Below are 133,399 nucleotides of genomic sequence, written 5' to 3'. Positions count from 1 at the left end.
TATGCATTGTTAGCTCATAAAACTACACAACTAAGCTAGGACTGATAAAAATTTGCCTTACATAAAATTTTATTGACATAAAAATACTCTAAGTATTACCTTCTCCAGTAAAAATTCTTATTTACCTCGCTGGTCTCATAATGCAATGCTTCTAGTCACATTTTTTGGCGAGCTCTTCCTCTTTCATCGTTGGAAGTGGCGTAATAATGCATTCTCTTGTCTGTGAATTTTCTCCTCAAGACAAGTCTTGATGTTTTAAAATACTTTAACTATGACCTTATCCTGTAAAAATTCTTATTTTTCTCGCTGGTCTCATAATGCAATGCTTCTAGTCACACATTTTTGGCCGGCTTTTCCTCTTTCATCGTTGGAAGTGGCGTAATAATGCATTCTCTTGTCTGTGTATTTTCTCCTCAAGACAAGTCCTAGCTGATGTTTGAGCTCCAAGGCACTCACATATGGTGCATAAGTCCCTCATGTTTGCCTGAGAGGCTGCAGCGACTCTGGCATGCTATTTATGCAGCTCGATTTCGGCCAGCCAGCGTTCACAGAGCCTCTTGCAGTAAAGTCAAGAGGTGAATATTCATGAATTATTAAGTAATGATAGGCTTTAACTGCTATTGTGATCGAACCCAATGTAAAATTGGGGCCCAATGTAATTGGGGCCAATATTAGCGTTATTTCTGTCATTACCTTAACTGCTCTGTCATAGTATTTCTCGTTAACACAAATAAAACAAGATTAAGCAACGTTATTTCAACAAAGAGAAAGATTAAGGTATATATTTTCCTCTGCTGCACCTTGTTAAGCATGCTCGATGACTTTAATAAATAATTGTTAGTTTAAATGTTTAAATAAAACTTTATTTAGAATGGGCAGCTCTAAAAATAATTTTACGAAACTGCCCTGATCCTACTTGACGACACATATTTGACGCAGATCGACAAGATTCCATTAAATCTCGCTCCCTACATTCTGATATACGAACTCTTTAAAAGCTTTAAATTTACATATTTTCATGTTAAGTTTTATATCAGCATTTTCTTCAATGGTTGCGAGCCAATCCAGAGAAATTGAAACCGATATGCGATTAAACATCCCAGAAAATTCGTGTGGTTAAGTTTAGACAACATTGAGAACTCATATCCATACTACGTTCCAATAAGAAATAAAGCCTAGAAAAACCTTCTGGAGGAATATGCAAAAATACATTTTTATCACATTTTCTCATTTACGGAAAAAAGCGCTATTGTGCTCGTCATGTCCGTCCGTCCGTTACTAATTCGTCGGTCCGTGACTTCGCGGACGGACGGACGGACGAGAAAATGCGCTCTCTGTCACTCACTGCAATGAGTACTGATCTAGTTTTTCTATGCTTTACCTAGACGTGTACGTGTGTAGTTACCAGAACAAACGTTCACCATAGTAATAATTACATAAACTCTTCATGTGGATGAATGCGGGCAAGGATGAACTGCATTGGGACCGAAGACTTTATGCGAAAAATTCTTACGGTGATCGTTAGTTTTGAATGTCTTCATTCAGGTCCAAGTTCATTATTAAGGGAGGCCGCACTATCAGAAATAGTTACCCCTATAACCAATGGCTTTTCAAGTTAAACAAAACAAACAAAGAAGATAAATCGGCATGTTTTTAAGCAAGTTGTTAAATCGTACGAGTTTTTAAGCAAGTTATGATAGTAGGGCTTAGTTTTGTTTGAGAACTTGAAGTATAGTATACGAATTTTTTGAGTTACGAATTTTCGATATCCTCAATAACTTTAAGTGTTTGGTCTACAAAGTGTGGGCAAATGACTGCTTAAAATTAAATTAACATCCCGTATGCCGTGATATACAGCTTTTCAACAGATGAAAGCGCCTTTTTCATTACTCATTGGGGCAATATTAATTAATAAATTACATTGAGGCCGATCATGGTTACGCAGCTAAGAACTCAGATTCAAATTTAAAGTGAATTTTTGGTTATAAATAACAATATATTTCCATTGCCGCACAAGTCTTCTCATCGCATGTGCTTTGATGCTTTGCAGATTAGCATTAAAATTGACACGAATGAAACATAAAATCTTTTATCAGTGGGAGATGTTGAATGAAACAAATTGTTTTACAGAGAGTGGCTGGGCATCATCTCATGATGGACGACGACATTCATATGTAGGCTGCAGGAGGTAGGAGTCTGATGCATTATTACCAGCGCATTTGGGTACGCGACAGTAAACAAACGTGACGGCTGAGCATGAGTTAAAAGTGCTATGCTTTGACTCCATTGTAGAGTCGTGAGTGAAGGTAAATTTTACGAGCGGAGTGCGAGCGGAGTGAAGGTAGTTGCTTTAAATTCACTGAAGAATTGATCCGGTACGCGCGAACCAAACTTAATATTCAATGGTAATGGTACCATACGATGAATACCACAATAATTTCTTTACACGAGCTACCGCAACTATTTCCAAACGCCAATTAGCAGTGATAAAATTAGACTGTTTGTGTATTTGTCGACAAATAAGGAAATGACGTCTTATATTAGGGATAACAAGACGCACATAATTGATGGACGCGTAACGAATTAGTCTACATTAACGAGCTCCGTATGATGATATTTGATGGAGTGATACAGCGCGAGATGTTCGATTTGAACATCACTGAAAAACAATAAAGTGATAATTATTTTACAAACACCAATTATTCATCCTACGATAGAAACGTAGGATGAAAATTACTTTACCAATAAACTGCAACATTTCACCTATAAGACTGAACCGTGACGCATTTGGGCCACTTTAGAGTTCCATTGATTCTGTCATGAGTGTTTAGCCGATCTCCACGGGCAATATTGATAAATTGCTTTAAAAATTAATAATTCATTCATGATGCATACGTCTCACCAGCGTGGTCTAGATTTGACTTGCTAACAGCAATCCCAGTGTTTGTGCGATTTTATTCGTAGGTTAATTGTATAAAAATATAGTTCAAACCATGCAAGAATCATACCGACGTGAGAAAAAGCTTATAAATTTCGCTTCCCCTAGGAAAACTATACTCGAAGCTAGCCTTTGTAGTGCTAGCCCTGAAATTCATCTGAATTATTGTATAATGGTGTGTTGGTGCCTACAGGGCAACGCTGGCATAAACCTGCCTCTTTCAGTCACGTGATAATGTAAGGCTGGAGCAAAATAGAGCTCCCGAGGGTATGGCTCCAGTCTCTGACATGACACATCGCTGCTCGCAAGGAAATTAACGAACTCATAATTCTTGCTCGATATGACAGCAGGCACTTCTTTGAACTTTTCTAATCAATGAGGCTATGATCTGCTAGACCGTGTATAGTTGAGTTTATTACGCAAATCTCTGTAGACATACAAGGAACAGTTCTAATTCATTCATGCTTTTGAAAAAATATGTTTATACTAAAAAAGCTTAAACTGATAATCCCTCCGTTTTTGCGGTAATATGATGCGCTAAATTATAACACAAATAAATTAAGGACTTCACGCATTGCATTCGGTATTGAAACAATGAGACTATAAATTACATTGCACTTAATGTAAATATTTCTTCTAATTTTGAGGACTTTTCATTGCTGGCAGACATGAATTGTATTTAGCTGAAAATTTTCCTTAAATAATAACAAATAACAAAAAGTGGATGAAATTCTAAAATATTCGATGCAAATGTATGCATAAATTGCACAAAAAGGTTTTAAGACTTATGTGTTTAATCGCTCCTTACCCATAGACATAAATTTTCCAGTGCCAGAATAAAACAAATTGAGTTAAATATAATTGTTAGTATGACCTTAATTATTCGCGCTCATTAACTTTAATATCAAGGCTGTTACCGTACCCAAAAATTTACACTGATTTGCATTCTAATTTTGATTTAAATCCTCAATTAATGCAAATTCTGTTCGAGAATCTGCCAAGGTTTGATCTACAAAGCTTTGATGGAAGCCAGTGTAGGAAATATCATTCGCCGTCGGGAGATGCTGTGCAACAGAATACCATTGACTGTTTTTAATTTAAGCTAGAAATTTATATGAGTCAAGCCCGTTGAAATTTCGGCACGATAGTATATAGCACTTCCAATTTCAATGGAACCGAGTACATTTGCGCATGTTTTTATTGCATTCGAACCTGGCTTAGGTTGAAACAAAAGTTTACGGTTTCAACTGAGAGAAATCTCATAATATAAGTAAAGATTGCCTAGCAGTTTATTTGCACTGGAGTAGTTCCATTTGCCTACGTAGCGCCAGGAGTCATTCAATTTTAGCTTCATCAAAGCGAGATGCCGAGGCTTCAGCGTGGAACGCCACGCTTATATTGCGTGGCAGAGACTAACTTCCCTCTAGTCGCTGGGAAATCCGACACCAAGCTAATGAAGTCTTAAAAAACAGATTCGACGCAGGCTACTGTTACAGTTACGTCGAATGACAGCTGCGATCCCCGACTCCCTAGGTATTTCTATTAGGTAGAACGTTTCCTTAAATAATTTATAATAGAAGGACTACACGCTGAACTGGCAAATTGTGGGCTTATATTGTGTGGCAGAAGCTAACCTCCCTCTAGTCGCTGGGAAATCTGACACCAAGGTAATGAAGTTTTACAAAGAACAAATTCGACGCAGGCTTCTTTTGCAGTTACGTCGAACGACAGCTGCGATCCCCAACGCCCACAGTGAAAGCAGGTTTGCCCGCGCGGGCAACATGCTCCAACCTGCCACAAGAATGAACATAGGATAATAATATGAGTGTTCACATTGAAAACCTGTACGAATAGGCTTCTGTATTCTATGGTTTCAGGCGCTAGCCTGAGCAGGAAACCAGCACGCTGGCAACCTGCTTTCACTGTGTGCGTACCCTTAGGTAGAACGTATCTTTAAATAATCGAGGGGCTACAAGCTCTACTAACAAATTGTGAGGTGAAGTTAGAGCAAAGGAACTCCACGCAGCAAGAAAAAAAGCACATCATTTTTAATAGATTACTTTCCCTGAATCAATATTTAGAATCTCTGCAATAATTAATGATGAATCTCAATGCATAATTAAGAGACATTCTTTAACAAACACTAAACTTTCCTCTTCAGAAATTTGTTCAACAAAGTTCATTCTTTCTTGCGTAAAATTTTGATTCAGTATTAACGGCAATTCTGGTTATAAACATAGCTGTAGAGAGATAATAGAAACTCGAGTTTAATTAGAGGCATAAAAATTTTTAAACAATAATTTTTAAGATTATTTACCAGCACCTTTAATTCTTTTTTCAATTAAAACTGCTTCATCCCGCGCGCTGTGTGAGATTTCCGTTAAAAAATCATAATGCAAGAAGCGACGGCCGGAAGAACCGGACAAGGAAAAAAAAAACGAATTATAACGAAACGAAGCAAACTTGCAGCACAAATCCCTTTGAGCAAGAAAGAAGCTGAACATGAGGGCATCACGTACTTTATTTCGGAATCACTACCATATATCATTTAAATTTATTAACTAAATTCATAACTTAAAAGGTAATAGAGGTCTGTAGAAAATTCCATTAATTTCAAAGAATTTCTTGAATTTAAAACTCATAGACCGGAAAAATTCTACATAATATTACAATAAGGCGTTCTCATGCTCACAACAAATCCATCCTTATACTAATAACAGACTACAGACAATATGTCTTCCATTTACTTATAACAGCAGACTTTTCGTCGTTTCCTCTTGCGCGTCGGCGTGTTTCGCTGGAGGAAGACTTTTTCCTTCGCAATCCAGTGCATAGTCAACATGGCTTCAGAAAACGATCTCTGACTGCGTGAATTATAAAGCCAGTGCTTCCGAAGCTCTGGCATGACCAGCAGTGAAAAGACAGGTTTGGACTCTTCAGAATAAACACTATGCGTAAGAATTTCTTCTTTCTATCATAAAATTGTCGCTGAATCCATTTCGAAAGATTGATTTTAAACTTTTAAGATTTTAGTTGATAACTGTAATTGTTTACATAGGCCGAATGTTTTTTCATGAAATAAATTGCATTGCAAAAGGCGAGGCCGACTTGAAAAAAATTTTAAATAGTTCAAATTATCGACAAGCACAAAAACTTTCAAGGGAACAAATGGTTGAACTAACACGAATATCAAATTTGTTCGTTACCCCGACGATTGAAATATTTCATTATGCATAAAGTGTCATCATTCATGATATCGTAGAGTATCATATAGTTCATGATGCGCCGCAAAAATTTCAGTTTACAAGTTAATTAAATGCTCATCTGTCAACAGCAAGCAATAAAGAGTAAATAGATTAAACCTACAGTTAATAAGACTTCATCATATGTTTAATAATAAAGTGCACATTCATCTTGTTGAGAATTGGCAATGTTACTCAAAATTACGTTGTGTAAAGTTTGATGATATAGATAAATCAGCCAATTACTGGCAATTTTTAACAATTTCTAAGAGGGACACAAAATTATTTCTATTAAAAGAGCGCCATGAATTTTGCTCAAGTTATAGACTAAATGTCAAAATTTGTATTTTTATTTATATAACCGAGTCCATTTGCAATTCAAATGGATTTGAATAACACTTCATAACAAGTGACTGCTATAATTCTACACTTCAACATCAAACGCCAAGAATACTCCATATCATTCCAGTCAGTCCCCGACCTCAGCTCAGTGTATAGGGAGCTGGCGAGCTCCATCATCCGTGAACGGCTATCATAAACTTTTGTCGCCTGGGCTAATGCAGCGCAAACATTTTAGGGCGCTGTTCACGAACCCTTTTAAAAGCAAACTTCCCTAACCATCGGCTTCATTAATTTTCGTTAGGACCGTTCCGATGCCGTGAGGTTAATTCCCACGTGAAGGTGTTGTGCTGCGTATTTATTGACAATATCTCCACACGGACAACTTTGCCACGTCCAGGATAACCGAGTCGAGCAAAGTTACGACGTGACTATGCATCTTGAATGTATTTAATGCCTATTTTGGCTCTCAATACTTTCATTGTTTCTGATTAAAGACAATGTTAAATAAAGAATATCCGTTAACGCAGAAGGGTCTCAATTATTAATGAAATTTAATATAGGTTTTGAATAATAACGAATCAATTTCTGATTCATGGAAAAATGGAAATAATGATGTAATATATTTTATCCTTCATTTTATCTAAATTAATTATTTATTTATTACATTATTAACTACCCACTTGCAATATGTTTAAAATTTTTTTCAAACCATCCTAGGGATCCAATTAAGGGCACAAACTTTCAGTGTTCATTTATAACAATCGATAATTTGAGAAAGCTCGCCAAAAATTTTTTATTAGCATTATTCCACGACTAATGAAATCGAAAAAACTGATAAATTTTAGTCTTGAAGCCGTAAACTTGAATTTTCCTAACTTCCAGGTTGTGAAGTGATTTCAAAGACCGGAGTCATTCTGCCAATATTTAGAGAGCCAACACCGGGAGCTTCAGAAGGCGATTGGAAGCCTCAGTAACTTCGTTAAGGGCTGTCTCTGCCGCAGGAATTTTACATCTGTCATGGAGAAAATTTATAATTTATTGTAGATTTTTCACATTTCCCTCTTAGTGTATTTATTATTATTAGTCCAATCTGGAACATCTTGCTTGACATTCTGTTATAGAAATTACGTTAATGCAAATAAGAATCGATTAATATGTTACTTTCACAACTCAGATTATTTTTGTTTTTGCTACGATCAAGAACTAAGAACCATACAATGACACTGGATAAGAATATTTTAACAATCAGACTTGGATTGCTGATAACATATACATCCTACTCTTATTATTCAGAGTTACCGCGCAGACTCTGCCCCTGTCATTCAACAATCAAAACAAATATTATACACAATTCCTTATTTAATTAAATCAGCCCTAGGCTTGTATTCTTGTTAATTCTCATTTATCTGTGCGAATTTTCATTTTCTTTTTAATTATAAGAACAAAGTCTTTACAATTTATTCAGGAATAAATTTGATAAGCTTGCATCTCAGCATAAAAGTTTTCATAATTAATTGTAAATTTCCGCCAAGATGTGGTTTCACAGAAAGCAAAGTGAATAGATTGCCTGGAAATTCTCTATGCATCCTTGCTAACTAGCTTTCGAGGCAGATCAAAGGACGTTAGCTTAACTCATCCACGCCACGAATAAAATAATATACACACCAAAGTGGCGGAAGGCTTGCTTAAATTCTCATGGCTCAAACTAGCTAACATGAATATTTTCTTTACACATTTTTATACTTGAGTTCCTATGAATTTGCGAATTTTTTATCACCTCTAGTTCAGGCTTGGCCCAAATCATTTTATGAACTAAAGTTTTCTTGACATGTTTTCAGTTCTCTTACAGTTATTTTTACACAGTTATTTTCATGTTTCACCCTCCCTACATGGATGTCTACTTTAATCTACCAATCTCAACAATAATCTACATATATAAACAAATAAAAAACTGATTTTTTATTTTTATATGTGGATAATTTTTAAGATTGGTAGATTAAAGTAGACATCCATGTACGGAAGGTAAAACATAAAATAATTAACTTTTATTTACTCTATCTAACCCGTATTAGTTCGGTTAGGTTAATTGCAATAAAGTTGCATTGTTATGTTTTGAAAATGTTTTATTATCATTAAATGTTTATGAGTAAATCCCAATGGCAGAACAATAAATATTTAGAGATTTCCAAAAATTTTGGCCATTGTAGCCATTTACATTTTACTGTAGCGGTAGCGCTCACTGCAATATAGTGGGTGTAGCGGTAGCGGGAGCACCCGCTAAATTTAGAACATGTAGCGGTAGCGGTGGCGCCGCTATACATTTCAAAGTAGCGCTGCCCAGCTCTGATTGTAAGAGATGTTTATCGCGGTATGATGAAGTGGAAATTGATAAATTTTGTTGCATTTAACACAAGAAAAAATCAATATTTACCAGGCTCATTCAATGCTATATAGGAAAGATGTTAAAGCAATGCACTATTTTCATTAGTTTGAATTACGCTACTGGAATCGTTGAAAACCTTACGGCCATGCAGACGATGTCATTATTTCATTAAAACAAATTAGCAGTGAAGAATAAAAAAAGCAAATCACGATGAGAAGCTCGGAGCTATTGTTTTATTCATATTGTACGCAAATAAAATAGTATTGCAGATGTAGATGATTATCGAGAAGATTATAGACCTCTCATCTTGATTAGACTAAAATCAATTGCAACATGGAACAGTGATAATAAAGAGATGTTCTTTAAGAGTCTAGCTCCGGCTGTCTGGAGAGCCACAGCACTCTGGGTAATCTATTGGGACAATTGCCTTTGCTGTTATATTAAATTCTAAATTGAAATGAAGAATATGGATTGAATTAGTGATAATAAAGATATGTTCGTGAAGGGTCTAGCTCCGGCTGTCTGGAGAGCCACAGCACTCTGGGTAATCTATTGGGACAATTGCCTTTGCTGTAATATTAAATTATAAATTAAAATGAAGAATATGGATTGAATTAATGATAATAAAGAGATGTTCGTGAAGGGTCTAGCTCCGGCTGTCTGGAGAGTCACAGCCCCCTCAGTGTAAACACATAAGTAATTGCTCGTAGTTGACAGGCTTTACCAGCGTTTGCTTGGCATTAAAACAACCCCGAGAACATTTATACTGTCAATATCAACAGCGATGTTTGTACGGTGTCGTGGGTATAGTGGTAAACAAAGGATGAATGGAAATTATACAATGAAAACTATAATAAACAAACGACATATACAAATATGTACAGGCAAGACAATAACGAGGTCTTCATTTTGTTTTCGTTTTCATTTCATTAATTTAATTTTGTTTTACTTTTCATTTAATAATAATTAATAAATTAACACGAATTTAAAGCTGTCAATGATTTGACAACAAGAGCAGAATATAATGCAAACAAGATAAATAAATAATGGACTGATAATCATAATCATGAACCCCTCTAATTACCACCACCAATTGAGACAGACAACTATTACAAAAATAAACAGACGTTATGATAAAGTAACACGTACCTACGTGGTGGATCACACAGCAATGAATAAGTACATAGCATATCTGAACGAGGTCACGTACGACTTAAAACCAATAATCAAAATACCTAACTGTAATATAACACTATTGCACTGCGTCCCCTAACAACGGCACTGATATAAATGTTATTTCTCCGAGGATTTGATATTAACGAGTTGGCTGATTGGGAGAATAGTATTCCTCATTTCCGGTTACGACGACGAAAAATTTCTTCGTTACTTATAGAGAATATTTTCTTTTTAAATAATGTAAAGAATATATAATATATTAATGCAGAAAGAAAATAATAATGATGTCAAGAATATGTAATAGATGTAAATTAAAGATGTAATGATGTAAAGAATATGTTAAGAATGAAGAATAGTAATGTACAGAATATTAACAGTGTAGGTATATATTCTTTAGATAGACATACTGTATAGTAGTCAACTTATAATCATAAGCGTGAACAAATTGGTTGAATATTAATTGGGAATAATCGCTAGTTTCTCACATTATCTCATTATACATTGTCTTAGGATTCATTAATTGATTGAATAAATTAATTTGATTAAATTTAGTTATATGATCAACGACATGGAAAGACATAAAAATTTTCCGATTTGTGCATGGATGTATTCTTGCTGTGCTCTATAAAAAATATCTTATAGCACCTTCGTTTTCATTTTTCAACTATCTATGCATTGTTAGCTCATAAAACTACACAACTAAGCTAGGACTGATAAAAATTTGCCTTACATAAAATTTTATTGACATAAAAATACTCTAAGTATTACCTTCTCCAGTAAAAATTCTTATTTACCTCGCTGGTCTCATAATGCAATGCTTCTAGTCACATTTTTTGGCGAGCTCTTCCTCTTTCATCGTTGGAAGTGGCGTAATAATGCATTCTCTTGTCTGTGAATTTTCTCCTCAAGACAAGTCTTGATGTTTTAAAATACTTTAACTATGACCTTATCCTGTAAAAATTCTTATTTTTCTCGCTGGTCTCATAATGCAATGCTTCTAGTCACACATTTTTGGCCGGCTTTTCCTCTTTCATCGTTGGAAGTGGCGTAATAATGCATTCTCTTGTCTGTGTATTTTCTCCTCAAGACAAGTCTTGATGTTTGAGCTCCAAGGCACTCACATATGGTGCATAAGTCCCTCATGTTTGCCTGAGAGGCTGCAGCGGCCCTGGCATGCTATTTATGCAGCTCGATTTCGGCCAGCCAGCGTTCACAGAGCCTCTTGCAGTAAAGTCAAGAGGTGAAGATTCATGAATTATTAACTAATGATAGGTATTCACTACTATTTAATTCCTCCCTGTAGCCTATGTGGCTTATGTAGGAGCTCATGTTTATGGTTCTCTGTCATGATGAATGTAGATGAATGCGGGCAAAGATGAACTACATTTTAACCGAAGACATTATGCGAAAATTTTTTATGGTGATCGTGAGTTTTGAATATCTTCCTTCAGGTTCCAAGTCCATTATTAACGGACTTGGTCCACTATCAGAAGTAGTTACGAGTTTGTAGCTTTTTCAGCCATTAACCAATGGCTTTTCAAGTTAAACCCATCAATCAAAGAAGATAAATCGGCCAAATAAGATAAATCGGCCAAAGAAGATAAATCGATAAATATAGCAAGTTATGATAGTGAGGCGTAGTTTTGTTTGAGAACATGAAGGCGATTGGTTTACGAGTTTTCGAAATCGTCAATAACTTTGAGCGTCCTACAAATTTAGTTACAGTGTGGGCAAATGCCGACTTAAAATGAACGACCCGTAAGCCGGGGTATCCTGCTTTCCGAAAAGTGAATACGCTTTTTTATTACTCAACGGAGCAATATTAATTGATAAATTACGTTAAGTAATAAATTATCTTAATTAATAAATGACATTTCTATCCACTTAATTAATAACACATTACATTTCATGGTTATGAAAACTCAGATTCAACTTCAAAGTGAATTTTTTGATGATAAATAATAATATATTTCCATCACCGATCAGGATCAGGTATTTTCATTACGTACTTTGATGCTTTGCAAATTAGCACCAAAGTTGACACGAATGAAGCACAAATCATATATCGGTGGGAAATGTTCAACGAAAAGGAATTGTTCTGCAGAAAGTGGTCAGGGATCATCACAAGATGGAAGATGACGTTCATATATACGTAGGGTGCAGGGGGCAGGAGGCTGATACATTATTACCAGCGCATTTGGGCACGCGGTAGTAAGCAAACGTGTCGGCTGTGCAGTGCGTTAAAATGGCTATGCTTTGACTCTGTTGTAGAGTCGTGAGTGAGGGTAAATTTTACGAGCGGAGTGAAGGTAAATTTTACGAGCGGAGTGAAGGTAAATTTTACGAGCGGAGTGAAGGTAGTAGCTATAAATTCATTGAAGAATTGATCCGGTACGCGCAAACCAAACTTAATATGAAATTAGATAATTACAGCTATGTGCGGATAAGAGCACATATAGGAAGTTCCGAGCCACCAATTTAAATTCGATCAGCGTTTCAGCTAGAAATGGATAACTCACACACGGCAGACACGTGAAGCGTCTGTTTAAACTAACTCAACAAGTTTCATTGAGAAGTTCAAAATTCGTTTCTGAGTGGCATAACATCACCGAGGGCTCGGAAATATTCTCCTTATAATCCGAACTTTGGAACTAATATTCCTCGCACAAAGTTTGCTTTTCATCCTGCGGGCCTGAAGTTCCAGCATCCCGAGCTCTGCTCAAGGGCAGATTAACGGCTTAACTGATGGCCTAGCGAACATACAATTTAATGTTTTATTCCAGAATTTTTCGATGTCGGAAAGTGTTCGAAATAATTTATCGGGATGTCTTTCTCTGACAGGGGGTAGATAGATTTAATTCCCTTATTGTAATATATTATATATAATTTTTACGTCTGTAAGATTTGATTATATCAATAGATATTAGCGAATTTCTTCAATAACTTATTTAATCATTATTTTAATTAATAATAATTTAATTAATAATAAATTTTAACAAAGTTTACATTTAATTTTCATTCCGTTTTAGTTTATCCTTACAATCCGTTTCCACAGAGATATAACTCACCTGGAAATGATGGCCTCTGAAATAATTTCCACTCTTCGCAATTGCAAAAACATTTCGCCATAATAAATATCTGTCTATTATCTTTTATCGCCTATTGCGATAGTAGATAATTAGGCAGTTCATCCAGACAAACAAACAGGAACTTTGCAAGCTGCAAATCTCCAATCACGTGCAATGCCTTCAAAATTTGTCAAGTATCAGTTGCCGTTGTTAACCTAGCCCTCTACAACGTTAATTTAATTAAACAAAGTCGTTAAATAATGCTTTAGAATATTCGGAAAATAAAATATTGTACGCTGGGCGTTCTCGATTGGTGCTTCAGTGCGTTCAGTTCGGATCAAGTCATTTTTCATGCACAGCTACTGAGACTTCTCATATATTAGAAATATAGTCCTGGTAATAGATCTAAATATTAAACAAAATTTTTGTTAAGATCTTCATTCGCCGTTTTTATATTTAGGGGGTGGCAATTTGATTTTTTGCTGATGAAAAATTCCAGGCGAGAGGCAGTCATTGAAGCGGCACAAAGCTTCAAATTCCGCAATCATTTTCCCTCAGAATTTACACTTGAAATGTCTTCTGCTTCAACTATAAAAGGATACATAATTGTATGTCTAACGAGAGTCGTTCACTTAGCAATACTATTGTATATATTTTGTATACATAAAGACATTAATTAATATATGATAATATGTTAAAATTCAGAATGGAAACAAAAATTGCGACGCAAATGAGCTTCATTCGTGCAGATGGCTACAATAACGTTCTTATAAAGATAATGACCGCACTTGTTCTAAACTTCCAAACTGGTTTCATAATAGTTTCTCCTGATCCGCGGTATAAACAGTATTTGAATAACTTATGAAGATTCAAGCTAAAAAATGCAGGAAACCTGTTAAATATATTTAACATCCACCGTCGTAAATAAAATTCGCTGGTAAATTGCTGAACGCGAGCTAAGAATTTCGTGCTAACATCGAGAACAAGTTAATTAGAATGTCAGGGGATATAATTGCAAGGCGATCGAGAGCTCGGTCATTCGCTTTACGTTGAGCCAATAATTAAAGAACGTACAGAAATAATCGTGCAAATTCTGCACAAAAATTAATACCCGGCATGGAAAATAAGTTCAAATTATTGCTGGAAGAACGATGTTTCAATCAGTTTACAAATACCGACTAAATAACTAGGATTTTTGGAGGGAAACGCTACTAGATTGACAAAACTTATGCCGTATCTACATCAGTTATACCTACATCAACTAATCTGAGGCAAGCTACAACAGATGTGGTGAAGGAATCTACATCAGTTATGGCGAGGCAATTTACAGCAGTTATGCTGAGACAAGCTATGTACATCAGTTATGCTGACGGAAGCTACAGTAATTGTGCTGAGGTGAGCTACATTAGTAATGCTGATGAAAGCTATATACCATTAATATTTGGCAAGTTAAAGCAGTTCTGCTGATGTAAGCCACAGCAGTTCTGCTGAGAGTGGCTACATTAGTTATGCTGAGACTAGCCACAGCAGTTCTGCTGAGAGTGGCTACATTAGTTATGCTGAGACTAGCCACAGCAGTTATGCTGAGGTAAGCAAAAACATTAATATTAGGCAAGCTATAGCAGTTATGCTGAGACAAGCAACATCAGTTATTCTAAAGTAAGCCACAGCAGTTATGCTGAGAGTGGCTACATCAGTTATGCTGAGACTAGCCACAGCAGTTATGCTGAGGCAAGCTATGTACAGCAGTTATGCTGATGTAAGCCACAGCAGTTATGTTGAGGCAAGCTATGTACAGCAGTTATGCTGATGTGAGCTACATTAGTTATGCTGAGGAAAGCTATATACATTAATATTTGGCAAGTTAAAGCAGTTATGCTGAAGCAAGCTACAGCAGTTAAGCTGATGTAAGCCACAGCAGTTATGCTGAGATAAGCTAAAGCATTAATAATACGCAAGCTATAGCAGTTGATAAGGCTCATCATAATATTTATCCTCTCTTGACTTCAGCGTCTCCACACAACAACGGTAAGACACAGGGTTCCAAGTGAACGTAGCACGAGATATTTGGTCAAACTAATGCCAATTATTTTTGAAAGAAGACCTCCTGAACGATGCCATCAGCCTCTCGTATGTCCGNTCAAACTAATGTCAATTATTTTTGAAAGAAGACCGCCTGAACGATGCCATCAGCCTCTCGTATGTCCGCCTCTCATCTCAAGAAAAAGCAACATCGAACAATGGACATATTTTAGCCATGAGCTGGGAAGCGAGACATTTCAAGTTAAAAAATAGAAGAGTTGGTTACAAACGATTATCAACCCAAAATAACACCATATAAAATTAAGGAGACTATAAAATTCGAGTAAATCACAGCAGTCATTCCCAGTAAAATTTTTAATTAACTGTACGATGTAGGGATAATATTTTTGGGCGTTAAGCATTAAATCTCATTGATCGGTTTGAACTAATCCTGCCTCTAAGTAAACTAAGCAATAAATTAAAATAAAACATTGCCCCCACGTGGGTCTATTCTTCCCTAGCGCAACCTCAAGCAGCTGTTCTCCTTTAGAGTCGAGCCTCGGAACGCAAATAAGGTGAAAACCCGGGATCTTTTTCCGCGAAATTGTCGCTTCGGGAGAAGAACGACTTTCCTTTACCAGGAATAAGAGCTTGTTCTCAATTAAGCCCTCATGTCAGACCGGCTTTAGTTTTGGGAAGAAAATATTGAACGACCGTTCCTTAAACAAGAGTGCGATGAAAAAAGAAAAAAAATTTCAAGACAGGTGAAATTTTTCAGCAACAGCAGCGTTGATAGAACAGCCGTTGCATGCGATTATTGGAACTTGAAAAGCCCGATTTCGTAGCGACCGCCTTGTTTTGCCGGTTCCTGGGAAACTGTTCCGTGAAAAAAAATTCACTCTTCAAAAATAGTAGAGTATCAGAAAAACGAGTTGATCCGTTCGGATTAAGTTTAAGGGAATAATGATTTTAGTAACTTGTTTAAAGAACATCTTCTGAAAATTTCCCAAGGAAATTCCAGACTCCAGAACGTCCAACTTTATTTGATAAAGGGTATAAAACTCTTGTCCACATCTGAAAAAATTTACTCTGTTCTCTCTTCTCAAATTGAATCAATTACACGCATTTTAATGATGTAGCAACTGCAATGATAATCAGACAATAGTAGCTAAACAAAAATATTAAACTGTGATCATTAGTTAACCTGAAAAATATATTACCCACGACGAGAAATTAGTAGTAGCGGGGCCCTTTTTCGTAGAGTACAGTGGAAAACAGGACGAAGGAGTTTCCTTATTCTAAATAATAATAAAGTAAATCAACGTAAATTCACTGCGATGGCAACAAAATAATTTAGATTGAATTCAATCCGTTATGTAAATAAAATGCAACAACACTTTTTGATTATATATATAGATGTAAAGTATTTTCAAGTATATATTCATATAGGGATACAAATCACACCTGATTACTAAAGTTTAGTAGAAAGAGACACTTCGCATAGGCAAACACTTTCGTAAGAGTAGTGCTATACACAATAGAAAGAGGAAATTTACACATTAAACTACAATTTACAAATATACACTGACATCACATTCACTCAAAGTTCGCTTATAGCTTTCATTGCTAGGCTATGTTTACTAGACATAACCTCATTACAACTCATTAAAACTAACATAATTTTAACCAAAATGTCCTGAAAATTGGCTTGAACACTGATGAAACCCTATTAACTAAGCTTAAAGTGCGAGAAAAACGGTTTGAATAACTAAAGCATCCAGAAAGGAAAATAATAGAGTGAACACAGAATGCATCCAAAGTTCGGTTCTTTTAGAGCGTTGCTCAAACGGAACAAAAAGTTTTCATTTGTGAAATGGACAGCGTGAGTTCCAAGCACATGGTATTTCAGAGAACCTCCCTTACGAACACAACTATTTCAGTAGAGCGCAGAATGTAAGAGTAGAAACATGAAAAAATAAAACACGAAAAAAGCGAACTCATTCTAATTGTTACTTTCGGTCAAACCATTTCACATAACTATTTGCAGCAAACGGCCCATATACCGGAGAAAAACAAGCGAAAACATGGTCTAACGAGCATCCTTTAAAAACGGGTTTCTCTAAAAACTGTAGGGAGACGATTTAAGGAAAGGCGAAAAAAAGCTGGGCGAACAATTTTTGTAGGTTTAAGATGGGACTTGAATCTGTGTTCAACCTTGCCACCCGAAAATTCAGCTCACTTTCAGACTATCGCGTAACGTTGTGAACAAAAATTGGGTAACGAATCTAACATAAAAACAAATTTTAACTGAAATTCTTTTCTTCGAAGCATTTATTTAGATATCTAAAATTTCTGTCTCCCTTTGCAGTTATGCAATTGAAGTTTATTCATATAATAATATAATAAACTATTCTTTGATTACAATAATTCACCTTTAGCAGTGAACGATTTCTGGTATAAAATGACATAAGGGCCAAATGTAAACTAAATTCAATATTTTGCAGCCATATATACAATAAAATTGATTGGCATCCATTCATAACTCGCCGCCTCGTATGAGTGGCATTTTAACACAGTTTACGGTACGAAGATTGAGAAACGTAATTAATTTTGCTGCAAAGCAAACTTTGAAATTTTAATGTTAAGCGTCATTCATTAACCAAGCAAAAAATTAGTAAAACAGAATACAGACAACGGCAAATTTTTAAAGCAAATCAACTCAAAAATGTTTTTACAATTCAGGTAAAGAATTTGGGAAATAAATTGCGACCAAATCCGTGGAAAGAGTGCGAGATAGTCTAATAAATAATTATTGAGGCCATTTAGATAGTAGTGTATTATATATCATTTCCCTGAAGGCTTACAATTATCATGCGCTGAAGGCTTGCAATTTATAATATTCATGGAATTAGATTGTAAGTCTTGTATCATTGTTACTGCAACTATGTATACTTAAGAAGGGAGCCCTAACAAAACCTCAAAAAAATTAGGCACAGAAAATTTCAGCACCGATTGGAAGATAACTATACGAAAAAAGTCAGTGTACATAATGTTAGCATTTACTCTCCAAATTTATATGGCCTCTAACTACAACATTCTACAAAGTACTCAAAGTAATGTTGGAAACCCATTATGTACTGTGCATCAAATTTAAGCGAAAAATTTCCATGCTCGTGTCGAAAGTCTCCGTCAATTTGCCGCAAATGAATAGTTACAGCATCTTTAATATAAATCAGAGTTCTATGTGTTCTCCGAACATCATGTTTAAACAGCTCAATGACCAATTAAAACTCCTGCTTCAATAGAATTTCCACGATAGTGCAAATTAGAGAGTCTAGCTAAACTAAACTAACTAAATCAACCTCTGAAATTTAGTTAGTAATATACTCCAATAAAAAATTGACATCATTAAATACCAACAAAAAATTAGAATTCGATTACATTTAATGCCACCATTTCCCTGTAATGAACATTCCATTACAAGTTTCTTTTAGTTTACCGTAATAATTTGCAACCAAATATATTTAATTCTCTATAAACCGCTAGTATTGGGAAGTTTGTAGCGAAATTGAGCAACACACCGATGTCATTACACCACGACCTGAATGCAATAAACTCTGGATAAATTAAATGCGTCTCAATAAATTCACCTTAATGTCAGGATTTGCAGACCTGGTTCAAGCTTTAATCATATTACGGTAGAATAATTGTACGAGACACCAGTGCTAAGAATAATTCAAGCTTTCATGGAATGGTTATTGTCTGGAAGATATGTTGAAAATTCTTACTAGATCATAGTTTTAAGAAGTGACAAGGATACACCAAAATATAACACTGACACGTCCAGCCGAGGATTTACGCGCAGGTTATTTACATTTATTTAACAAAAGTGGATCAATTAAACGAAAAATTAATGTTTCTTTTGTGTTTACCTAAAATTTCACAACTACGACTTCAACCTGCAGCAAATATTAGTATAATAAATCGGTGAGATTGTGTAGAATTGTCTCCCATAAGTCAATAAATTTTAACCAGCATTATCCGACGCGATTTACCATCCAATCTGACATAATATTGGGAAAAATATATATATTTACTTCTTTACTATCTCAATTATTCATGAAAGCTATTGTAGAATTTATTATTGCATTAAGGGCGTAAAATAAATATAGCTTCATCGATTTAATCAAATTACTTGCTGCCTCATTACGCGTTATCAGAAGCTTGACTAGAGGTGTTATGTTCTCTTCTGCTCAACGATGAGCCTTGAAGAGATCCCGACGCCTGCATAATAACATTAGGCGTCGTCATGATATTGGTCAGCTGAACGTTCGCGTATGTATGAACTGGATGAACATTTACTAAAGCCAAGCCTCCTCTATCGAGTTGCAGAAGCTGATATTCTTCTGGAATCTGTTGGCCGACTAGAGTTAGATTTTGGTCGGCGCTGTCCGTATTAGCTTTCCTAACTTCATGCATGTTCCTCATGTGAAACTGGAAAAGTCCGGGATCAGAAGTCAGTTGGTGGATTTGGCGAACTTCCTCTGCTTTCTGTTGTTGATGCTGTAAATGTAAATTTTGCTGGTTTTCGTGAACGTGCTTCCTCTGGATCATTTGCTGCTTGTGTTGAGCAATTTTGGATTTGGGTTGGAGCTTTGGCGCGCTGGCTGCAGCAACTGAGACTTTGTTGTTTCTGTTCTCTTCTAAATCAGAAACTTTTGACAAGTTAGACACTTGCGGCTGAACTTTTTGGCTTTCAGTGTCGCTGATTTTCCGAGGAAGAATATTAGGGTTTGACGATCCATTAACTTCACAAACACTGAGGTCAGGCACGCTTCTGTTCAGAGCAGATTCTAAATTACCGCCTGCCTCGAGGGGAATATTAACACAACTACCATTCAGCTTTGAACGACTCAATGACGCGTTGCCATAAACCTGCTGCTTGTTATTCGGAGGCCGACGAGACAAGCTACTCGTGTGGGCATCAAAGGGGAAGTTCTTGGTGGAGTATGTTGATATTACTGACGACCCGTTTAAATTAATTAGCGAAGGTATGTAATTATAAGCGTGGTTAGCTACTAATTGTTCGGAGGATGATGAGGAACTGTTAAGCAACGTGTTCGAAGCCACATTGGCGGATATATTCGGGATGGCTGTACTCGAATTCATTGAATAAACAGGGTTAACATAGCCGAGTGTTTGTTGCTGTGTTTGACTTTTATTGAAAATTATTTTACCCTGATCAAATTGATCGTTGTTGTTAAAAACAACGGTCGATGGTAAACATGGTCTAGAAGTTAAAGGTTGCATTACAATAGAACCTGAATGTTGGGGAAAAGGATTTTGAGGCCCAGCAAATCTCAAATGTGGATTGATGAGAGTTGGTGGCATAGCAAAGCTAGGCCCAATCTGAGGAGCCGTGGTTTGTCGACTCGAATCCGAAACTAGAAGAGAATTTGCGTTACTCGCAGCATTGTAGCAAGAGCCTTGGATGAAAGGACTCGAGTTACTCGGCAGAGCCATGGAAACATGGACGGCCGGCTGGCCTTGGTATAAGGGGTTGTGGGCAAGAGATGGGAGCTCACTGGGAAACATGGGGTTCATCAAGGTCTGATGAGGATGTTGATTATTTGGACCGCTTTTGGTAGTAAATATTTTTACTGAAGAAATGCTAGTTGGTTGTTGTTCGGTAGTCATCGAAGGACTCGATTGACTCATATCAACGTTGGTACCACAAATCGTACCTTGTAGTAATAAATTTTGACTAACTAGATTTGCGGGTGAAAATTTAGAAGCATCAGCAGCACTTGAAGCTTCTTGGGATTGCTTTTGAATCAAAGATTGATGCTGCAACAACCCAGCGTGAATTGGAATCTGAATTGGGTACTGATATGAATTCGAGTTAGGAATATTTTGGAGCATCATTTCACTGCCCATAATAGTGCCGAGACCATTTCCTGGAATTGTGGTAGTGACGCAATCGCGAGCAAATTCATTTAAGGCACCAAAAGCGGTAACATTGGAGTTCGAGATACATTTCGCGACGCTGGTCGTGTTAGGGCCAATAACACCAACGATGCTCTCACGGGGCAAGTCACTTGAGACGCTTTGGTTTTCGGCTGATGGTCGTAGACACAGGAACGATTGAGGAGCAAAAATTTGAGTTTGTACGGGTAGAGGAAGCGGAGCTCGTGGAGGTAGAGGCGGAGGTTGTACTTCGTACTCATCCTGAAAAGTGGATACGAACTTGGCTGCAAAAGTTGAAGTTAAATTGCGGTGAAATAGCAAAATTTCAGAAAAAATGAAGGTGAGGTGTAACTTCAAAACTGCGTGAAGACGTGATTAGATTTGCATTAATAAACTGAAACGCTGGGACAGAAATTAGAAAGGCCGGTTCATAGAAGGAGAATAAAAAGTTTATGATAGTGAAGCAAAAATATTGAAAAGTGCATTACAATAATTTATGGCAAAATGAAAAATTACAATTTTACGAAAAACCAAAAGATTAGCCGCAAAATACAGCAATGAAAATGCCCCAAAAATGCAATGATATATTTAAAATTAAAATGAGAACATGGAAACATTTTTAGAGATGAATCAAATATGCAGTAATAATAATGCAAAAATTTTGAATCAACTGAACCCGCTCTTTCTTCCTCTTTTCAAATGAAGTAAAATATGCCAACAAATTTAGTAACATTCAATTAAATAGTAAATTAATGAAAGTATGATGGCAAATTCAGTAACAGTGCAACATCCCAAACCTGGACCAGGGAACTTCAATTGCATTTGAAAATTAATTCCTGAGTAGATTACTCACTTGATCTGCTAAGCCTGCCGCCGAATTCCCTTTCGTGCACTGAACCTTCCCTCGCGACGGCCCTGAGACTTGAGCTGCGGTCGCTGCGCAATTTTGTGGTTGATGAAGAGGCGATTCCGCAGATGCTTGCAGATTGCCGGACGTGAGGCGTGTGGGAGTGAACGCGGTCACAGCATCTGCCGCGGTACACGGGAAAGACGGTTATTCTCTGCACTGTTAGAAAAATTACCGTTAACGGTATTACCGGCGTTTCAGTGGCCGGTCGCCACGTGAAAAGAAACAACGTGTCTCCGTTTTTATTTTAATTTAACACTAGAAATCCGTAAAACATCTGAAAGTTTATTTCTAAAACAGTTTATTTTCACGGGCGACCGGCCACTAAAACGGCATTGGGACCGTTTCTTCACCGTTTTTTCTAACAGTGTGCCATAACCTGACACGGGGAGTGAGCGTGTAATGCGCCCACGCACTTACAGAGGCGGGAGAGAATGAAGGTTATCCTGTGAGGCAAATTGAAAGGTAGGGAGAGGGCAGATGCTGCTGTTTGATGCAATTTGGAAGGCAGAAAAAATGGATTTGCTTTTCTGAAGCGCCTATTAGCGCAAGAGGTGGTGTGGGCAATTCAATTTTTACACCTTCAACGCTGTGAATAAACTGATTCTCCCACGAAACTGGAAATTTTGAAGACAGATAGTGCTCTCAAGACGGAATCCTGTAAATTGTAGCGAATTTAAATTTTATTTTGATTGCAATTTAGAACTGAGTAAACAAATATCTGAGTAACAATTAAAGTGTAAGATAAAATTAGAATACAAAATAGAATCGGTAATAGAGAATTCTCTTCAAGTATGAAATGGAGGCACTCATTCAGCTTCACAACTGAGCTCGTTTAACAACAGCGTTACAAGCTAAATTATTAAAACTCATGTTAAATCACCACATGTTCAAAAAAGGAATTATCTGGGAATAACATGTTATAAATAATATGTTCTAGCAATGAAATATCGCATACAAAAACATCTAGGCACAATATGTTGCAAATGAAGTGACCTCACCGTGACATGTTCACTGGAAATTATCTCTGCAGAACATGCGGGAGAAATAAGCTACGTTAATATTTGCTTCGAAGCTTCCGCCCGCGGGCTCCACGCTACGTGGATGATATATTGTTAGATAAAACAATGAACTATAAATTTTCGCTGTAACGAAAGGTATCCTTGAACCTTAAAAGGTTCAACCTTTTATTCCTTTAAATAAAGGCGAATAATCTTGATTATTAAGAGAATTATTAATATATTCACAAATGATTGGACCGTTATAAAAAGAAAAAGTTCGAACAAGCTGTTAATACACACAAGATAAAAGATGTTAAAGGTATACATGCATTTTAGTTTAAATTATTTAAGTTTGATTTATGACCAGAGAATGAGTTTTATTGATCATTTTGTGTTCTTTTCCGATGAATCGAAGACTGATTTTAGTTGTGGTTGTACGATTGAAAATCAGGTTCCCGAAAGATTTTTTCCATTTTTTTGTAATAACGTTTCATATGTTTCAACATGTATTTTCAAGATATACGACGCATTTTGTCCTAAAATTTAGATGGACACAAGTGCAAAATCGCGTACGTAGGAAACTACTCGAAAATTGAAGCCCGAAAATAACTCCAGAGACAATGTCGAAATTTATGATGAAGGCTAACCATACTGATGAAGGCTTGAGCTAGCGCCAGTCGAATGGCATCGTATGACGATGCTGGTGCATTCTTCAAATGAAACTACCAAATTTTTAAGACCTTTGACATTGTTTTTCTGGTTCCAATTTTTGAGTTGTAACCTATTTTCGTGTATTATGTACATATTATTATGTATTTCCAACCTTGTCTCATTTTTAGTTATGTCCTTTTTACGTGATTTCACGGCTATGCCGATCCAAATTTCATCACTGAACGCGTTTTATTTTGATAATGAATATTGATACATTCAAAAATTTATTAACATATTAGAAATACTTCATGGTAATCTGACTTTTCATCTACCAACGCCAACCAAAAATGTTGTTCAACTTGAAATAAGAAGAAAAAACAACTAATTCTCCGGTCTTTGATAAAACTTGTGTAAATAAGAAAATTCTGCCATTCTATGATAAGTTCAGTATCAATAGCCACCTAGCATAAATGGTTCAGGTTGAAGTAACGGTGTCTGTAATTATATCTTAAGTCGTGTTGCTTGCAACAAAACGCGGACAAAAGTTGGCCCGCTATACTGTTACAAATGTAATGATTTTACCATAACATCTAATATATGAAAAAATGCTGGCACAACAAGTAACTATTGAAATTATCTCTCATTACGACATGTTCCACTTGAAATTATCCTAACACAACGAGTTACAAATGGAATGATCTTCCCATAACTTGCTCCATATATTGATATCAGCACGCTAGTATCTCATAGCTTGGATTTTTATAAAGAACTTTAATTGGCATATTATAGTAGGAATCAAGTTCACCATTTAAATATCAAGTAAACTCACCTCCACCAGAAGCCGCGGCGCAAGTTTCGCTGTTGTTGCGCAAATCCACAAGACTTTCACTGGATCCCTCCGCCTCGAGACCGTCTGTCTCAGGACATTCTCCTTCCCTCGCTTGCTTCTCGCCACTTTTCCGGCGAGATTTTTGCCTCCATCGACACACGGCAAGACTTGCCGCCGTTACCAGTAGCACGGCTACTGCTGCTGCACTGGCGAAGCCAACGACAATAATAACAAAGTTGTTGCCCAACCGAGGCGTCTGATCCGCCAGTGAGAAGCTGCTGCCCTTGTCAACTGCAAGAACCATATTTTAAATGGATTAGATTTGACGAAAATTTAATAATAAAATTCAAAAAGATTAAATAAAATTTAATAATTCCTATCTGTGCAAATATCTGTCACAGTCCAGCTGCATGAATGGAAAACAAGTTTACGCTCAAAATGTAGGGTGAAGAATGCTTATCATTAAATACCTGTATAGACAATTTTCTTGCAAATAATTGATGTTTTATCATAAACACACCCGCTCTTCCGATTTCTCCATCCACGTGCAGTAACTCAACGAGACAACCAATTATCGTGTCTGACATTTAGCGTCCCATGAAAATTCACTCCTAAAGATAGAGTGTAACTCATTTTCTTATCGATCTCCATCTCATAATTACCAATTACTGCAAAAAAATGTAATTTAAAGCTCACGAAATTTCATTTGTGTACCCAACTTTTATGCACCTAACTCCTGCGCATAATTTTCAATCTGACGTAATTTGCTAGCCAAGCTGCATTATCTGGTAAATTACGCTGAGATTTACCCACCGAAAATAAAAGTAATCTCAAGAGGAAAAAACGGCAATGTCTGCATAAATTCATCTTGTCTCGAAAAAAATTACACAGAATTTGTATTAATTTCGGCATAATTTTCATGTCCCTTTTGAAAAACGATCTTTCAATTGTTCAAAACATTTTCAAGGTCTAATTATCATGATGTACTTATGTTCTTCTAACGATCTTAGTTTTGCCATTCCTCAGATCTAACTCATTTTTATTTCACGCTTCCTTAAAATTTAATTAAAAAAAAACACACAAGGGGCACACAAGGGGCACAAGCCAATGAAAAGGTTGATATACCACTCATAGATTCCGCTTCAACTTATGTTTAGCACTCATGTAAGAACTATTAGTTAAAAGCATTATCGATCCTCCAGATTTTCGTCGTAGTGAAATAATTTACATCGCAAACATGATTCCCTCAATCGATACTGTGCACTCATAACATCACTGATTCGGAATACCTCCCGAGGTATTCATTTCCCATAAGTTGACGCACTAAAAACAAGACGTAACACTAATAATACCTACTTGAAATTTTCATACTAACGATCATATGATCATCTAAGCACAAATTATCTATTTCATTTTAGCTCCATAAAAATCTTCAGCAGAACATATCATCACAAGCTATCAACTACTGACCTTATTATTCCCAACTATATACCTATAAACTCTTCGAGCCAGAATTCGACTCTTATAATCATTGATGTGAACGCAAAATTTGCCTTGGGATGCTATAGCTTATAATTCTGTGGACTTGCGAAACCTTTTCGTTCATTCGTCATCCGTCGGCTGTAGAGTAAAGACCGAACTAAAATCAGGAACTAATTTTGGTGAACCTAGTTTTCATTTTCGAACATTTTTTTGCTGTTTATAGAAAGCCTTTGTAATTACTTGAATATTTTTTAATATTGTTAATAAATTCAATGACCTTTTATCTTTGAATAAATTTTGTATTTGTAACGGTTTCTTTCCAGAAACCGTGACTCCTGGAAATATAAAGCAAAAATGAACCCTAGATGCACGAGTATTCAATAAATACTGCCTTTGACATGAGTTGCGCTGTAAAGCACCAAATTGTCCACAACAATCAATAACGATTAAATTTGGATGCCACCATCACTAAAAATGCTTCAATTCGCATTATGACTATTGATCAATTTCTTTATATATCGCCAGGCTATTGCCTCCAGACACGCTCCCGAACACTCAAGCTATGACTACGATTGCAACTCACCGCTGGCTCTGACAGTCTCGATCTCGCTGCTTATCCGCTGCTCAAGAAGGCTTCTTGTGGACACCAGGAAAGCGCTAATGGGTCCCACCCCAAAAGAATGACGAGCATGAACTTCAAACAAGTAGCTGACGCTCGGCTCCAGATGAGACACCGAGAACTTCGGTTCCAAACTTGACGAGGTGAATACGACCTCATGAGATGACGATTTCTTCACCTAGGACGGGACATTAATTTTAATTTAACGATACGATATTATTTATTTATTTAAGATGTTATTTAACGATAGGCTCACTAAATGCTAACGCCACGTCGTGATAAATTATAACATTTTTCGTTTCACGGGGAAGTATCTATCTGATTGGAATAAAATTTAACCGGATGCAAAAAATAATGAGAAAAACACGTTTGGAATTATTAAAATGAATTCTTCGTCAACAAAACACATGACAATATTATTACTCTTGCAGAATACCTGGGGACATAATATTACAGATAAAATGTTTTACATATATGTTTATTTTATATAACATTATAAGTTTAATAAAATAATAAAACACTTTATGGATTCTAAACGATGAAAATACGAAGAGAGAGGAGTAATCTGGCTAAGATGAACTCTATTAGACGATAAAAATTCGGATTTTTTTGAACAATGAAAATTATTAGCTAATACACTCCGTTGAAAGCGGGCATGGCATTAAATATATTCATAGCGTGTTTAAATGTGGTGGGCGAGAGACATCATTCCATCAAACTTCGGAAGCAGGTACATATAAGTAAAATTGCTTCTCTATCGCGACAACATTCGACAAATAACTAATTGTATAAAGAAACAGCATTAAGGCTTATTGCTTGGAGCAAATTTTGTAATTCTTTTTCCCTCGTGGACTTTACCTGACGAATCGCCATGATTTCACCAGCCTTCGAAATGTTTTCTTTTCGGTTCTGACTACTGAGTGGCCTACTGAAAGTTTAATTTATTGCGAGTAAAGAGTTCACTAACTCACTAAGGAGCTGGTGAATTTATACAGACTCTGTATTGCAAAGTGGCGTACCAAATAAAAATTCAGTAGTGGATGAATATTGGGCTGGGAGTGACCGTAATTTTTCTTATAGAATGGGCCAGAGTCAATCAATATATTCAGAGCCAAAGAAAATAGTGGGCCAAACAGTCAATATATTCAGAGAATGGAAAATTTTTCAGGAAATTTCAAAATTAATTCCTCTAATTCCACACCGATGAAATTTTGTGAATACAAACTATGATGGGCCTATTATTTCTAGGTTAATAAGAATGATGAATAATTCACCTTGATGGCGTAGGTAATGTTAAGACCGTCGTCGTCGGTGATAGCGAGACAAGCGATCTCAGCGGTCGTAGTTGTGACGTCACTCGGAGTGCAGCCAGTCAGAGCTCCTGGAGGTTCTGTGCCACGAGCGGTCAAATACATCGCAAATACCGATCAATTTGATATCATAACCAATTTTTAATATGAAATTAAATTATTCATCAATCATTGTTCTGATGACTATGGAACAAGATTTACACAAAGAAAGCTATTGGAATTGAGCGAATTTAGTAATAAAAAACCCAGAGCAATATAGAAATTTGAGAAAGTTGGTTTCTTCGTATTCGGGGAAAATAATAATGCATGACACTTTTAAATTATTATAAATGATAATCGTAGTGGCTACGTCTTTATTGAAGACATTTTGACAAATGATCTTGGAGGAATTTTTATTAATTAAGTTTAATGCACAAGCGTCGATCAAGAAAAAATCTTTACATCTTAACCATGGTCTTGAGCCGATAAAATAGTTGAAACATGTACACTGTATATAGTGAGCCTAAAAGTAAACAAACAAAGCAACGTTAGCTGCATGTAGCTTTTTTGTATATCTGCTAATAACCTTCCGTGACTAACATATATTTCTGATTCAACTTCTTTCAGTGTTATGTATACAATATTTCAATAACAAACAAATAAAACTGACTTTAATTTGAAGTATTTAAACTCCTCGTCAGAATAGTGTACTCCAATTCCACATTTTCGGAAAATTTTGCCCAGAAATGATGGAAGTCAAGCTTCTACTGATTTCTTAAATGCAATTCAAAATTACTTTGGTGACCAAGACTTCAATGTGTTGAAGCTTTCAATGTTGAACATTTCGCAATGTATAAAAAGTATTGGTGACGAGACAAAAAACTTATTTCATCCGTGCTATTTAGCATCATTTATTCCAGACAAGAAGTGCTCTGTGGAAAATTCAACTGTCGTTAAATACTAAAACAAAATTTCGAACTTTTTACCACCGCTCGCGAAAAGCGAAATTCGCCTTTTATCGTGGCTTCATTTTCTCTTGCTTGCGCTTCATTTGCTTTGCCATTAACTTTGTGATATTCCATAGGAAATACAAAATAGTGCTTCTGCAATAATACAGCAAATTGAAATTCTTTCAAAAGGAATAAAAATTCTCAGAAGTCATTGCAGGCACTAAAATTCCTAGTTTATTTGATAGTAAACTAATTATAAGTAATTTATGGGAATGTTCCCCACTCCTGGTTGAGATACTCTATTGCATAGGAAAGATGAGAGAAGTTTCAGAATTATATTCTACTATACTGAAAAAATATATCCGAGTGTTTTTATACTTAAATTACGCATATTATATCAAAATTGAATGACTTTCATAAATGAAAATGAAAGTTTTCATTTATGAAAGTCAATTTTACTCTATTAAAAAACCTTAAACGCCTATGACTTTCACAACCCATCGAAAAATCCACAAAAAATTCATATTATCGCTTATCTAAAACTTATTGAAAAATCAAGGCTGCTGGAAACTAAACAGATTCTCCTCTTTGGTATTTAGAGCTTGAAAATAGTCGTTTATCGTAGTGTATTTCATAAACGTTTGAAAGGTACAAATTCTCGCATACAACTGGCAAATTTTCCAAAAACATTGCATATCGTTATCTTAATTTTGCATAAAAGGAGATTTATATACCTTTATCCAAAATCCAATACATATAACACATACGTATCTTCATGAAAATTCCATTGATTTTTAGGAAAAAATATCATTCCTTACCCACAATTTTGAAGAAAAACACGCAAGGTTTTTCAGCAGAGCCCACTTCGTTAGAAGCCCAACACTCGACTCTGTCATCCACCCTGCGGCCGGCTGAAGAGGGAGTATTCTTCTCAATTTTTCCGATACTTGGCACGACGTTGCCTATTGCAGTAGTAGTCTCTCTTTTGTTCACTTTGCGGGTTCTACTTCGATGAAAATAATCGTCTCTATCTGCGAAAAGACTAATATGTGTACCTCGAAAATTCTCTTTATTCTGCTGAAGGTGATTGAAATTGGTGGGGTGCGAATCCAAAATTTCATTTTTTATAGAATTTCTTGTGAATTTACGTAAAAGGCAGAGTTGGTGAAGTTTTTTGAGTGGATTCGCAAAACTAACACTACTCGATCCATTGGTGGAAACAATACAGTCGCAGATTTGATCTATAAAGCGCTTTAAATTGAAGTTCGTAGTTTGCGAAGCGTTCCAAAAAAACATTCTTCCATGACCATCCTCTTCACCAAAACCTTCAATTAAATGTGTTCGCTCAATTGCTGAATCTCCATTCAGCTCGCCAACGTTAAACTTAAAAGAATCGTTCTTGTAGTCAACTGATTTCTGGCTCTGATGACATATTTTTACGAGTAGACTCTTTAGTTGAGTCAATTGGAAGCTCCTGCCAATCCGATATTTTCTTGGAGGTAAAACCAAAGCGTTCTTGTTAACGCTTCGAACAGTCCGGGAGTTTTTACTCGGTGATGCTGCTTTGTTGCTGGGTTCAGAAACCGTGTAATAGCCTTTGGAAATTGTTCCTTCGTCTATGTGGCTCACTTTCTTGCGCACGACCTGTTTCCATAAAAGAAGCCATCCAGTAAAATTTATGAGTTAGAATTGAATGGAGAAAATGCGACTTTGTAATTTCTCGGAGTAAAATTTTACTTGAGAATCAAATTCACCAAAGTAAGATAAAAGAAGAAAAGAAATGTGCAGAAACACCGGAAATTCTTGGCTTCTTTCAATGATTTTAAATCTCGGCATGTTAGAGACGTCTTCTAGAAAAAAATTGGCGAAAGTTAGCAAAGTAATCCGAAATAATTATTTTAGAGGAGGAACTAATCACCAGAAAAGAGTTGAGGATTGGCTGAAATATCGCTAGACTCGGTCAAGTGCCCAACACAAGCTTTTCTCAAAGTTTACAGTGCTGGCTTTAGTTCTAATTTTTAAACAACTTTCTTCGTTTGAATGTCGTTGCATTTAAATCGACTAGTTTTTTATATCTCAGTAATTCATGTCTCAGTAATTTTATGTCTCATTAATTTTTATATCTCAGTTTTTTATATTGACGTAATTCTCAGCCTGTTCATTGGAACATCTGCTCGTTAGTCTGTAAATAACGTTAGAACAACAAGCAATGCCCAGTATCTAAACTAAGCTCTAAATTATTTCAGCCACTGGGAACGAGTTCATTGTGTAAACAATTTCAAATATTCCAACGAATTAAACTTAATCAAATCAACACAAACCTGGCCTGCAGAATCCTTGTTCTCCGCCCACCAACTGAACGTAATGTTGGACTGTGGGGATGATTTCATAGCGCACTCGAGCGAGACCTCCTCTCCAGCCCTCACAATCACTTCAGTTGGGGCGGCCTTTGCACAAACTGGAGCGACTGCAGTGTCATGTAAACATAACGTAATTAATTCCTCGGAAACTATAATAGTATGAATCAAAAGTATAAATTAAGTATTGGAAATAAACTGTACATTTAAGTGTCGCAAATTAATTCCTCGGAAACTATAATAGTATGAATCAAAAGTATAAATTAAGTATTGGAAATAAACTGTACATTTAAGTGTCGCAAATTCATACCTCGGAAANACTGACGTTAGGATGGCGTGCGGCAAAGGTTCCCCCTGAGATCAGAACAACATGATGTATAACACTATATTAATCGAGTCTCCACTGACGTTAGGATGGCGTGCGGTAAAGGTTCCCCCTGAGATCAGAACAACATGATGTATAACACTATATTGATCGAGTCTCCACTGACGTTAGGATGGCGTGCGGTAAAGGTTCCCCCTGAGATCAGAACAACACGATGTATAACACAATATTAATCGAGTTATCTATGAAAGTGAAGTGGTGTGGTCTCAAACATGCGATTTTTTTATCATGTCGCCAACCTGGAATCTACAATTAAATTAGAGGTTTTCGATATCAACTATAAAGCTACGATGACTATCGATATCAACTATAACTACATATAAAGCTCTTCCTCAACATCGCTGTTGCCTCCATTCACTGGGCCGTGTAACAAAAAATTGAATAAATAACGTTAAAATGATAACAATAACAATTTAAATTATTTTTGAAGAATTTGCAAGGAGGAGTGTTCACGAAACAAAAAAAAAATCCCTATCTTTTCAATTCCCATAATATGTTTTTCCTCAACAGGACAAACAGCAAACTTTGGGAACATTCTTCTATTACAACTTTATGTATCAGAAAACCAATGAAAACAAAGTAAATTCAGCAAAAATGTACGCCAACTAATGTACTTCAAATAATCATCTACTACGAGAACTAGTTTCCTGACCAGGCGGCAGTCGTTGTCAAATCGAAGGCCAAAAGAGTTTTTTCGTTATTAGGACGAATATTTGTTGTTTCTTTTTCATTTGTATTTTTATTCAAATCTACAGAGTTAAACGAAAAAATAGTATTTTTGATTTACTTATTAAGAAACACTCGTTGGTGTGAGTTAATCTTCACGCTTTTCTCCAATCTCGAACGCTGTTGCAGCAGAAGACTGAGAAAATGCCGTTATGAGCTTTAGAATATCAGGTTTCAAGTAAAAGTTCAACTTTCTTGGGAACATTGATCAAAGATGAAACGGTGTAGATTATAAGTTATGAAACGGTGTAGATTTCCTAAAAAATCTTAATTTTTGTAAGAGATAATCTTTAATGAGATAATGAGAACTTGAGGATTTGTTCCACTTGTAAAACTAGAAGCAGAATAGAATTTCTTTAGAGCAGAATTTGCACTAGGAAATGGGACTTCCAAGAAATAAATTGATAGATAGATGGAACTAAAGATAAAAAGGGAACATCCATTAACAGCAGTGAATTGACTATATAGATAGTCAAATAATTAAAATCATCATAGCTTAAGAGTTGCTGTTATAATCTTAGTAAATTCATGTTTTCTTTAAAATGAGCAATGACAAGGATCGTATAATTGATCGAGCCTACAAGGCGGATTAGACGAATGACATTATTGTGCTTTATTTCCCTGTGTAATCGAGGAAATTAAATGAAATTTCTACTAGTAGGAAATATACTGTACAGTTACATAAATTTTCATTTCCCTGCTAAATGATCGAACATTATGACTTCTAAACATCACGTTTTTAGGTTCAGTTCTTGATATGCTCATTTTTATCCCCAGCATGAAAACCGGCCCCGGCTCAGACAGCATGGTTTGCACATAATTCCTGAGATTGACAAAAGAGTGGGAGCAATGCAGTACTCAGGTCTCATTATACGAAAATACGAGCGACCTGAGCTCCAACAAAAGCTTGTTTTCTAAGAAGGAAGACCAACGCGCCCGTCATATTTCCATATGAAAAATGAAGCTCTCACTGGCCGGGCCGGCGTCGAGCTTGGCTTGCTTGCTCTTTTCAAGATCTGCTTTGTGTGGCCTTTAAAAAGGGCAGTAAGTGTGTGAATTTACTTGCTAAAAATTTCGTCATTTGAAGGACTATTTTGGCATCTTGGAATGCGCTATTGCTTGAGATTGCTTGAGTTTTTTTAAATAATTACTTCACATCTGCTTTGATAACTAAAGTAATTGAGACGGAAATTACATTTAGAACAGGAATTTTTTCAATAATTATATTGAATTAAATACAATCTCAAAAGAAACCGGAAATAATGAATGCGAAAATAATGAATTTCCATAAATTAAAAAAATATAATATGTTTTGTTTGAAAAAAATATAATACGTTTTGTTTGATTTTTGTTCAATGTTTTTGGGATACAATTAGGGAAACTTGAAAAAAGTTTAAATGTGGATAAAACCTCAAAAAGAAAGCAAATAAAAATATCGCCCGGGAAAAATGAAATAAATTTATCACGGAAAATCATCAAGCTTAGTTTATGAACAAAATTTAGGGCTGAGAACGTCCGGTGTTCGTTCAGTAAAGTTAGCTCAACTGACACATCAAAGGCCTCCCAAAATTAAAAATTCAGTTAGGCAAATATTGAACTCCACCCGTGACTTTCATAAGCTTAAACTTACAACACATAATTTAATCAAAATAATTCATAGAATGGTAGCCCCTAACGTCAATGATTACTGAACTTGAATAAAAAGAGAAGGTGGAAGGTCCTAAACAAATAAAGCTTTGACAGAGTTAATACCATGTTGGTAAATTATACTGATCATAAATGTTTATAAAAGGATTTAAGCAGAAAAGGATGCACCAACTGCAAAAAATTGCCGTAACTACAGAAAATTTGCCAAAACTGCAGAAATGATGTACAAATTTTAACCGGGCTGAAGGGCATAAAGTTTATTTGCTATGACACCTTTCATAGTTTTTAAGACAGCAGGACGAGAGTGTTTTGCATTTCAACGGAATGTCGCCACAGCTTAACCTACATTTTTTGACAAAAGTAGCTTTAATGGCCGTCGCATTGTGAAGGATGAAGCGCGAACGTTATTAATAGTCAAAAAGAATTTAGACACAGCCATAACTAATGTTTTGGAAAACCTGTTGCTGCGTTACTTACATTTTAGAAAAAATCTGACACAACAATGCTGAGATTTTACACCACAGATGTCGCAACATATACAAAATTTTTCACTGAATCAATTGCATTTCTGACAACGCTACCGCTGTTTTACTTATATTTTATACAATACCATTTGCATCAATGTTACTGATATTTTTTTTTTTAAACTGGTCTTGGCATGGAGCACATTTTGCACGGAAAGGGTATTGTAAATTATCACATTATCTACAGAATCTTTCCCAGAAAAATCCTATTTTCTACAAAACCTGCCTCAGAATTACTCACATTATGTTTACATCTGCTGCCGCGAGTCGACAACCCTAGCAGCATTATTCTAGATTTATTTTTTAAAAATTAGCAACGGGGAATAAATTTTTTTGAAGAATGTTACGACACATTATTAGCATTTTTGAAGAAAGTTTCACATAATTACTCACTTTTTGAGGACATTAATGAGACAGTATTCACATTTTTTTAATAATGTAACGAAATATTACTCACATTTTTTGAAGAATGTAACTATAAATTCTTCATATTTTTGAAGAGTATGACAATGTATCGCTCACATTTTATAAGAATGTAGCAAAACATTTCACACATTTCTGAAGACTGTTACGAACCATTACTCACATTTATTAAGAACGTAACAGAACATTATTCCTATTCATTATGAATATTAGGAAAATAAATCTAATTTATTAAGAATGTTGAAAAAACATTACTCACAATTTTTATAACTGCAACGTAACACTACACACATTTTTTCAAGAATTTTACGAATTACTACTCACATTTCTGACAACTGTAACGGAGCATCACTCACATTTTTTCAGGAATGTTACGAAACATTACTCCAATTTTTCAAGACTTTTACGAATTATTACTCACATTTTTGAAAATTCGAACGAAACATTACTCACATTTTTCAAGAGTGACACGAAACATTACTCACATTTCTGAGGAATGTGACGAAACATTACTCATATGTTCAAGAATGTGACGAAACATTACTCATATGTTCAAGAATGTTACGAAACATTACTCACATTTTTGAGGACTGTCTCGAAACCTTACTCACAGTTATGAAGTAAGTTGAGAAACATTACTCACATTTTTGAGAACTGCAACGAAACACTACATACATTCTTCAAGAATGTTACGAAACATTACTCACAATTCTTCGAGAATGTTACGAAACATTAATAATATTTTTGAAAACTGTAACGAATCATTAATCACAGTTATATAGAATATCACAAAAAATTACTCACATTTTTGAGGAATGTGACGAAACACTACTCATATGTTCAAGAATGTGACGAAACACTACTCATATGTTCAATAATGTGATGAAACATTACTCACATTTTTTATGAATGTCACGAAACCTTACTCACATTTTTGAGAAATACAACGAAACACTACTCATATGTTCAAGAATGTGACGAAACATTACTTATATGTTCAAGAATGTGACGAAAAATCCCTCATTACTCACATTTTTGAGGAATGTGACGAAACACTACTCATATGTTCAAGAATGTGACGAAACATTACTCACATTTTTAAGGAATGTGACGAAACACTACTCATATGTTCAAGAATGTGACGAAACATTACTCACATTTTTGAGGAATGTGAGCGTATAGTGAGGAGGGTTAGCAGTGGCTGTACAAAGCAGCTGCGCTGTGCTGCCCTGAGCGTGATGGCTCTGGCCACCTCCCTTCAGCACCAACACCGACACAGGCACGTCTGTTGTGAATAATTTTCCCATTAAATTAAATCTAATTTATATAAATAAAATTATAATTTACACAAATTAAATTATATTAGATTATGTCTCTATTAAATGAAACTACATGGTTAAATTATATTAATTATGTTTCTAACAGCCATTAATCAAGCTTCATCATGCAATGTGTCCCTTATGCTAAATGTATTGCCGTTGGCATCAGTTGCGTCATCGAAAGTCTAAAACAAACTAAATGCATCAATCGTATCTCCTAATCTCAGTGATGTAGTGTAGAACAATTAAGTCAAGAATACGCTTGATGTAAATGACATGGACTCTTGAATATATAATTTCTCCAAAACGCAATGATTCACGCCGTGCATCAATTTTGAATCAATAATGAACTGCATGCCTACTGAGGAAGCTAAAGTAAAATCAACGTACTCTTCTCATCGACGGTAATTTTACAGCTCTATAAGATATGGGTTTTGCATACATGGGCCCATACTTTCAAAAAAAAAGTTAAGAGATCGTAAGTTCATCAGCCAATCATTGTCGGCCTTTCAAGCAAAATCCACCAATCAAAGACAAGAAAATAGAGCGTAAGTACTTACGTTCACTTAGCGAGTTAGAAAGTATGGCCCGCGGTCTTGAAGGTAAAACTACGGTTGTAGCCTGATCACCGTTACAAAATGAAATGTAACGTACATGAATTATTTGGATTCTCTAGCATTGGTCGTGGACTTGAGAAAACGTTGAAAAAAATTACAAGAGGCTTTGTTTTGGTTGTGTGATGTATGGCGCGAGGCTGTGTGATGTACGGCACGAGGCTGTGTGATGCACAGCACGAGGCTGTGTGATGTACAAAATGTTTAACCATTGAATTTAACCCAGCGCTTGTATTACTTCGATTCTCAATTCAAGCGAACAAACGTGAAATCTCTTAAATAATGATCATAGATTCAGATTATTTCATTTCAAAGTGCGACCATTCTAATTTCTAACATAAACATTCTCAATTTTTTGTTTCGATCAAACATGACAATTAATTGTATTCCTATGCAGTAACGGGGCCGATTGTTAATTGAAATTTCTAAATCTTCGATATTCATACAAAAACAAATACCGGACCTTTCCACATATATGTTTGTGAAAGAGACTTAGATCCAGAATAGAATTAATTGCTTTCTACTGAAGCACCTGAGAAGCCATGCTGTGATTTTTCATTTGATTATATTTATTACATTATATATTTGATTCATCATAAATATTGATACAAAGGCGTTTATTGGATAACAATTATTTTATACATTTTTAAAAAAATTTAAATGATTAATCATAATTAGATAGAACAAAACAGTTAAAGGAAGAATGGATGGTCGCACTACCAAATTGAATCCTTTCGTAAGGCTTAAGCAATTTATACAACTATTACACGCATGTTAGATTATTCATTGAACAAATTGCCTGGAAAAAATTTGGTCAATATTAGGTAAGAAAAACCTCTTTTTGCAGCCAGTAATTTAATATTACAATTAACCTCACAGGATCCCATTCAAACTTGGGCACCAAATAAAGCATTGACATCACGCAATTGGTTTGAAGGTTCGACCATTGACCTATCAAACTCGGTCAAGAACATTTTATGAATAGTGTGAAAGTTGCACCGCATGTGTATGATACTCAGCCAATGAGATCATTGAGTAGATATGTTCATCCGTCCTCAACGACCAACTATAGTCATCAATGACCCCCAAAACGCCTATAAATAAGCGCTAGAGCGCGCCAGAGCAATCAAACAGAGCTGTAAGGCCAGCTTTATTGCCGATGCTTCAGTCAAATGCCGAACCCTAGGAGGAGCAAAGGAGTCTGTTGTGGAGGTATTAAGCTACCCTGAAGTGCCTTCAGCTTCATCAATTCAAGGCGCACTTACCTAACTCTAATTATCCTTTAATGGCCCTGCAGGTCGTCAGTTTAATCCAAAGATACTTGCTAATGTTTCTGTTTATCAAAATTGTGCCGTTAATAATAATCACTTACAGTTGAACAACTTGTTGAGTGATAATCCGGAAAAAATTAGCGAGTCAATTCAGTTACGTTTAAAATATTGATGAAACTACCTGCCGCCGTCAACTCTCATGTCAACTCTCGTATAAATTAAACCTTTAGAACAAATAAATTAAAGAATATATGCTATGGATTTTATATAGGAACGGCAACGGGCCCAATATGGCAAGCATTACAACGCTACAACATAAAGTGGATATCTTCTCAAGCAATTACAAATACAGGGATTGATTCAGAGAAAAATCGTTAGTGAAAAATTAATATGCTACAGAGAATCGTGAATCAAATAGAATCGTGTTACAATTAAATAATCTGCTTGTGATGGTCACATTCCGGAGCAGCAGGAACTGAAATGGATTGTTTTCATTTTCTAGATTGTCGAACTGACGCTTGAGCTGGACTCTGAAACGTTTTCAATATCGATATGGTGAATTTACTTGCCGTTTGCAATGCTTTTAAATTCCTTGTTTACTTGCGACTCAAGAAGACTGATGGTATAAGCACTGGAATTTGTTACAAATTCATATACTAAAGCAATGTCTGACAGGAGCAAGAGCAGAGGGCATTATGCACCGCAAATGTTGTGTAGGTAAAACTTGGGATTGTGATAATTTTATGATGGCTGAATTGCTGCTAGAACTACAAATACCAAGCTGCGAATGTAGCAGTTAAATTGAATAATAAAGGGAAACATTCGATCCGATAAATATTTTCACAAAATTCCTTACGATGTTTGCCTTCAGCTTCATTTTATTAACATTTATAAAAACAATTATCTTCAATGCACGGCATATCATTTCGTATTCGTGGAGAAAATAGTTGTTTTCAATGCACGGAAAATATTATTAATCATGTTATGTCGTATTCGTGAAGCCATTTATTTAAAAGTAAATCATGCTCTCTGGGACACTCATATTGAAATGCAACATTGCATGGTTGGTAAAAAACGGCGAAGCATTCGTAAAGTCAAATTTTACGTAGTTATTATATCGTCGTAATTTTATTGTTGGTGTGCAAGGGTGAAAAAATTAACGCTGGCCTACAATAAGACAGTTTTTGCAGCGCCACTGCAGATGTGCTCGTTCATTTGCTGTGTCACGTAGCAAAGTTTTGCGGCCATTGCAGCAGTTCAATGAAATGAAGTCATGAAGCCGAACGCGCGCTCAAAAAATACTTGAGTGAACTGAACGCAATTTGGTCCGAGAAAATAAATCGACTCCTGTGAGCAGATTTGCTGCACCAGAATTAATTGCTGGTGTATTTGCGGACAGTTTCTGCTGTATATTGCGATTTTTAATCAAATACACAGCGCAGAGCGCGATTGCTTTCATTGGAAATTCATACGCTTACTCAAAGCTGACGCAGGATCAAAGTTCAATGGTTAGGCAAGGGAAATATGCTTAATGTGACCGAACTCTAGAGAATATAAACAAATATACATTAATTATAAAAAATATACAACATATGAAAATAATTTATCGTTCTTAAAACTCAAGAACAGTAAAAAAACATCAAAAATTTATAAATACATGCAACAATAAATGACATTATTAAGCACGTCTCGATGGAGTTCATCGGAGCGGCTGGCGATTATTAATAATAAGTTATAAATAATAATAAATTATATAATAATAAATTATTAGTCTCTGTAGTATTTCGAATTAATAGCAAAAGTTTCTAAAAGAAAATGTGACTATGATGAATTTTCGATATAATATTAAACTTGCAGTAAGGAAAATGGCAATATCTTAATGATCGTATATATAGAATTGCAAAATGACTACACAAAATACGGAAAAGATCCGAGTAATGCTGTTAAATTGATAACATAATAAGAAAATACCATCTCGAAATGAATTAGAAACAAAACAATGTTGAATATACTTTATTCCTCGGCTGACTATGGCCTGTGATCTTCCTTAATAAGATTGATGAATAATTTCCCACAATGTGAAAATTTCTTATTAGTAATATTATTCACTAATTCCATAAAAAGTGATCAATACAGAATTTATAGGAGTAATTTTATTTATTGATTAATAAATACGTCCAACTCTTAGAGTTTACAGTTCCGTTGCCAGTGAATACATTTGGAAAGTGCCTAAAAAGATATAATTTGAGGCAAATATGAATGGTTAGTCGTGGAGTTACGCAAAGATCATAATACAAATACAGGGGCCATACTTTAAAAACTCGCTAAGTGAACATAAGTACTTACGCTCTATTTTCTTGTCTATAATTGATGGATTTTACTTGAAGGGCCGTCAATGATTGGCTGATGAACTTACGATCACTTATTTTTTTTTGAAAGTATAGGCCCTGGGCCAAACTTTCAAAAAAAAATTAAGTGATCGTCAGTTCATCAGCCAATCATTGAGGGCCTTTCAAGCAAAATCCACCAATCATAGACAAGAAAATAGAGCGTAAGTCAGGGGCTTCAAAATAAGTAAAATTAACTTAAAAATCTCACAGTTGACGGTGAGCTTGATGCCATCGGTGGCGACGAGGTGTGGCAGGGAAGGAGCTACAGCTTGACACTCCAGCACGTGGCTGTGGTCGCCTGCGTTAACTGTGAACGACAGCGTCGACAAGCTCTCTGATGCCTGCTGCTGGGTCTGTTGTTTCGGGATAGATAGATGTCATTTTTAGACTTGTAAACACACAAAAATGATAAAATACTTTGTTTGCTTCTTTATTTAGAATTTCTATACTACATGATGAATATAACTTCAAAGTTAAATAACAAACTTGGAGACAAGAGCTCGTTGAGCCACGACTGAATGAATATACAATAACTTAACCCCACAACTGACCTGCCTGCCTACACATTAACTCAACCCCTCAACTGACCTGCCTGCCTACACAATAACTTAACTGACCGCCTGCACAGCAACTTAGTCCAGCTTCAGAAAACTCACAAGGAATAATAGTTAATTTATTAACAAATAAACCGCACTTATATTAATATAATAGTTCATCTAAAATTGGGCAATTTATTCAGAGACGATCACAGTGGCCAAGTATTACTGAAATATAACTCAATCTGAAACATATGAGCCGAAATATTGAGTCTGGACAAGGCCAACCATGTTTTAAATTTCACAACGTAACAGAAAATAATTGAAATTACAATATAAATTAAGTTGACAATTATAAACAGTGATCAATGAGTTTCGCCTTGCACGCAGCAACTGATGGTCACCGCTTTCAAAATCAACTCAATTAATTTTATTTACGAACCGTAGAGTCAGATTTTTTGCTGAAAGTCTCATTTTCGCGATAACAAAAAAATGTTGTCTCTGGTAATTTATTAACTAAATGTAAAGCTCATGAAAGTGGTGTTAATGATGCATTGCTCGTTGTCGGAATCTGAAGGTTTAAATTTAAGTATATAGATCTCATAACAGGACCTTATAAATAGTTACAACTCATTAGTTGAACTAAATAAATTCTACTAAATTAAAGCGTCGAGATGTTAAATGTTAGACTAACAATGCAGCAGGATCACTTGTGTCATTTATTTCTGAGACAAATAAACTGTTCAACAATTATAAGGCAAATAAAGATGAAGAAATAACGAACCTGTAAAAGTTTTGATCAATTCTTGTATGAAGATGCATTTTATACGATGAAATTAAACTGTTCGCGTATTTGAATGCCAAGGAGAAAAATTTCAAAATTGTCATTTCAATTTACTACGGTGTCGGCAAAAAGTTGGGTGCAATTTAAATACGTTATTCATCAAATAGAAAATTATTGCGCTGAATTCAGCTAAAATATTAAAAGTTCATTGAATCTTTGCCTGCAAACTTCGTTCATCACGTTCATCATGCTATGATAGTTCAAACATAAGGAGTCAATGATAATTCCCCAGAATGTTCGAGTTTTTTAGAATACTATTTATTCAAATCAAAAACAAATATTGTAAACACGTGTCTCTGATTTTGTAACTGGTAGAAATAATTTTGCCAATGCTCTTAATAGGATCGAATACGACTACTTGCTCAGTTTTTGATCAATGCTCATCGTCACTCACATCATCGAATAGGCCAATCAGTTACATTTTTCTCTTTGTTCTTGAACGTTTCAAAGCTTAAGGTAATATTAATTGACTCTACAAAATTACCCTACAAGATTTGCACAACGCTTTCGCTACAAAGCAGAATTGTTAGAATTTCGTATGCCCAACATCAACTTTATCATTACGCATCAACCCCGCCCAATCTAATTGTACGAATACAGGAATAAAACATTCGAAGTAAACTAATGATTTTTCGAAATTACTAATAAAAGGTTTCGTTTAAGACCGAAATTTATTGCCGAACTCCTCTCAATTCTAACTATTGCGAATCTCGATCCATAAATTGTAGCTAAAATCATCAAAACCGACGTACAGAAAATTTCGGGAAAAATACTATAATAAGATCCACTCCCTATATTTATTTATTTATTGCTGTTTTTTCAGGTTGCTTTGTATAATATCATGCACACCCATTATCCAGCCTAGCATATTTATGTTGACTGCCTACAATTCAGTCACATAATCGATTTCCCTCATGTATTTCACTGCGATGGATTTATTATTTTCAGTAGTTATTAAAGAAGCACGCACTTTATACTTCGCATTCATATCATTTCGTCATGGCAAATATCTCTGTAAAATATTTTGGTGCCTGTAAGTCACCAAGAAAGATTACTCTTTCCACTCAAATATTTAATGGCATTATTTATATTCATGAATCAATTCTCCGCTTCATAATAATTAAATCCATTAGTCCATTCTCCGCTTCATTAAATAAATATTACCGTGTCACCAATAAAGATTACTCTTCACAGTCAATTATTTAATGGCATTATTTATATTCATGAATCAATTCTCCGCTTCATATTTAATGGCATTGTTTATATTCATGAATCAATTCTCCGCTTCATATTTAATGGCATTGTTTATATTCAAGAATCAATTCTCCGCTTCATAGTCAAGCAAATAAAATATTACCGTAGTAATGCCGCGCAGGATTTGTCATGCCACCGATGATGGGCTGTGGCAACGGCCCCATACGCACCTTTAGTCCATCATCTGAGCCTGCCAGAGTAAATATCAGAAAAGAAAATACAAAACTTATTCGATTCAAATTATTCAATAATTATTATTATTAATAATTACGAGTATTAGTATTCAAATGGTCAAAAAAATTGGTCACATGAAAACATTTTGTGATCTGATTTTGTTAAATTTAGTCCGAAATGATATGTTCTTCGTTTAATAATCGCACAATTAAATATAATCAAGGTATCGAGATATTGCATGAACGAAATATTATCGAAAATCGAGATATTATCGAAAATCGAGATATTATCGATCGAGAACGGACATAAACGAATATTCCATGCAAAATAATGCGGAACTAATGGGGGACAAGAGCCGATGGTTATAGAATTCAGTATAGAAAGAGAATGTAAAGATTTTTTAATTTAGAACAAAGTCCTGGAAAATGATCATGAAAATGAGCAAATAATCTTGAAATTATCACAGAAAGTTGAGAAATTTAATGGTAAAATATCAAACGACTCTCAGTTGTACGACATTGAGAACACTAAAATATCATGATAATTTGGTAAAATGTTGGAATAATTAATGTGTAAATATTTTTGTTTCTGTACGTTTACGTCCAGTCGAAGGTCCAGCTTCTTTGTGAGACATTGCATAATTATTACAAATTGGAATCTGTGAAATCATTTTTCGAAATATATTAGAATCAGCGCGAGAATTATGAAACCATTCAGCTAAGTTGAAAATCCGTTAATGCTCCATGCAAGCATTTTTTATCACAGTATTCCCGTAAAACATTAATAAATTAGACTTATTGATTAACTTTAATCGGCTTCATTCATCGAAAAAGATTAACTTAAAACTGTAAAACTTTAAAAAAGATTAACTTAAAATATTAGCAAACACTGCCAAAACGGGAACTAATGGCGATGGATACAAACTATTTTTTATTAATAAATTACCATATTACATTTAAAAATAATTCACCCGCATTCAAAGATTTTAGAACAGAGTTGTGCAAAAATCTGATCTGACATATATTGCATTTCATCAATAAGCGTGAAGCTTATAAAATAGCTTGTCAATTCATTACAGGAACTAAAGAGCTTCGAATCCCCATCAAAGTCAGTCATTTCTCTCCCAATTGGCTCTCAGGCTCATTAGATCGGAATAATCCGCTTTATAAATACATTTTTATCCCAAAGAAGACCTGCAACAAACTCACTCATGTTTTCCAAGTCCACGACAGCAGTTATGGGTTCCAAAATAGGACTGTTCAGAGCTGAGCATTTGAGTTTAGTGGCTTGGGATCCTCTCTTCAATACCAGAGTGCTGCTTACGATCGTTTCTGGAGATTTCTTACGCCCGTATTTAGGATCGGTGTCTTCTAAGTTGTTCCAGTTGCTCTGCCGAAAGCCATTTCGAATTGGATTCAGTTTGCTCAAGGGGCTTCGTTTGTGACGAATGGAGTTTACGTCGTAATTCAAGCTAAGCTTTGCGCTCGATTTAGAGGTTATAGCAGCAGGATCCTCGAAGGAAGAAGATACGGACTCAAACAGGTCAATTGAAGACAGTGATTCCTCTTGCGGGAAGTCAATATTGGCAGTTGAGATTTTTTTGCATCTGTGATGGTCAACAGAATTTGCACCTACGGGATTGTCCCTGAATATAACACCATTACCGATTTCAAATTCTCCACGTTCAGGTCTGCTTAGTCTATTGATTTTCAATGGTGTAGAAAATTCACTGAACTCGCTTTCAGGACTCAAACTTCCGAGAGAGTCGTCCAGAATTTCGCTCTCTTCGGCATTTGAACCCAGATTTTCCAAAAAGTCATTCGTTTCCATTGATTCAGTCTCAAAACTTGTACCCGGAACTAATTCTTTACCTAAGTATTGCTGAACGTGACCTTCGTTTTTACTATTTAAGTCAAAATTTTGGTCAAGCGAACTATTCTTGCGTTTTATGAATGAAGATTTCCGACTTTGAAGGGTATTTTCCTTATCGGTCAACTCTTTGGAGAGCGCTTCCTGAGGACCATCCCCTGCAGGCGTAAGTTGGCTCGTAACCAAAGAGGCTTCAAAATTTTCTCGTGAGGAGGCCTTAGCATCTTTTGCAAATTCACTGCCACTAACATCGGAAGTTCTACGGGCAAGTTTTCCAGAAACGCCCAGGCTGCGTATTGGCAGCACAGAGGCACCATCAATCACAGTTTCCAAGTCGACGTCAGATCTCCGGATCCTTACGGAGCGATCCAGAGGCGCTGGGTGTGAGTTGGCCGAGCTCACTTCGGTTTGTGATTCCAGGATAGATCCGTTCTCGTCCTCCCAGTGCAGCGTTGGTGCTGGAACTCCTACACAACAAGAAATCAAAAAATATCGGAAATTAATAAAAATACCGCAAAAAAATTAATGAAAATTAACTTTGATTAATTTACAATTATGTTTACGTTCATCAATGAGTCTTAAAAAATGAAGAAATTATTTTAACATGGAATAACAAATAAAGCCCTCTTTCAGAAAATAAAGGTTTTCTGACTGATAGAAATTTTTAATAAATCTGCATTTCTGTCAATGAAAAAAAATATTTTGGAGCGATATTACTGAAAAATATTTTTCTGTATGCACCTTCATGCGCAATCCAAAATCTGCGTTTGTTTTAATAATGAAAATGTTGTTGTTTCTATTATAAAAAATAACATAAAACCATTTGGTTTTATAAATCAATTTGGTTTTATAAAACCATTTGGTTTAAAACCTTTCTTTATAAATTCTAAATTCTACGAAATGACGATGGAGCTGGAATCCGAAACGTTTTCTATAAAGATATGAATTTATGTGGACTATTCTTTGCTTTTATTTTTTTAATGTAAACTTTCGATTTGAGCAAACATTTGACGTCAATTCTTTAAAACCATTTGCACTAAATTTTCATTCATATTCCATTGTATATTAGCTAATAATAAATATTTGTATTCATAATAATAATTAATTGAATATTTTCAATTAATTATTAATAATTAATTGAAATAAATAAATAAATTTGTTTAATTGAATAATTAAATGAATATTATTGAATTGAATATATTGGCATAATTTCTTAGAATATTTTCGGTATGAACAATTCTCACCTCCAGTAACGGTGCAGGTAATGGTCAGGTCGCGGTCACGTTGTCGCGTTATGACGCTGCCGACACTCACGCCCCCCGTTGTCAGAGTCACCCCTTTAGGCGGGTCTGGCAATAAAAAAAACAGGGACAGAAGTTAGAAAACTAAAACTTATCCATAAAATACTATAAATTTTATGGAAAGAAACATATCCAGCTTATTATAACTTAGCAATTTTAACGCAATGCATGAAGCGAAGTATGCTTATGTAATGTAAAACAAAACCCACATTGAGAGACAAACATAGAGAGCAAAGTTCATATGTGAATGTATTCGTTTCGTCAATTGAGGTATCTACAAAAAATATTTATATACATCCAAGAAACAATTTCACACTAGTGATTAAGTTTTCGAAGTTTTTGTCATTAAGAAGTTGTAAGTATTGAGTGATTAATTGTAATCACTCCCGTTCAATTTCCAAAAAATATAACTCAGTGCCTAGCAGTGAGTGACACTAGAGAGCGCATTTTCTCGTCGACGAAAAAGTGAAGTCATGGACGGACAGACAGACGTACAGACGGACATGACGAGCACAATAGCGCCTTTTTTTCCATGAATGAGAAAATGCGCTAAAAAGAGAGCTAATTTTGACTCCTTAATTGTTTTCACCTTACTCTAACATTGTAGGTTACTTTGCAAGAGTTTGGAAGGTTTTAGAAAAATCTAAAAAACATGGTTGCAAGAAAAGTAGATGCCACTCTTATCGTGACTCATGCATTTAAAAAAATATTTACTTCGACTTGAACGTCACGCGCTGGTTTTTACATAGAGAGCAAAGTTCATATGTGAATGTATTCGTTTCGTCAATTGAGGTATCTACAAAAAATATTTATATACATCCAAGAAACAATTTCACACCGGTGAATAAGTTTTCGAAGTTTTTGTCATAGAGAAGTTGTAAGTACTGAGTGATTAATTCTAATCACTCCCGTTCAATTTCCAAAAAATATAACTCAGTACTTAGCATTGAGTGACACTAAAGAGCGCATTTTCTCGTCGACGAAAAAGTGAAATCACGGACGGACAGACAGACGTACAGATGGACATGACGAGCACAATAGCACCTTTTTCCATAGATGAGAAAATGCGCTAAAAAGAGAGCTAATTTTGACTCCTTAATTGTTTTCACCTCACTCTAACATTGCAGGTTACTCTGCAAGAGTTGGAAGGTTCTAGAAGACATGGTTGCAAGAAGAGTAGATACCACTGTTATTGCGACTCATGGATTTAAAAAATATTTACATGGATTTGAACGTCACGCGCGGGTTTTTCGCCTCACAAAGAACAGCTTCTTACGTATTCCGCATAAAAAATTTCGGGATGATACGGATGATTAGACTTCTTAGATCCCACGAATGTCCCTGGATTACCTCGCCTCACTCCAGTGCAATTCCATCGAGATGATAAAAAATTCGAGGAGAATTTTTGGAACGGCAATATTTTAGTAACGGGTGGAGGCATCTCAAAGTCTCCAGAAAGCCAAAGACTTTGCATCACGGCAGCGAGGAGAGTTTTTTCTTTAAGTGGGGACTTAAAATGTGCGGCAGATATGACTACAGAGCTGAAAATGAAAATATTATTTAAATTTCGTTGGTGCCTTTCTTGGTGAGTCATCTCTGAGGGTTAACACACTCTCTACCTACAGCTCTAGTGGTAACTCACTTTTAAATGTTAGTCACCTCAAGGAGGTTAGTCACACTGGAGGGGGCTAGGTATTTCAGGATAGTCGTCACTTGAGGTTAGTTAGCACTGAAGTGTTATAGTCATCTACGAGCTATGTTTACAGTCAAAATTGAACATTAGTGACGTCAGTGCAAAATACTGGACTGTCAAAAATTTTTTCCGGAAAAATTAAATTTTTTCATGAAATATCAAGCAACAGACATGAACATTCCACTGATTAGACCTACAAGACAAACGCAAGATCCAACGAATCCAGTTCCGAAATCATTGACTTCAAATACAATAATTTCGGAAAGAACTTCGATAAATGCAATTTATCGAAGCCGATGAACACGCACCGACAATCTCTTATGCTGCACGGCTTGCAGCATCCGAACATTAAGAGAAATTATCTAGGGGTCGTAAAATGAATTTATGGCACCGACTAATGGATTCGTGATAATGTTCGTGCTGTACCCCTGTGAAAAATTCTCCAAAATGGCCTGCGCCAAACGGAAAAAGTCACGGATTTCTTGCCAGGAAGGAAACCTTGTTTGAAATCAGGGCCAAAAATGACGAGTTGCATGGCGGTAAAACACGCAGTGAAATACTGGCGACCAGGAAGAACAGGCAAAGTTTGCGCTAAATTGCGGTCTTGGGAACATGGGCTTCATTTGCAGCCTACATCTTGGCTTTCAGTTCAATATTTTAGGACTGAACAATGATAGCCATTCTTCTCCTCTAATGTGCTATTTAAACTAATATCTTCACCATTAACTGTTTGATAATAATTAGTGATTGCCATTGATTAAAATTCGGACAATATTATTCTTCAAAAGCACAGAAAAAATGTAGCTTTTTTCGTTAAATTTGTCTGATAGGCTTCGCTTTGAACAAAATTAGAAACTTTTGGTTCCAGGGCATGTGTTATTTAAGAGGCTATGAATAATGGAGCTTATTTCAAATATTTTACATGTAAAAGTAATGCAGTCGCACGTAAAAAACGTGAAATTTTATTTTTTAACTTAACTTCAACAAAAATTTAATAGCAGATTGAGTTTAATGTTTTTAGATGTTACAATTGTATCAAATTTCGACAGCTTCAGTAACAATCATTTAAGTAATGTGAATTCCAAACTTTTTGTTCATTGTTAATTAGAACTATTGAAATTGCGTTGGAAACTCGACATGGCGGCTCTACGTTCATTTGAAGTAACAGAGCAACAAAATTTTCCTTCCGTGGCAATTAATTCTCATTATTCGATAAATGGCGAAGCAAACCGGCATTCTAATTAGCGAGGATACAGAGATGAATCATCGATGTTTTAAAATAAGCAGGAGAAACATATTCCCCAGGGACTGCTTAATTGTCATTAATTCGGTAAAGCGAGCACTCGGCTTATTATATCAATATATTATTTACCTATTTTTAAAGTACTTGAAAGGGCGAACGTAAGCAATATCACTAAAAATTTAATGAAGCTGTATCATGATGTAAGATTTATAAAAAATAATATTCAAAAGTCAATCGGATGCTCATCGTATTAATAGTACATAGCGGAAACAATTTGTCACTCAATCTGACTGTTAACCAATCGAGTCAATGTTTTTTTCTGATGAATGGTGACGACATGAAAAACCCGATTTTTTGTTGAGTTTTCCAGTTGCATTAACTTCCATGTACAGGAAATAATTCGTTGGGAATTGGGATCATTCAAGCGCTTGTGCTAGCATTTATAATTTATAGACATTGTTTTAAATTTGACGCATTCACGCACACATTTACAATTTATTCATTGGGATCACCGCAGCCATTTATGTTGGCAGGAAGCGTCGTACCTGACGAAGCGCGCACGACGATCGACAGCCGTGATCGCTTTTGTAGACCGTCCGTGATTGATGGCGGCATTCAATTGGCAAAAAATTGGGAAATGTGGCTCTTTCCAACGCTGAAGATTTATTGCGGGAAAAATATTGCCGCGGAGACTTATTCGTCGACAAAATGACGCATGGACCCGCAACGGCAAACCTGTACTTCAATCAATTGTAAAATTCTGGTCGTTGCTGTGAAAACAAGAACCGCAAAAAATTTGGTAGAATAGGTCAGTGTTTGTCGATAGAAGCATATGGAAGTATTAAAATGTTCTATATTCATCGATGTAACGACGTGACATGACAGTATTGGGATTACAAAAAAAAATTTTAGCTGATTTTATTCTCTATAATAGCACGTATTAGTCGATTAAACCTTGATTTTGGAAAATAAAAAAAAAAAAAACACTGATATTAGAAAGCAGCGATGCAGCAATTTAAAATGTGTCACTCTGATATATAAAAGAAATGTCGTTATGGATCGTTTCTAAATTTATCTATATATGTACGTCATAATAGAGGCATTGATTAAGCGATTAAATAACTTTCTAAATATAACCCGGCATCTCGTACAACCAGGGTTGAAAATGTGAGTGAAAAAGGTTTATTAATTAATCACCTTTCAACTTTATCCCAAAAAACCAATTTACAAAAAATACGTAATAAACTTTGAATTCTTACACTACAATCTTTTGTAGTCTAAGACAATAAAAACATACAAACTCGCGTACAAGATCGTCTCACGGCAGTATTTGCATATGTTTGCTATAATATGAGTTGCTATGTTGATTGGTTTACTGTACATTTAATAATCCCATTTACCAGTGCAGTTTACAGGGAAATTGTTCACGAGAAGAGATAAACAACTATATGATTGGAAAGTACATTTAAACACGTCAAATTTAATACAAATTTAACCGCATTAATTAGACTGTGCTATATTTAGAAAATCAACACCCAGTATTCGAGCTCGGAATTTTTATAGTAAATAGATAGCATAAGAAATTATTATTAGATTAGCGAATAAAAAATAGCATGTATGTGTTCGATCACAAATCACTAATCGTTTAATTTTCGGAAATTACATTGAATTTTTCAGAAATGTACTAAAATTCCATAGAAATATCATAATTTTATTAATGTCTGAATTCTGCATGACTGCTATTGTGTCAAAATGCGAACTATTGTTGTGTAAATGCAGTGTATTATAGGCATTGCAAATGTAGCCAATGGATTATTTTATCGACAAGAGAAGCAATCCTGGAAGTCCCACAGTTCGCGTGACTTGAATCGCTGGAGTTCATCATGACAGCGAAAGCTACAATCACAGTCACGAAGCAGCCGTGGCCGCCACATTTCGGGTCCAGAAACAGGGCGATTAACGTCCAAGATTGTGCAACTGCCACTTGCTTCCCAGTCTTTTAACTTGAGTGGAAATTACGAATAATTTCTATTATTTGCTGGTAGTGGAGAATAATGAAGGCGTAACTCAAGTACATTAGCAGGAAATTACGCGGAAGAAACGGTGTCTTAACCATTACATTTGTTTCATTGGGCTACCCATGGACTGAAGAAAAATTCTACTAATTTCGTACCGATATGGCTTCAGAATATGCATCTATGATTAACGCCATATACTAACAAATTGTGTCTGGAAATTCCCAATATTAATACTCGCAGTAGATCTACGAACAAATGAGTGAATCGGCAACAATTTTGTAATTGCGCAAAGACAGTAAGGGATGGCGATATTGAAGGTTCTAAATCTATTATGAGCGTCAGCTGTTCCAGGATCGTTCATCTACCATCATTAATCCATTACTAATTTTTTAATAGATTGGATGTCGATATCTGATCTATAAATCCTGATGAGCGAAATAATTGCGTTCGTAGGAACGACCTACGATGAAATTAGAGATATTTCTAGCGCCGAAATGAAAACGCGTAATTATTTTCGCGCGTACATTACATGCAGGAACAGGGAATAGACGGCCCCAATCGCTTGATTCAAATTCTCAAGCTATAAAAATTTGCCCATGATACTGTTATATTAGGCACAACAGAAAAAAAGTATGAGTGTCCGAAGACTTGAATTGTAGAAGTGTGAACATGAAAACCTGAATGAAACATGAATGAATGACCTAAATAATTTAACTCTAGCAGGAAATCTTATTTAGCTCCTGGTGAATTTGCGGTATACCGCACTTAAGTCATTCATTCAGAATTTTTTATGCTTAAATAAACACGATAGTCAATGATTTTGCATTAAATATTTCATAAAAAATTTCACATTAAACTTATTTAACAAATATATCGCTCTCATCTGATTGATTGGTTTCAGAGCGTGTCACATCTCAGATCGACATTTCAGAACAGACAAGCTCTGTTTCTTCAGAACAATTTTTCGTTTTGATGGTGATTAAAAAGTAACAATTTTAGATTAAATTTTAGGCACTTATCTTACTAAAAATCCTTTATATTAATGCCTAGAGAAAATGATCGTTATGGTTATACTGTAATGATTATTTTTCAATAATTGCAAACGCGATTATTGCGCTTAATTGATAAACTGTCAATTAAATCAACATAGACAATGCAGTAAAAAAAATTAGAAAACTCACCACTAATCTGTTGTGCAATATTACAGTATTTTAGTTATCAGTCTACATACTGTAACTGGATATTCCAAGTTACTATTGTTGCTGAAAAGTATCATTTTTTTCGTAGTTCTAAGTGAGAAGTTCTAGACAGAATGGCTGAATTTTGACTTTTAATTCAGGTGTCTCCACAAATTTTTAACCGGCCGAGCCTCATTTTAGTACATTTGTTACTTTCATCATCGATACATATGAAATGTTTTAGTCGATGTGATAATGAAAGAGTGCATTCCAGCATAGTCGATTAAAGCTAAAACCATCCCCCCTAAGTATATTTCTTCACTTAAAATCATCGATCTACTACACCAGCCATTAATTTTTACGACCAGCTGCATTAATTTTTTTTCGATGATTCAAATTCTTTATTGACTCGATGCTTTGACCCACACAACTTCTCCACCTTTGTTTTTCCTGTTAACGAATGACATCAATTACTATCACCGGTCTTATGAGCTGCCACCAAACTTGCGTTGTATAGGAACACTAAAACCAGCAAGTGCTCGAACGAACATGACCTCAGCTCGTCTCTATTCAAGCATAAGCACGACGTTAACAACACAGACCGCCTATATAGCAGCCGCTGGCAAACTTGGCAGTGCCTCAAGTTGAGAGATGCGACGACAACTTGCGAGAAGATGTTCAGTTGTGCAAGACCTGCCAGATACCCTATCTCACTGTGATGGTTTACCTCTTCAATTGGTTAAATGGTCGGTTCAATAAACCAATCGGTTAAATCGAACTTACCATCGACTCTCAAAATTGATGGATTGGGTTCCTATTTTATAATCCAGGAGGACTAACTCATTAACTAATGGTTCAAAAATTGAGACTTCATTTCGTACATGGACACACTAATTAATACTAATTTTTAAATGTTTAACAACATTTGTTCCATTTTCAACGTGATTAACTTATGACTTGCGAATTGCATCCTTTCCTTAAATTAGTACTTTCATGCATATATGAATGCCTTATTAGAAGGCTGAATGATCAGTAATGGGATTTAATTAAAACTTGGTCGGCGGGAAGCATTTTAATCGCCGTTTGAGACAACAGATCAATCAATTAAACAGCATTTACTGTGCAACTAATCTACCATCGTATTTAATTCGATCATGTTTATAATTTCCAACTCAGATACATTATTTAACGTAAAAATAGTAATTATATCTCGATGCCTTTCATCTTCCAACGCTGATATGCCTTTCATTTGGATGATTTAAAAAACAATTGTGTAAAACGAAGATATGAATGACTGCTCTACAATCAACTTGCGACTATCAAAGTAATTTCGATCGTACCAATCTTTCCATGATAGAATTTTTAATTGTTCGACAGTTCATGAGCTTTATCAGAAGAATTTTTTTTTACTTGAGACTAGAGCAGCATTCAATCAGCACCTGACGTTTCTATCGGAAAAATCAACTGATATTCTAGTAGCGAGACAATTATTGCAATAACTGTAAACCCCCCCGCCTTACAGATTTAATTATACGCATTGCAGGCAATGAAAGGAAATGACGCTGCATTAAAAGTCATCAAAATTTAACCCAACTATGACTTCAGAGCATGTTTAGCGCGAATTGTATATTAATTCTGATGTGCATGAAACTACTAAACACTGATCCCACTTAGCGATGACGCGAAGGAACACCGGCTCGTGTGTCACTGAAATTATTCGTCATCAAATGGCAATGAATCAAAGATTTATTCAGAGTCTTAGAATTGAAATGCCTCAAAAAATGCATCAAACCGTGCCTTAAAAAAGCAGGTATTTCAGAGTTCCGATATCGGCTCATGTTAATTGGGAGGTCAGGTGAAGCAAGAAGTCAAATGACAGGCAACAGAAGTAAAAATTAAATTGGACTGTTATTCTCGTATTCATATCTTATCTCTCACTGGTCGAACAGTCTTCGGCATCACCACATTTTGCGAAGGATTTAAAATTCGAAAACATGTTTCAATTTGAAGGTGTTGTGCATTCATCGAAATTTAATCCAAGTCTAAGTTATGCACTGCAATTTTGAAAAAAAACTATTCGATAGCATTTCAGACAAGTTTTTGAACATTCATTATATAACGATAGATAGCAATAAAAAAACCTATTCATGCTATTCTCCCTCTTTCAAAGCACAGAAAGTTCATATAACGAAGCGTTAACGAGTTCCGGAATATAATATTATTTTAACTAAATGGCAAATATCCTATCAATAAAGTTCGAGTCTTTCAGTCCACGTCGAGGTTGCCACCTCAGGAACTAATGCACCGAACCTACAAATTAAAGCCAGATGATTCCTTCGAGTTCGGGTGGGAGGAAGCTGTCAATTGGTCGAATCAATATTGAACAGCGGCGCTTCAAAGGCCGCCATCAATCTACTTTGCTGGGCAACTGGAGAATTAATCAGATCACGCACCGTCATCAGTTTAATTAAATGGCACCGTCATCAGATCAGTCAGGTCACACCGTCGGAGATGGCGGTAATATGAATCCGTAAACCCGCGGTTAAAAACGTGGCCTGCTTGAATGTACGTTAATAAAATAGGCTGACGATTAATGACCGGCAGAACAAAGGATTAGACAAAAGCTTCATGTGAGCGGATGACAGCAGGAGTGTCCGTCCAAAACTACGTTATGTCCATTACCCAGATGTACTTGACATGTCAACTGGATAAACCAAGTGACATATAAATTTTGTAGGGTTGGGAAGACACTTTCATTTTATATCAATACGTATTGTATTCAACGCTCACTGGTCATTCATTTTCTTATCGAAATTACTCCTGCATCAATTCGATTATATAAATGATAATATTTTAATTCATTTACTCAAACGCAGAGTAAAATGCGCTCATTCCGATCATTTAAATTCAGTGTTATTCGTTATTTAAAGCTCAATTGGAGCACATTTAAGTACAATACAATAAATAAAATATAAAGCTCAATTTGGGCGCATCAATTTGAGATCTTTAGAACTTTGTAGTATTAACAGCTCGAACATGCAAAAATTTTCGGTTACCCTGTCAAGCCTTAGTTTCACGTTATCAAAATTTCATTCAGCCTTAACTTGGTTACTGAAGTAAATTGAAATTTCAGGAGCTTGACCAAATGAAGGTCAGTCTCCTTTATTTTGGTCAAGCCCCTTTATTTGGGAGCTCCAAGAAATTCGATGTCTTATTAAATTAAACTCGAAGCCCCGCAATAGCCCAGCTGATGCTCTCAAAACAACGCTTGGCCCCAGCAACCGAGTTTTCAATTGTTTACGATCGAAATGAGACTAGCATGAAAATAACAAGGATTTCTGTTCACGCAATAAATTAACTTTAATGCAGACACTTTTCATGCTATAACTACCTTCCAACATTAAATTAACGCATTGACTGGAATTTAAGTCAACTATTTGTTCTCTGATTGTGCAATTAAAACTCAAGATTATAGATGAATCCGACGAAAATGAGTGAAATGAGAGAAAAAGGAAATGTGCTATTTTAAGCTAATTAAATAACCAATTCAAAAATGTTAAAAACGGTCAAAAAGTATAAATGATACAAATGACCCGATTTCTAAATTACATAACAGATGAAAAAACGAAAAAAATACGAAAATCTTTAAAGAGGGCAATCAATTCAAAATTTTTTCTTCTCAACAACGTAAACAATGTTCCAATTAGTCCATCAAAATTCTGATATCAAATTTTAGCAGATCAAATTTAGTCTTTCTGACTAAATTGAATGCAAAATTTTTATGGGTAATTATTATTTGCCGTTCGTCTATTACTTTTTTTTAAAGCATGGAAGAAGCATTGATCGAGTACATAATCGGTAGTGAAAATTTAGCTGAAACAAACATTTTGGCTTAAAGGGAGAACCAAAGTTGGATAAGACATTAGTTTGTGATAACATGTCACACAAAATGTGGTCCTATAGTTAAAAATATAGTAGGATGTCGAGTAGCAGTTTAACGCACTTGTTGTAATGACCAAAAAAATCATATAACCGCAGGAAAAGCTTCGCCAATTACGAATAATCAAAGCTAATGAAATTAACGAATTAAATTCATTCAAAGTTAAAAATTAAACCAACAAAATATGAACATTAAAATCAAGCCGAATGAACTACTTTACTTTTCAATTGAAATCTATTGGTTTCCTTAATTTCCAAATGAGCGCGAATAGATTACATTAAAATTAAAACAAAATAAAATTTTATCTCATCAGTCTCTTGTTTTATTCTGTCACGGTAAGTACAAAATTAAAATTCTTGCTTACAAACTTTTCATGATGAAAGTCATTATTTTTTAGCGCATTTTCTCATTTATGGAAAAAATGCACTATTGTGCTCGCCATGTCCGTCTGTCTGTCTGTCCGTCCGTCCGTCCGTGACCTCAAGTTTTCGTCGAAGAGAAAATGCGCTCTCTGTCACTCACTGCAGTGAGTACTGAGTTACATTTTTCCTGATTATGCCAGTGTCCGGGGTGGTAATACAGAGTTAAGATGCAGAGTTATAAGCTACGGCATCGACCGTAAGGTCGGAGAACTCTACCGACGCTAGACCTTTTATAGGCTTCGCTTCCGCCCACTACTGAGGTCTTGATCGCGTGATCCATCACGTGTCTATCAGATGTTGACTCGTCCTCAATATCTATCGAGTATCAATCTATCAATATCAATCTATCTATCAACATATCGCTCTCTATAATGAATTTAATGGCTTTAGCTAACAATAATTCAAAACAAAAATTGTCAATTTAACCTGTGATTTTCTCTCATTTATTGATAATAACCAAATTCTGCATAAACGTTCAATCGATTCGCAGCAAAATCTAGAAATTGTTTTTTTTTCTCCCGTTACATCCAATTTATTTACTTTTATACAGTAATTTTTTCGCACATTAACGCATCGTAACTATCATTGCTGACGAAAATCTTTTGCATGGATTCAATGAGGTTCATCCAACTCTATAAAATTATTCGAAGCTGGTATTCTGTTTTTTAAAATGAATTGAATAGGCCGACAGCAAATGTAGACTCTTTTCAACCCGTGCTCAATTATCGACTAGGAGCAGCAACTCAACTTATTCGTCAATATAATGACTATCACATTGACATTGAGTTGAATTTAAAACGTTTTTCTTAAAGTTAATATAAGGTGGAAGCTCACTGCCTCCAGAAAAATTATTCGTCTCAAATACCTTTTAGAAATTTAGAACTTTTCGTTGCAACGTCAAAAAATGACGCGCAGGATCACAAAATGTTAATTATAAGGATGACATTTTCAATTATCTCAATTTCGGTGGAAGTAAATCCTCAAAGAACCACTCACCAAAGACGTGCAGACTCACCTAAATATTGATCCTGTAGCAGACAAATAGGTTAGGTTAGGTTAGGTTATTAACTCGTCATATAGGGGTAAACAAATATTCAAAGAAATACTTATATCGCTCTCTATAATGAATTTAATGGCTTTAGCTAACAATAATTCAAAACAAAAATTGTCAATTTAACCTGTGATTTTCTCTCATTTATTGATAATAACCAAATTCTGCATAAACGTTCAATCGATTCGCAGCAAAATCTAGAAATTGTTTTTTTTTTTCTCCCGTTACATCCAATTTATTTACTTTTATACAGTAATTTTTTCGCACATTAACGCATCGTAACTATCATTGCTGACGAAAATCTTTTGCATGGATTCAATGAGGTTCATCCAACTCTATAAAATTATTCGAAGCTGGTATTCTGTTTTTTAAAATGAATTGAATAGGCCGACAGCAAATGTAGACTCTTTTCAACCCGTGCTCAATTATCGACTAGGAGCAGCAACTCAACTTATTCGTCAATATAATGACTATCACATTGACATTGAGTTGAATTTAAAACGTTTTTCTTAAAGTTAATATAAGGTGGAAGCTCACTGCCTCCAGAAAAATTATTCGTCTCAAATACCTTTTAGAAATTTAGAACTTTTCGTTGCAACGTCAAAAAATGACGCGCAGGATCACAAAATGTTAATTATAAGGATGACATTTTCAATTATCTCAATTTCGGTGGAAGTAAATCCTCAAAGAACCACTCACCAAAGACGTGCAGACTCACCTAAATATTGATCCTGTAGCAGACAAATAGGTTAGGTTAGGTTAGGTTATTAACTCGTCATATAGGGGTAAACAAATATTCAAAGAAATACTCACCAATGACATGCAGAATCACTATAATATTGATCCTGATGCAGACCATTAGGTTTAATCCCCCTATTGTGGTCAGTGAAAACTCTTAAATCAGCTCACTGATTACATGCAGCATAACTTGAACATTAATCACCATTTAGAGGTCACCAAATACCCGAAGAAATATTCAACAATGAAGTGCAGACTCACAATAATATTGATCCGAAGGAAGACCATTATGTTTAACCCCCTATTGTGGTCACTGAAAACTCTAAAAACAGCTCACCGATGACATGCAGCATAACTTGAGCATTAATCACCATTTAGAGGTCACCAATTACTCGAAGAAATATTCAACAATGACTTGCAGAAACACTAGAATATAATGGTCTTAGTCTTAGTCTTCTAATGGTCTTAAAAAAGACCATTAGGTTTAATCCACCTATTGTGGACAGTGAATACTCTTAAATCAGCTCACCGATGACATGCAGCATAACTTGAGCATTCCTCGTCGGGCTGGCCTTCATGTCGACACGGCATCTGTACAGCGCAGAGTCAGAGAGCTGCACTCTGTGCAGGTGAAGCTCGCCTGTCTTGACGATGCGTCGCCTCTTGTCACTTTTTAAAAGCTTTCGTTGGTAAGCCGTGGACGGTGCGTAGCTGGCATTACTTAGCGTGGGCAGTGATGGAACTTTGTGCAAACTTGACTGAGGGTTCACGAATGTTTCATCCGCCCTGTGTTGTATGTTAGATTGGACGTTTGCGTCAGTTTGTTGTACGTTCATCTGAGTGTTGTACGAACTCAATTGCGCATTAGATTCGGTTTTTAAGTGGCTGTATGTCAAAGGAATGTTTTGATTCCGAGTGTGGGGAAGGTGCGGAACCTCCTGATCTCCTCTCGTGATGGGATTATCCTGTTGGTAGTCGAGATCAGCATGCTGAATGTCACCGTCTTGGGATAAATATACTTTCACACTGTCGTCCAAGGAAACTTTATATGAATCGCTAAAGTTCTTCGCAATTTGATGATGGCGATTTTCAGCTAGAAAGTCCTGAAACTTATATTTATCCTCCTGCCTTCTGGGCAACGGAGCATTACTAGGATTTTTAATAAAACTTTTTCCATCTGAACGCAAATGCTCAGAATTATGCAAAAACGTGGAGGCTAATTTTGTGCTTCGATTTTTGGGAATGAGATTACTGTTTCTAGCCACGAATAAGTTTTCTTCGGTACCATCAAGCTTATCAGGCCCGACAGTTTCTAATTCATTTGTTTTTACAAGTAAATTGGCATCCTGGAAATCTGGCTGAAATTCCACCAACTTTTTACTCATGTTCACAAGAAAATTACAAGGAAAAACAGGCAAAAGTCTATTTAAATTTTCTCCCTTGTAGATAACTTCAAGATCATCTTTCGCAAACTTGTCGCTCTCGATTGGCTTCAAATTTTCCTGTTCGCTTGCTTTCTGATGCAGGCTTTCAAAGATGTCAGGTCTGTTTTTCATCAAATCATCACGCTGATTTTCACTCTCCCGTGAGCTACCATCACTGGCAATTTTCGCAGCTACCAGAGCTCGACCTGAATCCTCTAACTCTAATGGGTAGTCTGTTGTTCCCACGAAATCCTTCATAACTTTCCTAATATCCGACCTCAATGGTCGAACTTCAGCGTCATTTATTACTTGTGATGAAGGGTCTGACTTGTGAGAAAATTGTGTCCTAGTGGTGTAGGCTCGGCGCTGAAGGGATTCAGAAACAATGTTGTTGCCCATAATATCCGCTCGCTTCAATCTCATTGCGTCATTTGAGACAGGCACAGAAGTCTTTATGGCACTAGAATTAGTTTTCAGAGAAGAGAAAGACGGATAAAATGAACGAGGATCATGAAAATCAGTGTGGGAAGTTTCGATGATTGTGTGTGCAAAGGCCGAAAGTGACTTCGGAACGTTGTGCTTAAAAACGAACGACGTATTTGTAACTGTAGGCTTTAACGCAACTTCCGAAGCTGCGTTCATTGTGCGTGACGGTGACCGTTTATCTTGAGATTGATCCGGGCGATCACGATTAACAAAAGAGGCCTGATAATTGGAATCCAATTCACCATCAATTGGAAATTTTGAGAGGCTCGCTTCAGAAAACTTTCTCTTCCTGTGATGGATTCGATTGAAACAAAAACCCGGATGATGGATCGTATCTGATTGAAGTTTTGTTTGGCCACTCACAGTCCCGGCCACTCTTCTAGGGTTCGGAAACCAAGTGTTCTTTTTCTGTCTAAATGAACTCGTTACATTCAGGCGAGGAAAAATAGGATGTGTGTCGATGGGACGTTTTTTCGTAGGAAATAGGTAGTTGAGTGCCACCGAACTTCCTGCTCTTGAAATGCAGGACTTCCTGTTGAAATTACAATTGTGTAGGTCGAGCTTTTGGTCATATATTTTTCCAACTTTAAGATTGCTACGCTGTATCTCGTTTGTGGTATCGTCATCGTTAAAGTCGCCTAACGAAGAGTAAGAAAATTTGCTGGTCATTCTGTCAGCGTCAGTGAATGTGGTTTTTATTTCGTCGATTGTAATTCGATCGAATTCATTCTTTTCTATAAGCTTCTTCACATTTCTACTCATGAAACCTGTTTGCAGCGAAGTCGGATTTTCTTCATTCCATTCGAATTTCTCCGTCTTCATTTTAATTCTTTGGCTATTTTTTTCGCTAAGAGGTGAACTTGAGGCTGCTTCAAAACTGCGCCTTCTCCTACGCCTCTTCATCTTCTCGGCAGCTTCACTTCCTTCAAGCTCCATTTGAGGCGTCTCGAAGGCGGCATTTTGATCCGAGTCATCAGGCGTTCCAGACCCGTGGGCCGGGTCAGCCTTTCCATTCTGTGGATCATTTTCATTTTGCGTCTGTGGACGTTGATCGTTCCAGCGAATTTCTTCGAGCTTGTTCCTCGGAAGAGGCGAATTTTTCTGCAACGCTGTCGAAAGAATTCGCCGACTACCTCGTTTGGTGCCACTTTCGACCCAGGATATCCGATTTAGAATATTCGGAGCAGCCCAAGTTATTCCAGGAGGCGTCGACACCACACGCCTGTCCACGCTGTCGCATAAAAAATAGAAAATGTAAGTATTTTGCTAACGGAAATGATCCGCATTTCCAAACCGGCACAAATAGCGACAATTATGTTTAAACTAAATGACCTCAGGCGAAGCGAGTTGATTAAAAATTCTGGAGTGTGTTATGTGATCAGGCTGCAAAAAATATGTTATTATGTTGAATGCACATAAGTATTTCTCAGTCAAAATTATATAATAAAATGCCCAAAAACTCATACACACGCATTTGAATCATTAGATCGCTCAAATTGCAAACAATCCATGAATACAATAGGAATGTAAATGTCAATTAAGTAAATTCAATATAAGTTATGTGATAACGTTTTCGGAGACCAGCCCCGTCGTAAGTTCAAAACCTCAAGAATGCAAAACTATTTAACAGAATAATAAAAATTTACGCAGAGAAGATTTCAATTTTAATAGCACGACAAGCGGTAAAAGTACCTAATATTAAAGCCAATCGGCTAAGAACTTAACAATTCCAAGCGGCTAAGAACTTTCAGTTTTGGCAAGATAAGGTTTTCGTAGAAAAATATGCCACAATTCGAAGGTCTTTAAATCTGAAGCAAAATAGGTGGAGCCAAAAATCTTTAAATCGCTCATCTATGTCTATGTATGTTAACTTCTATGAATAAGGTAGTGGTATAATTAGTTGTATTCATAAATTTTTGTTTCAGCACTCTTCTCCAATTACACTATTATGAGGTTGATTGCAACTAAATAAATGAGCGGTTTTGATATAAAAAATAATGATAATTTTTTAATGATCAGCACTAAAAAATGGGACTCTCTGTATTATAAAGAATTTCTTAAACGAACGGCGGCAGGACGCAGCGATTATAATGCTTGAAGTGCAATAGTAAACAGCAACAGAAACGAAAGAAGGTTAGATAAAAAAAATATAACTCAGTACTAACTGCAGTGAGTTACAGAGAGCGCATTTTCTCGTCGACGAAAACTTGAGGTCACGGACGGACAGACAGACAGACAGAGGGACATGGCGGGCACAATAGTGCATTTTTTTCATAAATGAGAAAATGCGCTAAAAATTAATAAACAAAGCTATTATGTTAATTTACACTATACACTTCGATGCGCTCGTTCAATTAAAGAGTGTGTCACAGCCCAAGAGATGTAAATGCGGTATTTTGAAACTTGTACCGAATCTCGATCACTAAGTTCATGTTTTGATGAATTTCAATGCATTGATTCGTTATCAATGTAAATATACCTGAAGATCGGAGTCTTGGTGCCATTGCGATACCACAGCACGAGTACCACAATGTCGTCGGGTGGGGCGCTCACATCACATGGTAGCTTGGCAGTGGTACCTCTCACTGCGTACACCGACGTCAGCAACACTGAAATGGTGAAAAATATAACTCAGTACTCACTGCAATGAGTGGTAGAGAGAGCATTTTCTCGTCGACGAATGAGTGACAGAGAGCGCATTTTCTCGTCGACTAAAACGTGAAGTCACGGACGGGCAGACAGACGGACGGACGGACGGACGGATGGACGAACGGACGGACAGACGGACATGGCGAGCACAATAGCGCCTTTTTTCATAATTGAGAAAATGCGCTAAAAAGGTTATATCATCATTAAATCATATCCAAATATAGTTGTATAAGAATATTAATCATTATCCTAATCTTTTTAGCAAACCTTGTAATAAGCAGCATGAACTGATGATATGACGCAGGGGCTAGCACCTGAGAACTTTTGAAAAAATTCAATCTTTAATTATCTAATTGCAAAAATGAGTGTTACTAAAACGAAGACGCTAAAATTCTTACGGCATAAACACCCTAATCGATAATGGCGACGTCTGTTACATTATAACTTCATAGGTTTCATTTTGCCAAAACATTAAACAAAGTCTCAATACAAAAATGCCTGCAATATTTTGCCTACAAATATCCTTCAGTGAGCAACGAGTGCAGTGAACTGTGTCAAGCCCTCAAAGGATAACCGCCGAAAAATTGTCAACGACCCCATATTTTCAAAACAATATTTTGTCATAAATTGTCAATAATATATATTTTTTCAGCAATTGAAGATAATTAAGTACAGAATTAGCTATTCTGAATCCAAATCTGGATCTAATCGGAATCTGTCATAGTAGTACTATTTTCAAATTAACATATATGTTTAGCGCTATTAACATATACTGTATGTCAATTAGCGCTATTATTATTATTTTTACGTCATATATTATTATGTCATATATAAATTTTTGTATCTCAATTACAGATAATTCCCGCTTATTATTGTTAATGGCATGATTTCCTTTCAGTTTTGGATGTTGGGATGTTTTTTCGTGCAAATGAATAGCCAGAGAGGAACCGCGTCATAACAGCAATCCTGGACTGCGGAGGTAAGCTGAAGTTATGACGGATAAATTAAACATGTAATATTATTGAGGAATATAAAAAAACCATAGTGAGAAATCTTTAAAAAATAAAGAAATTCATTGGTCCCAGTTATAAAGAAGTTAGGCACTACTAAGACAAATATGGAGACAAATTGGAGACAGCAGTTGGAAAATAACAATTAAATCAATTGAAAATGATTGCTTCAAGAGGAAGAATAGCGAGCTAAATTTTTGATTACCGCATTTAATTTAGTTGAAACGTATAATAAAATGAATATAATGAACAGAGGGGTAAATCTCCATTTATTTCAAATGCCTCACTTACCCTTGTTTTAATTGTTTTGAATTACTTAATACACCGTAGGTTGTTAGAAAATTTCATTAGGCTGAATCACAATTCATTTTATCACTCAACATGCACTGCAATGTCACCGCACAGTATACACAACTACACTGCAATGTCACCGCACAGTATACACAACTGCACTGCAATGTCACCGCACAGTATACACAACTGCACTGCAGTGTCACCGCACAGTATACACAACTGCACCTCAATGTCACCGCACAGTATACACAACTGCACTGCAATGTCACCGCACAGTATACTTTATTCAATACTCTGTTTGTTAAAGGGAGGTATTGAGATAAGAGTATTCAGGCAGTTCGTCCACAACTAGATAACAAACAGTGAAGAACGAATGCATAACAAATGATGGTGGAATACAACTTGGCTTGAGGTGTGAAAAGTACCTAAAATTACGCCTGATTAACCGTGTAAATTCGATAATTCAATCCCTTAATATAATAATAGTTTAAAATTATTTCAATAATTTAATAATTATTTAAAGTAAAAATTTACTCGTGTAATTAAATTCTTACTTTAGTGAGAGAGAATCTTAAACAGACGCCGTTATACACTGAACGGTGTTTTTTAAGCGTCACTACGTTGCCCTAATCGACTATGTGAATAAAATCATAGGATTTGTTCGCAACATTGTAAATTTATATATTATATATTTTGTGGAGTGCTAATTATCCCACGAGATGACTTCAAAAAGTATTCGAATGTTAGTCATCAGTAAAATAACTAGATGCTCAGTAGCAAAACATATCATCAAATACTTAATTGATTTGATGATATCACTGTTCGCGACATTAAAAAGGAAACATACTGTATTTCAAGAAAATACCAAAGTAAAGTTGAACATGATGTATTAATGAATGAATGAACTTGTTTGATGTGTTAATGAATGAATGAATGAATGAATCAAATGATGTGTCAATGAATCAAATAAAAAAATTCTAGCAGCAATTTGCGCGAATACTTCGTTTATAAACAGCATGTAAGTCCGAGAACTGTTCGTTATTGTTGTTAGTCACGTCGATTAATGACGGGGCATCCACGTTTAGGGCAGAATATTTTGAGGTAGCGTAAAGTTTAGGGTAGAATTACACTTCTACACTAGAATTTAGGGTAGAAGTACATACACGCAGGAAAGCAAACTACATAATCAAGCTCTGTACATAGTATAATGTTGACTTTCAAGCTGTATTTACAGTGTCCGAATTTAGTTGTTGTGTTCATCGCCCGACATTCATGGAGTTCTGTAGATTCTCGAATCACAGTCAGGTTGCCCCAGGAAATTGCTCTCGAATACCTGAACGTTTCTAAGCGAGCGGAAATGATCAGGAATGGTTCAAGGCTTGCAAGGAATATAGAAATATTTATTTAGTCCCTCTTAATGAATATTATTTATTCTTGGTATAAATTATGGCATTATTTATGGCACGCGCAAAACGGTATTACATGTAGCGAATACTTTATTAAAGCATCATTTTATAAATCTTATTATAAACCTTACATAATGAAGAAATATATTGATTGAAAGGAAGACAGATTTATTAATGCGCCAAACGCAGTATTAGCAACATGGAATTGAATATTTATTCAACTTTTAACATGTTTTTCCCTATAACTTTTTTAAGTTGATTCCCAAAATATATAATATATAATAATCCCAATATAATCAAATAATCTATTCATCCGTTTGATATCATCTAATTGATTTAGAATTTATTTTCAATTTGTGATAGATAGGGGAGTATATCTTTAATTAAGGTTAATTTTAAATAGAAAATTCAACCTTAATTTTTTTAAAATATCAGAGTTATTAGGTATTGTATTCTAATTTATCAAAAGCCTTCTTCATAAACATCATAAATTCCTGTTTATGACTTCTTGAAAATCGTGAAACAAATGTGTTTTATTTTTCAAATCGTAACATCTTTATTAGCATTTTTTGGCGATTTGTGTTATCAGAATAAATTTCTATATTTATCCAAAGATAGTTTGCGAAATACTGGGGTACCCTAATACCTTTATAAATTAGTAAATTTTTGTGTAAGAGATGACCATCAAAATATGCACTCACTTGATTAAAATTCCGCTGTAGGAAAAAGCTTAATGTAAGTTAAATCAGAGGAAGAGTTAAATAATTAAAAGTTAGTGTGATTTTAATATTAAGTATTGACGCTCTATGTACAAGATCTTAGCCAGAGTTTCCAGAAAAATTGGCGCAAAGTTAAACTGAAGATTAATCAATCCCGAACAATTCTGTTAAGAAAGTGCAGAGAAAATTCCCACCAATTTTATAAGAACCTTGATTAAATTTGCTCCTCATTTGTCTGTGCTGGAAGATGTCGGCGAAATTTCCTACACAACTCAAGCTAGCGTCTTACTTGAGAACCCAGTAAATTTTCTCCGTTCAATTAGGCACTCGTGTTCGCGAAAATCTCGTTTTTCACAAAGGACCAAAATTTTATATAAAATTCATTTTGTTTTGGGCTCAATTGCGACCCCGTCTTGTGAACAGGCAAGGTAGGTGAACAACTCAGAGATTTTCTTTTGAAAGTTCATCTTCCCTCAGGAGTTTTCTTTTCTTCTGAGTATTTTTGTACAGATCGAGGACCATTTTTATCATCGGAGCAAAAGGAGCAGATGGGTTGTTCTTTACGATACGACCGATCGGCCTATCACATAGGTGTAAATTCCGCCTTCGGGAAGGGACATTTCCTTCACATTTCCGGACAAGTGGAGGGATAAAATTCTTACGGCTTCAATAGCTCCTTGTGAGAGAGCTTCAAGTGTCGCTGTAAGAAAGTGAATGAAGCTGTTTTCCCATTACCGGTCCTCAATTTCTTCAGCATTTTACGTAGGCATCCAAAAATCTAGCGGTTATTAAGGGATGTTTACAATAGCATATACATTTAGCATTAGCCTTTTAATATTAATGCCTACTTTAGTCTTCTTTCTTTGGCCCACAAATGGCCATGGCAAAATGTCGTATACGTAATTGAAAGACCGCAAATAAATACCTGAGGTAATGTATCAATGCGGATTCACGCGATTGTTCTCTGAATGATTTGTTACTGCGTGCACATCATTGCATGTATGAGTGAAAGATTTTTTTGTACTGTTTAACCGAGCATTTTGCACTTAGTATCTTCATGTGCTACTCATGAAACTAAATGCGTGATAATCAGTTACTGTGTGCGTTAAGCATAATTATTCACTGTACAGCGCAGTAACGATTATGAATAGCAATATGTTGAGTTTCACGTGTTTATGTCTGCAGCTGCTGCTGCCGATTCTCGCGTTCTGTGTCACCATTTTTCTCACATGCCCTTGATAAAACTGGAACGTCTACAACCCGATTGTATCCAAAAAATGATGTAAAAAGATCAGAAAATATATAAATTCGTTAGTATCCCAAACAAATCTTATTAAGCAAACAACATTGACATTTTTCGGCATTCGCTGATTGAAAATCATTCAATAATAAAAGCAGAAGTCTTTCATCAGCAATCCTTTGTTCGTCAAAAAAGCAAAAAAAAAAAAAACAGAAGTCATTCATCTGCAGTCTTTTGTTCGTCTTGCCTTACATAATCAAGTAAACCACATCTAATAAATCAAGCATAACAGGAATCATTGCATAAGAGTCGACTGGAAAGACTGTGAAGGACACAAGTAATTGATTGGTTAAGCCAAGAGTTGCGTCGGCTGATGTGTGGTGGGTTCAGGCACATATTATTAACATATTAGTGGCATCACTGCGGCCAGAATAGTCCAAACTGGATAACTCACCACGTTAATCCAGTTTGCGTAGCATGCAAAACGTTTGGAAGAATGAATCGGTCGTTTATTGTTACAATGGCATACACTGTGGTCATACAACAGCTGAAGCATGCAAAACCTACTTCATTTTAGCATCTACAGCTCAAATTAGTCAATGTCAAATGACAAAATTTCTAATTTTCCTGAATTTCATTTGTACTTGCATTTTGACACTTCAAGACGTGTATGTTATCGAATGATTATTATTCATAGATCCAAACGTGAACGTAGATAAATAATCTATCATTTTCAGAATAGTCAAAAATTTTCTCAGCACAATAAATTATGAAAACCTCTGAAAAACAAGGAAAAGAGCCGCCATTGTTCCGAGGCAACTTCTGCCATGGCAAAATGTCGTATACGTAATTGAAAGACCGCAAATAAATACCTGAGGTGATGTATCAATGCGGATTCACGCGATTGTTCTCTGAATGACTGGATGCCTGCTGCAATAAATTCATTGGAAAGATCGTGGCATATTTGAGTGAAAAATTTTTTTTTGGTACTGTTCAACCGAGCATTTTGCTCTTAGTATCTTCATGTGTTACTCGCGAAACTGAGTGCGTTATATTCAGTTCCTGCGCGAGTTAGGCATCATTAATCAATGTGCAGCGCCTAATTCCTTTTCTCTGAATAAGTAAGATTGAAACTACCGACGCAAGTCTATTATATAAATAAATAAATTAATTAATTAATTAATATAATCAAATAAAATATAATAAACGTCATAAATAGCGTTTATGAATAGGAAAATGTTCTGTTTTATGTGTTTCTGTCTGCAGCTGCTGATTCTTGCGTTTTGCGTAACAATTTTTCTCACATGCCCTTGACGAAATTGGAACGTCTACAATCAGCTTGTAGACGCTAGGATGCAGCAAATTATGTAAAGAAATCAGACAATTATTGTAAATTCGTTGGTATCCCAAACAAAGCATATTTTGCAAACAATCATATTAGTCATTTTTCGGCATTCGCTGATTGACAATCATTCAATTAAAAAAATAATAGAAGTCTTTCATCAGCAACCATTTGTTCGTATCGCCTTACATAATCAAGTAAACCACAGCTATTAAATCAAGCAGAACAGGAATCATTACATAAAGGTTTTCAGAGATATTTCCTAAAAATGCCTCCCAGTTGTGGCTATAAATCCACCCCATTTTCCATCATATTACTTTCTGGTTCATTTTACATTTACTCTGAATTCATTTTTCTTATTAAAACAAAGGAAGAATTATAAAGATGTTATGTAAAGCCAGCAAGATCAGTTCAGGAATCCTTTAATGGACGAGAAAAACAAACTCTCACACGAAGCCCACCAAACTTCTGCCGGCAAATAAAAAGCTTTGGGAAGCTTCCCAACGTCTTCCTAAGTTCCACATTCTTCGTGTTATTTGTGGCAGATTATTTTTCTCGAATTCCCTTGAGGCGTAGCCCTAATACGATCAATGTCGCGACAAATCGACGCAAGATAAATGTGGAGATCTGCCAGACAATTTAGCTAATCTCTGACACCTTCTCTAGTTAAACGGTGCATGCCTAATCATCAATCTTTCTGGAATTGCCATAAAAATCTTTTTAAAATATTTTCACGTTAGACCAAATAGAACGAATTTTTATTTGTTATGAGAAGGCTGGAACAATATTTCATTTAGCAATAATGCGCGATTTCGATGTATCAAACAAAAACGATAAACATATTTTAATAAAATTAAATCCTTTTTGTTAATATTGAACAAGTTTACATAGAATTGACGGAACATCGTTACGCATAAACTTTAGCTATATTTCAGATAGCTATATTTCAATTAACTTACAATGGCCACAGAATAAATTACATTGACACAATAAATAAAAAATCAATTGGTAAGATATTTGTAAAATTCGTTGTTTACGGATTTGTTAATCCACTGCCGAGATTGTACTGTCAAAGTCACAAATTGATTAAATAAAAAAGCACAAAATAAAATGATATTCTAAATACAAAAACCACCGATTAACTGGAATGCATAAAATCCAAGCATTCGCGCTCAATCACTTCAATGAAAGCAAGCGTTCACTTTGTAATACTAACGAATTTTATTTTATTAATGCATAAAATTTTATTCTATTCATGCATAAAATCTATGAGCGCTTACGTGCCGCAACCAATGTGTTAGAAAGAATCGATTTAAAAAATTTAATTTTTTTGCACTTTGCAAAATAAATTCAATCTCACTCTTCAATATGTTAACCTGCATTTTTTCAGGAGATGACAGAAATATTTAAGTTCAAGCATGTTAATTAAACTTCACTTACTTATCCTAAATAAACTTAAATGCGCCCTAAATGAGAGTGTTCAGCCCGAAAAAAGTTAGATAATCGTGTGAAATTACATTTAATGCATGATCATGATTGAAGGTACATAAGATTACAGTATATGTTTTTAGAACTTTATTCAATTACATCAATTAATTAACACCCGTTATTTTCAGAAGCTGATGCGTCTGCTCACTCATCTGAAATTAGATCAGTGACAATTTTTCGTGCCCGAGGAAAAGATTTATTTATTTTAATTTCCGGTTAGTGAATTTTAAAGAAAACTGAGTCAATCATCAGTAATGACGCCACATTTCCCTTAAATCCCAACAATTTTTTGCCCTAATAGTATTTTATATGCAGGGCCACTTGCGTCCATCGCATGGGAGCACTGTACTAACCTCTAATCCATTTCTGATTGCCGTCACATATCTGTGGTCCATGTGATTCTTTGCTTCCGATATTCCAAGGTCTGGGAAATTACAGAGGAAAGTCCGACGTGGGTCAGTCGAGCAACTGTCTTGTTTCGTGGAGGCTGACTCAGCAGCATTGCCGCAACAATCAATGATTGTTTCGGTCATTTTCAGTGGGAGTAGAGATGCCCCAAGTTGTCGGTTGTAGTTTCGGCATTTAGTTGAAGTTACGTTGGTTGTACTTATTATGCTTTTTTAAGATTTTTAACAATTTTATATGTTTTTAAACTAAACATTTATTTGTATTCAGTTTAATTAACTATTCTTATAAATATTATCACGATATCCGACAGTTCAGGGGAATGCATTTCGTAATACAATGTAGAATTTGCGACAATAATTATGATGCTTTAATGCTAGCTAAAAAATATGAGCAACATTGAAAAATAATAGGAGAAATGTTATAAAGATCAAACATTATCGTGGCTTAAAAGTGGCGCTTTTTCTTGAAAATTAATTGAAATGAGCAGAAATAACTTTCAAAGTTTAGCAGTTCTAAAGTGAGATCCAATATAGAAGAAAAACATTCAAAGTCTTTGTATAAAATTTACTATCAGCTTATGAAAAAATTATTAAGAGAACAGAATTGTAAAAGTAATAATTATATGGTATCTATTATTATATGTTTATTATACTGATTATATCAACGATATACTGAACAAATTCTAAGTTTCAAGGTGTGAATAAATAAGATATAGAACTTTGCAGTAACCTTTCTAAGCCGTTTGACCTATTGTTGACATTTGTCTTCAAAGTTACCGGGTTCATTAATTTAGAAGCTCGTCAGCTCACAAAATTAAAAAATTCCTTTGAGGATGTTATATTGAAATTAGCGTCCTCCTAACTTTGAAGCAGAGAGTAAATTGTAAATTATTCACTGTATAACACTCGTCTAGATTCACTTAACCTTATATGCGTATTTTTTTTTATATTCAGTATAGACGAGTTGTGAGCATGGCTAACTGTGTCCATTTTTTCAGTGAAATTGTACCGAGATGTGTACCGTGGGATGGCAATACATTTTAATTCTTTTGAGTGTCCTTGAGAGTTTTAGAGCTTCGTACCCATTTCAGAAAAAGATTATTATGTGAAAATCAAAGAAAATAAAAAACTCACGAAATAATTATATAATTCTCTTAACTTTTTCAGACAAATATTAATTTTCATGAATGAAAAATAAGCAAACACCCAATTACCGAGCCACTATCTATCACTCAATCCAAGTCATTAGAATTTAAATGTTAACTACAGCCGGTCTACAGCCGGTCAGCCAACTACAAAATCTCTGTACTTGGATGTTGAACGATGAAATTTTCGAGAAAAATGAAATTATGAATGCGACGAGGCAAGGTTTGCGGTTTTCAGAACAAAATTTCAAAATTAGGCAACTAATTTACGCTAAATAATTCAAGAATAAGCGATTAGGACAGAATTATTCGAATTGAAATGATGGCGTCATTTTCGTAGCATGCTTCGCATTCAATAATATTCAAGGTTTTCTTAACAAACAACTCTGATTTATAAATCCTGTTTAACGAATTTTTTTAATTAAGCACAAGTAACCGATTAAGTAAGACTGCATACTTGTTAAACAGACGCTCTAAAAAATTGAATTCTCTGTAGTTATGGATAGGAGCCGAAAAATTGTCGTAATTCCATCTGAGTGGGGTAATTATTTAGATTACTTGTTAAAAAAACATGCACTACGAGAAGGAATAAAAATAGCTTAAGCTAATAATTCGGCTGCCTTGCCTTAGTGGAATCCGCATTTGACAGCCACGGCGTCTTCGAAGTACAAGCTTTTCGAGACCTTTTTAGCGCATTTTCTCATTTATGGAAGAAATGCACTATTGTGCTCGCCATGTCCGTCTGTCCGTCCGTCCGTCCGTCTGTCCGTCCGTGACTTCACGTTTTCGTCGACGAGAAAATGCGCTCTCTGTGACTCACTGCAGTGAGTACTGAGTTATATTTTTCCAAATAACCTTGTTAAAACTCTTAGATAACATTCTGATGCGGAAGCTCGGATTAGCCTTTCCCTTTCATGAAGAACATCTCTGAGACTGCCACAATCAACACCAAATAGTCATGGAAATTGAGGCCATACATGAAAGTTGAGGTTGAATAGTCAAGGAGGTTAGGGCAAAATAGTCAAGGAGGCTGAAGCCATGAGAGTTAGAGACCACAAAACTGAGGGAGATCCCAACAACTGTCATAGTTTTGTGGCGGTTCTCCGGTTGTATGTCTCTTAAATACAGGATATGCAATGGGGAATTTTTTCGATAAATAACTAGGCAATTGATTGTGAATAGCGGCATGTATTAGGTAAATAGAAAAAAATATAAAAAAATTAAACTGCGACAAATCAATTAACATAAAATATATAATATTTTCCCAATCATTCGTCTGACAGTTGCTTAATATAAAAAAATCTAATTACGACGCAACTCGAGTGAGGCAATCAAAGACGTTGAATCCAGCACTAACAATGCGTCAATCGCTACTCGAGAGCAGCTTATATAATTACCACTGCCAAAGTCAACTCAACAATGACGTAATGTGCTACTGAATGACAGATATTTGAAATAATGCTTTTCGTCCACTTTTTCTAATTAAATAGACGAAATGAGTTAATTTCAGGAAAAAAATCAGCAATACCGCAGCAAATAGTGGCACCCAACCCTGTCAAAAATTGGGAGTTTGCTATCAAACCAGGCCTACAAACGTACAATTGCAGGCGGACCAAAATTTTGTTTTTCGACCAAAATTTTAGCGATCTTGTTGCTGAGAGGGAAAGTAAAGAAACGCTAGAATTTAGAGCCATTTATTATCGCCTTTAGAGCCGGCGTTGAGACTCGAGAGACTCGCGGCAGAACAGGAATGTCCGATTTATAGATGATATCGCCATCTCCTGTCTGGCGCTATTCACCTACTGCGCATCTGCTCTGCTGCTACGCTGCACTCACCGAGCACCTCGGTTCAAATCGGCTCAAAACCTGCTCTGAGGTGGCTCTCACAGCACGATGCCAGTTTTACCGCTTGTTGGCGAAGATTTTAAAATTTTCTACCATCTTTCCCCTATATTGTTAATAATGCGGTATTACTATGAATCGTTAAATAGTCAATCGTTAAAAGTCTAATCGAAACCATCATATTAAATTAGAGAATCCGGTCATATCAAGACCAGATCGACGAACTGTTTAACGATGGAAGCAAGGTCATAATTTCGTCCAACTAATTCAGAAATAGCAGCATCCGCAGTGCAATCGTGTTGCCATTACTATTCCACATTATTTTCCACAAGATGCAAAGAGATGCTCTCCAATTAAAAGTAAGGAAAATTATTTGCAAAAGGACAATATCCCGTGATCAATCTCTTCTATTTTTTTTTTTTTTGAGGAAGAGAGACATCGATTTACTTGCAACTAATAAACTAAAGGAATGATCAATGTTTTTCTTTCCATCAAGCTAAACGCAGTGAAATCCGCCGTTTCATTGATCACTTTCTTTGATATATAAAATCATGACCAATTTTTTACTAAATTCGTGTTTGACTCCATATTATACCGTCATTTGAATGTAATGTACTAAGATTAGCTCAACTCGTAACGCAATTAATTCTATATTAGTTTCATCGACTGAGATATCGTACATTAAAAATTCAGACAAATTTGTCATTCATAAAACACATTAACGCGGCTGAAATGAAGCGTTTTAATGATAAGCACTGTGATGGAGTTCATCAAGGCATAGTTTTCACCCTAAAATGTTTTTACGTTCATGAGGGGTTTCTAGGCTGTCACTTTTTAGTCGAATTTATTTATAAAAATAATGACAAGATGCAAAAAACTCAAATAACTTAATTAAATTAAGGGAGAAATTACTTTGTCCCTGCCCTGGCCTGAAAATAGTTCCCTGTTAAGGAATAAATAAAAATACAAGCAGTTAAAATAGCCATAGATCTTATGTGGAAATTTGTACCCTATATGAGGTGGTTCGTGAACAATATTCACTGTTCGAAATTTTCGCAGTGGATTGAGAGAGAGAATGCAATTTTTTGCCTATATATAAGGTTATGGGAAGACAAGTTTTTTATAATTATAAGATTACGCATGAATTTTTAATAGTGTGAATATAAAAATTCTAATATAAAGAGCGTTCATAAATTACAAAAATTGGAAAATAAATAGACATTTCCCCCCCCCCTGAATCTTAGTGTGAGCATAAAAATTCTAATATAAAAAATCGAAAAAATTAACAAATAAATGGACATTTTTCCTCATTACAACCATTTACGAGCATGAGTAGGTTACAAATAAGGGAAATGGAAAATATGACAGACTCAACGACTCAACGACAGCTTCATTTTTGTATTTATATCAATTTTGAACATTTGGCTGCAAATTTCAATAACTCATATAATACTGTCACTATGCGAACAAATTTCATTTTCATGAATAATGATACGACCTGTAGCTTTCAGAATTATAATTATAATACCATATTAATAAGATACTGACATTTGACACAGAATTGGGCGCTGAGAGTTTTTAAAAAAGGCAGAAAAATGCGTCTGTTTTTAGCGCATTTTCTCATTTATGGAAAAAATGCACTATTGTGCTCGCAATGTCCGTCCGTCCGTCTGTCCGTCCGTCTGTCCGTCCGTGACTTCAAGTTTTCGTCGACGAGAAAATGCGCTCTCTGTCACTCACTGCAGTGATTACTGAGTTATATTTTTTATTTATAGGTTAGTGGTATAAAGATTATTTCCAAACGCTCTTCATCAATTCCAGAGTGTGAAAAATGGTGAAATATAGTGAGATAGGGAGATGATTAGTTCTGGCAATGCATCAGATACACACCCGAGGTATAGCTAAACAAGGCGATTTTTTGAATAGCCATTCAACCCTGCCGTCGAACCTGAAACCAATGTATCAAAAATAAGAAAAAAAAAAGAAAAGTGAAAGGTTTTCGTAAAACATATAGTTACGTTATGAACTTTCAAAACTGGGACAGCTCTAAAGCTCCTATAATGAGGACAAATTTCCAGATTTATTTTCAGTGGAGATTCTTTTCGGGTTAAGCCTTCATTACAGGTGATTTACCAGAAATGTGAAGAAGGCGGTAAGATTTCTTATAAAATTTAAAGAAATTTACTCGTAAATTACACCGATATCAGGAACGCGGTCAGCTTATATAACAAAAAAAACTGCCTAATGTATTTTTAAAAATACAGAAAGTTGCGAAAAATATTTTAATTTTATAAACTTACAATGATAATTCCTCATCCATTATTTATCATAAACAAGTTTAACTTAAGTGATTTATTAATTGCAATAACAAACTAGTCTCATTCACTTCGCGTAGTACGGCTGAGAACTGAAGTTCACCTAATACCAATTTTCTCAAATGTGATTTTTTAAATAAAGTTTTCTCAGTTGTTCGCACAAAATGATTCGGAATTCACGTTAACCATAGGGTTAAAAAATTATTTTGTTATGTCTCTTCGTCAGAAATTATTTGTGGTCTGGGCGGGCATGTTAGCAACCTAGATTTATATATTAAGCATAAAGTCTCAGAATTTCTATGAGTGAAAAAAGATGCTTATGAAAATGAAAAAGACGTTTAAATAAAAATGATTTACATTAAAAAGATACTTTAATTATAAGATATCATTAAAAATTAAAATTAAAAAGTATTTTACTACCTTTACAACTGTTTACGTTTACGCATTAAATGAATTCAACTATATTCAAGGCAAAACCTCAATGTGACAGGTTCTTGCGTTAAATATGAGTTACTTAGTACAAAGTCTTCGTAGCTTCTAATTATCTATGTCTTGAAAAATAAGATACATCCTCACTGCCCAGTAATTATGGCTTGCACAACCAATTAGGCAGTCAAGACAAGATTTAAGACATCACTCCGTAAGTATAGTCTTAGTGACCCTTAGCTTCCAAGACAAATTACTTAAAGGCTTCACATCGATTGTTCAGGTCGCAAGGTCAGTTCACTTTGAGGAGCTAAATTTGCAAATGCGCGATTAAAAGTTTAGGAATAAATTGCAGTTTTGCAATTTTTGCGTGCATTCGGTCAAACACGCAAGACGACATAAAGCTAAATACCTTTAATGGGCCATGGATGAATTTTAGTAAATGTACACCAATTTATGCGTAATAATTTTCACCTCCATGCCAAGATTTTCATCTTGCAAAATTATATGCAGGCAGATTTATTCATGGTAAAAAAAATAAACTAAGTTTAGTTGCCTCACAATCAATGGCGCCCGGCAGCTTTACATTGAAAACACCGTTCAAACAGCTAAATTAAGATAAATGGAGTATTAAAGGAGAATACAAGTGATTTTTTCGAAAAAAAAAATAGAATCATACTTAGAATTTCAACGGTAAATGTTTATGTGCAGCCGTTGATTAATAAAATTAGACCAAATGTAAAACTATGAAAATATATCAAGCAGTATTCAGATTTGCAGACGTTTACTACTCGGCAATTCCATACCACAACCGACTTGGTGCGTGAATGTGTTATTTGTAATGCTTCGAAGGCACATTTTCTCCCAATACACTGTACTCACGTAGCGTCCAATTAAGTGATGTCTCAAAATATGCGATAATTTCACTTACATGGTAAATATATCCTATATGAATAAATATCATTGAATTCATCACATCAGGCCTATTCTTCAGCGCCGACATCACTATAAAACAATATGGAATCGTCACTACAGTTAATAAATCATTGGAATTCAATTTCCTTTTTTCATTTAAAAAGTCAATTGAAGGAAAAATATAAAGAAATAATATGATATTCATCTACTGTAGTAACAGTCTAGATGAATATAAAATTACTATCCCAGTCTAATAGCACAAAATACCCGACTGATTCGCCTAATCAAGCAAATTTTCAAACGGAGCTACAAATTTTATTTTAATTTCATCAAACGCAATGTTCATCGATCGCCCGATCACGAGGCCAATACGATGCATTACATAATGAATAAAATAATCGGATTACGATTTAGGATGGGCGTTTGAATTCGGCTGAAATAGACAGGAAAAGCATTGTTCGCACTACTGCTATTAGTATCATTATTAATACTATTATTTTATATTTATTTATTCATTTATTGTATTATATTCCTATTTATGCCTTTATTTTTATTAACATTACAATCATAATTACAATCACTGTTCCATATTATTTTTTTACAATTTTATTACGTGTGCCCTGAAAAAGCTTATCGTTTTCCCCAAGCTTAGCATAGTAAAATTTAGTAAGCCTATAATACGCTGGTAATAAATTAGAGGCTAATTTTGCATGCCTAATTCATGACATGATATATGTACATTTGAATATACAATAGCTCGAATCAACGCATAGAAAATCTACTACTAAGCGCAAGATAATAAATTCCCCCAAATGTAAACGAAGAAATTCTTAAATCAAAATGTCTTCTGTCCGGTAGTTGATTATCGACTATGAATAATATTGTTCAATGTTCCAAAATTGGGTCCAATTCATTTTAATTTGAATGAATCATTTTCTTTTATCAACGAGGATTAACCTCACGGCCGACGAAAAGGATTGTGCAAATCAATCAATTTCACACTTCCTGTCAATTAATCCATTTCACACTTTCCACCAAAGCATCTCTAACGCGTCTAGAAAAATTATTTAGGCTTTGCATTATTTAGAGTCACATCAGATCATCCATATCAGATAACCTTGACATAAACTACCACCCCACCTTATAATTTCCTATAAAATTGGCAACGAACACTTCTGTTAGCTTGCTTATTATTTCTAATACATCAGCATAACACGTCTCGTGAATGTGAATTTTTAATTTTAAATTTTCAGCAACAGGATGTTCGCGAATGTCGACGAGTGTTGCCTATATGGCTGCCGAATGCCGACGACTGGAAAGACTGTGAAGGACACAAGTAATTGATTGGTTAAGCAAAGAATTTCGTCGGTCGATGTATAGCAGGTTCAGGCAAATTTATTAACATGTTAATGGCATCAGGGCGGCCAGAATAGTCCGAACTGGATAACTCACCACGTTAACCTTCTATCCATCGTATGTTACTCTCGACCGGGAACATAACTTTAAAGTTAACCCTCTACTTCCGTATGTCACTCTCCGGGAACATAATTTCAACTTAAATTGTACGTAAACTATTGAGACGTTTGTACGCAACAGAGAACATTTTAAAGTTGTCGTTCGTGGCGGCAACCATCAGTGCAAGTCATTTTGGGCTCACTAGAACGTATCTTTTTTGGGAAGTATGCGCGTGACAATATTGCTCCGGTTACTCATGTCAGGCGGTAGAAGGTTAATCCAGTTTGCGTGGCATAGAGTACGTTTAGAAGATTAAATCGGTCATTTATTGTTGCAATTGCATTTACTGAGTTCATTTAACAGCTGAAGCAAGCGTGATTACAAAAGAAAACGATAAGCAGAGAATAAACTGTGAATAAATTTTCAACCGTGCATGAGGACAGTTTGTTGTAAATGTTAATGATGATTGGAGAAAATTTTGAAAATTGGCTGATAAAGAAATACAGATACTGCACGTAAAATTTTTTAATTTCTCACTTTGCTGAATTTGAACTATTGATGATTTAAGCTAAAAGTCTGAATTCATTACAGCAAGCATTGACCAAATTAACAAAAAGGGGAACGAAATTGAATATTCGCTAGATAAAATTTTCGGAATCACGAGGAAAAAAATTGATTCTATTAAACAATATTCATTAAGCAGAACCCACTTCATTTTAACACCTACAGCTCAAATGATTCAACGTCTAACGACAAAATTTGTAATTTTCTCGAATTGAATTTTTTACTTACATTTTGACAAGTCAAGACGTGTATGTACACGTCTTGACTTGTCAAAATGTAAGTAAAAAATTCAATTCGAGAAAATTATAAATTTTGTCGTTAGACATTGAATCATTTGAGCTGTAGGTGTTAAAATGAAGACGAATGATGAAATGAATGATGAAGACGTGTATGTACACGTCTTGACTTGTCAAGACGAATCGATCGAATGATTATAATTCATAGATCCAAACGTAAACGTAAAAAAATATTCCATTTTCAGAATAGTCAAAAATTTTCTCAGCACAATAAAACAAGGAAAAGAGCCGCCATTGTTCCGAGGCAACTTCAATCATTGCTTTTTCCTCTGAAAGCTCAATGGAGAATTTTTTCAGGTGAACTCATTCTCATACTCATTGCCTTTACTTTCTGTGGACGAGGAAAACCCGCATCTTTCTATAATAAGGCTTCAGAATGTCAACGTTCTGAGCCATCTTTGCGGGATGACGAGAAGTCAACGTCAATTTCAGAATTTTGCTCTCGACGAAAGGCGTGCTCGGCTGGCGGAATTTTGCGGAGGTCTCGTTGCGCGGCATGAGTTTCGTCTTTTCGAGGGTCACTTCAATATTGAACTGAACGCAAAGAAAACAAGAATAGGCCAACTTTGGCAGTACAAAGACCGGCTTTCTGGAGGGAATTCTTCCATTGGACATTTTGTGTGCGCTTCCAAGTCGACGCGGTGCCAGTAGTCGCTTATATTATGTATAAGCGACCTCATTAAAAAATAGGCAGAATTCAAGGGTAGGTGTCATCAGGCCCAATTGAATAACCATTGAAAGATCACTGAAGATTTCTCAATTCGTCTCATTTAAAGATAAAAGCTCATACAAAAATTTTCCGAAATAATAAATTCGACTGCTATAACTATGAAATGCCACATCAATACTGAAGGAACGAACAGGAATCACAAAGAAGTTGGATTCTACGGATCGTTTATCATTGATGTATTTACTGGGCGTTGGCAGCAATTTTACACCAAGTTGACCACCATGCGGCCGGAAGCCGGCATATGCTGCCGGCCTCGAATATGTCCCTACCGAACTACTGAACTGTCACCGCGACTCTCAACGCCGGCATAGGAAATGCACAATATGGTGACTGAGAATGATGCATCACCACCGAACCCTCACTGAAGCTATAGTCGAGGCACCGTACAGTTTTGGTTTCGATTCAGCGCCAACGCGCGGCTTCAATAACAGCCCAAATAAAAATTTAAGGTGGCGCATCGATGATTATCGGTGGCTACAGGTGGAAATTATAGGTGAAGCACCGATGGCGCATCGATGCTGCATCGATGGCGTGTCCGGCCTTTGTTCCACCTATAACCTGTCTATGGCCACCCTACCCGAAAAACTCTTCTTCCACCAATAACTGCTCATTGGAACCGGTGGCGCATCGATGAGCCACCGATGGCCACCTTTAAAATGATGTCGATAAAAATTTTTCTTTTAGCTTCACATCCGATGCATTTGCATTTACTGATATTGCTCCAGATGATCATATTCTGAGGATTACGTATACAAATACACCCTTGCAGTACAAGTAACAATGTCGAAGTACATGTAACATACGAAGTGTCTTTTTTTGGTTTGTTCGCAAAATACGTCTATACGTAGCACTGGAGTTGCCATTTCTGAGCATCTGTTGATAAGCCGCCGACCTCACTACGCAACCTACTCTTCAAGTCTTCATTAGCGCGATTTTTTAAATGCCGACACCGATTGAAGATCCTGTAACGTCATGAGGTGCATGACGTATTAAATTTATTCGGTGCTAAAGTCTGCAAAATCTGCCAACATTCATCTCCAAATTGGCGATGTTTACGGCCAAAACGTCTCGAGTGGCGTTATGGTAACAAATGGTTTATGGTCAACAAAGGTTACAAACATTTTAGATGAGGCAACAATCCGCCAGTGCTGTGGACATAATTCAAAAAGTACACAGTAAGTGAAAACGGAAAACCAAATCGAAGTAATTTCCTGTTTTCTCAAGAAATGTGTGTTATTACATCACTTTGGGACATTCTAGATATCTAAAAATTTGTTCTTCGGTGCTATTTAATAATTTGGCTAAGAAGTGCAAAAAACCGTTTGACAGTGCATTAGGTTTTGTCTAGTAACACAGTGACAAAGAGGAATAATTTCTGAGCAAACGTTACAGAGGGGGCGCATCGGCAATCTATGGCTTGATAGCAATAACTATCCCCTGTACGAAATTGTAATACTAGCACAGAATTTCTGCTTCAAAAATCATATATAGTGTGTTTTTGGTCTAAAAGGGTGTTTTTTCTGATTTTTCCTTATTTCCCGTGCGTACAAAAATGTATTGACGTTACAAAAGCTGCGAAACGCAATTCAAAACGAAAATTGTGGTGTGCTGAGTGAATGTGCTGTTTTACTCCGCGACTATGGCGTCCACAAAGAGTAAATCGAAATCATGACAGTATCACCTTTTTTGGGTGGGAACAATTGTACCAACCTCAGTTCCTCAAGCTCTTCAGCTGAACCGAATAACTACCACTTGTTTCAGGCCTTAATATGTGCGGCAGCGCTGTAGCGATGATGAAGTGAAAACGACCACGATGCCGTGGTTTTCAACCTTCTTTAACGATTGAACATAAAAAATAGCACGACAATACATACACGTAATAATTTTAAAATGAATTATACAGTAAAATGACTTAATTAATTTCTATGAGCATATCCAATTCAATCATTTTATTTAAAAAATTAATTGCTTGAACTAGCCTCGCTTGACAATCGATATTGTAATTCAAATGTCATAATGTTATTTTTACCAGAAATGTTTAATAATTGACAGTTGAAAGTAAAGGCAACAATTATCACAAAAATTTTTGTTGGCAAGAGGAATGGAGCCTCGAGTTGACTGTCAATATATACTGTATGCAGCTTGGTCGCTCGATAACGCAGGAACCACCGACTTATGTTTCATTTTTAAAGAAGATTTTTATAAATGGCCATATTTATAAATTTTTTATATACGACTTCTCGTTTGAAAATGCTCGGGTATTTTGATGGTATTCGAAGCATTACATATACATAAATTAAAGGTGAAATTCATGATGAAATTACGTCTGGGATTGTTACTCGAATAATCACATTTAAATTATTACGATCTGCAAAGTCCTAAAAATCCAAATAAAATCATCAAAATTTGAAAATAAAATTATTATGAGATGTAATGAAATAAAAACACATAAATAAATTAAATTAAGGCATGAAGTGTATCGCAAGAAAAATAATAATTTGTTCGATAACATAGTACATAGGAAGCGACATAATAATATAGGAAGCGATCGAGTGCACCTCGTGAACATAAAGCTCATCTGGAATGCATGTACATGGGCACCAGAGTTCATCTTGTAGTGAGTAAACCAAGAAAAATTGCCTGCCTACGCCACATTCCCATGCATTGTAATCTTACGAGCAGTTGCGTGCTTCTTCAGATACAATAAACACGTATTCGAGCTTAAAGGAACGATTTGCTGCGCTCGAATAAGATTTTCCTCGCGACCGAATGTACGGCTCATCGCATCTAAAGGAACAATATTTATCGAGATGTAAAATCTTCTCTACAGTTCGTTGTTGTGAAAAGAACAGTTTCTGGCGACATAAGGAACAGCTTGTCGTGATAAAACGAAATGTTCATTATGCTATAATGAACATTTAATGAACAGCTATCCGAGCTGGAATAAACTGTTGCACAGGGGGAAACGAGCTGCTTGATCGTTGTAAAGCGAGCAGTTCGAGGGAGTTCTACAATCCGTTGCCATGCGGTGTAAAAGCTGTTCGGGGTGAAACCAACAGGTCTTATTGATAAAACGGGCATTTATTTACAATAAGATAAAACAGGCCCCTGTAATGGAAATAAAACTTCCCTGCTATGAATTGAACACTTTCTTGAGATTCAGTGAACAAGGACAATTTTTAGGATAAACAAACAGACTCTTGATTGCCCTTAAATGTGCAGTAACAGACGAAGGTACGAAAAGTTGAGTTGAATTGAAATCATAAAGCTACTTCTGTGTAAAAAATTTGAATTTAATCACATGAATTCTACACTAATTTCATACGAAAATTTGCGTCTGGAGGTCACTACCAAATTTGGGCCTCCGGTCGCCCTCGCCTCAAGCATCAGAATTTTGACCCGCGGCAGGCGCTTTGGTTCCGGTATTACGAGATCGATCTGCGTAGTGCGTGTAACACTTCGGGCCAGGCAGTAGGAGATTGATCAGCGTAGTGCGTGTAACACTTCGGGCCAGGCAGTAGGAGATTGATCAGCGTAGTGCGTGAAACACTTCGGGCCAGGCAGTAGGAGATTGATCAGCGTAGTGCGTTTAACATTTTGGGCCAGTCATTACGAGATCGATCAGTGCCGTGCGTGTAACACTTGAGGCCAGGCAGTAGGAGATCGATCAGCTCCGTGCGTTTAACACTTCGGGCCGACATTAGGAGATTGATCAGCGTAGTGCGTGTTACACGTTGGCCTCGGTGTTAAGAAATCGATCAGTGCCGTGCATTTAACACTTCGGGCTGATATTAGGAGATTGATCAGCGTAGTGCGTGTTACACGTTGACCTCGGTGTTAAGGAATCGATCCGCGCCGTGCGTGTCATTATATCTTTCGTTTCTCACATCGGCCTCGGTATTAATATGTCGATTAGAGCTGTGCGTGCCGCAAGCGTGCGTGTCAAACCGGTGCGCGCGAGTCACACTTCGGCCCCGATGCTCGATCAGTGCCATGCTTGTCGCACGCACGATTTACAGAGCTGAAGCAACGCAAGCAAAAGGAACGCCATGTTAACCAAAGCTTGTGTTGTGATTCCTTCGATCACGCGTAAGCTTGCGTAGTGAATGCGGCTTTAAAAAGTGTATACAAGAGGTGAATTAGTAAATAATAATTAAATTAATAACTCACTGAAATCATTTTCACTCTACTTCCCAGTGTATTTACCAATAACTAATTAAACAGTTCTATATTTTTCGACTAATTCCTTCGCAAGCCTTATGTTCGCAATGCTGAATATGCTCAATTAGTAATGCTCATTTCAGTTGCAGAAAGTGCAATGTTCAAGAAGTTAAATTTTATGTCTTTTTCCGTATCCAAGTCGGATTTTTCACATGAAAATTATTTTGAATTAACGAAACTATACGTTACTTTACGGTAATTTTTTTATATACGTAAATACGAATATACATCTTGAAATTTGTTAAAAAAGCGTAACGAAATTTCCAGGCAGCGGTTCTTCGAGATCTAATTTCACATTAAAAGCGGAAGGAAAATAGAGAATTAAGCGAAAGAAAACAGAAGGATTCAGTTATATTTTAAATATTAGATTAATTTTTTAATTTAATTTTTAGGCTCTTCAGAGTTCCACGAATTATTTTCCACAAAATCTGCACAGAGTTTTAAGATTACACCAACTTCAAGGTTACCAAATTGGCTAAGGCTCGAATTTTTACTGGCAGTCCGTAATACATTTTTCACGCGGAGTTTGTTAAAATATATTTTATTCTTGATTTGAATTTTAAGGCATATTCTAACAGATTAATACGGCGGAAACCTCACCGCAAATCTGAAGACTCAAAATTCCAACATTATGTAAAGAAAATAAATGCGGACTTTTAACATGGGATTTATTTCCAACTCTCAGAAGTTGGCCAGTTGGTCGAAAAACTTTCTCTAACGACAGCATCAACCGTCAGGTTTTACGTCACTACCTCAAGACTTCTCAAGAGCTCCCAGTGAAATATTTTTTGCTTACATTGCTTGGAAAGATATTCATGCAAACATTTTTGGAATGAAAATTTCAATGAAGAAGTTTTTAAACTTATTTTTAACTCGATTGGGAAAGTTTTTGTCCATTAATTCGAGGATCATTAGTCTCACGAGGCAATACTTCGAAAAGAGTCATCAATGCCAAGATGGACGTACGATTAATTAATATTAATCTCATTTTAATACTGACGCCGCTGAGATAAATCTCATATGCATCACACGAGTTCATTCATTGTTCGCAGGCCATCGTGCCAATTTTTGCACCCAAGAAATGTAGTAAATATCAGCAAGAAATCGAGAATTAGCTTGAACAGGGCATTGAACATAGGAAAAAATGAAACTTAATATAAAACATTATAACGAAGAGGACGTGTCATGATATGATGACGAACATTGTATCGAAAATAATCAAAATTTAATACACTGTGGACGCACAACGTTTTGCTACGCATAGTTGACCCTATATACTATATAGGAACGGCATTTTTCCAAGAGTATAATAATAATTAGAAAATTTATGTAGAATCGATATATTTTAAAAATGTCTGCAATAATACATTATAATCAACATTGATCATCACTAAAGTCGAGTTCCTACTACGATGACGTGCATTGGAGACTAGCAGATTTTTGAATTGTTTTCTTCTAATTGTTCAGTTCTCAGTTATTAAAAAATTACTTAGATAATAAAACCTGTTCAGAAAATTGCCTCCATTATTTTAATTTTTGTCAATGCTGCATGATCTGTTACTCAATATTGCGCAACAGGACATGCGATATCCAATTGCAATGAAATTATATGCATGAATAGTCTAATAACAGAGATTTCCAGTATTCTCAATTCGTCTCTGCTACTTTCCGCACAACTAAGCACTTTCTTCTTATTTCACAAGGCGCGATACCAACTCACACTGATATTTTTGCTTCTTGAATCATTGATCGTTTCATGATTTCAATATACACGGACGACCGATTAAACACAAAAAATTTATTCAGTAGTTGCTCTATACCTATTGTACTCTTAATATGTGGTTTGAAATGTAACACATTGCATCTATTAATATGGACCATAGCCAAACCATGAGCTAAATAGTAAATGCAATATTAATGCTCAATGGATTACAAATTGCTGCTTTAGAAAATATGTCGCGTGACTTGAAAGTGTAGAACAATAAAAAGCTCAATAATGAAGATTGATGAGGAGTTATGTGAGAATACAATTCAATCAAGAGTGTGAAAAACCTAATAAATTTTGAAGATAATTTAGCTAAGTATAGATTGAACTCAACTTCCAATTCATGTTTACAACATGGAGGACGAAGCTTATGCAATAATCATAAAAGCGATTTTAACATTCCAATGTAGTAATATCCAGGCAATAAAAGTACTTTTTATGAACAATTTCCAGCTAAAGGAAATTCCAGTAATGAAAAGTTCCAGTAAATCGCTCAGGTACGAAGGGACTGTTAAAGCTCACTCAAGTTAATTGCTAATGAAACATGGATTATAACTAGCTATGAAGTTAATTATTCATACACATTTATTCTCGTGAGTGTCCAATTGAATAAAAAATGAAACTACAGGCAGATTAAGTCCTAAGTAATCAATACTTTGCATACAATAATCATAAAAGTACAGATTACACTGCACTCCAGATTATCGTATAACAAATGAGGACAAACTGGCTTGGTTAATCAATGGATGGCTGTAGGACGTCGGTCGTTAATTTCAAGACACTTGATACAACTCCAACATTATCGTTTGAAGTACAAGCTAATCAGCGGAGAGATAAAACAAACAAGCGTGTGAAATTGCCATGCAGTTTATCTAGTTTTGATCACCGTATCATCAAGTCGTGGGGATATATACGTTGATAAACTGCAAGTCTGCGTTTAATTGAGGATTCAAACTGAATAAAATTTAGCTGACGTACCGGATAACTAGATAACAATGAGCAAAAATTATTAATGGTTGATAGTCAATATTTTCAATGTTATTAAGTACCGTAAACAAATAGTTTCGATAAAATAAGTAACAGTTATTTGTCGTCAATGCAGAAACCTCATTTCTATATTCGTAAAAAAATGTGTTGTTACCTCTGATTTACTTTTGGCTTAGTCATTGAAAACGAATAAAATTCTATCAGGTAAACTTGTACGACATTTTGACCCGATATAGTAAGCTGCCTTAAAACTTCTAACCCTAATGAAATCCTGTGCAATTATGTAAGGCAACAAATTATTTCCATACAAACAATTAATTTTAATCAACCACTAAACTACCACCGTAATTCAGACAGCTAAAATTTTTTACGAAATCCTCGCAACTTATCCATATTATCTACAAAGCTACACATTAGTTTCTAATTAATAGCTATTCACATACACCACTGCAATATCTAGTCAAGGGAAAATCAGGTCCAGTTTACCTACGGAAAACATATGAAAACATCACAAAGCCAATGCAATGCAGAGCCCGGATCAGGAAATACACTTTGACAAACCATTTCTTAATTAGAGTCGAAATCGGATCGACTTCCTCTGCTGTCGAAAGCTTTGAGAAGATTCTTCTCACCACGCATTTTGCCCCCTAATTACTTCCTCGTAACAACGATGTAATGAACTGTGGAGCCAGGCAGTTGTAAACTGAGTAAATAAAAATTGTCAGAGATTCGTCGTCTCTTATCAAAATAGTATTTTAGTTTAAAAGTTAGATATAAAATTAGATAAGCATACTAAAACAAAAGTTAGAAATCGTATCAAAGAAATACAAGCTGTATCAACATCAATCGGGAAATTTTTTCTTTATATAGAGAACACGATGTTTAAACCCAAAATTGTTGTCAAATTTAACTGAAATGCTAATTGAATTCTCCATACAATGCGAAATAGGTATACGGTGAAGACAAGTGATTATGACTACAAGAGGGGGAAAATACATCAGACATAGAATTGATATAATTTTTTGATTGAAGGCTGTCCAGAACTTCCGGATAATTCCCGGTAAATTGCATGAGTTGCATTGCGCGATTTGACGAACAGTTAATTATTCAATTAGTCCACTTAAAAGTAGTTGTAAATAATGAAAAGTGAAATCGATTTGGTGAAATAATTGAACTGAACTTAATTAGAAATATTTAAATGTATTCTATATATATTTAAACTCTTTTTATTTATATTTTAAAGTCTTCTTATAATAATTTTCAGCTTTTAGATTTAGCTCACGGTGTTCACCCTCATCACAAGTTGACTTGAGATATAATCAAAATAACGCGTCTGCTCATCAGTAGCAGAAACAAAATAAAAGACATTTATCTGTCTGAAAACGTATAATTGTCAGGTGTACGCTAATATTCTCAAAATAAGATTTTGGATTGAGCACTATATTATACTCACAAACTTTCACTAAAACAGCGTTGACTATTTTCCTCATAAAAAAGCCTACAGCTCTGCATAATTTGTTTTTCTTTAGAAACAAAGGCAATAAGTTGACTGTAAGTAGCTTCGATCAATCATTAGTACAAGCTCCTACGTCCCGAGCTGTTAAAATCGCGAAAACTTATAATTTATTTCCTAAGTTTCGAGCAATCGCTTGGTGCATTTGTCAATTGCAACGAAATAAAGCAACCGTACAACCATATGCGGGTAGCGTTACGGAGGAATTTTAAATTGAATAAATAAAATGTTAACCAACAAATCAATTTTATTTGAATTCATATTGTGAAAAACCATTCAGGATCACTGGCTTCTACACATTCAGCATTTCTTGTTATTCTAATTTTTTCGTTATCATGAATCTCGTGTCCGTTCTGCCTCAAACACACAAGTGATTCAAAGTCGCTGATTTTTAAGATCCGGTGATTACATTTAAACTTGCAGATTCTTTATTTTCCTTCAGAATCTCCGATGCACTCTAATTTTTTTAATTAAGACTCCATTTTGGTTTTGAAATTTTGGGGTTTTCCAAGGGTTAAAGGAGGATCAAATAACATGAGCGTATACCGAGGTCACATATCGGTATTTCAACGAATACTATTGCAAGTTTTTTTTTGCTTCTCGAAACTAAAGGCCTGGTAGGGGTTCATAAATTTTGTTAGTTAGACTACGAAAAACTCGATGCAATGCTGGCATTCAAAGCTAGAACTCACTAACAGAAATAGTTTTTAGATCGCAGCAGCATTATAAAAACATGACACGAGGAGAGCTAGTGAATAGTCTCTTTCTATAGATACCAGCAGGACAGCGGTGGTGAATAGGGTTTAAAACATTGTTGAATTTTTTACCGAGTCTTGGCACTGCAGACCGAAAGTAATTCCTTCGAGTCTCTTAAAAGTACATATATCTCAATATCAATGAATTACTGCAGTCCCCATGAAAATTTCAAGAATGTTTGTCAATCATAGATATTATTCGCTTTAGCTTACGAAGTCGTTCCCATACTTGCAGCTTGTAATGTTTTCGTGAATGTAACAAGAAAAAATTTTTTGTTTGAGTTAAAAGTTCACTGTTGCGATGACAGGCTCAAGAGTCTTCCTTGTGAACTTTTGTGAGTGCGGACTAAGTTTTAACATAAGAGAATTTGAAATTTTTAGATTTTAGTTCTTGCTCCTGTGGAGTTGGAAGTTTTTTTGTGAGTCTGTTGAATGTATGGGATGCTTCTTCTATGTACAACAGAGATAGAAGTTTACAAAGAAAGCCTGGACAACTCGTAGATAAGATATTGACCAAAAACTAAGATTGCTCGACAAAAATGTGATATTCAACGTAGTCAACACAATGCATTGCCGTACCAGCACAGTAAAAGTGTTGAAAACTTCAGCTTAGAATATTTATTCTACGAAATATCTCACTTTGCACAGTAGCATATAGATTACGTACAAAAATGTATTATTAACTTAATTTATTTATATTTTAGACTACAAAGAAAATAAAAGAATTGCATTGGGGGAAGAATGGATATATCAATTTTCTTAAAGCTTGTGAAACAAGATTTCAACTCCATGAGTGCAGTCCTTATTTTTTTAACAAAGTAATATAAACTATAAACACGTAGTTTGAGCACTAAAATTGTTACGTTGGCCAAACCTTATCTCATTCTCACTTGGAATTGAACGTTTAGTATTTTACAAAGAACAGAAATTGGCCGTGGAACTAAACATAATAAGGTCCAGTTTAAGCCTATCATCGATTTAATTCCGGAGCCGCATTATTGCGTCTACTTTCAATTAGTGCCAGCAAGCTTTCAATTTCCTTACTCACTGCAGAAAGATGTTTCTTACTCACTTCTGAAAGACGTTTATTGCGCACTGCAGCAAGACTAAAATTCTGTCCATGTTATTAATATTAAAAGGGGATTCGCAGTCTGTACATGACCATTAATAAGCTTGAGAATGAACAAATTATTGTCGGAAAATGTAATTTGCACACGAAGTATTCCGTTCCTTTATATTATCATGAGTAACTTCCTAATGAAAAACGATCAAGCATATTTAATTGCGAGTAATTTCCTTGGTAGTGCTACTCCGGAAAATCATTCAGCCAGCAAAACCTTCTAGTACATATTAATACGTGTAACTTGCATGGAAATCAAGTCTATAGTAAACGGGTCATGTATACAGTTCACTTGAGAAATTTGCATTCGGGGGTTATCAGGATAAAATTCTAAACGTTCAGTATATATACTCGACTTCTCAAAGTACAGTTGTGCATTACAAACATTCAACATGTAATAATTAAAATACAAAAATAATACCTCAGGAAAGAAGAAGTGCTGGCAGAAGAGAAGTTGACGGCAAAATAAGTCACGTCAGAAGAGCAGCCATTCAAAAATAAATCGTGGAGCGTGGACGTTATTGAGTCCATCAAGTTACGAAATATATGTCCCGTAGACTCGGTTCAGTTGGAACTCAACTGCAAGCCCTGATTTAATATTCTTATCCGGCATCTGAAATACTACCTTTCGATTGCGAGCATTTGGAAGCAATTTGCCGTTTGATTGCCGCAATTCAAGTCTCAAGGGCTTTGATTCTGGTTTTATTGGAATTTATACCGCACTTTAGCATGAACTTAGGCGGGCTTGGATTGTGTATAGGTACCTATTTTGAAGAGGTTAGTAGAGCAAACTTGCGAGGAGCTTTCCCGCCATGGCTGACGCTTCAAGGAATACAAATAAGAAAGCCCTAGCATGAGGCGTTTGGTATGGATGAAAAACGCTACTGCATTATTTCCAAGATTAAAAACATGGAAGCAAATTTGCGGGAGGAATGCGTTTTTTTCAGAAAAATAATAGATATTAATTATTAAATCAGTGATAGGAAGATAACAGGATATAAATGACGTTTAATTAAACGGAAATAAATAACGGAAATCAGCCGAAATTAATGTAGAATGTGAATCACCATGAACGCAAATAATCAAATTAAATGTTGTTCAAGCTTGTCGTTTTAATAAATTTTAAACGGAAAAATGCGGTAAATTCAATTATTTAATTAAGATAACGATATTTATGAATATTATTTTCTACGTTGTGAATATGATATCTTTTTTACGTTATGTGTTATCCATATTATGTGTATTTTTACAAATTGCTTTACATCCAAAAAGTTTCATTAAATAAATTACAGTGATGGGAAAAGCGTTTAATAAATAAACAGACGTTGCAACATTATTGCCCGGTTTTAGGGAATAGTTCAATTAAATTCAATGCTAAGGGTTCTGAATATATTTCTGTAATTAATTATATTTCTATAATTCTGAGTAATGCCACAATTTTGCATCTAATTATTTGATGATACAATTACCTAAGCCAAAATTTCTTACAAGTGAACGACATCTATTCCATTCTCATAAAATTTTTTTAGTCTCATAAATAAATGTATTTTAAACGTGCATAAATAAAATCCCGAAATTAGAGAAAAAGTTACTCTTGAATAATTTATTATCCAATCAGTACTCAAAATTCAGATGGTCTATGCTCATGCTATTTTAAAAACCAAAGCACGATCCAGAAAGCAAACGAATGTGAATTAGTTCTCAGAATATAAAAGTTTTTCGAACTTTACTGCAGACGAGAATAATTGACGAGTTCAAAATTTAATATTCAGGGCGTGGCGACATTTTATACGAGTCTATTTAACCGACGGTGCTAGAGATCTGAACACGTGGGAACTGCAGCGGAAAATTTACTTCATATGGAATTGAGGATAGTAATTGACTTTCGATTAAATTACGGAAATGGTTTTTTGACTTCGCTTGCAGGTGATGAAACTGCCTTTACGAAAATGAATGAATGAAAAGTTTCTAGTTTTGACGCAAAACTCATTGCGTGCTATTAATAAAATTCATGATAAAAAATTCGATCCCACAAAAAAATGAATTAAAAGTATATAAGATGGAATGAAGGTTATTATGTCGCACAAAAAATAATTATTATAAATTGTTTTGCGGCTAAAAACGCTTATCGCTCCCAAGGAAGATGGGAAAACTATTATGAGTAATGTTTTTAATAAAATCGAAAATTACTTTATACATAAATGATTCTACAAATTCGGCAAAGTGGTTGCCGGTTCCATAGAATCGGCAATTCCGCGATTTCGGCACGACAAGTAAAAAATAAGTAATTATTTTTTGTATGCAATATTGCCAATGGAACATAAACATAAGCTGTAATCCGAAATTAACTAATTGTATTTGAGGAAAAGCAATAGGAACGTGTTGCTAATGGACTCGGACCCTGGCAAGAACATACATAATGCGCACATTTTTTGGCCCTCAGACCGGCAATGCCCAAAATTACGATGCCTTGCTCGATATTTTTCGCTCAGGTATGCACTTAATACCGGCAGTTATGTAATGCATATCGATTTGACATAACGTGAGGAAATTCTTCATTAGCCCATTTGAAACTAATCGCTCATACGTCGTTAGAATCTCATGGCAAACTACTATTTGTTAGAGAAAATAATGGCAGGAGGTGCCTCATGTTTTGTGTAATGATGGTCCATGTTCTCCATTATGAAATAATTTCGCTATTTCATCGAAAAAAAAATCGAAAGAAATTTGCGCCGGAAATTATCGAAAAAAAAACTGAATTGATTTTCATCTAAGATGTTATTTAAAGAGCCAGCTTAAAAATAGATCAATTAATAAATATTTCGATAATATTTCTGGTCGATAATATTTAGTATCGACCAATAATTGATGAATCGACGAATTATTGAAATTATTATTTGGAAAATTTGTATATAGCAACCCAACTACTCTTTAACACTCACTTCTCTGTGCCCACTGTGCTGGGCGAGGCAGTCATTTTAAGCTTATTAGAAAATGTGTATCCGTGCCGATGTATTAGTATTCATTATTTAATATTTACTCAAGTATACCATGGTATTACTTTCAATTATTTTTTTAATGTATCTGCTAATTTTCTTTTACATTCTATAGTTGAAAGCCTAATAATAAATTCAGTTTTGGTAGAAATGTTAACTGAATAACAAGCAGTTAAAACATTAAAACGAACAAAGGTATAAGACATTAAATAATCATGGATAAGCCTTCAAGAAAAACATAATGATCATAAATTTATAAGCGGAGTATTCTCTAGCACCCTACTTGACTTCAGCAGATTGCGTTGCACCGTCATGATATTACCCACATAATTTATTAGATTTTCTGACAGAAATTAATCATTTACTTATAAATATTCGGGCTGGGCAAATTTTGTGAACCATAATAAATTATTATTAGATCCTCACTTTATTTTTCATAGTAAATAAAGCGTCGATTTCACCATTAAAAATTCACCAGATGAATTCTCACAATTAATAGAAAGTATTCTAGACAATATTGTAATTTCCTGATTATCTTTGGTATACTATTGAGCTACTTCTAAGAAATAAATAAGGTAAGCAAACCAGGTGTTCAGGATGAATTCAGTTCGCATTTAACTGCCAACAAAAAGTTCTGGAGCCAGCAAAGCAATCAAAGGCAAGCGGTCTGGAGTGCAATCTGATGCTTTGAATTGAACTCGAAATGATTTGTTAGCGATTTTTTTCGGAATGAAGCACCGTTCCGAATGATGCTATGTTTGATGCTATATAAATTTAGTTGGAGCTATATCTATTTAGAGCTTGAACGCATTTTATTTCATTTCTGAATAAGTTGATTAAATTCCATTTGATGATAAAATTTAAAAAATACTTACACATATCAAATAAATTTAGGTTACAACTTGGAATTAGAATGTATTAAAGTTTTAAGGAGAGATATAAATCAACAAATTTTACGATTAGGAATATTTGGCAACAATTCCAAACTCTGCTACTTTACCTACGAGTAAGAAACTATGAAATAATAATCCAGTAAAATAACAAATCAACGTTCTGATTTATGTAAAACTGTCTGTAAGTTCTTTTAATAAATCTAATAAATGCCACACAATGTCAGCAGCTAGAATGACCTCCAAAACCTGAGACAAAGCACAACAAATTTCGAAAATATCTTTCAAAAATACAAGCTCAGCGATTATTGTATAAAATAGGCTAACTTCCCTATGCAAAGTCACAAAAATATCATAAATTGAAAGAACATCGTCAACAGGCACCGGATATAAAACCGATTTTTCGAAAAGCTATAAGAACGTGAAGGAAAAATGCCAAACGACAAAAGGAAGTCTCGAGTCGAGAAGCCAAATCTGAGAATCTCCACCCCTTTCGTGCAAGTCGACTGAGGGAATTGATTTTTATGCCTAAGTCGCCATTATGGTCGTGTTTACGCGGTGCTATTGGGCAAATTTCAATTTATCACGAGCCTTCTCGAGGGAATTCTTGCCCCGTTACGATGATTTCTGTGCCGGATTTTTTTCTGTGGATGTGCCAGCTCAAGACTAAACATTCTCACGGGAAATCTAGGCTAAAAAGTTTCTAATTGCTTAGATCCTCCACGACAGGGCCGCTCAACTGGACCTTGGGACGAAATTTTTCCCTAAATGTTTCGTGACTTCTCCAGAAACTTGCAGGAAAATTTTTGCATGGCTCATCTAAACAAAACCCGGCAATGTTGGGCAGTTTTATTTCAAGACTTGACTGAAATAACGAGTGACTTCTTTAGAACTTGAAAACAACGAAATATAAAAAGTTTTCAGCCACAATTGCAAGTTCACTTACTCAGTGTCCTTTATTTTATTCGAGATCCCATTTTAAAATTATTTCCTGCGTCAAGGACGCATAGGAGAACGGAAAATAATTTTTAGATTACTTTTCTTTTTGTAATGTCTTTTATAATCATGCTCATATGTCCACTTCAACTTCTTAGTTATGAAGTAATTAAAAAAGTATAATAATTAGAAAAACAGGAGACTAGAAATTTTCAGAGGCAAACGGCGCTTTCACCGTTTGTGGAAATCTACTACTGAAGCGTTTCGCCCATTTCTGAAGGGTGAAATGGGCGAAACACTTCAGTAAATGCATTTCCTTACTCGGCTGTTTGGTGGATAATATTTTGTCTTATTATACAGCGCCTACCAAGTCATCACCTAAATAACATTCAGTAATAAATCACACAATGTTATGCTAATGTTTCGCCTAAAATTCTGAAAATTTTGTCTATGTCAATAATATATAGATTTTATCCGATGAAGCATTCTCGCCGCCGAATTTATATTATCGAGTTTTTGGAAAGAAATATTACTCTTCACTAATCTCTGTTACGTACTGCTGGAAATATTTTTGCATAAAAGAAATAAGTTCTATTTCATATGAAGTAAATTTTGCCACTAACCGTGTTTTTTCTTGGTGGAAAATAGTGGATGGTGGATCTTGAAAATCCACGCGACGTTCTGGATTTCGAATCGATATATTTTTTTTGGTTTTGCAACCCATTAGGTCTATTGAAGCAGTTCACGCACAGTTCTGGAAACAATTTATCACGGTCCTTTGAACCGCATAACTCCGAAATAAAATCACAATAATTTTAGAACATGGAGAAATAATAAGAGAAGTCAATTCTTTAAGTCGTGTGGAGGTTCGGGCAGAAATTGTCATTGTGAAAAATTGCCACGTGACCGCTGATGGAAAAAAGTTCCCAGTGACATTAATCGTTACCCCATGCGGGGGAGGGGGCAATGCTCTCTATCTTGAGAAGATGGATGATTATCCTGTCCTACATGATTAATTTTCCCTCCATTTCTAACGTAAAGCAAGGCTGTTAATATGCGATCACATAAGCAGAAAAACAAATATTTACAAATTTTTAGGATAAATACTAGCATAGTTGAGCGTGTATGAGAAGTTTGATATAAGAACAACAAAAAGAGTAATGGCAGATTTTTCATGAAGTGATGTAAACTTCAAACAGCTCTACGATAATTAAGTATTTCCGAAAAATGGAGGATTTAAGGAAGATTTATGTAGGGAAAACGACGATTATGTAATTAAGATTTATGTAGGAAAATTAATCCCATAGGCTCACACAAAAATCGTGTTTATTATGCAATTTTTATATTCATATACATTTTGGTCTTCTTTCAAAAATAATATATTCGAAATTATTGCAGAAGAAGTCGTTTACTTGTTTACTTCTGTGCTCCAACGTGTCTCGATCATCAAACGTACAGATATCCAAACAAAAAGTCAACGACTCAAATGAGAGACGCGCAACAAATGATCTATATATTTTTAATAATAGTACCAACTCCCCAAATCAAAATGTCACTCCTGATTTATAAGGCAATTCTTCAGAATGACTGAATATTTTAGAGTCATACACAGCAACATTACCCGAATTCTAAAATTAAAATAACAAAACAAATGAGTAAAATAGATTCTGACAAATTTAACCCTTTCGTAACTTACGGGACTTCTAGGTCTCAAATCTTTAGGTCCGAGTAGCATTGACGACTTTAAATGCATCCATGCCGAAATGGTTACAAACTCAAACATGGATCCACGAACTCATAAATAAAACCAAAAAAAACTCAATCTGTCGAACAATGCATAGACTCACCTTCTTCAGCGTCCTGGACATCCTCGAGCGTAGAACTGTTCACAAGGGCGCCTGATGTATGGGCGATATTGAGCTCAGCAAGCGCTGAAGAGATAATGGTGCACTGACTGAACACGCCCTTGCCTCCTGTAATGATTCGCTTAATAAGTTACTTGTTTCCTTGCTGATTATTGGCTCAAAAGTTTCCTCTGAATTTCCCAATTTGTTCCGGAAATTATTTTCCATACAGAAATTTATCGCGCCAGCACCTACACATTCTTGGAAGCAGTCACTTTTTGACCCTGTTTGGCAATGCATTTCACAAGCATTGCAGAGCTTTCTGACAAGATCATTGCCATTCAGTTCCACACTCTCGGTTCTAACTCGTGAACTCGTCCCAAATCCCTTCAGCCGGGCGCTTTTCATTCGCTTGTTTTCACACAAAGTTTTCAAAACTTTAAAGAGATTGAAGTGCAGAATAAAATAATAAGGGTATTGCCTGCACAGATTCGCAATAAAATATTTCAGGGAACGTGAAAAGTACTCACCCGCTAGTCCTAAACCAAAGTTTTCCGCTAAGAAGGTAAAAGAGCGATCTAATGACAAGAAAAACTTTTGAAGCACCATATGCACTCGCATTAAAACGCCGAAAGCAAAGATACACAAATGGTATAAGTTCGAAGCCACGTTGAGCAACGAAACATAGAAGAACCGAGAAGCTCTCGTCATTTTCTCTTCACATATTTCCACGAGAAGAAAATCAGGATTTGCACTTCTGCAAGGAGTAGCATTTTTAGCGTTGCTCTGTAATGAATTGAAGCTGTTTCTCTTGACGCCTTTTGCATCGAATGTTTCATAGAAAATCATTACTTCTCTGCAAAAGACATGATTAAGATTAACATTTTTAGATACATTTTGGTATGATTTAAATTAAAAATGAATTAACATTTGTTCGCAGGAAAATCCGGAAGGAAGACATTCAGCTGATTTACTAATATTAATTGGATTTATGGTCTGATTGACACTTTCTCAGGGATGTGTGCGAAATTCCGAAAAGAAAATTTAAAATATCCACACCGAGAAGAAAAGTGTCTGCCATCCACCTGGTGACATGGAAATGAAGGAATAGACTTTAAAATTTTATTATCTTTTCAGTAATCAAAGCTCAACTCTGCTGTCAGCAAATGAAAAGTTTGAAGCAAAGCTATATAAGACCTGCGTTAGTGAAACAAAAAAAAAAGAGAGTTTTTAAGCGCGGTCGCGTGCTGGAATTTTCCCATCACAAAATATCTTAAAAGATTCCAAAATATCTGAAAGAGAAAAGCTTGGTAAAGATTCCTCGTTCGACATTATCCCTAACAATACGAAAGCTTGTAAATTAATGCGAAAATGGTCATGACAATCAGGGGTAGAACATTGATGAACAATTATCAATTTAAATTCATATTTGATCGTTTGTTCTCTTGACCCTAATTCATTTGGAAATCACTGGTTGATAAGGTTCGACTCATAAAGCTCCAACATGTCAAGTAAACTTATTAAATTTAGTCTCGTCTGTAAATAAAACCCTCAATTGACTAGAAATTTTACTAATAAACGTGCCCAAAACTGTCGGAACGGTATTTCATCACAAGTTTTAACTAATAATTAATTGTAAACGCTATCGCTTTGACATCGTAAACTATACAAGATACATGCGGCACATAAATGTCAGTTTCTCATCATGGACGACATGGATCCGCTACCCCAGAGACACAGCACAAATTGCTAAAAATTTGTATTCATGATAGGAAATTCAGAAATAGTCCAGAAAAATTTTGGGACTGTGAGAATAGCTCGAAAAACGATCAGGTCATAGGCCACTCGGAGATATTTCCCAGGGGCACCGCAACGAGCATCGCTGCGTGGGCCAAGCAGGGACTGGAAAAAAATCCAGCATTTCGACAATAGAAAATCGCCCGAAAAAAATAATTCAGAAGTAGAATGATTAAAGTTTAAAATCATCTACAGTATGAGTCTGACGCATGGGAATTATCTTGGATTTGAGAAGATCTGATTAGGAAAATAAATTGTATGGCAGTGTTAAATTCAACAGCAAATAATAATTTTACTCAAAGATCTACATCGAATTAGACGACAAAGAACTGAAATACATGCCAATTTTATTGTGAATAAAAATGTTTAGAAAATTTGTATACTATTTGTATACTTTAGCATAAAATTTTAAAAACACACCGTACGAGGTAATGTGCAATGGGGAAGTATTACGCGATTTATAAATCAACGAAGCAAACGAGCCTCGAGCGAGCGAATAATGTTCACTACGTTGATGAATTTGGACTAATCAACAACGAAAAAAAGTTTATTACAAAATATGCAATTAATAATTCTTACGCCATATTTTCATCAGCTTTAATGAATGCATCATTTCAGGATCGTCCTCTGGTGGTGATTGAATATTATTGAAATTCAATTGTTCTATTTTACTTACTTTCACAAAAAAATGATGCCACACTCCGTATAATAAAATTCGTACACCTAAACTATATACCAACCCCAAGAACATTTAACATGCCGTTGTAAGCACAATGCTACAACTATGAATATTTGATGCACTATAAGTTGTTGTCAATAGCAATCGCGCTTGGGACAACGAATATTCAATCATGAAACAAATTTGCATAAATTGATCTTTTTAACTGTTCCCTCTGGTTGCAATTCAATAGTAAACGGCTTGGTGTTACTTTGATCGTCATAACAGTGCATAATTCTACTCATTGTTTTTATAAACGAATTAAAAAAACGATTGAGCTAGTTATAGTTATCTATTTCATAATATTAGAAGTTGTAATATTTATTTTCATCAGAAAGTGTCTCTGTGTATTCTTTTTAAATTCGTGAAAAATATAATAAAATTGTCAAAAATATGTGCGCTTTTTGACTGAAATTTCTAGCTCAAGAAATTTCATATTCTGTTTGTATCGTGAGCAGTTGACAAAATTGAATCTCTGGAAAAAGAGATTTAATTTTTTCAAAAAATAATTTCAATATCTTTTCCATTTATTTTTCACTACAACATAGCGATATTGAAATAAATTCCACTAACCATCTAAATTCAGTTGATCAGTTCATGTTATAATGGTTACTGGTGTACTTTTTCTTCATCGGTTAAAAGAAGTGAACATCTCACCGTCAATTCTATTCGACATTCGACAATATTCGACAATAATATTTTATTTACCGAACGGATGTTTTTTATCATCCATTTCAAATGATCTTTGGACGATATTTTGATGTGATCATTGGTTACTCATGCGCAAGTCATGCAGTCCTGACTCTGTGACCACGCAACATTTTCCACTTTCGTGATCGCCGATTCCGGTTCTCATCGAGATGAGTCGAGTTTCTGAAGCGTAAAATTTGCATAGCTTGATGCTAACGCGGGAACTTTATGCTGATGCGCAAACTGCAAGGATCAACTCATCTCAACGCTCGATGTAGGATAAAACTTGTTTCACCTTATGCATGAGCAATGATGGCTGAAAATTTTCACAGTAAAAGCTTCATTATGAAGTCATTTCACATCGAATTTATTTCCCGCCCCGCGAATCGAAAAAAATACATACATCGATGCGGGAGTGCAACATTGAACGATTTAATTTTTAGCGAATAAATAATTTGGAAGAAGCGGAAAATGATTTGAACAGATTTGAACAGAATATTGCCAGAGATACGAGTATTTCATGTAGAGGAAAGCAAAACTTCAGGAAGCAATGTAAATTGATGATTAAATTTTGAATCAAATACTTTAATATCTTTCATGGCCAGGACACCAGCACAAATGTACAACTTTTGCACTTCCTTGGAGTCAAAATTACTAAATTGATAGGTACCATATTCAGCGAAACTCTTTGTCAATAAGGCATCAAAAGGTTGTGGGATACAAAAATGAATTTGAATTATCAACCTCAGCAAACATTAAAATTAACACTTTATAATTTTATTAATTACAAGACAACAAACTAAACTTCTTCTAAACTTGCTCACAGGCAAGTATACTTACCTAAATAAAAAGATTCAGTGCAATAAAAACCTAACGTTAATGCCATTAATTTGCAGAGAGCTGAATTTAGACTTCAATGCCACTGCAAAAATATCAAGATCTCAGTCAGTTCAAGTCAAGGCGAAAATGAAAAAGATGCGAGCTTTAGCTCAGGATTTGGCCTACAGGAACAAGGCAGCCTTGAGTTATCAACATAGCGTGAGATATCTCAGTAGTCTAACATTCCATGTGTGCTAATAAATACACAGATTTAAAAATCTGTAAAGTCATTGTGGATGGAAGTATCATGAGAATAATATATAATTAAATTTTGTTGCCTCTGTAGGTTGAAAATAAATTGACCTCGAGGCATTCCTTCCGCACGAACCTTCCGCACGAATATGAACCATTTTTACAACTGAAAATTATAAAAAAGAGGTGGGATTTCTACAATTTTTATACAATAGAGTAAATTTTTTAGCAATAGAGTAAATTAAAGTCGCAATAATATATAAATACATATTGTGATAAGTTTAAAACCCTAAACATGCATATGCACGTTTAACACCGTCTCAACTATGATCAATAATGCAGAGAGTTTCCATAGTTTTCATATAGGATACTAGGGAATGCCATGAAAAATAACTCGCTCCAATTCTCAGTGCGTAGGTTATGAAACATAAATTGTTCAGAGCGTCACAAACAGCAATCGCTTACTTTCTTCAACAAATAATTTCAGGTTGTCAATTTTTTTTGTCCCTATAATTAACAAGCGTTATCTGTAGGAAGTGCTGCGAACTCTCTTGTGAAATGGCTATCAGTCCAAAATTCTAGTCAAATTCCATGGAAATATGACGAAAAATAAAATCCTATCAACACCATAATCGATATTTTTCAACTAATTGCTTTATTTGGCTTCAATTACTTTACTTCTTTAGCTCATTCAGAGACTCAGAGTACAGTGAGTACGATGATATAACTCATATTATCCGAACTAATTCTACCATAAGAAAACTGTTCGCATTTTTCGTAAGATGTGGAAACAAATTTTGACGAATTCTATCCGATCACTTGGAAAAAATATATATTATCCGAATCTAACCAACAAAACATTTCAAACCGTCCTTAGGGAACGGTTCTGTATTTTTAATCATATCATGAAAATAAACAAACTAACACCAAACACTAAATACCACAGGATTAATTTTTTGTAAACTTGGACCTCTATTTCGAGGGCAAAAATAAGTAACTAAGGGGGAGGAAATTCGTTTTTATGGGTTGGTTGTGTGCTTACAAAAGACTGAAATGCAGCAAATGATTGATGAGAGTAAAATGTCTTAATTACGTGCAGCAATGTAAGATCGGTATCTACAAAAAAATGCTTGTCTGAGAGATCGAATCGAATGAAATGTAGCGAAAAAATAATAATAAATAACATATGCCTAACATCAAGGAATGCATTACGAGTCACACAAGTAATAATTTGAAGACAGTTGAAACTTTTTAAAACCGTAACCGTGAAACCCAACGTTAGCTAATTTTATTAAAAATATATGCTAAATGAGATGCCCGATTATATTAGACAGAATAAAATCGGGCTTTGTTTTGAATGATACAATAGGGCACACCTAATTCTGTCGTGTCACTCTTAAGCATCCATGTTCTTATAAATAAAAATAATGAATGAAATTTTCATATGAGAAAATTCTCGATAATGAAGGACTAAGATAGGAGGGGGCTTAAAATTCACTGAAAGTATATGAAAAAATCCATTTCTAGAGACGTAGAGATAATGTCTCAACTTTGGAATGGATATCTAAGGAACATAAGGAAAATTTTTCGAAGGTGATACGAGCAGCGACGCCAATGAAATTCAAATTCATCGTTTTAATTTTATATGTGATATTTGCACCATTTTAAGTTCCTCGCATTTTGAGTTAATTGTATAGTGATTCTTCTACACCGTTCCGTACCATTAATCAAAAGTTAAATCTGGCGCAAAAGTACTGCTTAAAACTCACGAATAAATATTATAGATGGTAGACTCGTGCACTGAAATCGCAAAATTTATTAAAGTTTTAGCTTATTCTTTCAAATAATTCAAGATTATACACAACCTATATTATCAATTTTTTTTTTACTCAGCTTATTTTCTGATGATTGACATATCATCAGGGGCCATAAAAGTTTTTACTCCAATGTTTTTGGAATAAATGGATCCGATAACTCATTCCCCGCTGCTGTGTGCTAAAGGCAAAAAGATAACGGCGAAGCATTATTGGGTACAGAAAGAAATTTCATGGATTTCTGACCAAAAATTATAGTCTTGTGGTATACGAGGCATATAACGACCAATATTGTAAATTAATACTTCATTTCACGAGGGCTTGATTATAACGCAAGTTGAAAAAAAAACCTGAGTTCAAAGGCGATCGAATTTAATGTTTTCATAAAGGAAAGCAGTGCAATATTATTTACTAGTGACGAGATTGGCAATTAAATGCATTTTCTAGTACACAGATGCCAGCAATCAATCTAAGAAAAATGTCAAACCCATACGCTATGTTTTGAAGGCATGATACCTTTGTTACACGAAAATTGAAATTTTGTTCCACTTTAACCCCATGTCAATTGCAGAAGTCAGCGAAGAAATGTTTCAACAAAATATGTTTCTCAATATAAATAAGAATTTATTGGCAAGTAACTGATGTTTTTGAGTCTTCATTCCGCAGATTTTTAGTAAACCTGTCGTCATTAACGTATGAAAGTATATGAAAAAATCCATTTTTAGAGACGCAAAATAATCTCTCATATATGGAAGGAATATCTATGGAACATAAGGAAAATTTTTCGAAGGTGATACGAGCAGCGACGCCAATGAAATTCAAATTCATCGTTTTAATTTTATATGTGATATTTGCACCATTTTAAGTTCCTCGCATTTTGAGTTAATTGTATAGTGATTCTTCTACACCGTTCCGTACCATTAATCAAAAGTTAAATCTGGCGCAAAAGTACTGCTTAAAACTCACGAATAAATATTATAGATGGTAGACTCGTGCACTGAAATCGCAAAATTTATTAAAGTTTTAGCTTATTCTTTCAAATAATTCAAGATTATACACAACCTATATTATCAATTTTTTTTTTACTCAGCTTATTTTCTGATGATTGACATATCATCAGGGGCCATAAAAGTTTTTACTCCAATGTTTTTGGAATAAATGGATCCGATAACTCATTCCCCGCTGCTGTGTGCTAAAGGCAAAAAGATAACGGCGAAGCATTATTGGGTACAGAAAGAAATTTCATGGATTTCTGACCAAAAATTATAGTCTTGTGGTATACGAGGCATATAACGACCAATATTGTAAATTAATACTTCATTTCACGAGGGCTTGATTATAACGCAAGTTGAAAAAAAAACCTGAGTTCAAAGGCGATCGAATTTAATGTTTTCATAAAGGAAAGCAGTGCAATATTATTTACTAGTGACGAGATTGGCAATTAAATGCATTTTCTAGTACACAGATGCCAGCAATCAATCTAAGAAAAATGTCAAACCCATACGCTATGTTTTGAAGGCATGATACCTTTGTTACACGAAAATTGAAATTTTGTTCCACTTTAACCCCATGTCAATTGCAGAAGTCAGCGAAGAAATGTTTCAACAAAATATGTTTCTCAATATAAATAAGAATTTAACTGATGTTTTTGAGTCGTCATTCCGTAGATTTTTAGTAAACCTATCGTCATTAACGTAACCTTGCTGATTAGTAACGAGCAGTCGGCAGCATCCACCTGCACCAACCGCCTCGATTATATAAGCAGACCTAACACTCAGAAACGTGAATGGATCGTATTGTAAAAATATTGACACATTATCTCCATGTGGCACTGACAATTTCTTGTGTCGTGCAAAATTTGGTGACGATTTCCCACACAAAAGCATGAAGTGCATCGCTATTTAGACAAAGCCAATCAATTTTTTCTTAGTGTAACTTACATAGGGGTAGTGGGGTCCCAAAATTTTGAAGTTTACAAAGACCGCACCCGAGTCTATCGCCCCCGAGCCCTCATTGCATGTGAATTCATTTCAGAAGCAGTGAAAGTTAAAGCCATGGCTGCCGTGCTAACTTTTGGAAGCAGGTCTTACAATACAAATAATTGCGGTTCCAAAAGAAATTTATCTGCATTTGATTGGAGTCATAGGTTAAGTCAATCATCCTGACATGAAAAAATAGCAAAGATTAATGCAATTGAATATATATGTGGATGAAGAATTTATAAAGTAGGATTATCGTTTGGTTTGTGAGACAATTTGAGGCGATAGCAATTAATTTATTCATATTCTGCGTTTACTGTACTAATTGCGGATCAAAACACGAGATATGTTAACTTATATGATGATTGATATGTTTTCAACGTGCCATAAATATTCTATGAGGGTCGTTTAAAAAAGCTATTAAATGAAAAACTGTACCTATGAAAGTTGAAAGGCAAAGAGGTTTAAGCAGTTGTAGACAAGAATGTATATAGTAAGATTAATGCACTTTATATTATATAATTACTTCATAACGTAGTTTAATTAGATATAAGGAAGCAATTTTCTGATAAATCCTTCCTAATGATTGAGAGCTACCGCAGCATTAGTTGGATGAATATTTCATCATTAAAAATGATATATATGTATTGTAAGTAAAATAATGGAAGTTCGGCAATAATATTACTCTGAAGGGTGAAAATCGCACGAGGGAATATCCTCGCAGCTTAATACTCTGCACAATTTGTAATTCAAATCCATACATACATTTCTTCAGCTAAAATGATACGTCCAAAGTACATTTGTCAATAGAGTCAAATGGTACAAAATGATACAAAAAATACTATGATGTCTTAATGAGGAACTGCAGCTGAATACTATATATGTATTCTAGCAGAGGCATTATCAAGTCAAATCCGTTCTCATAAAAATCATTAAAGAAAATATCAAATTCCCATAGAAAAATATTACTGATTTTCTATTGAAAATATGAAAAACTAAAATATCCTACACCAACAGATTTTTCACTGGAAAACCATTCGAGCGATCAGAGGTATTGCAGAAAATCTTCGAAGCGGTATAGTTCTAGATAGTTATTGGGAAGAGCGGTAACTGTCGAGGCTTGAAGAAATCAAAATTTCCTTCTATAACAGAGGTTCTTACTTACGTGGTTTTCACCTTTAAGACTCGACATAAAACTGCATTCGAGACATTGTTACTCTTGAGAATTCTTGATCATTGATACTCATACACTAACGGACTGTGAGCGAAAGTTTTTTTAAAGAAAGCGTGACATAGAAACAGCAAATTACTTTTACACGTCATGAAAAATTTATGAAACTCTAAGATTCATACTGAACCTGCGCATTAAATTTATTAGCTGAAAACCTAGGTCAAGATTTGAAACGTTATTTTACATGTCCCATAAATTACTAAAAAATATGAATAACTCGTAAAAACTTTTTCTTGAAGTTGATGGAAATACCTGTAATAAATGGTAGGTAATAATTGTTGAAGAAACTATTCAACGGTATTGTCATGCTAAATAATTGCAAGCGATGAATATAAATCATTTATGATGAGTAATAATAATAATTGATATTGATAATCTAATTGAAAAATACGCGTTATTCACTACAACACTTTGCATAAACGTCGGTTACGAAATAATTTCTTGAATGTAAAAAATAAATTATGAATGTAACAAAACTCATAGGAAACATACAGTTTCATTAGCTGCTCTTTGAAGTTGGCCATTTTCAGAAAACCATTATTTGGTCGCACGAATAATGTATATTGAATCTAGTTTTAATCCACTGATGAATGCAATATACAAATGCATATTGCAATAAATGCGATATGTAAGATGAAAAACAAACTTTAATAAGTCGTCGGCACATCACTTAAAAAATCACATGTCGCGACATCGCAAAAATAATTTGTCACTTCATTGCATGAATTAAACATTACGCGATAATTACATCTCTCCTAAACATCCTATTATAAGTCATGTGAATTAAGGAGAGGTTCTCATTATTACGGGCTCAATTTGTAAGTGAAACGCTTAAAAAGTTTCGCTCAGGCACAATGGTGGTCGTCTCCGGCATATGTTCGCAAGTTGGCGAAACTTGCGCACAAGGCAAAATTTCTCGGAGCCATTCAAGGTAATTTAAACTTACGTTGGATTTTTTGTAAGTAATTTCAAGAGGTAATGGCAAGTGTGAAAGACTTTTTTCGTTCTTTGGGAAAAAATGTACATGAAACCCTCATTTTCAGCGTAACAGATAAACGGAAAGAATTGCCTAACAAATGTTGTAGCATCGAATATCTTGAAGACTGTTCTGTGGGGTGAACTTATTATGCTGGTGAAAAAACATTTTTGGTAAGAAGAAGCTTTGAATGATAATAATGAACCTTCTAAACTACGAGTATTTCTAAACCGTAATCATGATAGTCTACGTTAACAATTAAAACCACGTTAAAATACACGTAACGGAACGATCTAAAGATCGTTAAGTTAAAAGAGTGCACATTTAGGACGAGACTGGAGGTCATTTGCGCACAAATTCTTTGATATCATTTCATCAATATTAATAGCAAAGTAATAAATGATTTACGTTTGAAATATTGAAGCAGAAGTTTATTAGGAAAGTCTTTCAAATTGTCCTAGTAATTTCGAAAAAACTAGGCGCCATGTTCCTGCACGTTCTTTTGCATATTTCAGGTGAAATATCTTTTAAAGTACCAGGCGGGCTCGCTAAAAATTTCCAACCTAATACCCCACAAGTGCCTTAACATTAGAGCCCCGAAATTTCTAAGCGCCGTAGTCCTCGGAAGAGCGGACGCAAGGGAACGTCCGTACCAAAGCTTGCTCTTTCAGCGCGTGCAAAATTCCAAGTGTTAAAAAGAATTTGGGCTCTCAAGACGACATTTCCCTCCGGAAATGCGACTTAATAATTACTTGTTTACCTAGTCTTTGATGACGGTGAATATTGAAAATACTATGATAATTTGTCCCAGTTTTGTTAAATCATGTGTCAATGATGAAAATTGTAGCACAGGCAAGAGAAATATCGTTTTCACGAATAATTATTAGCGGAATTCTCATGAAATTATTTAGTCATTTTGTTGCGGGAGAACTACAACAAAAACCTAAGCTCTTTTAGATCAGGAGAGCCCAAATAATTGTCCCTGTTACCAGCGTAAGGGGGATGGCTAGATTAGCTGGCAGTCGTGGTGTTTCGATAATTTGTTGCATGACCAATATTGAATGGCACATTGAGATTACCTTGTTCAAAAGAGTCATACATAGAGTAATTTCATTCCACATGGAAAGGAAAATTAGATTTGATGTTTACTCACTGAAGAAATTTGGACGCGACAGACGTCAAAACACTGACCAGTCCTAAGCATCAGTTTTTAGAATTCATTAATGTACGCGAATCCACAATTCAATTAATCATAAATAAATTCAGCGAAATCATAAATAGCATCACATAGACGGTTCAAACTTATAACAGTCATCAACTCACCCTCCCAATATACATGCAAAGTATACGAATTATTGCCAATATACATACATGCATATTAGGGCAATAAATACAATTAAATGGACAAAAGAATCAAACAAGACTATGACTGACAGAAGGACAAAGCATATAAATAAACTGCCAATATTCAGTAAGTCGGGCGAAATAGGAACGTTATAAGAATGAAATACGGGATTCTACAAAATAATTGGATTGGAGGCATTTGAAGAAGTTTATAGTTTCAAATCTGCAGCTGTAGAGCATATTTTCTCGGCCATTGATTCTCAGTCATTTGTATCATTATAGGCAACAGACAGCCAGATGGAGCAACTAAAGCTCCATTCAATAGAAATGCGTCAAAAGAAAAAGTGTTCTTCGTTGGAAAAAAATTTCTCTATTAGTTCACGTTCAATTATAACAATGGCCCGCACAAAATACCAATTTTATACATGACGATTAAACAACGAAAGGATCGCCGATGATTCCATTTGAAACCGAGAACAATGAAGTGATAGATAGTATAGTGTTCAAACATAAAATTCGTTTGCTTTTACTTCTAGGGCCTTCCATCAATTATGATATCGAGATTATAATTAAATTCTGGTTGGACAATTTTTTTTTTGTTGGACGATTTGCAAACTTATAATCGAAGTTTTGTCTTAGAATTCAAAACAATGAACTAGACGGTTCAATAGGCAATTACATTTAGACTGCTCATTAATAACAATAAACACCTTTTAATTTCAACAATATTAGAAAAGTTCTACGATAAAATGATTGCTTTGTAAAGTACTTTTGAAACTGTAACATTATTTTGGATAAAAAATCCCACGCATTAAAAAAGAGATGAAAAGCAGTTAAACGCTGAGCAAATATCACGATTTTATCAAAATTTCATAACTTCATTGATTTAGCTTCAACTGAACTTTAAATAAATGAAATTTATGTAGTTTAGAGTGTATGCAACGTAGCCTACAAAGAAGGCTGAAAAGATAAGAATCTTTATTCACAAAAGGCCTCTACAACAGGCCATGAATACTCATTCACAGAATCACCCGCTGAAATGATAGCAGGACAAGTTTCAATTTACTACTATTCTTATTTACTACTATTCATATTTATAATTATTAAATCATCCGTTTTGTCAATAAACTGATTTAAATATAAAATGAACTACAACCATTAATTACTAGCAGGTTGGCCCGGCGTTGCCCGGACTTGAAAATTTTTGCAACTTCGGAATCCTGTTCTCCCAACTACCGTCATTCTCATTGTCTCTGATCTCGTTTATAATAATAAATCCTTGAAAGCAAAATTAAATGGAGACCAATTCAAAAAAAGTTTTTACATTGAATATTGGACTCCCATTTTATTCCCGTTTGAAATGGAATATACTATTAAGTCCTTTAAATTAAATAATATTTTCTATTTATAAAATCAAAATTCAAATATTTATCCAACCCTATCTCATTTTTCTTCCGATAATTTCTCATTCTCCCACAAAGCTTGAAGCTTCAGGTCGAGGTGATATACCAATTAACACGATATGTATCGCAAATACATACATGCCCAAACAGCTCCTATGTATTTCTGGTACCAGTCTTTAAGCACACAGACCAACACGAACATAAGATTTGACAAATTTATATAAAATATAAAAAATAATCGCTCTGTATAATTTACAAATCGACCATATATGACCTTGAAACCGGTTCGTATGATAAATTGTAAAATTACATCAATTCATGAAATACTTATGCATATTTTCAACCACCAGAAATAAGTAAAGTCTTTGACAATTAATTCTTGAATCTTAAATTCAAATTATAATTAATTCTTAAAATTAGTGACTCTTGAATAATGAATTCCTAATTATTCCGGCAGTGCAATCAAAGATGCATTTCAATACAATAAACTACCCCTCTCAAAGCTACGTAGCGTCACTCCTTCCTCTGTCGCAGCCCGGCCTGGTGCGACTGTGCAACTGCCTTTTTCATGATTCCGTTTGAGCGCCGTTCAACATTTTATGCTTGAAACAAACTCAAAATGCCCAACAAAATGCCCAAAATACTCAAATGCAAATGCTCAACATTTTATGCTTGAAACAAACAAATGAACTTAAACTAAATGAACGCCATATTTGACGTTGCAAGAGCGGTGCAGTGTTCTGGCAGTTTTATTATTCTATTATTGGCTTTAATTGCTTGAAAAAATATCCTGCCACGACTCGAAAGTTACGCTCGTGGTCAATGTAAAAAATAATGTGTGTGATCATAAGTGTCATGCACTTGTGACCATTGAACAGGTATGAGTAAAATTCTATGAATTAACTTCATGAACTGCTCTATGCTATTTCTATCTAAAAAAAACTTAGCCAATCTCAGTATGAAGCGCTAATGGAGGAACTATATTCACTTATTGCCTCATGTGAACATATCGCACGACTGTTCGGAAGAAATTTCACTTCTGAAAAGAAATTTCACTATTGAATTTCAGATATCTGGTATCTTCTGAAATTCTTACAAGTAAAACAAATGAGCTCACAAGGGGATTTACGACCTGGATCAGGGATTTACGGTACATTTACTCTTTCTTTCAAATAACTCATCGGTAGGACGAGCATAATTTAAGACGATAAATTCAGAAAAATTGTTCGAAAACGTTTATAAAACAAATTTGGACTGATACAAATGAATTTGAAAGTTTAACAGATAACACTCTCCGTATGTTACTATGTTTAAGCACTTCCAGTAAAAAACGCTTTAATTAATATTAAAAAACACTTCATGCTTTACCGCCTGAAAAATATATATTTAGGTGTGACGGATTAGTATGAAGTCCATTACACGGAATAGTAATAAATAAGATTGTGTTACCTTGAAAAAATAATGCGTTCATACGTTCGTGAAAATAATTACGTTCATGCAATTTATGAATAGGACTGGAAAAGACAGTATATAGGTATGAAACTTTCCGTGAACTTTAAGCTACAAGTTTACTTTCTATTGCTCTAATAATTCAAAAAATTTATCTGTGAATGAAGCCTACACTGCCAACGGCTGTATGTATTTCCGATTCAACACGACGAGAAAGTATATCCTAGTAGTATATGAGCGTATATCATTTAAAATAACTGCACAATATCTGGTGTGAATGTGCCCGGTCACAAAACACGTCAACACTAAAGAATAAATTCGATCATATCATGCAATTAATTTGGTGTACTAAGAGTATCATTGCAGAGAGTACATATATTGTAGAGAATATATAATACAATATATTCTCATAATATGTATAAGAATATATTGAAGATATGTGCAATAATCCACAATTTTTATAAGCCACAACAGTCTGTCGATGGCAGGAACGAAAAAACACGTTGGAATTTCCTTAATAAATTCATTACAGATCTGAACCGCATATTCAGGAAATCAGTTTGATCATTTTTTTTTCTCGACAATGTGAACAGACTCTAATATAATCGATTATCAAGAATGACTTCATGTCTGTGGTAGATGTTTGGAGGTTTCCAACTCTCGACGCTCTAAAAGTGAAAAGTAGCAGAAATTGATTTTCATCAGCGTAAAGGTGCTTGTACACAGGGATAGTGCAGACGGCTAGTAAAGCTGGCTAGTGTCGGTCGCTTGGTGACTATCCGGCTAGTAAGCCTGTACACACGAGGAGAGTATAAGGTGCCGCTATCTTCTCGTTCGCGCCCGCCAGTGCGCCGTTAGAAGCCGTCGAGTGAGGTCTGTGAAGATGGATAGTGTGATCACCTTCAACAACTCGAGTCTGTACGTCTTTTTTATACTCCATATTCTAGCCCTTAAAAATACAGCGTCGGGAACAACTAAACCCTGACTAATAAGGTCTTCTTTCAGTTTCAAAATACTCGTTTCTCTCTTCATTTTGTTGGAGTAACCATCATGGAAAACATTATACTTTAATTCATATTTTTGGAATATTTCAAAGAATAATTGAATATCGTCTGGAATCCACTTTGTTGGATTCCTCTTAGAAACATTATCGTTCAAACAAGCCATGATTCACGTGACCCAAGATACTTCACAGGAGCGGCACAAATGCTCTCACCATAGCTGCATCAGCGCTACTAGCCACTTCTCCACTCTCCAGAGTCCAGGCTCCAGCCAAGATATCAACACATCGTTGTCTCTCTCGGCCGCGCCTCGGGCACTTTGCCGGCGCATGCCTCTGAAGCGGCTGAACCCCTATACACGAGGCTAGTAGCGTGGACAGTTCAAGCGCCGGATGAACTAGCGGCTAGTACTATCCCTGTATACAGGCACCTTAAGCTTAGGAACTCTGAAAACCACTAAAAATTGCTTAGAAACCTATATTGACTCATTATATGAACTTTGCTCCTAATCAACGAATAATTAACTACTAAATCATAGTTTGCTAATACTAAATCATACTAAATATTGCTTTACTACCGTAGAGCAATAGTAAGTCCTATTTAAAGCTTCGGTTCGCTAATGAGAGTACATAGCGTTTTGACTGCAAAGACAATTGAAATATATAAACAATTCCGCAAATCTTTGGTTGGCGTAACATTTCAGTCCAAAACCTTTTCATAATCTACGACTTTGACCAACCGCAATAGCACAATTAAAAGTTTATCGTCTCCTGCACATTCAAAATCCACGCGTCTTCATTCCAACAAATCAGTAGTCATTACGCAGTAAATAATAGCTTCTCTGCTCTTGCCCAGAATCTCATTCATAAATGCAAAGGAAAAATCCACTGTTGTTTTGCAACAAGTTTTAGAGCACACTTCCTAATTTGATACCAGCTAGGGACTGTTAATAAAAATTAAATGATTCCGCAAAACAGCCGTCAAGACCCACACAACATGATCGCCGTACCAGCCTTCTTTTACAAAATTTATTCTTTTTTCAATTCTAAAATATTAATGCATTGTTGACAAGGTTTGTTCAGGATTTTTTTTTGTCTGGCTGATCTTTGTAATAAAAATTCTTAAACTTTTAAACTTTAAACTTTAGACTTTTAAAATGCTTAAATAAAGCTTAAACTTTTATATTATATATTATATATTCAGAGCATATGTAGAAACATTCAAAACCGTTTTCAATTTAAAAGTTAAAAAAAAGTTAAAAATCCAAACAGGCGCATTAAAGCTTGACATAAACTTCACTCTTCTAAGCATAATGTGGAAGCTCAAGTTAAATAATAAAAACTACCATGTTAATTGAGAAGAACATCATAAAAGAGACGAAGTTTGTTCATGTGAATCTAATGCACATGTTGGAAGCCGTACAAATCCTTGAAATGTCTTTCACATCATCTCTGACATTCAATTAACGTCAACACAGCAGCAGGCACAGTTAACATCACTCTGGAAACCTGGACTGAAAGCATTAATTAGGCGAAGAAAATACAGCGCCTACGACAGAGCAACACGGAATTACTCTGCGTGATTATCACATACAAACTTGCTGCTCTCAGGGGATCTGCAGACGAGCTCGGCGATGCGGCGTTCTAGTTATTAGATTAATAGAATAATTGTATAATAATAATTGTATTGAATAATAATTGAATTGAATAATTGTATTGAATAATTAATAAGTAATACGTGAAATGAGTCTATAGCAGGGTAATTTTCAAATCCAACTTTCTTCAATCAATGTTACAAACTCAGAAGTTCTGAGAGAGCATATTTCTATCTATACTATACCTTAGAATGTTTGGTTAACATTGTTAGGGAGCGCCTTTAAATATTATAATTTAATGGAAAGTTAGGTTACGCATTTTGTCATTTTTGTTTTTGAGTCAACTATTACGTGACCTCTTGTAGACCCGCCTTGTATCTTGTCATTGTTATTTGATCCACCACAGAGGTTAGTACTTGCATTGTTTATCGTGTGTTAATCTTCCGTTTTGAGATAGTGGTGGCCTTTCTGGTGATATTTAATATTATTATTTATATTAGTTTTTTATTCATGTGTGTAATATTCATTTGTTAGAGTTCCTTTAATTCAAGTATTTAATTTGTCTTTATTCGTGTTTTTTCAGCGGGGCTCCGAACCTAGGATTCTCAAGAGTTGAAAGTGAAAGGCTAGATAGACATACGGTTTATAGTTTGTATAGTTTTGTAATTTGTTTTCTTGTTATTTATCGTTCGTTTATTATTATGGGTTTTCGTTCCTTATTTTTATTCATCCTTTGAAAACGATCACTGGCCAATTGTTTGGGGTCAAATAAAACCAATTTTATTGATTAGTCCCCAACAACATCGTAATTAATAATGCCATATCTCTCATGATGAGCAGCCATCTTTGCAATCTATTCGGACATAGACATCCATGCGACCACGCATTCGCCTTGCGGGTCAGCATGTTTGATGTTTCCATCCTTAATAAAACCTTATAAGCCGCTTGTTATTTCCAGTTAGTTTTGCCATAGGACATAATGCCTTTAGACAATATCGTCTTTTTAGAATGGAGGGCGCGAGGTTATTCCGTAACCTCTGGCAGACCGGAAGCCTGATGGAAAAACTTCCAGCCTTAACTTACTATTTATCTCACGCATCCTCCCAATGGAGTTAACTTCTAGACATTATTTAATCTGAAAATTCTTAATTAAGGTACGTGGCAGGCAAACGCATTATATTGTAGTCCCAGGTTGATCCGACGTTGCTCTGGATAGAAAATCCAAGATATCTGGGAATTCCGATATTACGAATCCAGTACGTAATTTCCAAACTCAGGAATATTACTGGAAGAACTTCTAGTTCAAACTCACTCTCCCTCGAATTCTGTTCGAAATTGTGCCCAAATGAAAATAGTTTAGTTCACAAATAAAATCGAAATGTATTCAACTGAAAATAGAATCAAAACTTGCTAAAAATTATTCCGCCTTTAAAAATTAAAAGATTGAGGGAATAGTGCGATACACAAAACATTGTGGGCTCTAATAAACCGAACATCAGATCGTGGTGTGATTTGGAAGCGAGTACGTTATTGAATAACGAAATTCATGGCCACTTGAGAAACCCACGTTTTTGCTTGTCTCCGATAGCGAGCGTATCCTTCTCTTTAAATCGACATCAACTACTCAGGAATGGTGTCAGAACAAAATGAAACGCTTAGCGCATAATCTTTGGTAGGATCTTCAATATTCAGCCAACAAAAACAGACAATGCACATCTTACTACTTGCAAGTTTATGCAGATATGAGATATTCCTATCATTCATTTATTATCCGCGTATCTATCACATTACCCTCCCACATAGGACTTCAAATGATCGAGCAAATATTTAAAGTCTATATTCCTCCTCAAAAAAGTTCCTTATTCATAATTATTTCTTACTGTGACTTCTTATTTATCACACTTCCGAAACGGCTCTCTGCATAAAAGTTCGAGGTCTCATTTCTATTTCACTCCTGCGAAGATTTGCGTAATACAATTTGGCTATTCGTTGCAATCTGTCCCAATATATTTCATTCTGTTAGTTCGACATTTTTCTCGGCGCTTCTAGCAAAATTCACTGCAATTGATATAAATTCAATTATTTGCTCGAGTAATTGCATTTTTACTTTTTTGCAACAAGTATTTCAGAAGCAACTACTTCAAATTCCCGAGGAGCTGAAGTTTGGAAACTTCAAGTTATAACTTCAAGTGGAACTGAAATTCAGTAATTTTCTGTTTTATCTTGGGTAAGCATTTTATAAATTCAGCTCACGACCTCAATTGGATTATAGGCAAGGGCGTGACACCTGCTCAGCGGAGTAATTTATTACCCTAACAAAATTTAGAGTCGCCCCAGCTTCTGGTACCCCAAACCAGAAGCTGACGCGTCTGTAAATTTTAACTGTGTACTGATCACTAATTCTATTGGAGCGCTTATGGCCGTCGTCTTATGCCCGAGAGATCCAGCAAAAACAGTGAAAGCTTCTTGTTAAACTGATATAATTTATTATAAGCAGTGATATCTTTATTGGAGAAAATTCTGAATTAAGAGTTATGGGTGTCGAATAACGGGAAACAAATTGTTCAAATTTATTTCTTGAAATAAATTTAATTTTTTAAATAAAATACAGTAATAAATTGTAAATGATGTTGAAAATCTGTTATCGAAAAGTTTTATGATTTTAATAACTAGAATGTACTTTATTTTCGAACTTGTTTGAAAAAGATAATTCTGTCGAAGCCAAGGAATACGACGGCAAAATGTCGCAAAAATGTGCACCGGCATCGCGAAGAATGCAATTGCTTTGATGGAAATGACAGCCGTGACTCGAGACTCGAACTAATGAGTCTAAAAAGACCAGCGCTGAGGCATATACCGCTACGCAATATAATATTCTGGTCAACATAAAGCCTCAGCGTGCGATGTAAATGAACTTGCACCAATAGTATATTCTCTACTATAATCTGGTCGTTCTTTTGAGATTAAAATTTATCCCAAAATTGAAAAATAGGTGACATAAGATGTGTTTCTGGAATTTTAATTCCTCCATTTGTGGATACATTGATATTGAAGACAACAACAATCAGGGCTTAAATTTTTAACTATAGTAAAACATGAGATATCAAAATGCCTGCCATCCTTGACTACCAGCGAACGATATTACGAACAGATAGTGTTTTGAGAGTAGAAGAAAATATTACAATAAAATACAATAAATAGTAAATCTGTTATATTATAAGCCAACACGAGCATATCAGTCAGCAGTTCAATATAATAGAATAAGGGATCAAAGCCTGTCATATTTTATTTAAATTTCGTGTTTTTACTCGAATCTCAGAAAATATTTAGGAGTTTTTTGGGCACGTGTCCACAATAATTATTATCGTTTCGATATTTCAACTTACAAACCAATTAAATCATGATTTGTATTACGGTAAATGAAAATTCCATTAAGAAATGGACAATGAAAATTGGATAAAAAATAAATTACCTTGTATTTTAAAACAATTGTTACATGGAATTTTTAATTTTGAATAGCGGTATTCAGGTTGATACAATTTGAACTTACGTGTTGCAAACATTGCAGGGTCTTTCTATCATGGTCAACACCATGCTAACTTGCTTGTATTAAAAAATCTCATAAGAGCTTTCATACACATAAAATCGCGAACGGATCATGGTTACTGTTTGTGAAAAATGATATAAAATTTCAGGTTAATATATTTTTCTAGTTACGAAAAACAGAAATCGCAGAATTTTAAGCAGGCTCAAAAAAGTTGATGAAAATGATTTTTCATGCAATTTGACATAGAAATATCTCACGTATTTCGAAATAAATTTACCGCACACTTTTTTAAGGACGGCAAAAGCTTTTAGTTGAACAGACTGTATGTGTTGGCATCCTCAGCGGTATATTTTGCCTGATTTATTTAACCAAATTCTCAAGCCTATTTTCAAAAATCTTGCAAAATTTTATGAATTCAATAATTTTTAGGCACAAAGAAATAATTTCAGACTCTAGTCTGCACGGCACTTGAAGCAATATCCTTGAAATTCAAGTGCATCTCAACACGCATGGACCTGACGGACCACTGCGAGCTCAAACCTTTTAACTTCACTTCTTGTTTGTCTGTTCGTCTGTCTGTCTGTCTGTCTGCTACAAATCTTGTAATCGAAATTTAAATCCGGGCACTAAATGCATATGATGTAATAATTCAGAATCGACTTCGGAACGAATGTAAATTGTTGAATGATAACTTATGCAATCGTCTCAAGAAATATCAACGCTAAAAAAGAATTAACAATCAAATATCAATATTTGTTGAATATTGGAACTCAAAATACATGTTTGACGAAAATTTTTCGAATGATTTATTTGAGATTGCTTCGATCTCAGGGAACCAATCCAAGACAATCAGATTTGTAAACGTCATTATGTTTTAAGCCTGACTGTAGAAATGTAAAGGGTCGGATCAGTTATGTATTCATGATACTAATCCTGTCGGGATCCTACATGGGAATTTTAATTTTAATGGTTTGATTTTGTGAAATTGAAAATTGGAGGGATAGTTGGATTTGAAAATTAAATATGATTCTTTATTTCTTTGAGCGAATATTTTATTCAGAAAAAGCTTCACAGTTTCATTTGCGTCCCAAAATAGAATTTAAGCGATATTTACTGGCTTGATAAACGTTAGATTGAATTTCTCTGTTATTACGGTTCTATGTTTTAAAATTTAAGCCAGATTCGGGATAATTTGGTTGTGGATGACAGGCTTCTGATTTAATTGGATGGCAAAGAAGTTGCGTTTCTCATTTCTAAACCTGGATTCAAATTGGAGTTGCGTGTTTTATGTAAGGTTTTTTTACTTCATTCTTGTAAATTAGTTTATACATATAAGCGAGAATTAGAATAACTCGATTCATAAATCTATCGAAGAAAAGTTTAACCATATTTCCATTCTTCAGTATGTTATTCAACAATTTAAGATTAACATAGCAGTTAGTCCACATCAAGCATGTCCAAAGCGGTTCAAGCAAATGGCCCTGCAGCACGCGATATGTACGAGCTGTTTCAAGCGCTGCAATGCGATGCGTATTACAGCAATTATGCTTAAGGAAGCTAATTACACGAATTTAAAATTTTCAATAAACATACGACCTAAAAAACCTGTGACAAGGAATGCCACGGCCAATAACAGAACAACATCAATCTCACTTGCATATCCCTATCCAAATTAGAAAATTTATGACACCTAATTTCATTTGCCGAGCTTTGATAGCTGCGATGCACTATCGCCTTGCTGTGTTGCTGGCCTCATATCAAGCTGTCGACTCGACATGGCGCCATATTTTGGCACAATTGCTCCTTCTAATCACGCAATTGTGTCCTGGCAATCACTTTAATTGTCTCACTGTGTCGAGGCTGGTTCTCGATTTACGATCGCATAGAGGAAAGTGTGTCGTCAGAGTTTTTAACAAGGGGACGACGACCTTGGGTGACATTGTTCTTGAGGGCCCAGCCAATTTGTACTTCCATAACAAAAAACGCAAGTCCCCGCGTTGAAATAACGATAATACCAGCCGAGCTCTTTTAAAGTGCTAAAGTACTTATAACCAACTTAGTATAAAGTACTTTTTCAAACCAACGAGGCGCGATTTTAACAAGGAGGAAAGTTTATTTGCCTTATATTTAATTGTACGTGATTAAACATTCATAGCATTCAAGCTGCAAGCGAGAAGAAAAATTGTTATTTCAAGACGAATCGTACGAAAATCTATCGCACACATAGGATCATACGAGTCGATTCTAAAGAAGTGAATTTCTTGCAAGATATAACATGTTTTTACCAAAATTATTCTGGAAGCCATCGTACGATTTTGCATTGAATGCAAGACGCTTAGTAAATGCGTTATTGATTCGAATTATCCGAAGTTTAAACTAAACTTAATAACTTTTAATAAATCTGTGTATAATTTATAGAACCTAAAGCCATTGTTGCAGTGGAAATGATGACAGTTTTAAACATTATATTCAGATCGACAGCAGTTATTTGAATTCTTTAATAAGTAATATTTTCTTGCTTATAGTCTCTTGTAATAAAACTGCATATATAAGAATCAAATGTAATAAAATAAAAAATATCTTAGGCATTAATAAAGAAATTATCACCGATAATTTTTTTTGTAATCGTTGTAATACAAATAGAATGTATGCAATTCGGGTTGTATTTACTTAATCATCCAAGTTTCAGAGTAACTAAAATACTGAAGTATGTCCTGAAATTCTCATGCAATTCCTTGGCATTTTTCATATATGTACCTGAAATAATTAATAACAATAAATGATTAATTAATATTTTCAAGAAAATTTGTGAGCTGCTATTTCAAGAGAAAACAGCTGATATTTCATTCAAAGAATCCAGCCCCTGAATGATAATGTCTTTTCCTACTGATCATACGACTGTGTCATCTCAAGACCTCTTCTTGCGGGTGAATTTCTGGCATCTGACCTCTAACGGATAAATTTCGTCTTCTCAGAAATATAGAACAGAGTGTCGTACAGGGTACAACCACATTTTAATGTTAATTTGTGTGATTAGGCCATGTGAGGGTCTAATCCTGTCGTCAAATCAAATTTTTTAACTTGTTAAATAGAGATAATCTCATTCAACTATTATTTCGGAGAATCAATAGTTGTCACCTGTGAGCTTGTGAGCAATTATTGTGTCTATGACATTATGGATCGAGTAGAAAGGTTATACGCATTTTCTTAAATTATTTGTTACTTATAAAATTAGTTTTCTTTCCTCTTCAAGATGGAAATTCCTTTGCGAATTATGGATTTTATCATAATTCAGCTATGATCAATTTGTTAAGTATCCCAATAGAGTAATGTAGTTTTGTGTAAATCGGGGGCCTTGGCAAATTTTTGAATAGTGAATATTGTCAGATGTGCAGCATTCGTTTAGTGCATTATGTACTTTCCTCGTATGGCGCCGAACACTCGATTACCAGCAACGACACAAAAAGTCTAAATATGAACAATTTTCCATATACCACCTCTTTTACATATGCAATAAACTTATTCAATCCATAAAACTCCACACCTTAACGATTCTTCCTTGAATGCGAAATTTTCATTCATATCTTTCCAGGAAACTTGACACCGTAGTGAAATAAAAATTTCATGGTGCCATAATTCAAATCTAACGCACCATTGCATAGCTTACTTACCCGAGTTCTGTGGTTCAACTATCGCATAACAAATAAGCTTTAACGATAGCAGCTCGTATAAAATCCAAGCGTATATAAAAGCGGGCGTTGCATGTCATGCCATTACTTGACTAGCTTTTGGTCCGAGAACAATATGTTCTAGAGGAATAACCGGGCAGAATAAACAGCGTTATGCCAGCGGGCGCATTCGACTAGAGTTGCACGCACGTTGAAAACATTTTGTTCTCGAGCCAAGTCGGTTGCGAGAATACAAAAAAATACGCGTATGGATCGAAGGTAATACCTTCATCTGTCTCGTTAGGAAATAGAATTGACACGACTTATGGAAATATGAGTCGAATACAGACATTAAATGCAAGATAAGTTGGAAGGAAATAGTACAAATATAAATGTCTGAAAATGATTGTTTTGATACTGCAAGGTTATGTTATCCGAATGCGCATAAGAGAAACAAAGGGTGCAGTTCGATTTGAAACCAGCGTGAAATGTAGAATGGACATATCTAATTATACGAACTATGGTTGCTATATTTCTCTAGTTAACCATTATATCTAATTTTTCTAATTTAACATCACAGAAATAAACATTGCAATATTCCAAGTCGGACCTCTAACACTGGATAAACAATACACTGACGAGATGACTGCTGCCTTGAACCAGGTAGGACACGCGAACCTACAGGGCAATACCAACAACAATACAAATTATACGGAAAGTGACAAAAATATGATACTGGTTGAGGAACCGATTGACTGGATTTTGTAAATCAATTTGCTCAATGGTAATCATGTTAAAATTTTATTTCAATAAATAATGAAACAGTTAGTCAACTTCTGGAAAGCGACTAATTGCAAGTGGTAATCAGAAGTGGCATAATAATTTATGTTAAATAATAATGTTATTTAATAAATTAAGGTCTGCCTAACCTCAAGAAGGTTGGCCAGGAAGTCATTACTGATGCAAAGGGCGAGAGTTAAAAAAAGATGCTAGGCTTCCGACTGGCATTTACATGTTGAACTTGAGAAATCGTTGAAAAGGCAGTAATTCATCAATCATGGAAATTGTTCTTGACGTATGCAATGAACATGAATTATAAACAGTTTGGGTGCAACGAGAGTGGAAGCCAAAAGAATTTTGCACATAGAAAAATATCACTGGTGACTTTGTACAATAAAAAAACGAACGTGTAGGGAAACTGATTTTCCAGAGCAAAAACGCTAAAAATTTCATGCAAAGATATTAACGAAAAGGAGTGAATTAGTTATAACAATCGAATCGTATTTGAGTTTGAGTAAAAAACATGAATGACATGAATTTTACTACAAAAAATGGAATGTGAATTTACGGAATAAAAATGGTTTTGACTCGCATAAATTTCTTTGATCGTTTATTGATAACAAATTTCTTTATTTTCTCGGACTACAGTATCAATCGAAATAAATAAAAGCGACAATAATATCCATTATTGAAATAATATCGTTCATTTTTTCTCAGTTATTAGCTAACTTTTAAATTTGTTGCTTTATTTTAGACTAATCCTAAATCTAAAGGGAAAAATTATCAGTGCTTTCATACCAGCACGGCTGTGAATAATTCAAAATACTTAAATACAGGCAAACCTATATTCGTTCCCATAATTTACTGCATTTAAAATTTGTTGTTACAGAAAAATAATTATTATTCGTAAATAAAAATTATTAGGACGAGTGGAACATAGCCGTTAGTTTTTGTAGGTGAAAGATAATAACGAATGGAGATTTCAGCAGGACTAGTACAGTTTAGGTCCATCAGTGTAGAGTAAAACTATCTCCATGGCAAAATTTATTAATGGACGCAAGGCCTTGCATCAAAATATAAGATCAAAATTATTGTTTAAGAACATTGGACTTCTGAGATAATTGATTCGGTCTGCTGGTATTTTAGATGAATCATATACGTTCTATATAATTGAGATGATGCCACCTAAAATTTTGCTTCCGTTCAGGAACGTTTGCTTATTGAAATATTTTTGTTAGTATTTTTTCCGATGATTGCGACTCGATTAGTTTTCTTATATTAATTACTACCGTATTTTTATATACATGTTGTTCATAGAAATAGGGAGAAAATTTCACATGTTTGCCCTATTATCAGTGAGTACAAGAACAGTAATATACACACCAAAAGGAGTTAACGTAACGATATACCGAAAAATTCGTGTTGACTAATGTTTTTGAGACAACTTTGAATACACTTGCATCATTATTTTTTCAGAAGTGACTCAACTTTATATACAAGAAAAAAGTTAATCTGGTGAACGCAAGGCGCCGAAATTTCATCGATGATGATTCATCTGAATCATTTGAATCGTATTTTTGCTCACTCGAGCATCTTTGAATTAATCAATAAGGGATCTATTCAGACTATTCATTGCAGCGAGCTTCAGCTTCCATTTTCGGCCTAATTAGCCATAACTAGGATGAGAATAATAACAATAATAATAATAATAAAACTGATCTTACTTGAATAATTTCAAGTCAAACAAATCAAATACGCGTGAAATTTTCACAAAATTACTCGCTATATATCATGTTAATACAATAAATATGTTGCATGAAAATCACTGACAATAATAATGACGATAATGACAAAAGGTTGGTATGAGTAGATATAAATAATGAATAACGGAAATTTCTTCCGATTACTTATCAACAAACACAGGCGCTAAAAACTTGAGCGCAAAAAAAGTTATTCATAAATAATTAGTTAAGGAAATATCCGCTTAAAATCAACTTATTTTTGAAAATGCGAAGCGAAAGATTTGAAATAAAAACAATTATTCAGGTGAAAAAATGGAATGATATAACCTTAAAGAAAACTTCGTGTCAACCGTCGGCGTGCTTGGCGGAAATTCATTTTATTCATGGTTTATTTCTCAATTTATTTCATTCAAATGCCTTACTCGACTAACGAGAGGTGAATTACAACAATCATAATAGCAATAGATAATGAAACTACGTAATAATTTTACTTATTTGAACACTATTCAATGTAACGCATCCGTCACGTTCACCGAAAATTCAATCGTCCCTGGACTGGAAACCGGCAAACTCTAGGGCCTGAAAAAGAGTCGACGGGAGCGTCGCACATCATCACACCATCACTGACCGCGGCGCACTGACCGATTCTTTAATCTGGAACTACTGTTGCAAAGTCAGGGATAATCTAAAACTTCAGCAGCTATTTAAAGCACTTTAAAAAGTTTTACTACTCTTTTTACAAATTTTTAAATAAAACTTAAGACCATTTTGAACAATCTTTGCTCATGGAAATCATGCGAAGAAATTTCAAAAATTTCGCAAATTTCAAAAATTTTGACCTAATCCCACTGTTGCTATAAAGGCCGCCACACGAAAATGTCCTTAACGTTAAATTGATGAAATTTCTGTTTTAAATTAACGAGTTTAATTCTATTTTATTTTCAGGATGTACTTTTTTTCATATAAATGTAGTCTGAAAAGCAAACAAAAAATACAATTAAATTATGTTCATTTGAAGTAGAGACATAATCAGTTTAAAAGTCAGGGACATTAATGTGGGAAATTCTGCATGATATACGTTGTAAGAAGTTCAGAACGGTATAAAGTGCATTGAATTACTACGGTATAAGAAATTATTATTCTCTACTTTATTGCAATTAAAATAAATTTGGTTATATTTCCCTAATTCCGTATATTTAAAAATATATATATACTAATCGAGATTTATATACTATACTACTTTACTACTACTAGTACTATACTACTACTAATACTATACTACTTTACTACTACTACTACTATACTACTAGATTTATATACTTATATTCTACTATATATACTAATCGAGAAATTCCACTTTGAATTTTCATGTATTTTATAACGAAATAAACAAGGAAGAGATATCGTTAAGCATTAAAAAGTATATTCCAGCTCAAAGTTTACATGAAATTATCAGTTTTGGGAGCAACCCTCATTATTTTCCTCACTGACGCTGAAGCTGAAAGGCAAGTTGTACATTTTGAAATTTCACCAACGACTTTTGAAGCAAGCAAAAATCAATTACGGATCTCCATGAAATATCTGGTCACAATTTATAACATCACATTGGTTAAAAATAGGGAAAAAATAACTGAAAACATTGTTGGTTAACAGATACGTTCCCAATAAAGAACTAATGGTAATTGCTTAATTATTGTTATTTAAAGGTATGGCCATAGCGTTACGAATTACTTCTGGAGTGCTTAATTGTCTGTCGATCAATAGTATATAATTTAGATAAGGAAGTTATTGTCGCCTAGCACAGAGGTCACAGTGGAAAATCATATTAACTCTACGGAAACGATTCCCCGTATTTCATTTACTTTCCGCATATGACATCACATAACGAACTCAAATATGAGGATTCAACCTCAGTTTTTGAAATAAAAAATTCGTAACTGTCATTTAATTTAGAAAGTTTGAAGGAATGATGATGTACTTGCAAGTGATGATGTTGATGTACACACTTATGACGAAGGAATGCTGATGTACATATAAGTGATAAACCACACACTTATGATGAAAGAATGAAGACGTTTTGTAAGTGATACTGTGCACACTAATGATGATGTACTTGTAAGTGATGATGAACATACTTACGAAGAATTAGGATGTACTTTTGAATTATGATGCGCACACTTATTAAGATAGACTGATTGATGATATACTTGTGAGTGATGATGTTCACATTTATAATGGAAGAATGATGATGTACTTATAATCGATGATGCACACCCATATGAAGTATGATGATGGATTAACCATGCAGCTATGGATGTAACAGCCTGGTCAACTTACAAACACATTCTTATCCAACTATGTACAAAAAATATTGAATAATTCGGCAAAGTAACTTGAGTTTCAAGATAATAGCGAAAGCTGGAAAATCTGGAAGTAGGGTATGCGCGTCTCATCTAAACAAGTATTTTAAACAAGTGTATTGCACTTGAATGTAGAAGCTTTCTATGCCAATCAGCCGTCAGGTACTAAAGATAATTAGATAATAATAACTTTTCGAATTATTTTGAGGCCTCAATTATATCAAATGTAATTATTAATATATATATATACAAGAATAATAAAATCTTCAACCATATAAGAGTCTCTCCACATATTCAATATATTTCTATATATTTTTCGAGAATGACCTCCTCCGTTGACATATAAAGTGGAAAAAGTATCATGTTATTTAGTTTTTTTAAAGAATGCCAGAACCGCAAAAAAATACATTACAGTTGACAAAATTTTAATGTATTTGCAGAGTTAAATTTTAAATATAAATGTATAAATTTAGGGTAAATGGAATGAAATATATTAATGAAGTCAAAATTTTTGATTAGCGTTAGTAAATCTAGCCCATTTGGCTCAATAACAGATATGCGTACGAAATGTGTCAAACTGAAAAGCTGAATGCAGGCTTTCATTGTGCTCAATTTCAACCCATTACAAGGAAAAGAAATTGACAAATTTTTAAATAGTAACAGTATTGAACGAATATTATATTTAAAGGAACGAAAATGGTGTAATCAAACGCGATAACTTAATGGCCTTTTCAGAAATGAAAAATGGCGTAGGCCTCCAGTACAGTAAATACAAATTGAAATAAACCTCATTTCCAATATAATATCTGAGCAACATTTTTATTACATTTTGTGATACAGAAAACTACACAAGAAGCTTCACGCTTTTCATCATCATCTGTCAAGAACGACTGCCATTTCATTTGAGAAACGTAGGAGCATTGTAGCTTTATCTCCTGTTGCTGACGTTTCAGTAGAGAGGAAAGCTTCCTCACTCTTTGTTATGCAGCCAATGCAATCGCACGGAACAACTCCCGATTGTTGATCTTGCAATGAATTGTTAATCAATTAATGATCACAGCATCGAAACAGCTAGAGCAGCTGTGACATAACGACAGATGAAAAATTTTTAACATGCTGCTCGCCTAGCGTGACAAAGCTCATTCATGTGTCAGACGACTAAATATTTTTATTTTGTTCTCTTATACTTCATATCGAAATATTCTCTTGTCAACTCGGAAGAGAGCGATTATAAATTCACACTTGAATTAATTATCTGGCTGACAAGGATTTAGAGTGAAAGAAGAATTTTGAACTTGCTGGAGGCACAATTGACCTGTAGCAAATAATATACTGTATACCTTAGATTCTTTTTATCTAAGAAACCGAACAAGGTTCATCATTTACTTATTGTTGTTCAAAAATACACGCGATGCCTAACATAGATCAAAACATTTTATCTAGGCGGTTTTGAAGTCAGAAAACAATTGGAATAAAGCCGAGAACTTATTTTAAGCTGAAGTACATTATTCTTTCAACTACTAATAGAAGAAATACTAATGAGCTATCATTTACTCAACATTAAATTCGAAATTAAATAAAAAATTGAAGAATAAATCACTAGAAAACTTTACTTCATGTAAGCACCCCATACTAAAATCAATAAATTCAAAGTATTTGAATCGCTTTCTCTGAATGATTTATACACACAATAGCGCATCAATTTAAAATTTCTGGAAAAACTATTAATGGGCCACTGAATTGAGCCTTTCAATTCAGTTAACAACTGTAAGTTGTCTTAAAAATTCGTTTCCGAATCTGAATTTAACAGCAGTGCGATATTTTTTTTAAGTTCATATTTACTGATCATCGCAATCCGTTAAGTGACTATTCTAATAGTACAACAAAGTTGAATTAATGATTATTTTTTGTTATAATTAGAATCACAATTATGGTAGAGTAAAAAATTTTTGTTTATTTTGACCAACCATTGCTTGGCGCACTTTTTTAACTTATTTGCGCAGAGCCTCTAAAAGATGTGAATTAATGAACGGATATTTTCTATATAAAATGTTTGTAAATCGTTAAAATATACAGGAAAAGTGCCTTCGAAATTCTATAGAAGACGTGGACCAACTTGAGAAACAGCAAACGTAGTAGAAGTGCCTTGTTCGTTCCATTTCAAACTCAACGTCATTTACATGAAACATAAGCCTGCCTCGGCCAGTAGGGAAATGACATTCTTACCCATCACAGTCTCGCCTAAAACGAACCAAACGTAGGCCCGATATGCGAGCAAAAACAGTTCCTGTTTTCACAACAAGCCTCCGATGAAGCGACTTTTTGCGCTCCCTTAAAAAAATAGAGGCCGAAAATGTAGAGGCATTTTTATTGGTCTCAGATGAAGTGATGGGAAATATTCGGTTGAGGCTTTTATGGCATTTCTCAAGCGTGGGTAGAAAAATGTTATTATAGCTTAATTTCAGCATTGGGAGAGCTGTCATCAAAATCTATTCAACATATGAAAATAAATTAATTATAGAAGAGATTTGAGTAATAAACATTTAAGGATTAAACTCATTAAAAATGATTGAACTACTATATCAATTGATGTATGAGATGATAATCACGAGCGTGGGGTAGTCGTATAACGTGCCACAATAAATCCACTGGCTCGTGGTCACATGGCAATACCGACGCACTATGCAAGACCGATGGCGAAAATGCGCTGCTAGCGACGGATTAGAGAGTGAGGCCATCTGCCTGTAACGATAAAGTTACGCTTTCAACGGCCATGTTAACTTATTTACAAAAATTTATCGGAGGTATAAAACGTTTTCTAAAAAATATCAATGACAATATCGATAGAGCCTTTATGTCTGTTAATTGTGGCCAACTTGTTGGAACCCACGTTTTATTGTTATAAAATAATATTCTCGTATACTGAAGGAATTGAGCATATTGGGAGACGTTTTACCGACTTGAAAAAAATTGTCATCATCTAATAACATAGTTACTGCTACGCCCGGTGTGAGAATTACATATCCTAATTGAATTCCAGTTCACAATCCACTATCCGAATCAGATTGGTGAACGTCATTTGACGAAACAATCTCTTGTGACAGAAGAGAAACCAACTGAAAAAATAGGATTTAAAGAAAAACTGAGGAAATTTAAAATACCAAAAATTAAATTTCTGTAAATAATGTAGCCTATTTATAAACCGAAATCAAAGAAATGACTTAGAAATGAATTATTATGTAGACCTAAATTAAATATGTTTAAACATAGTAGCCTTCAAACAAAATGCTACAGGAAAAATGGGTAGACTGGGCTTAATTTAAAATAAATTGATAGCGCTACACAGCGCTTGTTATACAAAATAATTATTCAACATTTTTTACCCTCTAATTTCATTTGTTAATAATTTTCAGTAATCATATCAAATTGTTCATCATTAAATTTTTAACGCATATTAAAAAAATTCAGAAACTGGAATTACATTACGATGAAATTAAAAATTTTCACGCCTAACAGAAATTTTAGTTTCTGGACTGTGAATCTTCGAGTTATTTAATTTCACCCTGTAAATAAAAACCAAATATTTGTTATTCAGTTATATCGGCAAATCAGTTCAAAAAATTTGATGTTCTCAGCTAAAAAAGAAAATGTTTAGCCTCAGTAAGGAAAATCGATTAGGATATCTAATCTCTTATATTTTGTAGTTGAATGAAGAGACAATAACACGAATGAACGAGTGAAAAATATTGAAAACAAAAACAAAAATCGTGTTACAATGTATAATGCTTGTCAAAAATTCGTGATCCTAAGAAATTAATAACAAAGAAAAGACCATTTAAATCCCGATATGTCTAATGAAAACGTTTTGAAGACCAGTTCAAATTTTTTTGAGAATACAATATATACCAGCGCAAAAAATACAAATTTACACAAAAAAGAGATTAAAACCTAAGAATCTAGAAAATATAACGGGACAGAGAGACCGATCGATTAAAAATTTCAACTGGATTAGAACTGCACGCGTTTTTAAGGCTAAGTGCAGTCTAAAAATATGCAGCGATTCCAAAATTCCTAAATCCGAGGCTACAGATGTGGATCCGAATATCTTCAAATCACTCTCCGACTAATGTCGTGCTCCTTATTTACTTCCTCTCAAAGAAATTTCGTTCTGAACGGGTTAGACCGATCGTTCTTCAGATCATAATTCTGTCGAAAAATAAATCATAATCCAGCATGAAGAAAAATTATCTGAAACCAGCATAAAATATTGCCTAAGCCGCGACGTGTTTTTTTTTACTATTATATGTGCTAGGTGTGATCAATTACCTAAGCTGTCGACAACCACATATGTTAAATCATTGCACACTGTGGTAACTTCACGCGAAGTTTTCGGCGAAATCCCAAATATTTTAATAATGCATTCCCAGTACAAGATGTGCATACTTTTTAAAACAACTTGCTATAAAAAACTTATTGAAGAGATTCTCTCATAATTCCAGTTCCAATTTAACATTGATATTAGAAATTAATTTCGTAATAAAAAATGTGCCAGTGCAACTGAAGCAGCTCGCTTTAGATATTTTAATATTTAAACCAAGAAAAATCGCTCAATATTCCCAAGAGGTATTCGAGTTTTCACCCAAAACTGATAAAAAAATTCAGCTTTCGAATTTCTAGGTCAGTGATTGGCAGAATCAAAACTCAGTGTCAAGTCACACGTTTGATGAATTATTGCTCGTTCGAAAAAGGTTTCGTCATCGCAGAGGAAACTTTAAATACTTAGACAGCAATTTTAAATTATATTCCGCACGCTACAATCTAATTTGAAAGTAAAATATGTTTTCGATAGTGATTATCACATATAATTGATTGTAAATAAATTTTGAATAATTAATTAAATGAGTAAAGAAATTAATTAATTATTAACGATATTAATTTACTTGAAGATCGATTTTTTCATAATTTCAAATGAGAAATTTTTTGCTTCCTGCACAGATTGGAAAAAATTGACTTATGTAACTTTCGGAACGGAATTTCAGCGGGATAAGACTCATTGGCTTTCATCGGTAATCTATGGCAATTTTAAAAGTCAGGGTGTGGAACGTCAAAAACTCCGACTAAACGCTTGCAATTATGATAACTTCATTTCATTAAGATCGCATTCACAATAGGCAGCTTAATTTCAATTGACCTTAACTCATCTGCATATAACGCTCCTGTAAAACTAAGCCCCTGGAGCATTTCCAGCGCTGGTAAGGCGAAGAACTTTCTTGGTTACCGATGAATTGGTGTTCCAAATGAGCATAGGCGAAATCCTTCTGTTAATTGAACGTCCCTTCACAGCCATCTAGGAAAAAGTTGTCCGCAACTTCCGCTATTCTCAATTCATGGCAAGAAAAATATTTTGCTGTTGAGGAGAGGTAGGTAGAGAAAAACAGGTGCTTCTCCAAACATCGTACGCTTAATGAATTCCGAGGTGGTGTCGAGAAAAGAACTCCGTTGAAAAATTAATGCAGCTTTATGAATGATGAATGTAAAGAATTCAGGTTGGTTGCATGTTGTTTCTTTGAATGTTGATTTTGATGATGCGAAAAGATGATGACGATACAGGTGTTAATGATTAAGATAAATATGAATTATAGAGTAAATTCAGAGTGGATGTGCTGATGAACACAGAAAAGACGAGGACTTAAGACGGCTGAATTCAATAAGTAAATATTGCTGCATGCGATCAATATTAAATGATACTTCCAAGTGCAATAGTTGAACGGATCTAACTCGAGGGAGGAAAAATATAGTATACTCGATCTTATGAAAATAAATTTCCATTACGCTTTTAAATAGAATAAAAACTTGGTTGAATACAAACACGACAGTATTTGTATTAAAGCAAAAAAATAAATCCAAACGCGACAGTTTGGAATGAAAACAACTTTCTGAGACAAGAAAAAGTCAATTTACTTCCATTAGTCCAGGGGAAATCATTACTAACGAATCCCGTAATGATCAGCACTCGAGTGCAGTCGAGAAGAGGGCGAGCTTCAAGACATTTGTCAGCCGAACTGTCAGCCGATCGAATAGCACTCTCTCTCAGGTGAAATGTGATCTTCGTTTTCAGTAGACGATTATTTCTAAGTGAAATAAGTGGCGCTAATTAGATTTTCAAACCGTAAATCAAATTTTTATATGATAATTTTACAAGTGCACGTATCACAAAATTCATCGTATTGGATAAAATTAACAGTTATATGCCGAAAATTTTCGTTATGTTA

The 133,399-nt window shown here is 34.9% G+C and overlaps 1 protein-coding gene across 1 annotated transcript; it reads right to left on the bottom strand.

The window, feature by feature from the left end:
- Positions 1 to 19,292: 19,292 nt before the first annotated feature.
- LOC108674812 lies at positions 19,293 to 102,397 on the bottom strand. The gene is made up of 19 exons (XM_047882609.1): positions 102,376 to 102,397; positions 97,967 to 98,092; positions 63,173 to 63,302; positions 61,587 to 61,924; positions 59,313 to 59,786; positions 46,444 to 46,548; positions 44,539 to 45,666; positions 43,260 to 43,346; positions 41,111 to 41,142; positions 40,731 to 40,875; positions 36,086 to 36,213; positions 35,414 to 35,417; positions 31,188 to 31,333; positions 29,685 to 30,510; positions 27,902 to 28,017; positions 26,592 to 26,805; positions 24,527 to 24,817; positions 21,992 to 22,167; positions 19,293 to 21,399 (listed from the first exon to the last, which is right to left on the bottom strand). The coding sequence occupies exons 1-19, from the start codon at positions 102,395 to 102,397 to the stop codon at positions 19,378 to 19,380; spliced, it is 6,510 nt and encodes a 2,169-aa protein (XP_047738565.1). The 3' UTR covers positions 19,293 to 19,377.
- Positions 102,398 to 133,399: the final 31,002 nt, after the last annotated feature.

The sequence above is a fragment of the Hyalella azteca genome, unplaced genomic scaffold (genome assembly GCF_000764305.2).
Source record: "Hyalella azteca isolate HAZT.00-mixed unplaced genomic scaffold, Hazt_2.0.2 contig10876, whole genome shotgun sequence".
Lineage (NCBI taxonomy): Eukaryota > Metazoa > Arthropoda > Malacostraca > Amphipoda > Hyalellidae > Hyalella > Hyalella azteca.
This window is presented reverse-complemented; position numbering and strand designations above follow the sequence as displayed.

Excerpts from the sequence above, each read along its gene's own strand:
- LOC108674812 (XM_047882609.1), bottom strand. The coding sequence starts at position 102,397 with ATGGTTCATATTCGTGCGGAAG. Across the intron at positions 59,787-61,586 it reads TGCCGAGAAGATGAAGAGGC|ACGGTGACATTCAGCATGCT; the intron begins GTAGGAGAAGGC and ends ATTTATCCCAAG. Across the intron at positions 21,400-21,991 it reads CGGCAGGCTTAGCAGATCAA|GATGAGTACGAAGTACAACC; the intron begins GTGAGTAATCTA and ends TCCACTTTTCAG.